Here is a 113,463-nt window from a genome sequence, read left to right as displayed (position 1 = left end):
GAGTCCCTGAACAGTCGCTGCCACACCAGCCCTAGAGCACCTACCTCTGCATTTCATCTGCACAGAAGAGAGAAATAGACTCCTATCTTGCCTACCCCACCTATTGTTTTTGGGTTTTCTGTCACACACAATCTAACCTAATCCTAACTGAGATATTAATTTTCAAGATGAATTAGTCACAAAAATGCTTGTAGAAGAGAGATGACAACAATATATCTGAATTGCTAATCAGAAGAAATGAACAGAAAGTTGGAAGTCTGGGGCTGGCATGCAAATGAAAACAAATGCTTGAAGAACAGAGAGGGGGTTCGCAATATAGTGAGAAGCCAGGGCCACCAATGACTATCTGGGAGACAGTTGGGGGTAAAGATTTGGCCAAAGAAGTTTTAGGAATAAAGATGACTAATATCAACTATTAAGTCATCTATTGTACTCTGCTATAATATAATTACTAATGTTACCACCAAATTCTCAGTAAAAATCTAATATGCACAATAGCCTGGAGTGAGCAGATTTTTTGGAAAAATCAAGGAAAAAGGGTCAAGCAGGGTAAAACAACAGTAAAAGTGAAACACCAAAAGGCTGTATATTCAGTGAAAGCTGGAAATCAGAGCTTATAAATAAGCATCAGTTTCCCCAAATCCTCAGGAAAATGGATAGAAATGCTGTATTTCTCACTCAATTTGAAATGATTTTTAGCGCCAAAAGTGTGCGAATATTAGCATGTTTCGTGCTATATTTACATATATTTGCATATCTTTTTTTCTTTATACCAGAAATAGAGTCATTCTAGACATTGTTTTGCAATGTATTTCTCTTTTTTTTTTAACCAATCAATATGCCATGATATCTTTCCAAATAGATTAAACTCATCTATATATATAAAAGCCTAAGCGACTGGATTACCAAACAACCAAACAACCGAACGACCATTTGACCGGTCGCTATCATGCACAATGACCACCAGGGGGCAGACGCTCAACACAGGAGCTGCCCCCTGGTGGTCAGTGCGCTCCCACAGGGTGAGTGCCACTCAGCTGACCGGATGAGTGGAGCCAGGATGAGCAGGAGTGGCTCCTCCCCAGATCCCCATAGGCCACGCTGAGGGACCCCACCAGTGCACGAATCTGTGCACCAGGCCTCTAGTCCTTTAATAACAGCATAGTATTCCATCATACAGAAGTATCATTATGGAACCAGTCCATAGTGATGGAAATTCACTCTTTTGCTATTGCTAATAGTACTATCCTTGTACAAAACAATGTAACACTTGAGTGCAATTGTGCATGAGCTATTACGTTTTTCTGTGGAATAAATGACAAGAAGAACCTCTGTGGGGTCAGAGTAGGAATATATTTATTATAGCAGATATTACCAAATTATTTCCCAGAGAAGCTCACCAATGATGTATAAGAGTGTCTTTTGGCCTTTACTCCCAACACACTAAATGTTATAAATATTTTTAATTTTTGTCAGCCAAAAAGTGGTATCATGCTAATTAGTTACTAGTGAGATTATACATCTTTTTACATATTTTTTTCCTCTGAAATGCATATTTATACCTGTGCTCATTTTTCTATTTAATTGCTTATTATTTTCATATTTACTTTTAAAAATTGTTGCTACATTAAAACTACCAATACTTTGTCTATATATATTTTACAAAAATATCTCTAGGTCTGTCATTTGTCTTTGTTTATGGTGACTTTTGCCATGCCCACATTTTTAATTTTAGAGATTCCTTAGAAAGACTTTACCACCCAAACTGCAGGTAATATTTTCCTAAATTTTGTGATCTATCGTTCTTTCAAAATTGCTAGTAGTTAAGAGTACAGTCTTCTAGCACCAACCTGCCTGAGTTCAAATCTTTTTTTTTTTAATTAAATCTTTATTGTTCAGATTATTACATTTGTTCCTCTTTTTTTTCCCCCCATAACTCCCCTCCTCCCAGTTCCCGCCCCACCTTCCGCCCTCACTCCCCACCCACTGTCCTCATCTATAGGTGCACGATTTTTGTCCAGTCTCTTCCCGCATCTCCCACACCCCTTTCCCCCCCAGGAATAGTCAGTCCATTCCCTTTCTATGTCCCTGATTCTATTATAATCACCAGTTCATTCTGTTCATCAGATTATTTATTCACTTGATTCTTAGATTCACTTGTTGATAGATGCATATTTGTTGTTCATAATTTGTATCTTTACCTTTTTCTTCCTCTTCCTCTTCTTAAAGGATACCTTTCAGCATTTCATATAATCCTGGTTTGGTGGTGATAAACTCCTTTAGCTTTTCCTTATCTGTGAAGCTCTTTATCTGACCTTCAATTCTGAATGATAGCTTTGCTGGATAAAGTAATCTTGGTTGTAGGTTCTTGGTATTCATCACTTTGAATATTTCTTGCCACTCCCTTCTGGCCTGCAAAGTTTCTGTTGAGAAACCAGCTGACAGTCGTATGGGTATTCCCTTGTAGGTAACTGAGTTTCTTTCTCTTGCTGTTTTTAAGATTCTCTCTTTATCTTTTGCTCTTGGCATTTTAATGATGATGTGTCTTGGTGTGGTCCTCTTTGGATTCCTTTTGTTTGGGGTTCTCCGCGCTTCTTGGACCTGTAAGTCCATTTCTTTCACCAGGTGGGGGAAGTTTTCTGTCATTATTTCTTCAAATAGGTTTTCAATATCTTGCTCTCTCTCATCTTCTGGCACCCCTATAATTCTGATGTTGGTACGCTTGAAGCTGTCCCAGAGGCTCCTTACACTATCCTCGCATTTTTGGATTCTTTGTTCATTTTGCTTTACCGGTTGGGTGTTTTTTGCTTCCTCACATTTCAAATCATTGACTTGATTCTTGCGCTCCTCTGGTCTGCTGTCGGGAGTCTGTATAATATTCGTTATTTCAGTCCGTGTATGCTTAATTTCTAGTTGGTTCCCCAATATAAGATCGAGGGTCTCATTAGTTCTCTTGTAGATCTCATTAAGTTTATCGGCGGCTTCTAAACAGTTCTTGAGAGACCTTAAAAGTGTGGTTCTCAGATTCAGGAAGATGGCGGCGGTATAGGCAGACGCGTCCCAGGTCGTGTCCCTGAGCAAATGGAGTGAGCAGCTGAAACTAGTAACATCCACCCCGAATTGGCGAAATTCCTCAGCTGGCGAGACGGTTTACAGCCGGGAAGAGCAGAACTCCCCTGGAAAGGTAAAAAAACCAGGGATTTGGGCAGGAAAGTTTGCCAGACCTCTGAGCCCAGAGAGTCGGAGGGAGACCGCGTGGCAGACAGCCGCGTCCCTTGGGACAGGCACAGCCCCTAACAGGGGAAAGGAGAACCTCGGGATTCCTGGCGCCGCCGGGGGAATTGAGAGCTCGGTCTGTGATCACGGAGGACTGAGCCTAAAGGGAGCAGCCTGAAGAGCTGACCAGACCATGCAGTCCCGGTAAGAGAAGAAGCTTACAGAAACCAAGCCTTCCCCGTTTCCGCGGCCGGCGTTTGTTTGTTTGTTTGTTTGTTTTCACTGAACCCTGTTCATGGGACATTTCGGATACAGACACTCACCTGTGCTGAAGAGAGGGAGAGTGTGCGGAGGAGTGGAATCTGGGGAGAGACTGAGGAGAGAAGGGGGGCCGGGAGAGGTGGCAGCGAATTGAGTGCTGAGACACCCCTGAGCCCAGGTCTGAGGCAGCCATTCTCTCCAGAGAGTGAGACTCCTCCCCCCAGCCCCCAGGCAAGGAGCACAGCCACACCCAGATTCCACCCTGTAGGAGATCAAGGATTAAAATAACCTGATCAGTCCCTGGGAGTTAACAGGGTCTGGCCTATAGAGGGATTTTCAATCCCAGCAACAACACAGCACTGGTAACTCTTACGCAGCCAGCTCTGGGCTGTGAACTTCCAATGGACAGAGAGGCCCTGTAGCCTCAGAGGCCAACCCCAGAACACTGCCACCCAGAGGCTGACCCACAAACTGACTCTTTGCTAAACACAAAATAAGGCAGTCTGGGAAACAAATGCGGCTTGCTTTAAAATAAGGACTGTGGTTTACAACACAGAGGAACAGTGTATCGCAGGGAAACTCAACACTCTCCTGAATACTGGGCAGGTCTAAGGCGAGCCACACTGAAGAATAGAAGAACCGAAGGACCTTCACTACTGCAATATTTTTTTTTTCTTTTTTCACCTTTTAACTAAGAAACCAATTTTTTTATTTTTTTTTTCTTTTTTTTTTCTTTTCCTCTTCTTCTTTTTTTTTTTTTCTTCTTTTTCCCATCACCTGATTTTACCGTTTTAATTACTACCTTCTTATTTTTAACCAGTATTATTACTGCTACCATTTTACCATTTTTTTTTAAAGTGCCATTTTATTTTCTCTTTATTTTATTTTGGGATTAGTGTTCTCCATTCTATTTTCATCGTTATATTATTGGTTGTTTCTAGTTTGCATTCATCTCCAGGGAGCTGTTGCTGGAATTTGTTGGGATTAATGGCTGTTCTATAGGAGTATTCTCCTCATATAAAACGTCTCTTTCCCTCTTCCACTTCATTCTCTCTTTTCGCTCTTTTTTTTTTCTTTTCCTTTCTTTTCTCGCTTTTACTTTCCCCCCTCCTTTTTCCCAATTTCATTTTTGCACTCCTTTTTTTGGTCCCTAATTTTCTTTTCTTTTTTCTCTTTTTCTCTTCCTTCTTCCTTATCCCCTAATTCTCTTAATTCAGGTGGTCACCTTTATTTGGGGTTATTAATATCGTGAATATATTTGTGTATAGTGCCTGGTACGTGGTGCCTTGTTGTGTTGTATTTTGTGCCTTTAAATCAACACAGCAGATCCAAGCAACAGCAACCTCCTGAGCACCACACCCTCTGCTGAGGAACAGCAGCTGTACATGAAACCTCGCCCCACCAGCCAGAAGAGCCACCACAGCTGTGAACAGCACCCACCAGAGGAGTTGTTGCCAACTGAAGAGCAGCTGCTACCGCAACCGCCCGAAGAGGAACCGCAGACCAAGGAGTCACTGCCACCAAGGGAGCAGCCACTGAACGACTCAACGTCTAAATATGTCAGTGAGATCAAACATGGGTAGACAAAGAAACCCCCAAAGGAAAGAGAAGGAGGACTCTCCAGAAAAGCAGCTAAGTAATACAGAGGCATGCAACATGACAGAAAAAGAATTCAGAATAAGGGTCCTAGAGTGCATAAACCGAATGGAGGAAAAAATCGACAACCTCAGCAAGAAGCAAGAAGAAACAGATGAAAAAATCGATAACATATGGAAGAAGCTAGAAGAAACAGATGAAAAAATCAACAACTTAAGTAAGACCCAAGAAGATATGAAGAGTGATATAGCTGCAATGAAAAACTCCATTGAAAGTATCAACAGTAGACTAGGAGAAGCGGAGGACTGAATTAGTGATTTAGAAGATAAGGAAGCAAAACACACCCAAAATGTACTGCAATTGGAGAAAAAATGAAAAGACAGGAGGAGAGCCTAAGGGAGCTTTGGGACAACATGAAACGAAACAACATACGAATAATAGGGGTACCAGAAAAACAGAAGGATGAACAAGGATTAGAAAACCTATTAGAAGAAATAATATCAGAAAACTTCCCTGAGGTGGGGAAGAAAAAAAGTCACACAAGCCCAGAGAGTCCCAAACAAGGTGAACCCAAAAAGACCCACACCAAGACACATCATAATTACCATGGCAAATGTTCAGGACAAAGAGAGAATCTTACAGGCTGCAAGAGAGAGACGGAAAGTTACATACAAGGGATCTCCCATTAGATTGTCAAATGATTTCTCAACAGAAACACATCAGGCCAGAAAAAAATGGACGGAAATTTACAAAGTGATGCAAAGCAAAGGACTGAATCCAAGAATACTCTATCCAGCAAGGCTATCATTCAAACTTGAAGGGGAAATAAGAAGCTTCACAGACAAAAAAAGGCTAAGGGAGTTTATCACCACCAAGCCAGCAATGCAAGGAATGCTAAAGGGACTGGTATAAAAATAAGAAATAAAAAGCTCAGAAAGAAAACAGCCACACAAAAACAGAAATGCCTACAAACAAGTACCTTTCAATAATAACTTTAAACGTAAACGGACTAAATGCTCCAAACAAAAGACATCGAGTGGCTGAATGGATAAAAAAACATGACCCATACATCTGCTGTCTACAAGAAACCCACCTCATTAGAAGGGACTCACACAGACTGAAAGTGAAAGGATGGAAAAATATCTTTCAGGCAAATGGAAAGGAAAAGAAAGCTGGGGTAGCAATACTTATATCGGACAAAATAGTCCTCAAAGTGAAGGCCATAACAAGAGATAAGGAAGGCCACTTCATAATACTAAAGGGATCAATACAACAAGAAGATATAATCCTGGTAAACATATATGCACCCAATGCAGGAGCACCCAAATTCATAAAAAAACTCCTGGAAGATATCAAAGGAGACATCGACAACAATACAATCATAGTTGGGGACTTTAATACACCACTGACAGCACTGGATGAGTCCTCTAGACAAATAATCAGCAAAGATACAGCAATCCTAAATGACTCACTAGATCAGATGGACTTAATAGACATCTTCAGAACACTTCACCCGAAAGCCAGGGAATATACATTCTACTCAAATGCTCATAGGACATATTCAAAAATAGACCATATATTGGGTCACAAGCAAAGTATCCCCAAATTCAAGAAAATTGAAATCATAAAAAGCGTCTTCGCAGACCACGATGGCATAATATTAGAAATAAACTACAATAAAAACAACCCAAAATACTCAAACACCTGGAAGCTGAATAGCATGCTATTAAATATTGATTGGGTTACCAATGAAATCAAAGAAGAAATTCGAAACATCCTGGAAACTAATGACAATGAAAACACAACAATCCAAAACCTATGGGACACAATGAAAGCAGTCCTGAGAGGGAAGTTTATAGCTCTACAGGCCTATCTCAACAAACAAGAAAAAATGGTAGTAAATCATCTAACTCTACAACTCAAAGAATTAGAAAGAGAGCAACAAGAAAACCCCAGAGTGAGCAGAAGGAAGGAGATAATAAAGATTAGAGCAGAAATAAATGACATAGAGACCAAAAAAACAATACAGAAAATCAATGAAACCAAGAGCTGGTTCTTTGAAAGGATAAACAAGATTGACAAACCTCTAGCCAGACTCACCAAGAAGCAAAGAGAGAGGACCCAAATAAACAAAATCAGAAACGATAGAGGCGAAATAACAACAGACCCCACAGAAATACAAATGATTGTTAAAAAATACTATGGACAGCTCTACTCCAACAAACTAGACAACCTGGAGGAAATGGACAAATTCCTAGAAAAATACAACATTCCAAAACTCAATCAGGAAGAATCTAAAAATCTCAACAGGAAAATAACAATGGAAGAAATTGAAGCAGTCATCAAAAAGCTTCCAGCAAACAAAAGCCCAGGACCAGACGGCTTTACAGGGGAGTTTTACCAAACATTCAAGGAAGAACTAAAACCTGTCCTCCTCAGACTACTACAAAAAATTCAAGAGGAAGGAACACTTCCAAGCTCATTCTATGAAGCCAGCATCACCCTAATACCAAAACCAGGTAAAGACAACACAATGAAAGAGAATTACAGGCCAATATCCCTCATGAACATAGATGCCAAAATCCTCAACAAAATCTTAGCAAATCGGATCCAGCAGTACATCAGAAAGATCATACACCATGACCAAGTAGGATTTATCCCAGGGATGCAAGGATGGTACAATATCCGCAAATCAATAAACGTGATACATCACATAAACAAATTGAAAGAAAAAAACCACATGGTCATATCAATTGATGCAGAAAAAGCATTTGACAAAATTCAACACCCATTTTTGATAAAAGCTCTCAGCAAGGTGGGAGTAGAAGGATCATACCTCAACATAATAAAAGCCATATATGACAGGCCCACAGCCAACATCATACTCAATGGACAAAAACTAACAGCATTTCCCCTAAGAACAGGAACAAGACAGGGATGCCCCCTCTCACCACTCCTGTTCAACATAGTACTGGAAGTGTTAGCCATTGCAATTCGCCAAGAAGAAGAAATAAAAGGCATCCAAATTGGAAAAGAGGAAGTAAAACTGTCCTTATTTGCAGACGACATGATATTATACATACAAAACCCTAGAGACTCCATCAAAAAGCTACTGGACTTAATACATGAATTTGGCAATGTAGCAGGATACAAAATTAACCCCAAGAAATCCGAGGCATTTCTATACACCAATAGTGAACTTTCAGAAAGAGAGATTATAAAAACAATCCCGTTTACCATCGCACCAAAAAAATTAAGCTACCTAGGAATAAACTTAACTAAAGAGGTAAAAGACCTCTACTCAGAAAACTACAGGACGTTGAAAAAAGATATAGAGGAAGACATACACAGATGGAAGAACATACCGTGTTCATGGATTGGTAGAATCAACATCATTAAAATGTCCATACTACCCAAAGCAATCTATAAATTCAACGCACTTCCCATTAAAATACCAACGGCATACTTCAGAGATCTAGAACGAACTCTCCAAAAATTCATCTGGAATAAAAAAAGACCTCGAATAGCTGCAGCAATCCTGAAAAAGACCAAAGTAGGTGGGATCTCAATACCAGATATCAAGATGTATTACAAAGCCACTGTTCTCAAAACTGCCTGGTACTGGCACAAGAATAGGCATATAGATCAATGGAATAGAATAGAGAGCCCAGAAATCGGCCCAAACCAATATGCTCAATTAATATTTGACAAAGGAGGCAAGAACATACAATGGAGCCAAGATAGTCTCTTCAATAAATGGTGCTGGGAAAATTGGACAGATATATGCAAGAAAATGAAACTAGACCACCAACTTACACCATACACAAAAATAAACTCAAAATGGATAAAGGACTTAAATGTACGACAGGAAACTATAAAAATTCTAGAAGAATCCAAAGGCAACAAAATCTCAGACATATGCCGAAGCAATTTCTTCACTGATACAGCTCCTAGGGCACTTGAAACTAAAGAGAAAATGAACAAATGGGACTACATCAAAATAAAAAGCTTCTGCACAGCAAAAGAAACCATCAACAAAACAACGAGAAAACCCACTGTGTGGGAAAACATATTTGCCAATGTCATATCCGATAAGGGCCTAATCTCCAAAATTTATAGGGAACTCATACAACTTAACAAAAGGAAGATAAACAATCCAATCAAAAAATGGGCAAAGGACCTAAATAGACACCTTTCAAAAGAGGACATTCAGAAAGCCAAGAGACATATGAAAACATGCTCAAAGTCACTAATCATCCGAGAGATGCAAATCAAAACAACAATGAGGTACCATCTCACACCTGTCAGACTGGCTATCATCAACAAATCAACAAACGACAAGTGCTGGAGAGGATGTGGAGAAAAAGGAACACTTGTGCACTGCTGGTGGGAATGCAGACTGGTGCAGCCACTATGGAAGACAGTATGGAGTTTCCTCAAAAAACTACAAATGGAACTCCCATTTGACCCTGTGATCCCACTTCTAGGAATATATCCCAAGAAACCAGAAACACCAATCAGAAAGGATATATGCACCCCTATGTTCATAGCAGCACAATTCACCATAGCTAAGATCTGGAAACAGCCTAAGTGCCCATCAGTAGATGAATGGATTAGAAAACTGTGGTACATCTACACGATGGAATACTATGCTGCTCTAAAAAGGAAGGAACTCTTACCATTTGCAACGTCATGGATGGAACTGGAGAGCATTATGCTAAGTGAAATAAGCCAGTCAATGAAGGAAAAATACCACATGATCTCACTCATTCATGGATAATAGAGACCATTATAAACTTTTGAACAATAATAGATACAGAGGCAGAGCTGCCTCAAACAGATTGTCAAACTGCAGCAGGAAGGCCGGGGAGGGTTGCGGGGCAGGAGGTAGGGGGGTAAGAGATCAACTAAAAGACTTGTATGCATGCATAGAAGCATAACCAGTGGACATAAGACATTGGGGGATAGGGGAGGCTAGGGGACTGTCTAGGGCGGGGGGATAAAATGGACACATATGTAATATCCTTTGTAATACTTTAAGCAATAAAAAAAAAATAATAAAAAAAAAATAAAAAATAAAAAGAATTTATATTTATATTTAAGACAAAAAAAAAAAAAAAAAAAAAAAGTGTGGTTCTGAACTCTATATCTTCCATTGACAATTTTGTCCTGTTTCTTTGTCTCCGAATTTTGTTATGCTTCCTTGGTGCACCCCCTAGTGGTCTTTGTTCGCAGTCTTATAGTTAAATCTTGATTGTTGTAGCTAATTCCAGGGAGGGTTTGACCTCCAGGCCAAGTGGCTATGAGAATCAGCTATGTCAGCAGTGAGAGAACTTCTGTCCTCTAGGGAGGTGCTAATCTAGCCTTTGCCTGAGGCTATCCGGCAAATGCCTGTGTGCAGGGCTTGGGCGGGGCGGGTTGCACAGGATCAACAGGGTGGGCCGGAGAGAGCAGTTATGGCGGCTCTCAGTCCTGTCCCCAGGGGCTCTGCCTCTCTGAGTCCCAGCACCCGCTGCAAAGCTCAGAGAGAAAGCTGCCCTCGCTCTGACCGAAGCCAGACAGTCCCGCTTCTCGCGTTTGAGTCTGGGTCCCTAAAGACTCGCCCGTATCTGGAGCTCAGAGTCTGCAACTCCCTCCCGATTGAAAACACCAACCACGCCCTCCACCGCCAGCCCGCTCCGCGCACTCCGCACCTCAGAATTTGACTTCAGCACTGCGCCTCCTCTGAGTGTCCGTATGCGTTTCTCTTTCCTCCTAGTTGTAGGACTTCCACTCAGCCAGCGTTCCTGTGGTTCTGGGTGATGTCCCTTCCGTTTTTTGGTTTCACTTTTGAAGTAGTTGTTCAAAGCAGCAAACTCCGGCGTTAACCTATGCCGCCATCTTGGTTCTCCTGAGTTCAAATCTTGACTATGCTGTGTAACCTCGGTAAAGTTCTTTAGCTTCTATGTGCCTCGATTTTCTCAACTACTAAATGGGGATAATAATGGCATCTACAGCTCAGAGAGCTATTGTGAGGATTAAATGAGTTGGTACATACCCGGTGCTTGGAACACTCCTCGAAACACAGAGTTTCAGTAAACATCAGTTATTGTTATGACAGCAGTTTTTCCAAAGTGTTTTCATATCTGATATGACCCATAAATAAACACTCCAGAAATGCATCTCATCCTTAAAAAATGCTCTTAACCTTTCTGCCACCTGCCCATAGCAATAAAAATGAAACTCTGCAGCTGAAGACAGAAAACTGAAGACTGCAAATGAGAAGGGCAGGTTGCCACATAGCAAATCGAATAGAATAACAGCTACAAAAACTCAACAAGTTATAAGCAAATCAAAGCGCATAAGAGAGGAAAGATGTGTTTCAACCGTGAGTCTTGTCCCCATAGGGCTCTCAGCAGCAGCTGCACAAACCTGTCTTATCCCACCCAAGGCAAACGTGCCATTCTACTCAAAGGCAGCTCATTTCCCATGCATTTACCCAATACATTTAGCAAGGCTCACTGGACAACCTTGTGTTCAAACCTTCCAAAAACTCTGTTAGTCCTGGGCAACTTCATGTTGTTGCCTAACGCTAGATCATTGTCCTTATTAAGCACTGCAGCTGGAAGACCGAGATTGAGGACGGTTTCTACAGCGATAAAGTGTGCCCGTGTGTTGTTAATAATCACTGGAATCTACCCAAAAGGCATATGCAGTCCTGAGTACTGCTGGATCTTCTTAGAGTTCTTTAATCTCCTGCCATGTCTGTGGATATGTTTTTTGTCCCTACAGCTGAGTGTGTTTTTCTTTCCTTTTCTTGGCGAGTCTTGCCAGCATTCTCTCTATAACACTGATATATCTTGAAGAGCAGCTTTTGATTTTACTTACCAATTCTAGTTACATTTTCATTTTTTAATTCATTCATATCTTTTTTAAGCAAATGAAAAGTAATATTTTATTTAACAATGCTCAACTATATAGAAAAAATTAGCAAAATGTACATGAAAATAATATATAAATTGATTAATAAACAATAACAACATGATACAACAACAAAGACATATGAAAACAACCAAAAGGTGATATAAAAACAACAAAAACATGATATAAAAACAACTTGAAAAAAACAATGACTGATAAATTGATTAAACTTATTCTCATATCTCCCTGTACACCACATTAAGAGTAAAAACACTTTCAGAGTGCTTGACTAATTTCCCTTGGGATGAAGTATTTACAACTTTAACATCACACACTCTTCAAACTCGAGAGAAAGCAACATATAAGTCCATTTCATTGGAGAAATTTAGGGATAGGCAAATTGACAGGTAACACCACATGTGTTACATTCCACAACTGCGTGTGATAATTGCATCCTCAGTCACTCCCTTTTTGCTGTGCAGGCAGCTCCCACCAGGACTGGTAGTGCTTGTCCATAACTGTTCTTCAGACATATTCTGTCCACCACGCCGCATTCTTTCGGCTTCAGAGGCATGTTGTGACAATCGTTGCTCTTCAGACATATTCTGTCCACTGGCTGACTTTGGCATTGTTATTGGCAGTTAGAGTGACAAGAGTCCTCTTTGTCCTGTGGCTGCTCTGTGCCCACTATGAACGGGGTGGGTGTAGAGAGGTGCCCAGCACAGAAGCATGGGCAGCGATGGGCACTGGAGCTGAGACTGGCTGCTGGTTCACAGGAACTGTAGTAGTTTTATCCACTGAATTATAATCTTCAACTACAGAATACTCCATGACATCACTGATTTTCTGCCATGGCTCCAGTTCCTCCTCCTCACATCCCATAAACAGGTCGGTCCCACAGGCTCCGAGAAGGCCTGTCGCCTTAAAGGGGATGGGAGCAGGGGAGGGGATGGGGGCTTGCGGGGAGACAGAGAAAAGGGAACCCTTGAAAGCTCGTCTCCCTGAGGGTGCCAGGAAACCTACCTCAGGTTCGAGTGATTTGGGATGGATTTCTTTTCCCCGAGGGGGGCAGGGTGGCCCCTGAGGAGGCGGGGGACGGGGCCAAGGAATTTGGCTCCATATGTACAGGAACTGGCTCGAGGGAGAATTCATTCATTTCTGATTTTATCTTTCATTTGTATTGAGACTAACAGGTGGCAGAAAGGTGAAGACTGTGTTTAGGTTATACTCATTTCTGAGCAAACAATCCCCTTTACTTTCTTTGCTTTATTTTGTGTGTGTGTTTTTCCCCTGGTTGCTTAAGTTAAATGCTCAGTCATTTTCTTTTCAGTGATTCTCATTTCAAAATAAAAGCATTTAGTGGTGGCAATTTTATTGAATTTCAAAGGACAGGGTGACCCCAGCAGGTAGCTAGTCTACATACTAGTATGATTCATAAAAGTAGAGTTGCTCTCTCAGAGGAAGACCTGTATGTCAGATGACTGCGGAGAACATGGAAGAACCAAAGTCCTCCACTCTACAAATGAGGGATCATAATGAGATAATCTGTCTGATATTAAAAAAGGCTGATGGCCCTCGCCAGCTGGCTCAGTTGGTTGGAGCGCAATCCAAACACCAAACAATAGTTGGATTCCCTGTCAGGGCACATGCCTAGGTTGCAGGTTTGATCCCAGTTGGAGCATGTAAGGGAGGCAACTGATGGATGTTTTTCTCTCACATCGATGTTTCTCTTTCTCTCTCTCTCTCTCTTTCTCTCTCTTTCTCCTGACCTTTCTCTCTCAAATCAATAAAAATATATCCTCAGGTGAGGTTTTAAAAAAAATCTGATGTCCTCTCATTGAGCCTGCGCTCTAGTCGAGTAAGAAGTTGCAGCAAACAAAGCAGCAAAGGACTATCTCCTTCTCTCCCTTCCCTCCTTCCTTCCCTTTGCATACCAGATCACCCAATATCCACAGAGAACCTTTCATCATCAACCCAAATTCGAAAGTGTGTGAATTCTGTTTTCAAAGTTGAGGTCAGCTAGTCACTGCCCCAGGCCTCCTCCTCCCCTGCAGGGTGGAAATTGGAGGGAAATTCTGGAAGGCCAAAGAACACAGCCAGCTGCTGGTGACATCTGCTTTGACTGTGAATTCTAGATGCAGGCACAGGGAGCTTGAGTAATTAAAGTGAACTCCATGAAAAAAGATACGTCACCACTATTTGGGCCTTTGTTATGGTTCCTATTCTCATATTTCTCTCCCAGTTGCCACAGCGTGATTTCATTGCCTGAATCCTGCGGTGTTTAACTGGAGCTGGATGTGTGTTTTTGTTGCTGTTGAAATGATATACTCTCCACTTTTTGATACGCTCTCCATTAATCAAAGAAGAGGGGCTATAACAAAAGCTGAAAAGGAACCTAGAAATCTAGTTCGGGAAATGATTAGAAACGGGGGCAGATGTCCACCACATGACCAACGATGAAAACTTCGATCAGCATGAATGAATCCAAACCCCATGTGTCAGTTTGCTAGGGCTGCCATAACCAAGTACCACTGACTGCTTGACTGAACAGAAATGTGTCACCCACAGCTCTGGAGGCGAGAAGTCCAAGATAAAAGCATGGGCAGGGTTGGTTCCTTCTGAGAGCTGTGAGGAAAGGATCTGCTCTGAGTCATTCTCCCTGGTTTGTGGATGGTCATCTTCTCTGTGTCTCTTCACATCGTCTTCCTTCTGCATGTCTCTGTGTGCAAAGTTCTCTTTCTCAGAAGGACACAAGTGTCTTTGCATTAGGACCCGCCCAAATAATCCATTTTAACTTGACTTTCCCCCACAAAGACACTTCCTTTCCAAATTGGATCACATTCTGAGGTGCTTGGGGTTATGAATTTAGGGAGGACACAATCCAACCCATAATGCCCACCCACATTTTAGGAGATAATCCAAAGCTAACCCTAAACGTCACCAGGCAGTCCAGAACTGCTCCTCTGGCCATGTTGCATGAGGCCTGCCACCCAGCATTATCCCTGAGAGCAAAGGGAGCAGGGACATCAATCACAGAGCAACGACGTACAAGGTGGCACTCTCGTCCTGCCAAGGGGGGCAGCCTTGTCCTGGATTCGGCTCCTGCTTTTCTGTCTCACCCCTGGCAGCAGGGATAGGCCCACAGCCAACAGTGACAGTGATAGCAGGCTTTGGCCTTGCACTTTGCAGGGGCATGCCAAGGGCAGAAGACAGCCTGAGAAAAGTGGAAACGGAAAAAACATGCAACCCAGCAAGACAGGCTACACAATGCTTCTGCCAACCCCCAACGAAACTGATAGAGTCATTAAACTAGACCCCACTAAAAAATATATGCCAATCGGCTTTCACTGAAATATTAAAACTGAATTCTCAAACAAGTTCCAAAAAGTAATTAAATCTATCCATTGTAAAAAAAAAATACATATCATATCACTTATTTCAATCCCTTTCCAACACACCAAAGAGGAACTAAAGTAGAAAAGACAATATTTAAGAAAATGAGCACATTTGAAATACAGTTGCACTGTCTTAAATGGCCCATGACACATTAACACAATATTTAAGTTAATGCATAACTGATGTAGCTATTGAACAGGAACTGATCTCATTTAGTAGCATCTGGCCTGAAAGATACAGGTGAAACAAAATATATGTAGTCGACCATTTTTAATCAGGGCACAAAAATGGACGAGGCCTGCTGAGCTCATTGCATGTGTCCTTATGAGAAGTTTACCTAGTTCATTTTCTGTTTTCTTTGTAACCTTTAAATCTATTACCACAAATGAGCGCTTTGTGTTGGGATGGTGAGTGTGTATAGTGAGAAAGTGCCCAATAAGCTTTTTGAGGTTAATAATAGAGAGTGGATTAGAGGGAAGACTCCAAGTGATCCAACTGCTAAAATTTGATGTAAAAAAGATACAGGGGTACCCTTCAAATCTCAAAAGTATCTGCTTAGTATTCTGAACCTCATGAGAAGTGTGAACCAAATGAAAATAGGTAAAGTACTATCTACTCTCTTGATGTTGTACAGGGTTCATGGGCTAATTTCTGACCTCTAGTGGTAAAACTGTAACGGGGCCTTCAGATCTCTAAAGGTCTAAAAGGAAGATGGTCACCCACAATTCCAGAGGGCGTTGGCCTCTTTAACCCTGGGGAGTTCTGGAATATTAGTGAATTCTTTGGCTGATTTCCACTTAAATCTGATTTCAACCCTCATGCAACCAATTCCCATGCAAGAACTCCAGACAAAGCAGTCGACTCTTTTCTCTTCCTCTCCCCAACCTCTCCAGAGTCCTGGTACTTAGGAGAAAACCCAAAACCAAGCAAACAAAGAGGGGAAACAAAGGAGTGGATAACTGGACCCCATAAAAATGCCAGCAAGGACAGCTATGTCACTTAATCACACATAATAAAGCATTTCCAAAAACAAAAAGCAATACTGACACACCAAAAGCAATGGGACATTTAGGTTTCTGAAAGTAACCCTTCCGCTCCTATTTATAATTGGTTGAACTTAAATTTTTGAAACTAAATGTAACCAGTCAGACATTGGTCCCGCAGGTCAGAGAATACACCACTAAAGAGAAAGATGCCGACATAATATTATTTTTAAAATAAGAGCAGAAACGTCCTTTTCAAGAAAAACAAAACTATCTTCCCTAATGAGAGCAGGGCTTTGACTCAAATCCATGTCTGTTAACAGAGGCAGTGGAACTGGAAATTCCCCCATCTTCGTTCATCACAAGCGCTCCGTAGAGAGGACTCTGCTTGTGAAGCCACATCTGGTCCCTCACAGCCCTTCCCAAGGTTCTAAATGTTGCCCTTTGAAACCCACATACACCTGCAACACTGCCACACCCGCACTCCACGTTTTTATCTCCACTCTTAGCACTTTCTTATATTTGTATGTATGTAGAGAGGGCTGCATGTATTTTTATCTTAATTTAACTCTACACTCTACCTGGCCCCTCAACCAAAGTTAACTACCTGCTGCCTTCCATGTCCTTGCCACTCTGCTATAAAATGTGGGGTCTATTTCCTGTTCTCTCTCCCCCACCCCCACTTCCCACACCAATCACCTTGCCATGAGGGAGCCCAGGCTACACTGGAAGCCCGTGGGTAAAAGTTTGAGCAGACAGCTCCAGCCAAGGACTCAGCTAACAGCCAAACTGCCAGAGGTGAGTGAATGAGCCTTCAAAAAATTTCAGTCCTTCCATCGATTCTCAGCTCTCATGGCTTCCAGATGAGGCCCCAAACAGCACGGAAAACACACAAACCATCTCCATTGTGCCTGCAGGCTCTGCTGTGCTTTGCCCAGATTCCTCACCTACAGAATTCATGAGCATAATAAAATTGTTGTTCTGCGTTAGTAAGTTGTGGGGAGCTTTATTACACAGCAACAGATAACTGGGAAAGGATTAATTCATCCTTTCCAATGGCCATACATACAGTGTTTCACAGTATGGCTACAACACGCCTTGTTCAATCATTTCTTTTCACTCTGCTTCTAGTTTTGCCACCGCAAACATCCATTCAAGGATCGATATCCTTGAATATATGTATATCTTGAGATTTATGCTTTTAATTCCATGAGAATTATAGACAGAATTGCATTTTAAGGTGTATTTTAATTTTTACTAGATTTTTTTTTTAACCTTCTGATTCATAATGAGTTTACCTTGGGGGTTTTGATGTATTGATCTTTTCTACTATTTTCTACACTGCATTAATATAAGCCTTTTAAAATTAATTTCCTCTTCTACTTTCTTTTATGGGGTTTTTTTTCTAATTTTTTAAGATGAGCACTGAGTTCTTATATTTCTAAAGTTTGTATTTCTAAACTTAGTTGGGTCTTGTAAGTTTGGTTATGTTAGGTTTTCCTTTTCTGCTTTAGAGAGTATACAATTTTAAATTTCTAACTTGATCCAAGGATTATTTGGTAGGGTGATCTTAAGTTTCAAATAAATTAAATGGTTATATTATATTTATCTTTTAAAACTTTATTTCTAATTTCATTAATTTAATTTCATTGGATAATGTCACCTGTAAAAATCTTTCCTTTTAAATTTTTTATTGTTTTTTTATTGCAAAGTTTATGATAAACAGTCAATGGCCATTTGCAAATGCATATATGTTGTCTTTTCTTAAAATATTGTATTGAGAGCAACCAAAGGACTTGTATGCATGCATATAAGCATAACCCATGAACACAGACAGTAGGGGGGTGAGGGCATGTGTTGGAGGGTGAAATGGCAGGGAGAGGTCAATGGGGGGAAAAGGAGACATACGTAATACTTTAAAAATAAAGAATATATATTTGTATTGATTTCAGAGAGGAAGGGAGGGAGAGAGAGATAGAAATATCAATGATGAGAGAGAATCATTGATCGGCTGCCTCCTGCACGCTCCACACTGGGGATCAAACCCGAAACCCGGGCATGTGGAAAGACTAGAATCAAACTGTGACCTCCTGGTTCATAGGTCGATGCTCAACCACTGAGCCACACTGGCAGGGCTATATTCTGTTTAAAGATTGTAACATTTTGGAGAGAGGGAAATAAGATGGCAGTGTAGGTAATTGCCTGTAATCACCGCCTCCCACCACCACATCAAAATTACAACTAAAATACAGAACAACCATCATCCAGAACCGCTAGAAAGCTGGCTGAATGGAATTCCTACAACTAGAGAAGTAAAGAAGAAAGTACACTGAGACTGGTAGGAGGTGCGGAGGCGCCGAACAGGTCCAGCACCCATGTGTGCTGCTTTTGTAATCAGGAGGGAGATCGTCTTTGCGGAGGCCACCTGGAGGAGCAAGGGTCCCAGCCCCACACCAGCCCCCCAGCCCAGGGTCCCAGAGTTGGGACAGTCAGCTGGCTGTAAAAACCAGTGCAGATTGGAGCTCAGTGACACAGAAGCTGCTGGAGACCCAGCTGTTCCTCTTAAAAGGCCAGCACCACAAACTGAACTTACAAGGTCCTGCTTCCTCTGAGCTCCAGCATCAGGATAAAGCTCTGGGAGACACATTTGTCTGGCATCAGGGCAGGAACTTGGGGGTGTCTTTCTCCCAGACAGTGGTGGTTGCAGGGATCATTGTTCCGGTGCTAGGACTTGCCCAGTCTCAGGGCTGACTTGCAGCCATTTCTGTTTGCTCCGCCCTGGTGATTCTCTAAGACCCCGCCAAGCTGCCTGCATATAAATAGCCTGTCCTTGAAAACTTCAAACAAGCTGCAGCTGGGTCAGGAGCTCCAAACCTATCTATAAAAGGCCCAAGGCCTGCACCAGCACCAGCCTGCCTTGCTTCATAGCTGGGCCTCATCTGGGCACTTCCAAACTGGATACAAAGAGGAAGAATCTGCAGATCTCTCCATAGCTCCTGCTGGGTGGCCCCAGACAGTGGCTGACTTTGCACTTCCTTGGACACCCAAGAGCCAGTGCACCCAGTGGTCAGTGTCAGACCGTACCAGATTACAACTCTATATATCCATAAGCGACACACTCAAGGGGCAGACTCAGTGAGCACCAAAGCCCCACTGAAGCAAGTCCTGCTCCATAGGGGTGTCTCCTGAATAACAGCTCTCCCACTGTAGTCACAGCTGTTCCTCACAGCCAATTAACCTAGAGGTCAATTCTTCCCAGTGACACCAACAGCAATCAAGTCTCAACTACAACAAGACTGTGCTCACAGTCCACAAAGGGGTGCACCTAGAGTTCCCATCTCAGGCAACTGGGGAGGCTGAGCCACTAGGCCCTATTGGACACCTATTACACAAGGCCACTCTAACAACTCAAGGAGACATAGCAGTTCTACCCAATACATAGAAACAAACACAGAGAAGCAGCCAAAATGTGGAGACAAAGAAACATGTCAAAAATAAAAGAAATGAAAGAAAGCAAACTACTAGATATAGAGTTCAAAACCACAGTTATAAGGTGGACACAAGAATGTTCTAGAAACCTCCAAGGGATTTAGTGAGACTTTCAAGGATCTTAGTGAGAATGCCAAACATGGAAAAGGGCAAGTCAGAAATTAAGCATACCCTGATTGAAATAAAAAATAATATACAAGGATTCAACAGTAGAGTAGAGGATTCTGAGAATCAAATCAACCATTTGAAATGAGGAAGAAAAAACACCCAACCAGAAGAGCAAAAAGAAATAAGAATCCAAAAACATGAAGATAGTGTAAGGAGCCTCTAGGACAACTTAAAGTGTAACTACATTCACATTATGGGGGTGCGAGAAGAAGAGAGAGAGCAAGATATTGATAACCTATTTGAAGAAATAATTACAGAAAACTTCCCCTACATGGTGAAAGAAGTAGACTTATAAGTCCAGGAAGCACAGAGAGTCTCAAACAAAAAGAACCAAAGAGCACCACACCAAGACACATCATAATTAAAATGCCAAAGGGTAAAGACAAAGAGAGAATCTTAAAAGCAGAAAGAGAAAAGCAGTTAGTTACTTACAAGGGAATGTCCATATGACTGTCAGATGATTTCTCAACAGAAACTATACAGGCCAGAAGGGAGTGGCAAGAAATATTCAAAGTGATGAATAGCAAGGACCTACAACCAAGATTACTCTACCCAGCAAAGCTATCATTTAGAATTGAAAGTCACTCAGCAAGGTGGGAATTGAAGGACCATACCTCAACATAATAAAAGCCATATAGTATTGAAAGTCAGATAAGAGCTTCACAGACAAGAAAAAGCTAAAGGAGTTCATCACCACCAAACAAGTATTATATAAAATGTTAAAGGGTATTCTTGAAGATTAGGAAGAAGACAAAAAAGAAAAAGATAAAAAATATTAACAACAAAATGGCAACAAATACATACCTATCAACAATTGAATCTAAAAATCAAAATAAATAAATAAGAAATCTAATGAACCAAATAAACTGGTGAATAAAATAGAATCAGAGGCATGGAAATGGAACAGACTGACGATTCTCAGAGGGAAGGGGGGTGGTGGGTGGGAAGAGATTCAACAAAGATCTTATATGCATATATGCATTACCTATGGACACAGACAATAGTGTGGCAAAGGCCTGGGATGGGTGGAGGAAGTCAATGGGGATAAAAAGAGGGATATCTGTAATAATCTCAACAATAAAGTTTTTTAAAAAATTGTAACATTCTGTACATATTTATTAAAGCAAATATGTTGATTATATTAGTCTTTGTATAGTCTTTCTTATTTTTTTCTGTTAGATCTAGTTCTGAGAGAGGTATAGTAAAAATCTACTCTAATTTCATGTTTATGAAGTTAATTTGCAATGCTAATAATCTTTTGACTTAAATATATTTAGCTATTTTATGAGGTTTGATGTACATCTATGTTAAGTTTTTTATATGCATTCTTTTAAAAATATATATATATTTTTTATTTCAGAGAGGAAGGGAGAAGGAAAGATAGAAACATCAATGATGAGAGAGAATCATTGATTGGCTGCCTCCTGCACTCCCCCAACTGGGGATCAAGCTGCAACCAGGCCATGTGCCCTGACCAGGAATCCAGCTGTGACTTCCTTGTTCATAGGTCAATACTCACCACTTAGCCATACTGGCCAGGCTATTCTTTTTTTTCTTTTTCTTGTTTTCTTTCCATTTTAGTTTGTAGGCATTAAGTTATAACTTATTCCCTCTTTTCCCTTACCAATTTCAAAATATTATGCTTTTCCATTTCACTAGTGATTATTTCCATTTCACTGGTGGTTATTCTTTTTTAATATTCATCATAAACCCATTTTATTACTATTCTATGGAAAGATATTATTTCCCCACATTTGTCTATTCCTGATACCTTCCACCTCATAAGATACTACTTTTAGAATCCTTTACTTCCCACTCCCCTCCTCTCAACTCCTCCTCTTGGGTTTTGTTGAGAAATTTGCAACTTTTATTTCCAGCCTTTCACTAGGTATAGATCTCATTTATCTTAATAGTTTTTATTTTTGCACATACACAGTCCCAGTAATTCTATGTATATTGCAAGGTTCATTGTTCACTCACCACTTTTTCCTACTTTACCTTCTCCTTTCTTGAAATTTCTGTTCTCATTAACTTGCTTAGTTAGAATCCTTTTTTCATAGTTTCCTCAGATGGGGTATATCAATGCTATAGTCTTGGAATCCTTACATTTCTGCATCCCTTCCACCCTGGCAGGTAAATGATGCTCAGCTAGAAAGAGACCTCGTGGGTTACATTCCTTTTCTCTCAATAGGTACAGATTTTATTCCAGTGTCTGATGCCAGTCTGATTTTTTTCCCTTTGTAAATAATTCCTTTCTATCAAGAAACATAAGATTTTTCTTTCCAACCTTGGGATTCAGGAATTGTCAAAAAACGGTTTAAATGTGTTTTTATTCTCATCAATCCTGCCAAGAACTTTGGGACACTTTTATCTGCAAAGACAAGCCTTTATTTAGCTCAGGAAAATGTACATCTATTAAATTTGACTTTTCCTCTGTAATTCTCTCTGGAACTCCTATTACTCATATATTAGATGTCCTGGCTCTGTCCTCTCTTCAGCAATTAATGTATCCATTTAATGTGAAAAGGTGTACTGATTCTTTTCCTGATAATTTTGGCTCATCACATATCAGCTAAATTATCTGATTGTAACATTTGGTACTAGAAAGCAGCCTAAAGTGAAATATAATAATCCTATATAATAAAAAGCTAATATGCAAATGGTTGTCATGCCCTCGCACCCTTGCGCCCTCACACCTCGCGTCCTCACACCCTCATGTCAGGGCCAGGGGACCTGAGGCCAGGTGGGGGGGACCTGAGGCTGCGCCCCCCACCCTGCGGGGCTTGATGGGGGTGGGGCCAGCCATGTCTAGGTCTCACGCGATTTTGAGGTGCACGAGGGTGGGTGGGGACTTCACTCTGGGTCCCGTGGCACACCCCAGACTCTGACAGGAGAGAGATTTTCATATACATTTTACTAATTTTCTTTCATCTCTGACACTTCTATTATAGAGAAAGGGCAAATAGCAATATTAAAATATTTCCTCTAATTAATTCCCTTTTAATGTGCACAATTTCGTGCACCGGGCCACTAGTATACATATAATTTACACACTTTTTAATTCACTCTATCAAGTATATTTTTCACTATTTTAAAATATGCACTCATTAAATTGCATATATTTTTAAATAATATTCTAAAAGCAATATAGTTTTTTAAAATTTATCTTTATTGTTGAAAGTATTACAGATACCCCCTCTCCCCCACCCATGATTAACCCCCTCCATCCCACTCCTGTCCCCTCCCCAGGTCTTCCCCACACTATTGTCTGTCCATGGGCTATACATATATGCATATAAGTTCATTGGCTACTCTCTTCCTGCCCCACCCCTACCCTCTGAAATACGTCAGTCAGTTGCATGCTTCAATGTCTCTGGATCTTTTTTGTTCATTTTGTTCATTAGATTCCACATATGAGTGAGGCCATGCGATACTTGTCTTTCTCTGACTGGCTTATTTCCCTTAGCATAATACTCTCCAGGTCCCTCCTTGCTGTCTCAAAGGGTAAAAGAACCTTCTTTTTTACTGCTGCATAGTATCCCATGTACTGCAGCTTTTTTATCCACTCATCTACTGATGGGCACTTGGCCTATTTCCAGATCTTAGTTATTGTAAATAGCACTGCTATTAACACAGGAGTGCATATATTCTTTCTGATTGGTGTTTTGGGATTGTTAGGATATATTCCTAGAAGTGGGATCACTGGGTCATATGGCATTCCCTTTTTAATAGTTTTAGGAAACTCCACATTGTTTTCCATAGTGGTTGTACCAGTCTGCATTCCCACCAGCAGTGTACTAGGGTTCCTTTTTCTCCACATCTTCAACAGCACTTATTTGTTGATTTATTAAAGGCAGCCATTCGGGCAGGTGTGGGGTGGTACCTCATTGTTGTTTTAATTTTCATCTTTCTCATGATTAGTGATGTTAAGCATTTTTTCATGTCTCTTGGCCATTTGTATGTTCTCTTTGGAGAAGTGTCCACTCATTTTTTAATTGGATTGTTTGTCTTCCTTTTATTGACTTGTATGAGTACTTTATATATTTTGGAAATTAACCCCTTATCAGATGTATCATTAGCAAATATGTTCTCCCATACAGTAGGTTTCCTTTTCTTTTTTCTTTTTTTTATATCTCTTTATTGATTTCAGAGAGGAAGAAAGACGGAGAGAGAGAGAGAAACATCAATGATGAGACAATCATTGATTGGCTGCCTCCTGCACGTCTCCTACGGGGGATTGAGCCCACAACCCAGGTATGTGCCCTTGGCCAGAATCAAACCTGGGACCCTTCAGTCCACAGGCTGACACTCTATCCACTGAGCCAAACTGGCTAGAGCTCCCTTTACCTTTTGATGTTGATTTCTTTTGCTATGCATAAGATTTTTATTTTGATGTAGTCCCATTTGTTTATTTTCCTTTGTTTCTCTTGCCCTAGGCATTATATCAGTAAAAACTCTGCTACGGGAGATGTCTGCTATTTTGCTGCCAAAGTTTTCTTCTAGGATTTTTATGGCTTCACAACATATATTTAAGTCCTTTACCCATTTTGATTCTATTCTTGTGTATGGTGTAAGTTGGTGGTCTAGTTTCTTTCTTTCTTTCTTTCTTTCTTTCTTTCTTTCTTTCTTTCTTTTTTTTTTTGCCATGTACCTGTCCAATTATCCCAACACCATTTATTTTAAATTATGCACCCATTAAATTGTCTATTTTTAAAAAGTAATATTCTAAAAGCAATATACATAGTTTTAAAAAAAAATAAAGAACTGCTCAATGAAAGTAAAATTTCCCTCTCCCACCTCTGATTCCCCAGGCCCACCCCTAAGGAGACCTGCTCTTCAGTTTCTCATAGAACTGTTCAGAAATTCTTCATGTGTAACACACACAAAATGCATTACTACGGGAGTATTCATAGCTTCTTTACACCCTCCTACCTACAAACCAATATTTCTGACACTTATACCCTGACCCCTTCCCACCTCCTACATTCCCACCTCCCACTGCCTTATTACGCAGATAGGACAAATTGGGGGGGATAAAATAAAAAAGAGAGGTAGGAGCTTTATAACCAAAAGGCCCAGGCCTATTCACTACAGACAGACAGAGAAAAAAAGGAGGGAGGAGTGGTAGGTGAGGCCAAGCACCTGTAGATAGCAGGGTGGGTTTCAGGGGATGGAAGAGAGTAAGGAACATGGAGACAGGCTTTGGGGTACTTTCAGCTTATGAGAGAGTGGAAGACAGAAAGACGGTGTGGGAATGCAGACTTAAAGAGGTGCTCATGCAAATTATGTTTTATATAACGTGGTGCTATCTAAGATACAAGTGTTTCATGTAAGTGCTTTGAGGACTATAAAGATTAGAATTACTTTTACTGTATTCTGAACATGATACCCTCTGAGGCTGAGTCATCGGGGCCCAAGATCTATTCTTTTCACTCTATGTGTGGGTTTGCATTCGTGTGTGTGTGTGTGTGTGTGTGTGTGTGTGTGTGTGTACACAGAGGTGTATAGAGTATAAGGTACTTTCAAAATAGATTCCTACATAACCAAGTTTTGGGGGGAAGAAATTAATTTTACCTAAGAAAAGACAGAACAATGAAAAGAAAAAAGTCCAGAGCTTTAAAAAAGACAGTAAGCTTCCCTAACTGGTTTGGCTCAGTGGATAGAGCGTCAGCCTGCAGACTCAAGGGTCCCAGGTTTGATTCTGGTCAAGGGCATGTACCTTGGTTGCGGGCACATCCCCTGTAGGAGGCTATGCAGGAGGCAGCTGATGGATGTTTCTCTCTCATCGATGTTTCTAACTCTCCATCCCTCTCCCTTCCTCTCTGTAAAAAATCAATAAAAATATTTTTTAATAAATAAATAAATAATAAAAATAAAAAAGACAGTGAGCACTTCTTACTATATGGCTCTATCCATATCAGTTTCCAAAGAGATTCAGGAAAGTGCCATCAATTCTTAATTGTTGATGTAAACAGGTAAACAGAGGTAATCCAAAATAGTGGGAGATTTTTTAAGTATATTTCATAGGTTTTCATAAATTCAGATGGATAAATGAACAGAAAAGTGACTTCACACAAAACAGTGAAGGACCACTGCAAGGAATTGGCTCAGAACACGCTTAGAAACCTTCCTTTTCCCACAGTCCTCCTGATGGTTCCATCCATCCCATTCTCATCCCTCCACTGGGTGCAAAACAGTTGATTAAAGCAGAATAATTCTTTCCTCAAAGTGGGGCTGTGTGAGTCAGATCCTATCCGTGTAAAGCAGTGGTTCTCAACCTTGGCTGCACATTAGAATCACCTGGGAATCTTTTTAAAATCCTGATTTCTGGGCCTCATCCTCTAGAAATTCTGTTTCTTTGTTACTAATGTTGTGGCCCCACCCCATAACAAAGAAACAGAATTTCCGGAGGATGAGGCCCAGAAATCAGGATTTTAAAAAGATTCCCAGGTGATTCTAATGTGCAGCCAAGGTTGAGAACCACTGGTGTAAAGGATGGGGACCATGTAAATTTAAAAAACATTTTTTAATCCATCAATACTTTCAGCAGACTGTCTTTCAATCTCCCTCCCCACTCTGCTGCCTGCCACCATCCTGGACAATATGTACATAAATATATGATCCAGAAATTTGCTATCAGTTCTGTGACCACCTCCACTCTGACAACCATTATCTCCAAACTCAGGCACAAATCAAACTCTGTTAGGAACACATAGCCGCATCCCTAACATCTTCCACTCTGAAGTTCCCTCCCCTCCTACAGCTTCCTTCCACTTTCCCTGTCCCTCACACTGTGTAAATCTGTTCTTTACCTGCATGACAACTTCACTATTCACCTCCATTTCTCTCAGACCCCTCTGGATCCTACTTGACGTCTTATCCAGGCTGTATCTCAGTTAATTATCTCAACTTTATAGACACAACATCCTAAATTCCTTCTCACTTTCCACACTGACCCTCTACCATGCCTACTTGCCAATCACTTCACCCTTGCTTCACACAGCTGATTTCTCTGTTTCTCTTCTCTGATTCCAGAGACTTGCTGGAGAAAAGTCACTTGATACAATAAACAAATACCAGGTGTTTTGGATATACGGATCTCAATTTGAAATGTACTTCTATTTATTAGCTGGGAAAATTTGGACAAGTAACATAATTTCTCTGAACATCTGTTCCCCGATATTGTAAAACTAGAGGCCCAGTTATAAAAATTCATGCACTAGGGGGGTGTCCCTCAGCCCAGCCTGCACCCTGTCCAATCTGGGACCCCTCGAGGGATGTCCAACTGCCGGTATAGGCCCGATCCCACCAGCAGTCAGACATCCCTCTCACAATCCAGGACTGCTGGCTCCTAACCACTTGCCTGCCTGCCTGCCTGATTGCCCCTAACTGCTCCTGCCTGCCAGCCTGATCACCCCCTAATGGCTCCCCTGCTGGCCTGATTGACACCTAACAGCTCCCCTGCCAGCCTGGTCACCCTGGTGGAAGCCACACGGAGCAGCAGCAGGGACCCACCCCCTGGCGGGGCTGAGGGAACTCGGACAGCAGGCACCCCCTGGTGCGACTGTGGGAACCCCAGCGGCAGGCGCGCAGAACGGCCGCCGGGCCTCCTGCACCCCACAGGGCTGTGGGAACTGCGGCAGCCAGAGCAGCTGGCCCTGCCTCTACTATGCGCGCCACCATCTTGTGACGGCATTATGGCATTGGGGTTAATTTGCATATTACCTTTTTATTATATAGGACTAGAGGCCCGGTGCACAAAAATTTGTGCACTCAGTGGGGTCCCTCAGCCCTGTGCCCTCTCGCAGTCTGGGGCCCCTCGGGGGATGTTCCCCGGGGGATTGGGCCTAAGCTGGCAGTCAGACATCCTTAGCACTGCTGAGGCGGGAGAGGCTCCCACCGCCACCGCTGTACTGGCAGCCATCATCCTGGCTTGTGGCTGAGCAGAGCTCCCCCTGTGGGAGCGCACTGACCACCAGGGGGGCAGCTCCTGCATTGAGCATCTGCCCCCCGGTGGTCAGTGTGTGTCATAGTGACCAGTCATTCCCAGTCCTTCTGCTGTTAGGGTCAATTTGCATACTACCCTTTTATTATATAGAATAGGGCATATCCATTAGCATGCTTTCAGCTAGAACAAAAAACTCAACCAAAAGTAGCCTATTGTCTCCTATAACCAGGTAGCTTAAGATTGGTCCCAGGGTTAATTCAGGGGCTCAATGATGTCATCAAGTATGAAGGTTCTTTTCTTTAAAAAAACCTTTTAAAATTATATTTTTATTGATTCAGAGGGAGAGATAAACATTGATGAGAATCATTAATCTGCTGCCTTCTGCACACCCTTTACTGAGGATGGAGCCAGCAAGCTGGGCATGTGCCCTGACCAGAAATCAAACTGTGACCCCCTGGTTCATAGGTCAACACTCAACCACTGACCCACACTGGCTGAGCAAAGGTTCTTTTCTTTTTATGCTCCATCATCCTTGGCACATGGCTTGGGATTTGGGTTTATCTTTTCAGTTATAATGTTGGAAATGCATTTCCAGGCATTACAAACACACACACAGTCTTAGGGGGAAAGGGTGCACTTCCTCCCAGGGGCCTCCTACATTAGGGAGAGAAACCTTTCCTAGAACCTTCCTAGTAGAATTCTACTGAAGTCCCTTTGGCTTGATCATATGTCTATCCTTTAACTAATCACTGGCAAAGGGAAATGGAACTGCCAGAAGGCCTTTTTAACCAATCACAAATTCACCCTCTGGGCCAGAGAGGGTCAATCTTCCCTGAGCAAAATGCAAACAGATACTGAACAAAAAGTTATGATAATAAGAAAGAATACCTATTGGATAGGCCAACAATCTATCTCATGCAATTATAGAGATCGTATTAGGTATATTTTGCAAAGTATCTAATGGAGCCTGGCACATCACAGAAATGATGGTTTTAAAATACATCCACAAATCCTTTGACCCTCTTTCCTTTAAAAGGTAGAGCTAATTTCCCTATTCTTAAATGTGGACTGAACTTGGTGACTTGCTTCTAACAAGCAGAATTTGGCATGCAGGAGGAAGCCCATCAATGATTATCTTTCATCATTGATGTTTCTATCTCTCTCTCCCCCTCTCCCTTCCTCTGAAATCAATAAAAATATATTTTTTTAAAAAATGTGGCAAAGACTGCTATTCATCTCCCTAATATCCATTCTCTTTCCTCAAAGAGAATTCCAAATTTTAGTTGAACATATGGCAGTATGAAATAAATACAATTTCTCAGCCTCTCTTGCAGCTAGGTATGAACTATGTGACTATGGCAGCTTCCAAAAATCTTCTATAAAAGATTGCTAACACTTGCCCATTGTTCTCTTTGTCCTTCCAATAAAATGTAGGCCTGTGATGGTTACAGCTCTAGCCACCCATCCTGATGTAAAAAAATGAGGGCCACATCTTGAGTATGGTAGAGTGGTAAGCTAAAACGATCTTAGATCCCCCCAAAAATTTCATATACAAGAGCACACCAATCAGTCCTAGACGCTATACCTCTCGAATTTTATATTGAGAATTTTTATCTTTGCATTGGAAAAAACTGTAATAGCAGCTTCTCTGGGATAAAGGAGGAAGGCAGATGTATAAATGGCAGTTGAGGAAAACAAGATATTATCCCTAAATATAAATTCTCACTCTTATGACGGAAGTTACTCAATACTATGTTCAAGTCTTACCCCTGCCACTAACTAGCAAATTCATCAACTTCTCTAAGTCTTTGTAAGACATCTATATTAAAAAATTCTTTTGAGTCTTAAAATATAATGTTTGTGAAAGTGTTCCACAGTATACATCACTATACACAAGAGTTGATGAAATAATTATGAGATACTGGTGGACAGATTTTCTGTCTTGTCTCACATTATATCCCCAGTAACAAGTATTCAATAAACACTCAAAAAATAAATATTTTTAAGTTGCTAAATGAGTGAGTTATTTTACTTAGGAGTGAAATTTCAAAGGTCTTTAATATCAACTAAAGTTATTACTTGATTCCCTTAAAAAAGAAATCTTAATTTTGACATCTGTCAAAGGTGTGAAGAGATAAATCTAGCTAATCCATTTATCTGGTTCAAAAGGGGACCCCTTATTTGCTATAGCAAAATAATTTAAACTGGAATAAAAGTTGTGGTATAGAAATGAAATTTTATGACATTTTTTCCTTGAGATTACACAGGTATGCATGATGGTAGGGGGAGAGGGGTTGGCTAGAGGTGGCTAAGAGGTGAGGGAGGAGTGGGAGACATCTGTAATAGTGTCAAGAATTTAAAAAAAAAGTAAAAGATTTTAAAGTATGTCTTTATTGATTTCAGAGTAGAAGGGAGAGGGAGGGAGAGATAGAAACATCAATGATAGAGAGCATCATTGATTGGTTGCCTCCTGCATGCCCCACACTGGGAATAGAGCCTGCAACTCTGGCATGTGCCCTTGACCGGAATTGAACCTGGAACCCTTCAGTCCACACTGAGCCAAACCAGCTAAGGCCAAATGTTTTGTGTGTTTTTTAATATATATTTTATTGATTTTTACAGAGAGGAAGAGAGAGGAATAGAAATATTGATGAGAGAGAAACATCGATCAGCTGCCTCCTACACACCCCCCACTGGAGATGTGCCCACAACCAAGGTACATGCCCTTGACCAGAATCGAACCTGGGGCCCTTCAGTCTGCAGGCCGATGCTCTATCCACTGAGCTAAACCGGTCAGGACTTAAATAAATATATTTTTTAATATTTAAACTTTACTAACTTTACCATATCAAATAAAAGATTTCCTCACACCGGACTGTTTCTAAAGTATTTTATTAAATTAAATATGTAATTTGCAAATGGCTTCATAAGAAATTTTTAAAGCAAAGTTACAAAACATTTTCAATAAAAAAGTAGAGTTAACAGCAAAATTACATTTTCTTTATAGTACAAATAAAAACATTTAATTTCTGATATACTGTCTGAAATTTTTATTATATGTTCTCCAACAGATAGCTGCAATGATGTACTTTAATGAGAAGTTTCATGGTTAATTCAGTCATGTGTTAATAACAGGTTCATTATTTGGACCATAAAAGTCAATTGCTCAACTTTATGGAAAATCATAAAATTTCTCATCATACAATGTGAAGTTCTAAAAGGCTCTTCAGGATGTAGATGTAGTCTAGCCTTGTTTTTCTATTAAATTCTCTAAAGAAGCATTAAGTAACACTGTAAACTTGAATTACATTTCAAAAATAAGCACCATTAACAAACATTCTACATAAACTTTACTTTTTTTTTTGGCCACACAAACATTTAAATTTGTTTCTTTTACATGTAATTTAAAATAAACACTATTTAATCACTGCACGGAAAAAATGATCAAACTTCATCTCATTGCACAATGGAAAAGCACTTGGAAAACAACAGCAAACATTATTTTTGTATTTTTTTTACGCATTTTGTCATTTTCTTAAATTGAGAGCAGTTAAGACATTGTCAGAGCAATTTCCTGAGTTTCAAAACGTTCCAATTTCCAGTTCAGACCAAACTTGTGTGTCTTTTTTCTATGCATACAAAACACTTGAATTTTCAAAGAAACAGAACAAAAATAAAGGACTGGAAACAATCCAACAGAATTGTTTGGCTTTTCTTCTCAAATGTGTTATAATACACAAGACACTTTAAAATATGTCAGGAATCCTACTATATAATATGTCCTGTATTTAAAGGCCATAGAAATGCAAATAATATGAAAACACTAATAAATTGGAAAAATAACTCAATCTGAAAAGAACATAGGAATATACGAACAGCTAATAAATAAAAAGCAACATGCTTCCATTTCTCAGGAACAAGTAAGGAAGTGGATGGATTAAAATACTGTTAAGGGTCCCCTCAGTCCAACTGCACATTCCCTGTGGTTTCCACACTGTTCTCTTTTCCCCCTGGTAGATACTGGGATAAGAGACTACTGAAAGATATAACTGTTACTAAAACCTTCCAACTACACAAGTGTTGCACTTTAAAAATATTAGTACTTCTGCAAAGAGCCATCCTAATGAATAATGTACTAGCACAAATATACCAACACATAAAAACTTTGAAAATCCCCACACTAGGATTTAGACATGGGCAAAAGGAGCGATTATAAAAATGTTTTTCATAATTATGTGTTGTTTAAACTATGCTAGATAGTGGGGTAGGTAGCAGTATAGGATTAAACAGCTTTACAAAAATACATTCGATGCTTAAAATGAGCCTATATATTTATGAATGATGATTAAGGAGAAATACCCTAGGTTTAGCAAAATAAAGTACAACATTAAAGTTGATACAACATAAAACAAAGCTGTTTTCATTTGGTTTTTGCCACAAAACACCTCACCTCTTGTTCTTTTTGACTGCTCCCACATTAATCATAATTATATTATTAAAATAAGTTTAGCTGAAGTGCTCAAAAGCAATTTTTCAACTGGGTGAGGAAATATAAAAACACAAAATATGCAGCTGCACACTCGAATAACTCTAGGTTTTAGTATTGTTAGTCACATTTCTTACATCATATTAATTTACACATAAAGATACTTTATATCATTAACAATTGTAATTTTATAAGTAGTTGAAATGAACTGTTTTATTTCTAATGTGTACAACTCTTCTAGACATTACTAAAAACATATGCTAAACTGTTGGCATTTTTTCTTTTTTAACAAATTATTACAAACATAGAATATGAATACTTCAATTATCAGTCACTAACCATTTCTAAATAATAAACATTTTTATTTTTGTGGAAATAAATTCAACAACACAGCTCTTCTTTTAAAAGCATGCTTTCATAATATATAAAAGTGTGTTTTTGAGTTCTATTTTCATTAAAATGTCTGTTATTTTAGGAAACCATTCTGTAATTCAGGGTTCTTTCAGTAACAGCTCAATCCTATAATTCCTGATCCAAATGATTTTTTAAGCTTATGAAAGAGCAACACAATTGTTAAAATTATATGTTGAAAGTATTCTCCATATCCAAAGTCAAATTTATTTAAACCACTGTCTCATACTGGAAAATTAAACTTTATCACATTAAACTTGTATAAAGGAAATTTCAATCAACATACTTTAACATACTAACAGGACTTTTTACCTGACCAAAAAAGAGAAGCCAATGAAGGTTTTCTTCCAGGAAGTTGGCTCTTTTTAAAAATAAAAGTTAAAAACTTTTAAATTGTAGTGATTCTTTTTATAATTACATCAAAACTGTTTTCTGTATTTGTTTTTAAGTTAATAGAATTTTGACCTTACTGCAGTCTAGAAATTACAAGCCCCAAATATAAAAGACAGGTCTTTAGAACTATCTTAAATACCACTTACACAGACGGTTCTAGAAGCAGTTCTATAAGATGGCAACATTTGGTAGATATCTAACCACTTCTCCTTCTCTGAAACTTTTTCTGCCTTTGGAAAGTGTAAAACTGCAATATAATCTTAGACCCCAACTTTCCTCCTGGAAATGCCCACACGCAGAAAAAAGAAACAGAAGGTTAAGAGATCAAAATCATATACAAATACAAAGCAGAAGAAAGCACAACAGCATGTCTTCCTTCCAATAGGACATAGCAAAATAAGAAGATTTTTTTTTTAATTTTGTTTTGAAATAAAAAAGCATTCAAGTGTTTTATTAGTTCTCCTTTCTTTCATTACTATCATAGATACCATTAGGTCTTCACTAAACATCAAACAACAATTAATAGAAAGATAATTTCTCTTTTAGAAAAAATCTGTGCACTTTCAAACTTTAAAACTGGATCTGATAATTTTATCTAAGAAAATTATCTCTAATATTTTTAGCATATTTGGCATATGATTCAATAAAAAATTAAACTTCTCTTGAATTTTGAAAAACATCATAACATTTTTGTTTTATAACTGGACATTATTTCTAATAAAACACATGTTGATAGTAAAATTGACTAAATTATTGCAAATAAAACTAATTTTGACCTACAAACCTTCACACTTCTAAGTTAAGGACATTTATTTTACTTGAGCATGACCTTCAAGCACCCTGGTTTAATTTCAGAGAACCTGCAGAAATGAGAAAAGAGTGATTTTAAAGATAAAAATTTCTAACTAGGTAAGAAATGTATATTATAATCAATTCCAAAGGCCTATACCAAATATATTTACTATCAAAGTACTCTCAATATCCAGGACCAGTATCTATGCTTATGGTCCTTTTAATTTGTTGTCAAAATAAAAACAATCCTAAGGCTTGGGTTTACTCCTAACTTAATAATTATTACAATTTAAGATTTATCAAAACTCTCAAGCCTGAATTTGACCTTCATGAAGAAGAGCATGCTGTATCAAGAATAAGATGTTGCCTACATTATATTATTTCTATGCCTTGTGTAACAAGAAGAAATCTAATAGGTAAGTTTAATTCATCAGGCCATTAAATGGTTTCAACACCCTCTGTGTGAAATTTTAAATTAAAAAAACACACTAGTCTCTGAAATAGATCATTAATCCCAACGTGATAATGTTCTGGTCTAAGTATTCCTTTTGTAAAAGTAACTATAATGTCATCTGTTTTCATGCTCAGAATACCACCATTTTCTATAATGCAGCCAAACAACATTTATTACATGGCATAAAAAAATATGCTACACTAACTGAAACTAGTAGCAGGGAAAGAAGGCTACTTAATGAAGTACATCCTCAGGGAATCTATCTATCAACAGATCTTTATTCTTGGACTTCTCTTTTCTTGTTATTTTCTGTTGCAGAATAATAATCACTTAATAAAAAAGAACAGTTCATATTTGTCAGCTAAGATCATAAATAGCATTTAACTTATTAAAGAGGTATAAATTCACAGTGACTACAGTGTTTCTGCTAATATTTAAACACATCCAAATTATAAACGTATTTCAGCAGAAGCTCCTAATTCCTTCCAAAATCTACAGATATACATCTACTTCCAAAGGGATAATTAAACAGCAATCTTAAACTATGATATGTGTAACCGAATTATCTTGGATAATACATTATCAAAGAAATACAAATATTATTACTTTCTTTTAGATTTTAAATTTATGATAGAAATAGTTTTGTCAGATGACTGATTACTTCAATAACAAACACATTTTTCTTTCATTTCTGGTTTACTGGACATCATAAATCCAGCAGGTAATCATAATTTAAGCATGACTGTAGCTAAAATCAGAAGGTCAAATTTAGTTAACTACTTTAACATATCGTTCTAAGCACACTCTTAGTGTTTACTATCTATAGATATGGGCAACTGTCAATTATCGGTAACAGCAATTTATACTCACCTGAAGCTATGGCTTGTGAGGTATTTAATGACAGCTGGTTTGATGCGAGCTACTCCTCCCTGGCTGTGATTGCCTCTCCCCGTAATCACAGACAGATAGGGCTTGCCACCATTCTGCTTAAATTCTGTTACAAAAGGAATTGGAATAGTTCAAATTCATTTAAATTACAATCTCAATAGAAAACAAACATGAACTACTCAAAACACATATGAAGTTATTTTCATGGGGATTTAGAGACTCATGACTTTAAAAAGCCCAGAACTGATATCTTTAAATGTAAGTTGTATCTACACTGTTGAAGTATGGAAGCCTTATAGCAATTCATGTGCCTAAAAACTAGAGTGAAACATTTTCCCATGTGGGGAAGGAGATTTCCTTGTGCTATCAAAATATCTCTCTGAAATAACGGTAATTACAATATGATACCTAAAAATTATTACACCCATGAAGTCAGGCATTGCTTTAAGTGATTTATGTTTACTAACTAAGAATCTTCACAAAAACCCTGTTAGATAAATGCTCTGAAGGCTGTCAGCTTTGGCCTAATTAGCTGCTCTGCCACTAAGTGACTGAGTGTGACGACCACAGACAAGTTACGTAGCCTATCTGTGCCTGTTTCCTCATCAGTAAAAAGGGATATAAAGCAAGTACTTTATAGAGTATCCCCCTCAGTAATGGCTATAACAAATCCACTAAATATAACATAGACTGCAGTCTGTTAAAAGGTAAGTATTAACTTAAGAAATTCTTCCAAATAGGTGATTTTTAAATATTGAGTGAACCTGTGCCTCTTAAAAGACTGCCACTCCTACTCTAGCAATGACCTTGAGAAAATCAAATATATAAATCCTGAAAGTCAATAACAGAGGCAATAAAATTCTAAAAACCTGTTAATAATAAAAGTTGACTTAATGAATTTAAATAAACACTTGTTCCTCATTTATAAATAGCACAAGCTCTCACTTTTAGCATAAAATACATATACATACAATAAAAACATTCCATATTCTGCTCATCAAGTTCCCCTAAGACGCCAGCAGATCCACAAGCAGATGGTTTTTCAAGTTTCCTGTCTCCAGGGCAGTATTTGGCCTGGAATTTTAAGAGGATATGTTTCTCTTGCATTTTAATTCCTTCTTTGCTTAGGATCTCCATTTCTGCTCTAAGCTACTGGTATATCCAATACTTCAAGCAATATTTTATTCAAAATTCAACTCTGCTGGGTTCTGGCTGTACAAGGGTATTCACTTTGTAAAAAGTTTTTATGCTACACAATTATTATTTGTGCATTTTTATTTATGGATGTGATATTATAAATAAAAGTTGGGTTTAAAAAAACTTGACTCTCACCCTGGCTGGTTTTCTCAGTGGTTAAAGATTTGGCCAGGAGACCAAAGGATCACAGGTTCAGTTCCTGGTCAAGGACACATACCTTGATTGTTGGACCAGTCCCTGGCCCCCTTCAGAACACGTCAGGAAGGCATGTCTGTCTCTTCCTCTCTCTCTCTCTCTCTCTCTCTCTCCCTCCCTCTTTCTCTCTCTCTCTCCCCCCCCCTCCCTCTTTTCTCCCTTCCACTCTGTCTAAAAATCAATGGAAAAATATCCTCAAGTGAGGATTAAAAAAAAAAAACCTTGAATCTCTTAACTAATTCACCCTCACCACTCCTTCACTACTTAACTATAGTTCACTCTCACCACTCCTTCACTGCTTAACTGAGTATAATTCACTCTCACCGTTCCTTCACTACTTAACTTGCTATAATTCACTCGCCACTCCTTCACTACTGCTCCCCTTATCAGGGCGGTCATTTATACCATCACTCCTTTCAATAGTTCACTTACTGCTCTGAAAACATTGTCTAGTTGAATCACATGCCTCAAATAAAGTAAGTGTTCAAAGGATGTTTGTTGAACAAATGAATGTACTGGTATATGTTCACAAATTTCAGGTTATTCCTGCTGTTTACCACCTTTTAAAAAACTAACTCGTTTTTAAGCATATGCTAAATTTCTTATCACTTCAATTGTAAATATTTCAGTATGTATTTCAAAAAGGACCCTTAAAAAAATATATAACCACAATGTCACCAATATCTTGCAAAATTAAAAATAGTTCCTTAATATTCCCCTTGCCCAACTGGCTTGGCTCAGTGGTTGAGTGTAGACTTATGAACCAGGAGGTCACGGCTCCTTCCCAGTCATGGCACATGCCCGGGTTGCAGGCTCGATCCCCACTGGGGGGCATGCAGGAAGCAGCCGATCAATGATGTTCTGGGAATTTCATCATTGATGTTTCTATCTCTCTCTCCCTCTCCCTTCCTCTCTGAAATCAATAAAAAAATATGTTAAAAAAAAAAAAAGGTTCTCCCTCCCCTTGTGTTTTTCTTTGAAATTTGTTGGAAAAATTGGATCATTTATCCTAGATTTCCAGTCTGGATTTCACTGACTGTATCTCCATGGTGCCATTTAACACGTTCCTCTGATCCCTGTAAATCCCTGTGAAGTAGTTGTGAGATCTAAAGGCTTTATTTGTTTCTGGTTTATTTTGGGGCAAAAATACTTCATGGGTGGTGGTGGTGTATATTTCAATCATAAAGACAGAAGGACAGATATCTTTTTTTTTTTTTCATCCCTAATGTCTTTTATGACAAAGCAATTCAGGGCAGGCCACAGATTTTCCCCGGGACATGTTTCTATTCAACAATACCACCACCTGGTGGTAACTGCAGTAACTACAGGTCACCACAGGCGGCAGCAAAATGGGCTTTGGCTTCCAGAAAGGGTTCCGTATCTTGGGTCTGACCAAGTATCTATCAGTTTATACAAGTTATTTAACTCCTTTTTTCTTGTAATTTTTGTATTGCTATAAAATTCACATAATATAAAATTTTCAATGTTAAAATGTACAAATCAGTGGTTTTTAGTATATTCTAATGTTGTGTAACCATCAACACCATCTAATTCCAAAATATTCCATCTTCTCAAAAAGAAATTCTATAGCTGTTAGCAGTCACTCCCTTTTATGCCCTGTCCAGCCCTTTTCCTCCTTTTTAGCAATCACTAATGTACTTACTGCTTCTGTGGATTTGCCTGTTCTGGAAATTTCATCTAAATGGAAATCATATAAATATGTAGCCTTTTGTATCTAGCTTCTTTCATACAGCATAATGTTTACAAGGTTCATCCATTTTGTAGCATGTATCAGTACTTCATTCCTTTTTATGGCTGAATAGTATTCCACTGCATGGATATTACACATTTGTTTGCCCATTCATTAGTTGATGGACATTTGGGTTGTTTTTACTTTTTGGCTATTATGAACATCCATGTACAAATTTTTGTGTGAATGGATTGTTTTCAATTCTCTAAGAGCAGAATTGCTGGGACATATGGTAACTCTATGTTTAACCTTTGGAGGAATGCCAACCTTTTCCATAGTGGTTGCACCATTTAACATTCCCACTAGAAATATATGAGGGTTGCAATTCTCTACGTTCTTATCAACACTTATTATAAACTTTGAAAATCAGTTTCCTCATCTACAAAATGAGAAATACCTACCCTTTATTCAGTCATTTATTCAAAAGGTTTTTTTGAATATTGAAAAGGCTCTATATACAAATGATGAGTCAATAATAATCACTGACTCAATTCTAGGCCAGAAAGATATTTAATAATTATACAATAAGCTTTTTTACAAATATTGTGATACACAGGAATACTATGAGAGGCTATTAATGGGGAGCCTAACTTACTCTATGGGTCAAGAAATGACAGTATAGATAAACATACAGAAAAGGAGAGGCAGGCGAGGAACAGATTACATAGAGTTTTGGGAAGTTATGCTAAATGAAACATGGCAACCTATACTTTTTTTATCACAATACTAATTATTTATGTAACTATTTGTCCATTATCATCTACCCTAATAGGTGGCAAACTCCATAGACAATGTTTCATTTTCACTGCTTTATCCTTGATGTCTAGAATATAGAAAATAATCAAATTTATTGAGTAAATGATTTATTCATCCTCTAGACAGAATATTCTCTTATATTACTGCTTACATGACAGTCTTTCTTTTCTCCAGATAATATATTTAAAATGGTCTTAAGTTTTCTTTTCTGATCTTTATTATTGTTGTTTTCTAGATTTTCTCTAAAATGTCCAATTTTCTATTTAAAAAAAAAAAAAAACAACTGGAAGAGTGGAATCTTGTCCTTCATCAAAGAACGTCTGCTAATGAACACAGAATGGACACAAATTATAAAATACCATTAGCAACCCTGGGCAGCTTGGCTCAATTCCTGTTCAAGGGCACATTGATGTTTCTCTCTCTCTCTCCTTCCTTCCCTCCTTCTCTCCTTCTCCACCCTCGCTAAAAACACCACAGGCAACCACCAATATAATAACTCATTTAGCCAAGGATTATCAATGGATATTAAAATTAGGCGAAATATTGTAGAACAGTTCACAAAGTCACAAAGTATCAACCTTTTATATCAATCATATTTCTTCAAGTATTTAACTACCAGTGATATGTGTTGAACTGATAAACCTGTATAAAGTACAGTGTAAAGCTTTCTAAAATATATATATAAATCAATTAAGCAAAACAACACAGCTATAAATGACAAGGCAGAGCTATGGAGCCACAAGGTAAGAGCTGAGACATGGTACTCTATGACTTCACTATAAAAAGGAAGATAAAGAAAAAGCCAAGTTGAGAACTCAAAAATACTATTCTATTGATGAAAGGAGATGACATCTAGTATTGAAGTCTGGGGTAACTAAAACAGATTGAATTTTTTTAAGTGCTACCATCTGATCATGAAAAAGACACAAGAATCTACACCAACTGGTACTTTAATGTATGTGAATTGCAGGATATTGAGTAGGAACGTGAAAAAGATCCGCATCCGAAGCCCTAGGAAGAGGCAGAATTTAGATAAGAGGCAGGTATTGACCTGCAGAGACAAAGTGCAAGCAGAAAGGGAAACCACTGTAACCCAAACACTCAGAAATCCTGCCTTTTGTGAGAATTCTGTAAAAATTCCATCACCTTATTTACTTCTGCATTTTATTAAACATCAGTTGAACGAGTGACATGTAAGAAACACCTATTAGCTTTAATAAATGTCTATTGAACAAAGATGTATAGTATTTCTGAAAGGTCCCACTTATAATTATGTCTCAGGATTCCCAGATTATACTGTGCCCTTCCTTTAACAAACACATCAAAGAAATACAAATATAAGTGAAACAGGGAAATAAAAAAGAAACTGTTAATGGCCGTGCCCATGACAATTCTTTCCCAAGAAGGTTCTCTTGAGGAAAGAGCCTATACATGTGGCACATATAGCCTCAGCTTGCACATTCAGACTCTCCTGAATTTGTAATTTATACCAATATGAGCAAAGACATATTTTGAATTGAAAATTTGTCATTTTCACAGTCCTACCTTCAGTTTTCTGCTGTAAAACTGCCATCAAATGTTCTATAGCTTCATCCACGTGCAGTCCATGGAGGTCTAAAACATTCTGTGGCAGCAGGGAGGCATTGACTTTCTCAAAGATCTCTATCGCAGCAAGGTGATTAGCTTCCCTCATCTTCTGCTCGTGGAGACTGCCCTTTAATTGTAAACACAGCACCAGGAAACACTGTGATACTTGTTACTTGGTAGGCAATGAGGAAACAAACAGTGGCCCAAATAAAAGGTAGAACAAAAACAGGGAGTAGCTCATCTAAAATTGTTTTTAATGCAATGAGCTAATATGTAAGAATGCACCATAATTTAGGTAAATTTCAGTGTATTAACAAGATAGTTCTCAAACTAATAAATCATTTCAAACCTATTTTCTGATCCCAAAATCATAGAAAACAGAAACTTAAACACCATCCATCTCAAGAAGGAATCCACTGGTTTGTCCTTTGATAATCCCGAGTCTCATCCCTTTCAAAACCTTGTAATTACCCCTGAAGCCATCCCTCAAGGTTTACTATTAGGGCTCACAGGGTTGTACCAGCTTGATGCCTTTCTCTGCTCAATCACAAAAAAGTAAGCCATATAGAACCACAAAAATAAAAGGTAAATCAGGCAATACTATGCCAAATGAGCCCCAGTAGAAATTTTATTTCTCTGAAAGACAGTAATGTAACTTCCTTTTTCTGATTATAAAAGTGATACATTACTGAAAATTCTAACGTGATTTAAAGCACAAGGCCCCTGTGATCCCACCCTGAGATGGCCAATATTAACATTCTGCTGTCATTGCTCCAGACTTGTATCTGTTTAGAAGTGGTACTGAATGGGGGAATCTAACCTAAAATAAAATACGGACTGTCAGAATAAACTGCAATTCCTGTAAGCTGTAAATGCAACAGCAACCACAGAAACTGAGCATTTCAAAGGAGATGAAAGGTCTCAGAACCACACATTTCTTATATATCAAGTTACCTTATACCACTTATATAATCTACATTCCCCAGAATAACTTAATCTCATCCCAATACAAGTATTATCTGCTTCCAGATTATTCAGACATCATAAGTGACAAAGAAAAAAACAATGACCAGTTTTCCTCCCTACCTGCTGAGCATAAAATGTGGCGACGTTTTTCTTCCCCATGCGATAAGCCTCTTTGGCCTTGCTGTAGCATTCCATCCTCTTCTGCTGGTGCAGGAAAGCCTCGGCCCTGTAGTCGTCGTACTTGGGGTACTCAAAATCCTGGAAGGGTGATTCACTCAGTGTATCTTCAGTCTCCTTCGATTTCTTTGCCTATACGAGGTTACCCAATAAGTACAATACAAAGGAAGTAGGAAATAAAGGCTTTACCTTCATAAAAATATATATGAAAACTAGGCTCTACTATTTTTCATCTTTCTTCTCAGATAAAAACATCTCCCAAGTGTCTACGTAGTAAGTCATGCACTTATCAACTAATGCAAAATTTTTAAAATTTTTAGTTTGTGAACCCATTCAAAGGGTCCAGTCACTGAAAGTAGGAATGGCAGGTAACTCATATTTTTTGTAATGGCATATTCCAATTCAACAAAATAATCCACTTTAAAAAATGGGCATAGGACCTGAAACAACACTTGTCCATACAAACAGCCAACAGTATATGAAAAGATGCTCAACTTCACTAGCTATTAGGAAAATGCAACTCAAAACTACAATGAGATACCACCTCACACCTGTTAGATGGCTATTATCAAAGTAACAACAAGTGTTGCAAAGGTTGTGAAGAAAGAGGAATCACCATTCACTGATGGTGGGAATGTAAATGGGTACAACCACTATGGAAAACACAATGGAGGATCCCCCAAAAATTAAGGTTATGACCCAGAAATCCCTCTTCTGGGTATCTACCCCCCAAAATTTGAAAACATTTATTCATAAGAATATATGTATCCCTATGTTTACTGCAGTATTATTCACAGTAGCTAAGACATGGAAACAGCCGAAACCGGTTTGGCTCAGTGGATAGAGCATCGGCCTGCGGACTGAAAGGCCCCAGGTTCGATTCCGGTCAAGGGCATGTACCTGGGTTGCGGGCACATCCCCAGTAGGAGATATGCAGGAGGCAGCTGATCGATGTTTCTCTCTCATCGATGTTTCTAACTCTCTATCTCTGTCCCTTCCTCTCTGTAAAATATCAATAAAATATATTAAAAAAAAAAAAAGACATGGAAACAACCAAAGTGTCCTTTGACAGATGATTGAAGATGTAGTACATAAAATATGAAATACTGCCAATTTGGGACAACATGGATGGATATTGAGAATATTGTGCTAATCAAGATAAGTCAGATAAAAAAATCAAGAACCATATGATTTCACTCATATGAGATATAAAACTGAAAACAACCAATGAACAAATAAAAACTCATACACAGACAATAGGGTGGTGGTTACCAGAGGGAAAGAGGTGGGGAGTAGTAAAGGGTAAAGGGTGTCAAATATATGACGACAGAAGGAGATTTGCTTTGGCTGTAAACCAACAATGCAATATACAGGTGATGTATCATAGAATTGTAACTTGAAACCTACATGATTTTAGTAACCAATATCACCCCAATAAAAACTTTTTTAACTGATAAAATAATTATATTCTTTTTAAAAAAGAAGGGCATGTGTAGTGACCATGCCTGGTAGGTAGTAAAAATATTAAGTGGGTTTATAGGAGCAGTTTTTAATCAGATGACTCCCAACTAGCTGCTATGGTAGTGTTGACTTTCTGAGCTTTTGGAAAATGATGTTTCAATCAGGTAATTGCTATCCAGAATTGACTTTATATCTAAAGAAGCAAAAGTAACCAAGTTAAAACACAAGGTATGGAAATAATAATTATGCAAATTTGCCTTAATGCTTTCCACCAAATAGAAAATTCCATTTTTCTGAAGAAAATTCTTATATAGTACACATCCAGATGTTTCTAAAATAACAAAGTCAATATTAAAAAACAGCACTTGTGACTTCTATATCCAATTTGGCTTTCATTTATTTACCCACTCTCCAAAATATTATTTGCAAGCAGAAATCTGATGTTTCTTAGCATGTAATTGGAGTGGGGGGATTGGAGGAGGGGTTTAATCACTATGATTGAGTTGATTTTCTTAAAAGCTTAAAAGAATCCCAAGTATCGGGTGCCATACATTTTATGAACATTGAAAAGCAAATCCCCCCCAAAAATATAAATTTCAATTTTTTTAAAATCATGTTTTTCTGATATAATTAATTGAAAAGGAATCAGTTAGTTTACTTGTTAAATTTCCAAAAGCTAAAAACAGTCATTAAATTAGAAATATTATGAGGGATTATAATTATAATGTACTCTATAAGACAATCTTTAATAAATTCCAATTAAGGATTTTATGTAATAGAATTTAATATACATTAATATTATAAAACATTATTATGTATTATATAATATATATCATTAATTGATAAGAATAATTTTTCAAACTTTTCTGCCTGTGAATGAAGTTCAGAAGCCAAGAAAGGTTGAGAAAAAAACCTTTGATAGTTGGTTGTATAATTTTTCACTCATTACATTTTGCTTACTTGGCACATAGAATTCTAGAGGCTTGAAAGAGTTATAGAAAATAAATGAAATTTAAAAAGAGAGAGAAGAATAAAATAAAGGCATCATCATACTTCTAATTCATTACCGGGGTCAAAAATCTATAAATATACAGTCAATTTATTGTTGTAACAAATATCCAGTTTATTTTACAAAAGAACACAAGGCTCTCTCTGGCATAGAATATTCATGGGACCTACATCCTTATTATCACTCTTGCCAATACTTAATCACAAGCTGGTTACAGATTAATGTTTAAATATTCTGAGTGTATGGCTGGCATCCCTGATAAAATCAAAAATTTTGCAGGGAGGGGATAATAAAGATGCTTTCTATGACTTCTGAAAGCCCAGAGTGACAAACACTGTGAACATAAATATTTCATAGCATCAGAGTCTCTGTTGGTGTTCATACTAAAAAATGCAAATCACATTTGCTTCTCTGGGAAGAGACCCTTCATTTCTTATTTTTTAAAAGAATAAAAGAGCTATAATGAGAGATGCTTTCTCAAATAGCCACTCTCTTTTAAAACAAAACTAAGGTTTATTTTTGTACCCGATAGTTCTATGGTTTACCATAACTTCATTAACAGGAGCCAAGTGAAATTGAAATATATGCTTCCTAGGAATTCACCTAATTAGTGTCACTTATTCTGCTGAAAACATGATATATTATAATACCAAAACCATTTCCTATGGTAACAAGCCCATAAATTTTATTAAAGGCTAAAGGGGAAAAGCAGAATTAATAAAACACAGCTGTAAATGTTAGTTTCTTGAAAACAGATAAACCAAAACATTACTGATACAAAAAAAAAAAAAAAAAAATTTACTGGTACCATGATACTTCCCTTTAGTATATGTGGTCCCTTAGGGTCCTAGGATAGCAAACAGAATATTCTCACAAATGTAAAAAGGTTTTTATCAGCATTGTGACACCTGACTACATTTTGTGAGAAAGACTAAGAATAATCTCCCAAATAACTTAAAGTTTACATTTTGGCCAACATTTACATAACACAGAATCTCCTTTTCTTATTCCAACATTTCCCAATCATCTCCAACTTTGAGCAAAACACCTTCCCATCACCATAATGATCCACAGTGCCATAATGATCCATAGTGCCATAATGATCCATGGTGCCTTGCTCTCTTGTCAGGAGAGAAAAGAAGTAATCTTCATTCCCAGTTTGGCCTGGAAGGCCTCATCATCATCTTATATACTCTTCGCACCTTATAATACACTACACCTGTCTATCCATGATGAACACAGGCATCAGGGGTATCACTTGGTTCTTGCCCCATGTACAGCATCAACAGATCACATGAATATCAAAATTAGCTATGTCCTACATATCAACTAAGTGATGGTGAAATATTAAAAGAAAAAATGGCCCTGGCTGATTTGGCTCAGTGGATAAAGTGTCAGCCTGTGGACTGAAGGGTCCCGGGTTCGATTCCATATGCCCTGGTTGCTGGCTGGGTCCCCAGCGGGGCGGGGGGAAGGAGGGGGAGGAAGGGTGCAGGAGGCAGCCGATGGCGGTTCTCTCTCATCATTGATGTCTCTGTCTCTCTCTCCCTCTCCCTTCCTCTCTGAAATCAATAAAAATATGTTTTAAAAAAATGGAGCACACAAGTTATCCCTGAGTGGTCTTATGAATAAGTAAGGATAATGGGATACTAAAAGTCTGTTAAACAAACAAACAAACAAAATAACACCCTAAATCTAATACATACAAGAGTAATATACAAAATCAATTCTATTTCTATGCATTTATACAATCCAAAAATAAAATGAAGAAAGCAATCCCATTTATAATAGCATCAAAGAAAAGAAAAAAGAAAAATAGCTTTTCATATTTGAAGGTAAAAAAAGAAAATATTTTAAAGTAAATTTAATGAAAGACATGCAAAACTTAATACTCAAAACTATAATATCCTGTTGAATGAATTAAGAAGGCCTAAATAAATGGAAAGATACTCCATGTTCAAAGATGAGAACACAATATTGTCAGGATGGCAATACACCTCAAACTGATCTACAGACTCAACACAATCCCCATAAAAATTCCAGCTAGCTTCTTTGTAGAAACTGGCAAGCTGATCCTAAAATTCACATGGAAATGCAAGTGGACAAGAACAGCCAAAAGAATCTTGAAAAAAGAATATAGTTGGAAACTTAACTTCCCAGTTTTCAAAATCAAGACAATATGGTACTGACACAATGATATACAGATCAACGGAATCGAATTGAGGGTCTAGCAAAAAACTTACAGTCGATTCATTTTCAACAAAAGTGATGAGAAAATTCATTGGGAAAAGAAGAGTCTTTGCGACAAGTGATGCTATGACAAATGGATATGCACATGCAAAACAATGAACGTGGACCCCTACTTCACGCCACACACAAAAATTAACTCAAAATAGATCAAAGACCTAAACATAATGCACACTAAAACTATAAGACTCTTAGAAAAAAATAGGTGTAAATCTTCATAACACCAAAAGTACAAGCAACAAAAGAAAAAAGATGATTATGCATCATCAAAATTTAAAGACCACCATCAAAAAAGTAAAAAGACAACCCTCAGAATGGGAGAAAATTCTGCAAATTACATGGCTGATAAGGAACTTGAATCTAACATGAAGAACTCCTCAAAAAAAACTGTCTAATGGACAAAGGATACAAATAGACATTTTTTTCAAAGATGACACACAAATGGCCAACAAGCACATGAAAAGATGTTCAACATCACCAGTCATCAGGGAAATCAAAATCAAAATCACTTCTGTGTTAACCATATCTTTTATTTCCTGAATTCTGATTCTTTGGCATCTAGGGCCCTGCTAACCCCTGGAGAAACAGCCCCCTAACCCCCAACCCTGGAGTTAACAAATAACTCACCTGCTGGTGCATCTTACATATGCAAACCAACTAATCTAGAGCTCATATTGCAACCACTGCCTTTTGGGTTTTGGAGTTCTCACCCTCTGGACTACCATCAACATACCCTAGTTACCCAGGCCAAGTGCCAGAAAACTAGGGATGGTTCCTATGCCCTAAAGCCTACAGAAATTATTCAAACTAGCCAATCCTAAGCCTGCTTACCTTGCCTCACCTATTCCTTCCCACAGAAACTACAAAAAAGCCTCTTGCCCATATTTCCCCCACCTACTCCCTCTGGCTCCTGACCAACCTGGCGCTTCCCATATGGCCCTGGATGGTGGGCCATACCTCCTGCTGCTAGAGACCTGTGCATGTAATAAACTTCTTCCTTCATGCCCTCTCCATGTGTAGTGTCTGACCAGGTACCCTTAAAACAGCTTCACACCCACTAGGATGGCTATAATCAAAAAGACTGAGAGAATGTGGAGAAACTGGAACCCTCATACACAGCCGGTGGGAATGTAAAATAGTCAGCCACTTTGGGGGAAAATTTGGCAATTTTTCAAATGGTTAAATATCTCTGCCCACATAGTTACAGCCTAAGACCCATCTACATTACAATCCCACTGCTATTCAATTAAGCCTCATACTCAATTGTGTAGTCTACACAGAAAAAGTTACAGAAATTCAAGTGCTAGTGGTACACAATGGCAATGACGGAAAAATCGCAATCAGCTATAAATTCATTACTTTGAGTAAACAGACATTCTAAACCAAACATGGTATTGGTGGTTAAATTTCCAATCTAGTCAAAATGGTAAGAAATAATCATTAAATTATCTCAACAAAACAATTATATTTTCAAATACATTTATTTACCATTATAGTAAAAAATAAGCAATTCTATACCTTTTTCTCCTTAGGCTTCTGTGCAGTGTAAGAAGTGGCATTCTCATTTTGGTGAACAAACTCTGGTGCTACAACTGTTTTTACAGGGTCTCCTTCAAGAACACAGTTTAAAAATTGCACTGTGTGTTCTAATGAATAGCTGTAGAGAGTTTAAGTACAAATATAATGTCAATAGATAAAAATAAAAGTTATGTGAAAACATTAACATAAGCAATCCTTTAAACATTTAAGAAAAAGATAGTAAATGCCCATCATGCATCTCAAAGACTTAAGAATGATAAAGGGAAACCACCAAGTATAGGCTCTCAAAAACTGGTTTAGAAAATGAATACTAGCCCAACCAGCGTGGCTCAGTGGTTGAGCATCAACCTATGAACCAGGAGGTTATGGTTCCATTCCTGGTCAGGGCACATGCCCAGGTTGCCAGCTCAATCCCCAGTGGGGGCCATGTAGGAGGCAGCCAATCAATGGTTTCCTCTCACTGTTGATGTGTCTATCTCTTCCCTCTCTCTTTCTCTCTGAAATCAATAAAAATATATTTTTTAAAAATGAACACTAAAAAAACATATTGGTGATTCTTTTTCTGACCTTTTATTCTAGGTAGATTACATATAACAAATCTATCATCTTATCACTTCATACTTCTTAAATCCCTTTAAGGATTTACACATGGTTTCAGTATCCTTCAAATTATCAAATACGGACAATAGATCTTTAGACTGATATTTTTATTGTGTTGAAATTCACTTTTTACTTACGCAATGGGGTTTTACTCAAAGAAATCTAAGCAGGGATACAGAAAGGAAAAAGTCAAACACTATCCTACCTCTCACCCCTACATTATTCAGGCATGTTTTCATGGTGATATTATCTGTAGTAAGAAATTCTAGAAATTGACAAACATCTGAAATTCTCATGTCCTAATATCTGAAGAAACTCATTCCAAAGCAAATTATAAATGATTTTATACTGCTCATTATTTCAAATTATTTATGCCTCTGATTTTTCCAATGGCCAGATAGTGAAGAACTGAGCACTAAGAAATATTTTTGAAATGTGATAACTAATTATCTAAAATAATGTGATTATTTTCTTATTCTTCAATTTATTAAAGACAACCCCTAAACGAGCATTATTTGGAACCACCAATTCCACTTTAGGTTTCTCTCATCTTGCTGTCTCAGACATGCTCAACACACAGGAGCTTTTAGGTCCTGGAAGCTACCAGCAATTATCTACATCCTAACTAGTTCTTAAAATCACCCAGCTTACCCACACATGGGGCTGGAAGCCAGTGTCCACTACTGATGTTGCTTGAAGGGTACAACCCTAGAAAATTACACCTCAGTCATATACTGCAGTAACTGAACCAAATGACCCTTTTTACTGACTTTAGAGAGAGAGGAAGACAGAGAGAGAAACATCAATATGAGAGAGAAACATTGATGGGTTGCCTCCCATACCAGCCCTAACCAGGGATGGAACCCACACTCTGACTAGGAATCGAACCTGCAACCTAAGTATATGCCCTGGCCAGGAATCAAACCCTCAACCTTCTGGTGTATGGGACAACATTCCAGCCAACCAAGCCACCCTGCCAGAGCAAGAAAATCCTACATAATAAAAGAGAAACATGTAAATTGGCCATCCCTCTGCTACCCTCACCAGCCAATCAGGCGAGCGTATGCAAATTAACCTGACAAAGATGGCGGGTTGATTTGCATACACAGGCACCGGGCGGAGAGCAGAGCGGGAGGGCCGGCGGAGTGGAGCGGCTTGGGGAACTTGGCTCCCCAAGCCGCCAGATGGAGAACAGAGAGGTAGAGCTGGCGGCTTGAAGGACTTGGCAGAGTAGGAGGCCATGGGACGGAGACAGAGCAGGAAGGGAAAACCAAGAGCATGGGGTGCGCCAGGAATTCTGGGAATAGTTATGGTGGCAGCCCCAGGACCATAAGCGGAAGCCCAAAGCGCAGGGAGCATCAGGAATGCTGGGAATCGTAGTTCTGGTGGCAGACCGATCTCCTAGACCAGTGATGGCGAACCTTTTGAGCTCGGCATATCAGCACTGTGAAAAACCCTAACTTAACTCTGGTGCCGTGTCACATATAGAAATTTTTTGATATTTGCAACCTTAGTAAAACAAAGATTTATATTTTTGATATTTATTTTATATATTTAAATGCCATTTAACAAAGAAAAATCAACCAAAAGAATGAGTTCGCGTGTCACCTTTGATACGCGTGTCATAGGTTCGTCATCACTGTCCTAGACACTAGAGCAGTGGTTCTCAACCTTCTGGCCCTTTAAATACAGTCCCTCATGTTGTGACCCAACCATAAAATTATTTTCGTTGCTACTTTGTAACTGTAATGTTGCTACTGTTATGAACCATAATGTAAATATCTGATATGCAGGATGGTCTTAGGCGACCCCTGTGAAAGGGTCGTTCGACCGCCAAAGGGATCGCGACCCACAGGTTGAGAACCGCTGCACTAGAGCAAAGTGAGCCTGGAGCAAGTTACTGTTGCGGTGGGGGATGGAGGGAAAGCAAAGGTGAGAGACATAAGTAAAATCAGAGTGTCTAGGAAAAATTAAAGGGAAGATATCCTAAAACTTCCAGGAAATCTCCACCAATGCAGCAAAGAAAAAAAATGCCTCTAACATTCTGTGAGCAACAAACCAAACTGAGTTGGGGTCTCAGGCAATTTGCTCATATGATTGCAAAGACAGACAGAAACTCCCGGATTGAAGAGGGCTCTCCTGAGGGCTCCCAAATTGGAGAGGGTGCAGGTCGGGCTAAGGGACCCCTCATACCCCCAGTGCACGAATGTCATGCACCGGGCCTCTAGTATTTTTATAAAATGGGTGTAGAACAGACTTCCTAAAAAAGACATAAAACTGCCCTAACTGGTTTGGCTCAGTGGATAGAGTGTCAGCCTGCAGACTCAAGGGTCCTGGGTTCGATTCCGGTCAAGGGCATGTATCTTTTGGTTGCGGGCAAATCCCCAGTGGGGGGTATGCAGGAGGCAGCTGATCGATGTTTCTAACTCTCTATCCCTCTCCCTTCTTCTCTGTAAAAAATCAATAAAATATATTTTTTTAAAAAAGACATAAAACTCAGAAACAATGAAAAAATATTTTCTGATAAAACATTAGAATTAAAACATGTATATGACCAAAGTGACTATACTGGGTTAATAAGTATTACAGCAGGAAAAATAATTATAATCTACATTAACAGACAAAATTACTATAAATAATATATAAAGAGCTCTCACAAATCTAGAAAAAACTGCCCTGGCCAGGTAACTCAGTTGGTTAGAGTGTTATTCCAATATGCTAAGGTTGCGGGTTCAATCCCTGGTCAGGGCACATACAAGAATCAATGAAGGAATAAAAAAGTAAAACAACAAACCAACGTTTCTCTCTCTCAAATCAATAAATAAAAAATTTAAAACTAGAAATAGAAACCAAAAGAAAAACAGACCAAAAGAAAGCAAGCACTAGTAGAAAAGGAAATGAATGAAACTACTCAACCTTACTAATAATCAGGAAAACAAATATTTAAACAACAATAAAATACTTTTCCCATCAGATTGGCAAAAATTTTCAAGATTATTATTATCAAGGTGGGTTACACTATCAGTACATATAACTAATGCAGAAAGCCTGTATCAAAGGAAATTTGGCATTAACTATAAAAACTTTAAATGCACACACTCTCAACCAGGAATTTCACTTTTAGGAACTAGCCTACAATAGTATTCACCAATGTACACAAAAATGTATGTTGTTCAAGGATGCTCAGTGCAGCAACATGGTTTCCAATTTTTCTCACAGTCAAAAAGTCCATAATAGGAGCATGTATAAATTATAATAATTTAAGAAATCATTTTATGAACACTATGGAATATTCTGTAGACTTTAAAAAGAAAAGAGCAGATCACTAAGAACAGATAGGAAAAATAAATACCAGCAAAACTACTACAAAATAGTACATAAAAAACAACCTCTTCTTTGGTGAAGCATGTATTTGTATGTAGACACAAAAGCAAAGAGGTACACATGTATGTATAATTGCTACATGTGAAAAAAATTGAGGAGGCATATAAACCAATTGCCAGAAACTGCTCACCTGCTACATTAGGTACATTGCATTAAATGGTTTATAATATACCTACCAGTATATTGCATTCATTATCAGAAAAATATTAGGTTAAATGTATAATATATGCTTTCAATGACATCACAGTAGAATAGACAATCCTTTTAGCACTTACTTGTGGTCCTTGAAAATGTCCACCAGAAAATTTTGGTTAATGGCTGGAAATATCTTAAAGAGCTGCTTCTCCTTTAGTTTAGTGGCACAATCTTTTTCAAACATAAGTGATTCCCTTTTCTAAAAAAAAAAAAAAAAAAAAAAAAAAATCCTTAAAATGGAATTTATAATACAAATTATGCTGATCCAAAAGCACGGTTATTTTGTTGCAAAAAGACTAATAATTTAAAAGCAATAACAGACTTTCTTCACTGATTAAAGGCTAAAATTAGTAATATAAGTATTCTTGCACTATTTATTTATATCCCATTTTTACAAAGTATTTGAAGCTGCTCAAAAATATATATACACACAATCACACATATACATGTGTTCATGTGTATATAAACATATACATATATGCTCTCACATATACACACTCAACACATTCAAACATATATAAAACAGGATGAAGATATCTATATAAATAAATAGGGTATAAATAAATAAGTCAGAGAATAGAGAAAATAAAGGTAAGAATATAGATAAAGTTAGCAAGTAAAATCAGTACATAAATGCATGCCACAAAATCTTGTTCAATTGCTAATGGTGGCCACCAATTCAGTTCTGAGCTTCTTCGTGGCCAAAGCAAAGGGGGAAACAAAGGTTCTCAGTGTCCATAAAATAAAAACAAACCAGGTGCTCAGGGGAAGTACAGCTTTTTCTGGTACTGAGACCTGAGAGAGATTTCTCCCATGGTCCTCATAAAAGAGACACTGTGTGATGTTGTCAACAAGGTCCGCAAAAACATATTCTCCTCAATGGGCAAATACTACAATGTACAAATAAGTTGCAAATTCAGGTTGACAGGAAATCTTAAAATTCACAATTTTTAAGTTTCAAAAGCATATTTATTACTTAAAAATAACTGTATGAGAACTGCTACTAATTGTTTTTTCCCCAGTCATATTTGGACCTGTTCAAATCGCTAAACCAAAAGAATTTTTATAAAATGTGCTACTTTAATCCTAACCTAGGATTACAGTAAACATTCTTAGAGTGATTTCTAACTTTAGGACAATTTGTTTGCTACAAAGATCCTAATGTCTGAAAAATAAGCTCCTATCAAATTTCAAAGGTGATTCTGAAAATTCCTAAATATAAAATTATGTAAATCTAGGACAATCCTAGAATAGTTATTGGTTTTGAAGCCTAACCATATTTAGGCCTTTTGTGACACCAAATAATAATAAAAGAGGAACCACAGGAGGTGACCATCTGGCCAGTAAAAGGGCGGATCGGTAAAGCTGACGGCATCGTATATCCCAGAGTTGCTCAGAAGTACTTCTCCTGAGAAAGAGCCACCTCAAGAATTAAAAGTATTTCATGTTTAATTTAAAATATACATTATAATCTGAACTTACTAAAATATCAGCGATCAGATTTATTGGCAATCTACCAGGCCATAGAGTTTCCAAACTTCAAATTCACAAAACTGCAAACTCGTAATATTAATCACCTTACAATTAATTATTCTATCCATACATTACATCTAAAGTTTATTTTATAGTCTTTGCTTTAAAAAAAAATACAAAATGTATTTCTCCTTTGGGGACCAAAAAATTAGGAGAAAGCATCAGAAAATTCTCTTACTGGATTTTTACCTTGGGACCAAAACATATAGTTTCTATTATGCAACCCAGACAAGACAGGCAAAAGTTACTAATAAGAAAAACAGTGCATTAAGTTGGGAAGTCAAAGATGTTCATTTGTTCACTATTATACTGAGAGATTAAAAGGCAGGTTAAAACTGTAAAAACAAGTTTCAAAAGTGGAAAAATGGCATTTCAACCAAAAGTATCATACCATTTTGGCGTAAGTTCTAGGCTTCCCTATTTTTTAAAAAAAAATCCATTTATCTACTTTATTACATAAATAAACTGAAGAGGATATATGAAACAACATTAAATGATAAGACCCTACTGAAGAGATTGTTTCTTGGATTATATAAACATGCAAAGATGGGAATGCTAGCACATTTCCAATTTAATTAACAACATAATTAGAGAAAGTAAACATAAAAGTAGAGGAACCCCATCATTCTTCGTATGCCCCAATTCTATGTATTTTAACCAAATATAAAGGTGTTCCTTTGAACAGTCAAATGAATAAGAAAGAAAATAAAAGTGTTAAGATCACCAGCTAAGAGTTATTTTTTTCCTTGAAAACAGGACTAAATGACTTTTAGGGGTCTTTCCCCTTCTGATTTTGAAATTCTCTAACACTAATTTTCACAATTCCAAAAAAGGCTACGAACAATGCAAAGGAAACAAAATTCACTTATGACTTCATATAATTAGATACATTGAATATGGAACAAAAGCAAAGTTCAAAATGAAATGAAGTTTCTGTTTGAATTTGTTTAATTGAAAATTTAGATAAGGGTACTTAAATTTTTAATTCAAATTGTTAAATTTCTAAAACATTCTCTAAAAAATTTTGTTCCAAAGGTGGATACTTCTGTAAAGCCAGACAGACATTTCTTATTACTAATTTATAAATGAAATTATCTTTAAGCTAGAGGACCAGTGCACAGTAGGGTCCCTTGGCCTGGCCTGCAGGAATCGGGCTGAAACTGGCTCTCCAACATCCCCCAAGGGGTCCTGGATTGTGAGAGGGTGGTTCTCAGGTTACACATCCAGGAATCAGGCTCCCTCCTCTCTGGTTCTGGGTGTGTCACCCGAGAACCGCAGCTGCAAGTCACCACAGCTCAGCAGCTCCTGCGTTGAGCGTCTGCCCCCTGGTGGTCAGTGTGCACCATAGCTACCAGTCGGGTGGTCAAAGGTTAGATGGTCACTTAGGCTTTTATATATACATAGAAGATATATATATAGATGAAAGATCTCTTTCATGTTTCTAGAATTTAAAAATTGCATAAATGTTAAAAAGCTAAGGAATATGCAGCTCAATCGCTGAAAAATTAAATCTAGCCGAAGCCGGTTTGGCTCAGTGGATAGAGCGTCGGCCTGCGGACTGAAAGGTCCCGGGTTCGATTCCGGTCAGGGGCATGTACCTGGGTTGCGGGCAGATCCCCGGTGGGAGATGTGCAGGAGGCAGCTGATCGATGTTTCTCTCTCATCGATGTTTCTAACTCTCTATCTCTCTCCCTTCCTCTCTGTAAAAAATCAATAAAATATATTTAAAAAAAAAAAAAAATTAAATCTAAAGCAACGTATTTAACACAAATTGGTTTATTGATGTAGATTATCAACTAATTTCTCAGAAGTAAAAAACTCCAGTTTTCAACTACATTTAAAACATTTTTCAATTTTAGCATTAACGTCAGTCAAGTTAAATACAGATTCCTGACTAGGAAATATATAATCAAATGAAAACCACAAAGTAAACATACATAATCAACCTAGAGTCAAAGACAAAAGCTTAATATTTATACTAACTCATACCAAATCGTGTTTTTCCTGTAAGGCAATTTCTTCCGACATTATTTCTCTGAGTGATACTTTTTTAGTTTGAGTATTCCAATGATCCATTAAGGGTAGCATTTCAGATGCTGCTAAAGTCTTCAGTAATTTTTTGCCAGTTCTCTGAGATGATTTTTGTTCAGTATTATCAAGACCAATATGCCCAACCAGGGAAGGATCTACAAAAGCAGTATAAACAGTGTCAGACCCTCAACAAAAAACTTACAAATTAAACATTATACACTGTTACATTTACCTCAGAGAGACCCAGGGGAAACATGTTTTTTTACTTTTAGCTTTTAAATATAAAGCAACTCTGAAGTTTCAAATACATCTTCATATAACTGCAAGAAATGACATGTGTAAATGTAGGAATATTTCAAATGCACCATGACTAAGTTTCACTAAAAATCAACTCAACGCTTCCCACTCTTTTCCATACCACACTGACACACAGAAAACAGTGGCATATACAACAGTAAACACGGGAAGTTGCAGCCAACTCAAAGTGACCACCGAAAGCAGCTCTGGTTAGTTCTGTCCAGTCACTCCGAGGACTGAAAACCTCAATATTTGGGCAAATCTGTAACCAATCCACTGGAGGCACCCAATAAATATTGAGCAAATGATATTCAACAGAAGGAAGGAACTGAACATCCTAACAAGTTCACAACAATGTGTAACGTCAGCATTTCTATGGGATATCAACACATTCTGATACATTCCTTTGCTTTCCTGGAGAGTGAAAAAACAGGCACTACTGTCATTCATACAACTCTTGATACCCTTGGGCACCTCTAGTTCTCAAACGGCTTTAGCTCTTAAAGCTACGACACAAGCACATCCTAAGAATCTTTAACCTGCAGTCCCAGTATGGAGTGAACAAAATAGGTATATGGAGGAATTCATATACAAAAGGAAGACCCTTTTTAACAGGTCTGCCAACCTGCACTAATCACTGAGGACCATACTATCAAAGAGAAGTCTACAATCAAATATTTTCAATTTGGCAGATGTACCTAAAGAGCAGGCTGACTTTTGTGCTCGAATAATAGTAACATCAAGAAAAATTTTTAATAGCCAAGTAATATTTCAACGATGCTCTCAAACACATGAACATTTTTATTGCTCTCAAACCAGAAGAGTTCTTTTATTCAGAGCAAATCTTAACAGAAAACACCTTGACTATAAGAGCAAATCTTACATGTCCCACAGCACTCAGGAAAACTAAATTGTATTATAGGGTGTGTGTTTTCTTCATTATGAATATAAAACAACTTTTAAAGAACTTTTATTTGCAAATCCAAGTTCTTGGGTAACATATTTTATGAAAGTATGCTTAAAATGAGTTAAAATTCATACATACACACACCAAGTTTCAATGTCAAGACAAGATCATTAGAAGCAAAAGATAAGTGCTTTTACCTCCCATAAGCTTGCCACAGGATACCTCTTCTTGTCTTTGTCGCTCCTAAACACAAATACAGAACAGGGGATTGGCAAAGGAAGGTGCATTAGAACACAAGAGTATATCATTTTTCTCTAGAAATAATCTCTCCTTGTAAAATTATTTATTGTTCTTGCTAAAATCTAAATCCTGTATAATAAAAAGGTAATATGCAAATTGACCCTAATGGCAGAACGAATGGTAACAACCCGTCGCTATGATGTGCACTGACTACCCGGGGGCAGATGCTCAATGCAGGATCTGCCCCCTGGTGGTCAGTGCACTTCCACAGCGGGAGCGCCACTCAGCCAGAAGCTGGCTCATGGCTGGCTAGCGCAGCAACTATAGCAGGAGCCTCTCCTGCCTCCATGGCAGCGCTAAGGATGTCCAACTAACAGCTTAGGCCCACTACCCGCAGGGAGCGGGCCTAAGCCGCAGTCGGACATCCCCCGAGGGCTCCTGGGCTGCCAGAGGGATGTCTGACTGCCAGCTTAGGCCCAATCCCCCAGGGAGTGAACCTAAGCCGGCAGGTGGAAATCCTCCAAGGGGTCCCAGACTGTGAGAGGGTGCAAGGCCGGCTAAGGGACACCACCCCGCCACCCAAGTGCACAAATTTTCATGCACCAGGCCTCTAGTATACAATAAAATCAGGTAAGTAAAATTATAAAGGATTACTACATCTATATATTTTTTCCACTTATAGAGCTCTTATGCTGTATTTAATCAGCCAATACTACAAGTCTTTAATTTAAGAAGTAAAAACTATTTATGACTTTTTCCCTTAAAAAAAAAAAATCAACATATTGAGCTTCATCATTAATTATATAATTTAGCTAGTCTAGAAATACTCTAAAATACTGGGGGGAGGGGGAATCAGTACTCTTATAAATGATAAAAGTTTATTCTCTCTCAAAGTAAAAGTTCAATAAAACTCTTCCATATAACAGATTATATTGAAAAGCAAAGGTGACAAAATGAATATAAAAGGAGCTCTCTATAAAAATAAACCTACAGCCCTAGCCAGTTTGGCTCAGTGGATAGAGTGCTGGTCTGCAGACTGAAGGGTCCTGGGTTTGATTCTAGTCAAGGGCACATGCCTGGGTTACGGGCTCCATCCCCCCCAGTGGGGGGCTTGCAGCAGGCAGGCAATCAATGATTCTCTCTCATCACTGATGTTTCTATCTCTCTCTCCCTCTTCCTTCCTCTCTGAAATCAGTAAAAATATATTTTAAAAAATAAAAATAAAGTAAACCTACAGCCCTGGTTGGGTGGCTATTGGTTGGAAAGTCATCCCATACACCAAAAGGTTGCAGGCTCAAATTCTGGTCAGGGCACATAACTAGGTTGCGGGTTTGATCCCAGCTTGGGGTGCATAAGGGGTAAGAGGGAGGAGGAAGGCAACAGATCAATGTTTCTCTCTCATATGACTATTTCTCTCACTCTCCCATTCTCTCTCTCTAAAATCAATAAGTATATCCACACGTGAGAATTTAAAAAAATGAAGAAGCCTACCAACCATTACAGATTCTTTCCATTTCTCATGAATCACTTTAGCCAGATTCAGATCTATGTGAACCACACAATCCTCAACTGTTAGAGACCCTTGTAAGGAGAAAAAAGAAAATATAATCATTACTCATATATTTGCAGAACACATACTCAACCACTTTATGGATCATAATACTAATTGGTGTCATTAGTTACTAACCTATGTTTCTAGTTCTCTTGGAATATTTTTGTTTATTTAATGTCATTGCTTTCACATTTCTTGGCTGCTGCAATTATACAATACTTCATATATTTAAGTTAATCATGTCCATCAGTCTAAAATTTAATTTATTCATTTCCATTAGATGAGACTTTTCAATAAGTGTGTTCTAAGAAATTAATCTTGCCTTATATGTATCTGGAGTAGCTCCTAAGGGTTAATAAAGGTTCATTTGTGTAAATAAGTTGCAGTAAGTATCAGAGAAAACTTTCAAATATATGCATGGGATAAATATAAACTCTGTATAAATACTATTTCTTCAAATGACATTTTTTTAAATCCTCTACAAACACAGTGTCAAAAAGAAGCCCTGGCCGGTGTGGCTCAGTTGGTTGAGCATCGTCCTGTGCACCAAAGGGTAGCAGGTTCGATTCCCGGTCAGAGCACATATCCAGGTTGCAGGTTCAAAGCACATACAGGAGGCAACCTATCAATATTTCTCTCTCACACTGATGTCTGTCTGTCTGTCTGTCTCTCTCCTTCTTCCTCTCCCTCTCCCTTCCTCTCAAAAATCAAAAGGAAATAAGGGAGACAACACAAATTACTTTTCTATTTCAATTAACATGGAATAATTTTTAAATTGAAATAGAACTCTCTCCCCTAACCAGTTTGGCTCAGTGGCTAGAGCATCGGCCTGCAGACTCAAGGGTCCCAGGTTCGATTCTGGTCAAGGGCATGTACCTTGGTTGCAGGCACATCCCTAATGGGTGTGCAGGAGGCAGCTGATCGATGTTTCTAACTCTCTATCCCTTTCCCTTCCTCTCTGTAAAAAATCAATAAAATATATTTTAAAAAAAAAGAAAGAAAGAAAAAGAAATAGAACTCTCTATATTCTATTCACATAAAGACACACATACAGCTAATTTAATTTTTCCTTACCTGAATCAATACCAACAGGGCCAAATAATTCATTGAGCTGAAAAGCCAGTTCAGGGGGTAATGCCAATTCCAGACAGTCTATGGTAAGAGATTTGGTCATCACTGGTGTGGGATTCAATATCTCAGTTTTATCTTCCTCACTAACTCCAGCTGGCAAAGTACTCCCTGCCATTAGAATTTTTTCCATTTCCTGTTCATCTTCATTCATATATTCTTCACTGTTAGGAAACTTCATATAGTCCTTTGGAAGATTCTCATGTTTTGTTATTTCACAAGAGTCAGAAAAATAAATTTCTTCATTTAACTGGAGATTTGAAGTGCTCGATACAGAGTTTAAAATATCAGACAAATTCAAAGAAGAATGCATACTGTCTCCAATGTCTGTAACTTCTAGAGTCTTCTCCATTTCACTCCAATCTTGAGCAGGAGTAGCTTTTACAGTACCTGAAAAAGACTGGTTAATATTATGTACAACTGGAAGTTCTGCCTGACTATTAAGAAGTACTTCATTGGTATTCTTTAGATCCATGGTGACATTAGGAAATAGACTTATTAATCCAGGTTTTTCAGTAGTTGTAGCTCTTATTTCTGCCTGCTCTGAGTGTCCCTTTTCTGAATCACAGGTAGATTGTGCATTCGTGCTAGTGATACCAATCTCGTGGCTAAAGTCTGGCACAGAATTAGAATCTTCCAAGGTTCCTCTTTGGCTAATAATTTCCTTCAAATTAAATCCTAGAGAAAATGGCCCAATTTGTGTTTCATCATATGATTTTTGGGTATTCTCAAATTCAGTATCCTCACATAATTTAGTTTCAGAATCCAACAAAAGGCTTGTAGCCCAAATAATATCTTTGTTACATCTCTCATATAAGTCTTTTAGGGCTTCTAATGAAAAAGATCCAAATAGTTTACAAAGAATATTAAGATTTTCAGATTCATCAGCACTGGTAAGCTCACTTTCTTCAACAAACGTGCTTTTATCATACATTACCCGATAGGGAATTGTTTCTTGAACATCTAAGTTTGTGTTAATATTGAAAGCTTTGGGTTTAAATCCATCTAACCTTCCTGTTAATACTCTCACAGAATCTGAAACACTAATTTTATTCTTTTCTATTTTCCATAAGAGAGCAAAATCCTGTGGTTCAGTCTGGGTACATGTGCCTACTTCCATTCCAGGGACTTCTTTAGGCTTTCCCTCTGGAAATTCAGCTGAAGTCTCTGCTCCTACTACCCCAGCAATAGTTGGAGCACTATTGGTAAAAGTAAGAGACAACGTGTGTTGCCCATGAATCATTTTATTTGGACAAGTCTTATTCTCACAGGTCATTTCACTAGATAGCATTTCAGAACTTCCTAGAATAGCACTACCCAACGTTTTTAGTTCTTCAGTGCTTGTGCCCCAACAGGCCTCATGTGCCGTGTATGAGGATATTTCACTCATAATGTCATTAGTTCCAAATTCTAGGCTGGGTTCATTTAAAACAGCCTTTGGCGTTCTTGATCTGTGCTCTCTCTGAGCTAAAGAATCAGATGAAGGCCAGTCGCCCACAATGTTGAATGAGTTTTTTTCAGTATTTGTGCAAGCATCATAGTGACAGCTACTAAAAGCTTCTGAAGCATCATTACATTGTGACTTCTTGTCATCCTCTACACTTTCATGTGGACATCCTGGTTGCTGGGTATTACCCATATTCACAGACAGACCATTATCTAATACTTTGCGTGATGGAGGACAATTATACTTTTTGTCATTTTGTACAGATGAAGCCTTTTCCGTTTTTCGGTTCCTTTTTGTCCTCTGACCAATAGTTTTATCAACTGGCCAATCACCAACAAAATTTGATAGCTCATGTCTCGGACACTTTTCTAAAGTTGATTTGCTTTTTTGTTTTCCAAAAGCTTTTTTCTTTACCACTGCTCTTTCTTCCAATATTTCACCAGGTGAAGAATTTTCATTCTGAAGTGATGCAGTACTTGAAAGATCACAGTCTTCTTGATTATTTTCACTATAGCTAATACTTTGTGACAATCTCTCTACAAAACTATCTGTATCGGTTTTACTATATTCTTCTTCAGAAGCCATTTCGACTTGCTCTTCTTTTTCATTTTTGTCTGTTACTCCTACTTTGCTTTCAGAATCAGAAAAATACGTGTCTGGAACTTCCTCAATTAAAGCACTCTGAATGTTAGGAGTCACACCACTTCCTTTGTTTAAATCTGCACTAGGGAGACATGTGACATTCTCAGGTAACACAGCTTCTTTGGTCACTTCAAGTTTCTTCTCTTCAATTAACTCTATGTGCTTCAGAGATGAGGATAAGACATTTTCTTCTTTTTCAGAGGTAACGTCTTCATTGTCTTTTGGGCTGTAAGATTTTTTTAAGGTGTTATAAGGAAGCCTCTTAATGTTACTATTAACATTGTGATTTAAATTTAAAAAGCATTCAACTGAAAAGACACGTAACATTTATTTAGTCTAAAAGTTCTAAAAATATGATACATTAAAATTTTAAAAGCTAATCTTGGTCTTTCTGTAATACACTATGAACACATCTCTTTGTTGTAGCCCCAACCTAGCAAAATGTTTGGCATATAGGAAGCACTAAAACTTTTTTTAATTGAATAATATGAGATTTTAAGTTGTTTATTATGCATAAATATTAAAGTTATGTTTCTAAATGTGTTCCCAGAAAAGGGCACACCTCCCTGGTTTCTTTCCTACCTGATTAAGCTTAACAATGTGAAACTAGGTCTGCCTCCATATCACCTACCTGCCATTTGCTACAGAGGAAAATGTTTAAGCTTCATTTACAAATCACAGAGAGTCAACCAACATGATTTGCACAGTTAAAAGAAATGAGAGCTAGGGAACAAAGCGCTCAGTGGAGATGTCACTTGTTAAATTTTTTAAAACCATCCTTAATGTTAATTTCAGACTCAGAGCACTTTTGCCTAATCATTACTTTCCTTATCAATATGTCAACTTATCTTCCTTACTTTCTTTACTCCAGGAGCTCTCAAAGTCTCACCTCTCCCATAAAGCCTTCCTACTGAAATCACAAGCACTGAGTTTCCTATATGCCAGATGCTATTCTAATCTAAGTCCTTTACAAGTGTTAATTCATAATCCTTATGAAATCCTAGGAGGAAAGTGTTATTTTACCATTTTAGAACTGAAACTGAAGAATGGAGAGATTTTATGGTTACATATTATAGAACTTTGGGAAGGAAGCCAGGAAATAAGGCTCAAGAATCCATGTTTATCACTTCACAACACCTCAATGAAAAGGAATTCATGAATTTTCCCTTCCCACCTCCCAACTTCTTTTTAATAGAACCTCTCCATACATTACCATTATAAAATATGGGCAATTCAGACCTCTATATATATTTAAAGTTCTTCTTTACTCATTTATTCAATTGTTTATATGTCCTAAATTTTTAACAGAATCAGTACTATCCTGGATTATACACTTTCCAAAGGCTATGACTTGGCCCAGGCTCAGTTGGTTGGAGCATCGTCTCATACACCAGGTCATAAGTTTGATTCCTGGTCAGAACACACACCTAGGTTGTGGGTTTGATACCCAGTCAGAGTCCATATGAGAGGTAACTGATAGATGTACCTTACATCAATGTCTGTTTCTCTCTCTCTCTCTTCCCCCCCCCCACCTTCTTCCCTCTCTAAAATCAATAATTAAAAAAGTCTATGATTTGCATTACTTAGTAAAATTATACCATTAATAATTAATTTGTACACCCTAGCCAGTTTCGCTCAGTGGATAGAGCATCGGCCTGGGAACTGAAGGAACCCAGGTTTGATTCCGGTCAAAGGCACATGCCTGGGTTGCGGGCTCAATCCCCAGTAGGGGGCTTGCATTAGGCAGCTGATCAATGACTCTCTGTCATCATGATGTTTCTATCTCTGTTTCCATTTCTCTCTGAAACCAATAAAAATATTTTTTTAATTTAATTTTTACTATACTAGCATGACAGCATTATTTTACTAATATCAAAGGAAACTATATGTGATTATCTATCCTAGCTAATAAAAGAAACATGGTAATTAGCCATATGTCCACTACCCTTCCCATTGGCTAATCAGGGCGATATGTAAATTAACTGCCAGCCAAGATGGCGGCCGGCAGCCAGGCAGCTTGAAGCGAACATGAGGCTTGCTTGCTTCAGTGACGGAGGACTCCAACGTTCCCCACCTGCCTCTGCCGGCCTCTGAGCTTGCAGTTTGAAACATTGTTACAAATATAGAACCTAAACAAAACCCCAGAAACCTGCTTTCAGCCAGCCGGGATCTCAGAGCTGGAGTTGAAACAGTGTTTCGATTATAGAACCCAAACAAACCAGATACCTGCTTTCAGCAGCCGAGGCCTAAGAGCTGGAGCCAAGCCTCAGAGCGAAAGCTGACCCAGAATAAAAAAAAAAAAAAGAAAAAAAGGAGCGGTTGGGAGCTTCAGTCACCCGCCAGCCTGAAAACAGCCCTCAGCCCCTCACCCAGGCACCCCAGTGGGGACCCCCACCCTGAAGGGTGTGTGACCAGCTGCAAACAGCCATCATCCCCTCATCCAGGCTGGCCAGACACCCCAGTGGGGACCCCCACCCTGAAGGGTGTGTGACCAGTTGCAAACAGCCATCATCCCCTCATCCAGGCTGGCCAGGCACCCCAGTGGAGTCCCCCACCCTGATCCAGGACACCCTTCAGGGCAAACCAGCCGGCCCCCACCCGTGCACCAGGCCTCTATCCTATATAGTAAAAGGGTAATATGCCTCCCAGCACCGGGATCAGCGAAGCCACGAGGCCTCCCAGCACCGGGATCAGCGTGACGGGGGCAGCACCCAAACCTCCTGATCGCCCTGCAGCTCTGTGTGTGACAGGGGGCGGGGCTACAACCTCCCTATCCGCCCTGCTCTGTTTGTGACAGGGAAGGCGCACCAACCCCCTGATCAGCCCTGCTCTGTGCCTGATAGGGGGGAGCTCCCCAACCCCGATAGCCCTGCGGCTCTGTGTGTGACAGGGTGAGGCGCCCCAACCCCCTAATCGGCCCTCCTCTGTGTGTGACAGGGTGCGGCGCCCCAACCCCCCCCTGCCCCCACGGGCCCTGTTCTGTGTGTGACGGGGTAGAGCCATAACCTCCCCATCAGCCCTGCCCTGAGTGTGAGAGTGGCGGCGCCCCAACCCCCTGATTGGCCCTGCTCTGAGGGTGGTAGAGGGCGATGCACCAACCGCCCCCCACGCGCCCTGCTCTGTGTGTGACGGGGTAGAGCCATAATCTCCCCATCGGCCCTGCCCTGAGTGTGACAGGGTGCAGCGCCCCAAACCCCTGACCCGCCCTGCTCTGTGTGTGACGGGGGCGGTGCCCCAACTCCCCTATCAGCCCTACTCTGTGAGTGACGGGGGGAGCTCCTCAACTCCCTGATCAGCCCTGCTCTGTGCATGACAGGGGGGAGCTCCCCAACCCCCTGATCGACCCTGCTCTGTGCGTGACAGGGTACGGAGCCCCAACCCCCCTGATGGGCCCTGCTCTGTGAGTGACAGGGGGCAGCGCCCCAATCCCCTGATTGGCCCTGCTCTGTGTGTGACAGGGGGTGGCGCCGCAACCTCCCCATCGACCCTGCCTTGAGTGTGACAGGGGGCGGTGCCCCAACCCCCCAATCGGCCCTACCCTGAGCGTGACTGAGGGTGGCATCGCAACCTCCCGATCCACCCTGCTCTGTGCATGACAGGGGGCGGCGCCCCAACTCCCCAATCGGCCCTGCTCTGAGCCCGACCAGGGGCTGCTGCACCTAGGGAATGGGCCTGCCCTCTGCCACCCGGGAGCAGCCCTAAGCCAGCAGGTCGTTATCTCCCAAGGGGTCCCAGACTGCGAGAGGGCACAGTCCGGGCTGAGGGACACCCCCTGTCCCCCGAGTGCACAAAAATTTGTGCACCGGGCCTCTAGTCTATATATAAAAGGCTAATACGCAAAGGGTCCCCTTGAGAGTTCAACCAGGAGTTCGATCACTTGCTATGACATGCGCTGACCACCAGGGGGAAGCACAGAACAAAGGAAGGCCCCGGCCAGCAGCTGGCAGCCAGGGTAGGGAGGCCCTGGCTAGCAGCCAGAAGGAAGGCCCGGGCAACAGCCAAAAGGCCACAATCAGCCCTGATCGCCGGCCAGGCCTACAGACCATATCCATGCATGAATTTCGTGCACCGGGCCTCTAGTGCATGAAATAATAACAATGAGGAGATAAGTTAACAGATAAAGATTAGAATAGCAGGAAGTTACATAATTAAGACAGGAATATTCAGGGTATAAACATGGCCCCACAAAATGCCCTGACAATGAAAAACCTCTCATCATCACTCAAACTTTTACTTTTCCTGCTAATCATATACATCTTGCTTCAGGTAAGAATATATATATATATAAGCTGTACAAGTTATCTGGCAGTGATTTCACAAGCCAGTGATTTCACAATATAATTTTTTTTAATTATGTTTTACATTGAATATTTGTGCATAGTGACTTTAACCTACCTAGAACTTTGGTCCTCAAAAGAATATGCACATAACTCAACACGTTCAATTTTTTCTGGCACTGAAGAACTCATGATTATTGGCACTGAAACAAAACGTTGATAGTGTTCCAACATTCTTGTTATTTTTTCTTTGCTTACCCCATGAATATTACGCCTAAAAAATCCAGATGAGAAAAAGATAAGGATATTAGAAATTAAGCTTTTAAAACAATCAGAAAAAATAATGTCATAAAAAACAATATATTTATAATGCATAAAAATAACAAAGCTGGTTTATTATGAATAACATATACTATTTGAATCTAATTTTCATTTTATTCAGGATGTCTTAAATTATCATTTTCTTAAATCATTCCATATAATCTTTTCCAAATAACCTTTATCAATTTGGGGGGAAAATGCGCAGATCCTACTAACTTTAAAAGTTATTCTCAAGCTCTGCAAAAAAAAAAAAAAAAAAAAAAAAAGAATCTCATAAGAATATGACCATCATTTCAAGGTTTTAATTAATATTAAATAGTGAGTAAAAAAATTCCAGACTAGATGTTCCAAAGGACCCTCCTGCTGCAAAACCTGAAACCTAACTAAATTAAAGCAAGCATACATTTTAATACATTTTAAGTTCAAACAAAGAAAAATAAATCCTAATATTTAAAATCTCAGATGTCCAAATATGAAGTTTGTTATAGTTGTGACTTCACTCATGATGGTTTATTTCTTGGTGTGTTTTTGTTTATGAGCTTATATTTAATGGAACCTAACATGCTCGGATCTTTAGGGCTTAAACTGGGAGTGCTTTCATTCATGCAGTATCTGAAATTGCATCTTCCGGGACACTATGCTTTAGTCTTATTTAAAGAAAGCATCTTACTTGCAACTCCTGTCTAAGGTTGGGTCCAAGGCTTAGGGTCTGGATCCAGGGCTAATATTAACATTTGCCACCTGGAAAATCTGGCTTTCATATTTACCTACCTCGATCTTGTCTGGTTTCAGATCACAGAGAAGCAAAGAGAAAATATGAAAGGAAAGTTAAGAGACATAGACATTGAGGACAGAGCAAAAGGTCTAGTATACGTTTAATCCAAGTCCCAGAAAGAGAAATGAGAGTACATGGGACAGAAGCAATTTAAAGAAAAACGGCTGCGAATTTTCCAGAACTGATGAAAAAAATCAAGCCCGTGATCTCAGAAGCCCAACAAATCCCATAAAAGATAAATAATAAGAAATCCACAACTAGAAACATAGTACTGAAATTGTCATTCAAAGATAAAGAGATGATATCGAAAGCAACCGGAAATTAAAAAACAAAAAAGTCACCTACAAAAAAATTAAAATTACAACTAACTTTACAACAAAAATGGAAGTCAAAGAGAGTCAAATGTTATCTTCAATAACAGAAACTGTCCATCTAGAATTTATACATTAGCAAAAGTACTTTAAAAGAATGAGGACAATAATAGGATTTTCAGATTTAAAAAAAAAGTGTGACATAAAGCAGGCCTACACTGTAAAGAAAATCCTAAAAGATCAATGTCAGGCAGAAGGAAATTCCCAGATGAAAGATCTATACTGAAAGAAAAATTAAGCACAAAGTGCTAACTCCTTGAGTAAAAACAAACAGTATCTGTACATTCTGGATAATCACAGCATTAAAGTTGGAAGAGGGGTATTCACAGCATGTAAGTGTATTAGAGTTAAAATGTTTAGAGGAGTAAAGCTAAGAAAATGCTTCAACTTTAAAATTTGCATGATAAAATTTTCAATGTAACACTAGAAAAATAAAAATAGTACATAAAATTTCCAAATTAGCACAGAAGAAAAAAATGAATAAGAGAATTTGCATACAATAAAAAAATAATAAAACATGATAGGAAAAAAATTTCAAATATATAATTTTCTGTGATAGAAGATAAAACAATCACAGAAAAGGTGAGATAAATAGAAAGCAGAGACAGTAAGAAGCAAAACCAATTATATGAAAAACCAAAATAACCATAAAAGAACTAACAATTAAAAGCCAAAGATAAACAGAGTGGATTTATTAAAAACCCAACCATACTGGTTATAAGAAATATACCTAAACACAAAGATACTGAAAGGTTGAAAATGAAAGTATAAAAAAAAAAAAAATCACACTCAAATATAACTAAAAGGAAGCTGGTAAAATTCTGTTAGTATTAGACAAATTAGATTTTGTAAAAAAAATTAATATTAAGAAAAAGAGAAAATTGCTAAACAAAGATAAAATATTCAATGAATCAGAGGTATATAAAAATCTTAAGCTTCTATACACTTCAAAATACATCCTCAGAATATATAGAGTGAAAATAGGCAAAGTTATAAGGAGAAACTAACATATTCAACACAATATAGAGAGATTTCAACACATCTCTCTCACAGATTTCCTCATATTAATCCATCAAGCAAAGTTTTAAAAATAAAAATAAAGCTATGGGAGATGTGAACAACAGAATAAAAATATATTAACACACCATAACCAGTATACATTCTTATCAAGCAAATGTAAAACATTTATTTAAAAAACTGACAATGAACTAGACCATAAATACATTTTTTAAAATATCTCATAATTGGTATCACACAAACTGTATAATCTTACCTACTGAAGTTGAAAACAAATTTTTTTAAGATAAATTTAAAAACCATCTGTTCAGGAATTTAAAAGCATAGTTCTAAATAACCCAAGGGCTAAAGAATAAAATTAATCATAATGTGAATTAAAAAACAAATGGCAAAAAGAAAGTATTATATATTAAAATTCTGGGAGCAGCTAACATAGTACCCAGTGAAATTTATAGCACCAAATTATATTACAAAGTGACCTAAACTTTCAAGTAAAGACTTTTTTAAAATACAAGAATATACAAAGCAAAATAAATTTTTTGAAAAGCACAGATAGAATAAAAGAGAAGCAGAAATATAAAAAATTAAATATAAAACTTATAATAGAAAGATCAATCAACCAAAGTTATTTGAAAAGGCTAATAAAAAGTCTGATCTCTGGTGAGAATAGTCAAGAAAAAAGAAGGGAGATACACATAAACATATTAAGATGAGAAGGGGAACTTAAGTATAGATACAGCAGAGATGTAAATGGTAAGAGAATACGATAATTGTTTTAATAGTCTTAATAAATTTGAAAACTTTGGTGTAATGGAAAAATTTCAACTGAACCTTCTCAGAAAGAAAACACCAGATCCGGATAGTTTTGTAAGTAAATGCTATCAAATATTCAAACTTACATATACTCATAAAAGAGAAAAAGAAGAACTACTTCCCAACCAATTTTATGAACTTAAAACCATGATACCAAAGCCAGGCAAGGCAGGGCAAGGAAGAAAAATATATAGGCTAATCTCACTCATTTATACAGATAATGTATCAAAAGAATAGAAAGAAATAAAGTACTGGTCTATTATATATGGATGAACCTTGAACCATTAAACTAAGTGAAAGATGCCAGATACAAAAGGCCACATATTAGTAGGATTCCATTTATATGCAAAATCCAGAATAGACAATCCACAGAGAAAGAAAAACCAATTTGTGCCTGCCAAAGTGGGGGGGGGGGGGGGGGGGACGGACTGGAAGTGACTGATAGCAGGTTCGGGGTTTCTTTTTGAATAGTTGCTCAACATTGTGAATACACTAAAATTAGGTTGTCCTTTAGTTAGTATCGGAATTAGTTAAAATTGCCAAGAGAGTCTAGTCTGTCCTTGTCCTGAGTTAACGTTTTTATTCAAGTCAAACAACCAAACAAAGAAGGGGGGAGGTGAAATACCTGGACAACTGAACAGCTGGGCATCTGCTACCTTTCCCATCTCTGTCTCCTCACTTCCTGGCAGTATTCTAAGTCACTAGGCAGCTACAATAATTTGTTCCTCCCAGTAGCACAAGGTTCAAGTATGCCAAACCTTAGCATCTGTTCTAGTTCAGATAATGACATAATATTATTAGTATTAAAGTATTGCCTATATAAGGACAATTGGAATTATTCTGTTAATTAACTCAATTTTAGGAACAAAAAAGATACAAACTCTTCATAAACTGAATAAAAAGCCTATGCTTTTTGATATACAAAATTTGTTATCAATTTTTAAATGGCAAAGCTGCAATCTAATCCATTTTGTTTCATTCATTATTCATAAGGGAGAAAAATCTCAATAGATTTTCTATCACTATCATGAAATAAAAAATATATTAAGTAGTCTCCCAAGTTTTACCTCGCAAGTTCCTTTGGTTTGAACTTCCACCATGTGTCTGGTTCCCGGAAAAGGACTTTATATTTATGCTTTTGAGACTGAAAACAAAAAAGATAAAAGCTTTTATAAATAATTACATATATGAAACCAAATTCATTGTATCCAATTCAAAGCATGTTAAAACTGAACCCAAAAGCTTATCTAATCTTGGGGGGGGGGGGGGGGCTGATAATCCTCACCTGAGGACATTTTTCCATTGGTTTTTCTAAAATATATTTGTATTGATTTCAGAGAGGAAGGGATAGCAAAAGAGAACAGAAACATCAATGATGAGAGAATTATTGATTGGATGCCTCCTGCACGCCCCCTACTAGCGATTGAAACCACAAACCAGGCGTGTGCCCCTGACCAGAATCAACTAGGGCCCTTTCAATCCACAGGCCAACTTTCTACCCACTAAGCCAAACCGGTCGGGGCTCCATTAATTTTTAGACAGTGGAAGGGAGGGGGAGAGACAGAGAGAAAGAAACATCAATGTGAGAAAGACACATCAACTGGTTGCCTCCTGCACACACCCGGACAGGACCAGGGAACAAGCTTACAACCAAAGAATGTGCCCTTGACCAAAATCAAACCCAGGACCCTTTAGACCTCGGGGCAAAGCTCTATCTACTGAGCCAAACCCACTTGATGAGTATGTTAAATTGGTAAAATGCACAATCTCTTTGACCCAGCAATTAACTTCCAGAAATTTATGCTACTGATAGTTATAAGAGTATAAAGATATGTACACAACAGGATATCCAGTTCACCATTATTTGTAACTAGAGGCCCGGTGTACAAAAATTTGTGCACTCGGGGAGAGGGGGGCCGTCAGCCTGGCCTGTGCCCTCTCACAGTCTGGGACCCCTCGGGGGATGACCATCTGCTGGCTTAGGCCTGCTCCCCAGGGGATTGGGCCTAAGTTGGCAGTCAGACATCCCTCTGGCAGCCCGGCAGCCCTCGGGGATGTCCACTTGCCAGCGGGGAGCAGGCCTAAACTGCAATCGGACATCCTTAGCACTGCTAAGGAGGCAGGAGAGGCTCCCACCACCACTGCTGTGCTGGCAGCCATCAGCCTTAGCTTGTGGCTGAGCAGAGCTCCTCCCATGTGAGAGCGCCCTGACCACCAGAGGGCAGCTCCTGCATTGAGCGTCTGCCCACTGGTGGTCAGTGTGTGTCATAGTGACCAGTCATTCCCAGTCCTTCTGCTGTTAGGGTCAGTTTGCATATTACCCTTTTACTATATAGGATAGAGGCCTGGTGCACGGGTGGGAGCCGGCTGGTTTGCCCTGAAGGGTGTCCCAGATCAGGGTGGGGGTCCCGCATGGGTGCCTGGCCAGTCTGGGTGAGGGGCTGAGGGCCATTTTCAGGCTGGAGGGTGACTGAAGCTCCCAACCTCTCCTTTTTTTCTTTTTCTTTTTTATTCTGGGATTTATTTACCTTCTATGGCTGTCACTGGAACTGAGAGCCGGCTTTAGCTCTGAGGCTCGGCTCCAGCTCTGAGACCTCGGCTGCTGAAAGCAGGTATCTGGGTTTGTTTACCTTCTATAATTGAAACACTGTTGCAGCTCCAGCTCTGAGGCCCGGCTGGCTGAAAGCAGGTTTCTGGGGTTTGTTTAGCTTCTATAATTGCAACATTGTTTCTTAGAGTGCAGCTCAGAAGCCAGAAGCGGCAGGCGGGGAACCTTGGCTTCCTCCATCACTGGAGCAAGCAAGCCTCCTGTTCGCTTCAGCTGCCTGGCTGCCGGCCGCCATCTTGGTTGCCAGTTAATTTGCATATCGCCCTGATTAGCCAATGGGAAGCATGTCAGAGGTATGGTTAATTACCATGTTTGTCTATTATTAGATAGGATAGCTAAATAAATAAATAAACTCAGTAGATTATGGAACTAGCTAAATAAGTGAGTGTATTTATGAAAATATTATATAATTTTCTAAATTCCATATGTACTAATGAGAAAAGGTCCTTAATATAAACGTTAAGAAAGTAAGATACAGAATTTTCCGCTGGGTAAAAGAGGATTATTCACATGTTTGTACATTAAAAGCATCTAACTCAAAGGAGTAAGATTGTAAGCATTCTTCTTTATGGTTTGAATATTACCATATACATGCATGACTTTTATAATTTCAAAACTATTTAAAATATCTCATTCTATTTTTTGAAACTCTGACTGTAATCTAAAAAGCCAAATCCTACACTTGTGCACTAACTAGATCCATCTCTTCTCTCCATCTCAAGGATAACTGATTTCAGCAATTCTTCCCTCTTTCTAAGGCAACATTAATTGTTCCCTCCTTCTTTTTTTTTTTTTTTTTTTTTTTTTTTTTGTAAATATATTTTATTGATTTTTTACAGAGAGGAAGGGAGAGAGATAGAGAGTTAGAAACATCGATGAGAGAGAAACATCGATCAGCTGCCTCCTGCACATCTCCTACTGGGGATATGCCTGCAACCCAGGTACATGCCCTTGACCGGAATCGAACCTGGGACCTTTCAGTCCGCAGACCAACGCTCTATCCACTGAGCCAAACCGGTTTTGGCAATTGTTCCCTCCTTCTTGAATCAATCCCATCACATTCAGTTTTTTCCCATCTTACTCTTCATCTCACTTCCCCTGCCAGCTATCTCCTTTTATTGTCCTGCTCTTTTTTGTAGGAAAATGTCTCAAAATAATTACTATATTCTCTGACTCCAATTTCTCTCCTAGGCTCGTAAACCCACTTCCATTGGCTATTCCACTTTAACTGAGCACCAAGACTATGAATTACTTACACATTGAAAAAAAATGCTATGGTGCCCTAGCTGGCTTGGCTCAGTGGCTAGAGCGTCGGCCTGCGGACTGAAGGGTCCCAGGTTCGATTCTGGCCAAGGGCACATGCCTGGGTTGCGGGTTAGATCCCCAGTGGGGGGCGTGTAGGAGGCAACCAATCAGTGATTCTCTCACATCATTGATGTTTCTAACTCTCTCCCCTTCTCCCTTCCTCTCTGAAATCAATAAAAATACATTTAAAAAAAATTTTTTTTTAAAAAAGAAAAAATGCTATGGTTAATTCTCAGCTCTCTCCTACTTGATCCTCAGCAGCTGTCACCACTCATCACTCTCTTCTTACACTTTTCACTACAACTAATGCTTTTCCTCCTACCCCACTGAGTGTTCTGTCTTTTGTGCTAGTCCCTCCTTTCCACCCAGACCTCTTCTCACAATGGAATGCCTCAGACTTAGTCCTTGCTCCTCTACTCCGATCTACATTCAATTCCTCAATAATATCACTCCATTCATTGGCTTTAAATATCATCCATATGGTAATGACTCTCGCCCTAGCTGGTCTGGCTCAGTGCATATAGTAATGACTCTCAAATATATACCTTTAGCCTATAAAAAGATGTCTCTCACATCGATGTTTCTCTTTGTCTCTCCCCCTCCCTTCTACTTTCTCTAAAAATCAATGGAAAAAAATCAATACAAAATTTGTTATCCATTTTTGAACTCCAAACTTATAGATCCAATTATCTATTCAGCAAACTTAACATATGCAAATCTCAACTTTCTAAAACTATTACCCTACATACACTCACCTCAAACCTATTCTACCTGAACCCTTCTCCACTGCAGCTGATGACAAGCTCCAGTACACAGGCCAAAAACCAACCTTAATGGCTCTCGTCATACCCAGCTGCTCTCTTTCACATCCACATCAATTCAACAAGAAATTCAGTTGGCTCTACTTTCAAAATATCTAGAATCTAATCACTACTCTACTCACTGGCACCTTCACTGCTACCATGTTGGTCTGAGCCACCTGCTCTTTGTTGCTATAGCCTTCTAGCTAGTCTCCCTGCTTCCATCCTTGCCACCGCCCCCCTCCCCTCAAAGTCTATTCTCAACACAGTACTACCATGTCACTACTCTGATCAAAACCCTATTATGGACTGAATGTTGGTGTCCCTTTAAACCCCATATGTGGAAACCCAAATCCCACCAGGTGACTATATCAGGAGATATGGCCTTTAAGGAGATAAGTATGGTTAAATGAGGTCATAATGGTGGGCACTGATCCTTATGAGACACTAGCCCTGGCCCGTGTGGCTAAGTGAATAGTGTCAATCTGCGTGCCAAAGGGTCATGGATTCATATCTGGGTTGCAGGTTCGATTTCCGGGATGGAACGGGAGGCAACCAATCATTGTGTCCCTCTCACATTGTTGCTTCTCTCTCTCTCTCTCTCTCTCTCTCTCTCTCTCTCTCTCTCTCCTGCCCCACCCCCCCCCCAGCTTCCTCCCTTTCACTCTCTCTAAAAATCAATGGAAAAAATATCCTCAAGTAAGGATTAACAACAACAACAAAAAAGAAGAGACACTAAATAACTCTCACTCTCTCCATCATGTGAGAACGCAGCAAGAAGATGGCCACCAGGAAGCCAGGAAGAGAAGTCTCACCAGAAACCAACCCTGCCAGACCTTAATCTGGGACTTCTATCCTCCAGAACTGTGAGAAAATAAATTTCTGTTGTTTAAGCCATCCAGTCTGTGGTATTTTGTTATGGCAGCCCGAGCAGACTAATACATCTTCCATATCACTCAAAGTAAAATCCAAAGTCCTACAGTGATCTATAAGCCCTTTCATAATCTGCCCTACCATCTCCCCAACCACCATTACATCTCTGACCTCGTCTCCCACTACTGATACCCTCAGTTTTGTGACAAGATGCCAAAAGTGGTCAATGCTACTGTCTGTCGTTATTGACAGAAAAGCCCAAAGTCAACCCAGACAATGAGGCAGAAGACATAATATCCTACAATGAGCCTACTTACTTTCATTTCCTCACCTCAGCACCAAATTTCATACAACTCATTCAGGGCCTGGCAACAGCCTGGGTCTCTAACTGCCTAAAGGGATGTCATGTAGCTCTTAGGATCAAATTAATTTTAAATGCACATAAACAGAAAAAAAGTAAAGACTATAAATTTAAAGATGTTTCCAAGTCCCATATCAATAGGAAAATCTTAATAATGTATTATTACTTGAGAGGATTCTGAATGACTTATATCAAGTTATATGATAGCCTACAAGGGAAGTTATACATATATACTTAAGACAAAGTAGTACATTTGCCAATTACTACTAAGTATACTTGACTACTCACTTATCTCCACCTCACTACCTAGCTACTTTTGTAAATGACAGTCAAGACGGTAATAGAGCCCTGGCCGGTTTGGCTCAGAGGCTAGAGTGTTGGCCCACGGACCAAAGGGTAACAGGTTCAATTCCCGATCAAGGGCATGTACCTGGGTTGCAGGTTCAATCCCCACTTTCCTACCCTCCGTCCCTTCCACTCTCTCTAAAGAAACCAATGGAAAAAATGCTATCCTCAGGTGATGATTAACAAGAAAACAAAAAAAAGGTGGTAATAGGTGGTTATCACCCAACTCTTCCACAGCTCTCATTATCTTGCAACTAAAAGAAGCAAAAAATTACAATTCCTGTTTACGTCTTTGTAAAGGAAAATGAGTAGGTACTCTACGATAAGCAGGAATCCTTTGTACTTCTGCATTGGGAGAACTAAGGAATCAATTTTGAAAAATTTTCAATTACTATATAAGAAAAAAGGAAAAAGAAAATGTTATAGAAGGCTGAAGGCTAAATGAAAATCAGAAACACAGTAATTTGAGGCTGCTTTTATTTTCTAAGTAGGAAAACAAAGTGTTAAAGAACTTTCTCAGATGACACCAAAAAGCCAAGTAAAGTTAACGGGGAAAGCATGACCTTATGGTGAATATATTAATGTAGAAATTAGAAACTCCTAAAGCCAGAAAGCAAAGCAAATCTCAGTTCCCACTAGATTAAAATGGAGTCTTTGTTTCCTCTATGACCTCTGCACAAAAGTAAAATCACATTGGCTTTCAAAGGACACAATTTTCTTCAGAAAGGTGAAGAATCACACCTTCAAAATAGGACAAGTGCACTATACACAGAAAAGGAAGTAGAGGATAGATGTGTTGAGGACGAAAGAGGAAGGATGACATTCATTCACACAAAAAAACATAAACTGAGCTTTTATGTGCCAGTCATGTGCTAATCTTGGGGGAATAACCAAACAATACTCACAAAAGCTTCATTCATCAATTTACTCAAGGAATGAGTATTTACTATATGCCAACCATAGTGCTATACCTTAGTAATTCAAAAACAGTCCCACCCTCAAGAAAATAGAGGTGGCCTAGGGCCAAATTCAGCTCACCAGCCAATATTTATTTGTACAGTCTACGATCTTTAAAAGTTTGTTAAGAGCCCTAGCCGGTTTGGCTCAGTGGATAGAGCATCGGCCTGCTGACCAAAGGGTCCCGGGTTCAATTCCAGTCAAGAGCACATACCTCAGTTGCAGTTGCAAGCTCCTCCCCAGCCTGGGCCCTAGTTGGGGAGCTTGCAGGAGTCAACCAATCGATGTGTTTCTCTCACATCAATATTTCTCTCTGTCTTTCCCTCTTTCTTCCACTCTCTCTAAAAATCAATGGAAAATATATCCTCAGGTGAGGATTAAAAAAAAAGTTTGCCCTAGTCTAGTGGTGGAAAATACTGACTTCTGCACATGGGCCACGAAGTTTCAATCGCACTGTAAGTGTGCGCCCACACATGGTATTTTGTGGAAGAGCCACACTCAAGGGGCCAAAGAGCCACATGTGGCTCGCGAGCCGCAGTTTGCTGACCACTGCCCTAGCCGGTATGACTCAGTGAATAGAGCATCGGACTGTGGACTGAAGAATCCCGGGTTCAATTCCCAGTGAGGGCACATGCCCGGGTTGCGGGCTTAATCCCCAATGTGGGGCGTGCAGGAGGCAGCCTATCAATGATTCTCTCTCGCCATTGATGTTTCTATTTCTCTCTCCCACTCCCTCTCCCTTCCTCTCTGAAATCAATAAAAACATGTAAAAAGAAAAAAAGTTTAGAAAGATAAGGAAAAAAAAGAATATGCACTAGAGACAGTACATGGCCTGCAAAACCTAAAATGTTTACTATCTGGCGTTTTGTAAGTTACCCAACCCATGGCATACTGATAAAAAGTGTGTTTAATGATATAACAGAGGTAAGCCAGGGTGCCATGAAAGCAGAAAGATTACCAACTCAGCTTTTTAGTAAGTTAATGAATGCTAACTTCCTGAAAAAAGTGACATCAAAGCTGGGCAAAAAGGAATCTGGCAAATTTAGAGAACTGAAAAGAGGAGTTTACAAAACTCTGAATTTCTCAGACTAGCAAAATTTCAAAAGAAATTTGGGGAATAACAAAGGACAACCAAATTTTGATTCTGCCAAATAAGAGCAATAAGAAAAAGTATTTAGCCTGCAGACCGAAGGGGCCCGGGTTCAATTCTGGTCAAGGGCATGTACCACATTTGCAGGCTTGATTACCAGCCCTGGTCGGGGTGTGTGCGGGAGGCAACTAATAGATGTGTATCTCTCACATTAATGCTTCTCTCTCTCTGTCCCTCCCCCTCCCTTCCACTCTCTCTAAAATTCAATGGAAAAATATCCTCATTAACAACAAAAATACAATCTTTGAATTTAAAAATTGAATCTCAGAAGTTGAAAATTGAAAAAATTTAGCTTTATGAAAAAAATTATTCTGTTTTCCTCATTTTGCTTAAGACCAGAGAAACCTCAGTTACAGACAGTCCATGGACTGCTTTAAGATTCATTTATGTAATTAACATCCCCAATAATTTGAAACCCACTATTATAAACATATGACAATATAAGGTACAAACCAAAGCAACATATGGCTTCATTTCCCATGCCTGTAGGTTTGTATTATCTATTATTATAGGAGATATCTTCTTTTCAAATGCTTCTTTTGCTGAAAAACACAAACAGAAAATCATTTTTAATAACAATATTAAGTATGAACTTGGTATTTTAAAAATCTGATAAAAAGTGTGTTGAATGATATAACAGAGGTTTCATAATTGCTTTCATAATTTGAAAGTCACAGTTATGTGCTAATTTTACTTACAACTCTACTTCTAAATATCACTTTTGAGTGCACAAAAAATTAAAATGCAGGTAAACATTGAATAATAAACACTAAAGTTATAATCAGAGAAAATTATTAAATAAAAACTGTATCGCCCTAACCAGTTTGACTCAGTGGATAAAGCGTTGGCCTGCAGACTGAAGGGTCCCAGGTTCGATTCCGGTCAAGGGCATGTACCTTGGTTGCAGGCACATCCCCAGTAGGAGGTGTGCAGGAGGCAGCTGATCGATGTTTCTCTCTCATCAATGTTTCTAACATGTTTCTAACTCTCAATCCCTCTCCCTTCCTCTCTGTAAAAAATCAATAAAATATATTTTTTTAAAAACTATATGATCTAAGTTTTACATGTGTGTCACATGTATTAGCAGCATAAATTTTTAAAAAGCTATCATTAAAAATACACTAAATGCAACAAGGTATCCTGGATAAGATTCTCAAACAAAAACACTTTTGTACAAAAACTAAAATCCAAATAAAGTATGGATTTTATTTAACAGTAATGTACCTGTGATATTATCTATCTATATAAAAGCCTAATATGCAAAACTGTCCCCTCGGGTGTTCGACTGGGAGACTGGGAGTTTGATCACTCGCTATGATGTGCACTGACCACCAGGGGGGCAGCGCGGAATGAAGGAAGGCCCCGGCCAGCAGCCAGAAGGCACCAATCGGCCCTGATCACCCGCCAGGCCTAGGGACCCTACCTATGCATGAATTTCGTGCACCAGGCCTCTAGTCACATATAATAAAAAATAGATATTTGGTCTTCATCCTGTTTCTGGCAAAGATCTCCCAAAACTGTTGTAATTTCCTAAGTGATGAAAGCTTAAAGATGTTTCTTATGTTAATAAAGTGATTTCTGAAAAGCACCTAAGGACGGGGACTGGTTTTCAGTGGAGCTAATTGGCGCTTAGAAGGTTGGAACTTACAGCCTTGGGGTTGGAGAGAGAAGATGAAAATTGAGTTCAACCACCTGTGACCAATGATTTACTCAATCATGCCTATGTAATGGAGCCTCCATAAAAACCCAAAACGACTGTTTGTAGAACTTCCAGGTTGGTGAACACCTAAGGGTACTGGGAGAGTGGTGAGCCTGGACTCAACTGCATAGACATTCCATGCCTTCTCCCCATACCTTGCCCAGTGGATCTCTTCACCTGGCTATTCCTGAGTTATATCTTTTTTTAATAAATTGATAAACCTGTAAGCACACAGGTTTTCCTGAGTTCTGTGAGACAGTCGTGCAAATTAATCAAACCTAAAGAGGGGGGATCACTGGGACTTCTAATTTGTAGCCCATAGGTCAGAAGCACAGGTAACAACCCAAGCTTTCAACTGGCATTTAAAGTGAAGGGCAGTCTTGTGAGACTGAGTCTTTTACGTGTGGAATGTGAGTCTATCTCTGGGTAAATAGTGTCAGAATTGAGGTGAATTCTTGGGCACCTGGGGAGCCCAACAATTGCTTATTGTTAGCCTACACACATACACCTACACACACACACACACACACACACACACACACACACACACACATGCACGCACACGTTGGAAGTGAGTTCAGAAACCCTTTTCAGTACCACTGTTAACTTCTTAGTCTTGAGAAAGGTGCCATGGTTATATCAGATGTTAACGTTAGGAGAAAATGGGTGAATGGTATGCATATAGAAACTCTATACTGCCTTTGCAACCTTTCCATAAATCTAAAATTATTCCAAAACAAAGTTTTAAAACAAAAAATAGAAACAAACACTCACAATCTAAAATGTAAAGCTTTGAAATAAAGTAAACATTATCATACACTGTTGTATAAGCGATTTTTTATAAAACTACCTTTTTTCCCAAGAAATTACACGACTCAGGGAATTAGTAATGAACCATAATAAATACGCCTTATAAGGGAATTATTTGCAAAGTTTTAAAAGTTCTGTATACTTTCTTACAACTCAATAATGAAAAGACAAATAATCCAATTTAAAAATGCAAAAGACTTGAACAGACAGCTCTTCAAAGCAGATAAACAAATGGCCAATAAACACATCATCAGCCAATGGGGAAATGCAAATCAAAACCACAATGACATACCCCTTCACAGCCACCAGGACAGCTACAATCAAAAAGACAGATAATAATGTGTTGGTGATGATGTGGGAAATTTGGAACTACTACTCACAACTACAGGGGAATGTAAAATTGTGCAGTTACTTTGGAAAACAGCTTGGCAGTTCCTAAAAATGTTAGACATACACATGTAAGTTTATAGCAACATTATTCATAATAGCCAAAAGGTGGAAACAACCCAAATGTTCAACAACTAAGTAAATAAATAAAATGTACCATATCTATGCAATGGAATATTATTCAGCCATAAGAAGGAATGAATCTTGAAAACATTATACTAGACCTCATAGTGTGCTCAGTGGTTAGAACGTCAGCCTGCACACTGAAGGGTTGTGGGTTCCATTCCCGGGCAAGGATAGCTACCTGGATTGCAGGTTGGATCCCCAGTCCGGTTGGGACTTGTGCGGGAGGCAAACAATCAATGTGTCTCTCTCACATGAATGTTTCCCTCTCTCTCTCTCTCTCTTCCTCTCACTCTCTCTTATCCCCCTCCCTTCTACTCTCTCTAAAATGGAAAAAATATCCTCGTTAGGATTAACAACAACAAACTGTGCTAACTGAAAGGAGCCAGACACACAAGACCACATATCATATGATTCCATTTATATGAAATATCCTGAATAAGCAAATATATAGAAACAGAGAGTAGGCTGATGGTTGCCTAGGCTGTGAGGGGTTGAAAAGAAATGAGGAGTGGCTACCAAGGGGTACAGGATCTTCTTAAAGTGATAAAAATCTTCTAAAATTGATTGTGGTGAGTGCCGTATAACTCTGACTACACTAAACACCATGTGAATTATATCTCAATAAAGTTGTTTAAAAAAGAGTTCTGCTATTTAAGCATTTTTCATTCTCATCTAACCTTTACAACAATCCTGGGTATTTACCGGTGAAGACACAGGTGGGGCTTAGAGAGCATAGATAACTTCCACAATATCGTACAACTAGTAACTGCCAAATCCAAGACTGCTCTTCACCACATCATACTGTTTCCTTTACTTCTAATTATGTTGGTATTTTCATATTCTTAAGTTCTCACTTTAATCAAGGGTGGAGCAAAAGGAGGTTTACAGTTGTTTGCATGGAAAATAATACAATATTAATAATAATACAAAAATAAAGTATGTTCTGTGTACTCACAACTGTAAACCTATTTTTGTCCACCCCTGTATTTAGTTCAAGAAGTACAGAAAAATTTAACATCTGAAGATAGTAAACTCAAGTATCTCCTTCATAGTGCATTTACCATAAAAGAAAATTTAAGTAAAATATTGTCTATGTCTTTTTTTTTTTAATCCTTGCTCAAGGATATACTGATTGATTTCAGAAAGGAAAGGAGAAAGAGAAACATCAATGTGAGAGAGAAACATCTATCGGTTGCCTCCCATATGCACCCCAACCAGGGATCGAACCCACAACCTAGGTGTGTGCCCCAATCGGGAATCGAACCCACAACTTTTCTGGTGTATGGGACAATGCTCCAACCAACCAAGTCACCCGACAGGGCTGTTTATATTACTTACTATGAATTTCCTATATGAAATTTAAACTATCATGTAACTAACCACTTCATGATAAACCATCTCCAGTGAATAGATAGTTGCACTGCAATAAGAAAGAAATGAAAGTTTTACCTATGATCTCCCTGCAGTTTCAGTTTGAGGATAGCCATTTTTACTCTTACACTATCCTCCATAAAAATTATACCAAACCAGGAAAGACTGGTTATTAACAATGCAAATTCCATTTTAGGAAACAGGAACCAGAGCATAGCAGACAACTGTAACACAAAAATAGTGACAGTTATAACTAGACATATTTGTTATATATCTAGTTATAAATTAAAGTTAAACAACTTTTTAAAAGTTGGATGTCTCTCAAAACACAAATACTAAGAGAATTTTTTCTACTCTTAATATTCTCTGGATTCTGATGTCTAATCTTACCACGATTCTGGTTCCATTCATGTGCTTCTCCTAAGTACTTTACATCAAACTGGTACTGTCCATTTATGTAAAAATAATCATCAGTACTAAGAATGACTCCACTCGGATTATCCTCTTGCAAAGTCCTGTAAATGATAAATGGATCTTCATTAATTTTTCTTCTAAATTATCTCTATAAATTTAGTGTGCCAAGAACATCCAAAAATATAACAATAGATAACTAATTTAATCTGTTAAATTATACAAAGCTAAAATAATTTGGGAGGGGTTTCTGACATCTCTATTCCCAGATTTTGGAATTTATCTTCTACATAATTGAAATACATGCAAAAACTAAACAAAGAAAATCCACTGAAAGTATCACTATTCTCTCCTTTAAAATATGTGTAAGTACAGTATATGTAAAGCTAAAATGTCTTTTGAATTTAATTTTTATTAGCATCTACTAAGTGCCAGACACTGTTGTAAGCACTGAGCATATATCAGTGAACAAAAAAGATAAAAACTCTTGCATTCATGGAACTTACATGCTAGTGATTGCTCACTTGATCTCCCCACCTTCTGAGACTGTACATTTATCCTTTTATCTCTTAAGTTTCCCCTTCTCTAATACTTCTTTCCCTTTAAACATGCATAAATTTCAGCTATCTTTAAAATTTTTCACCACACTTTAAGAACCCCATTCAACTATTAACCAACTTCTTTCCTTTCCTTAACTGCTGTATCATCAATGCTTCTTTAACCCTTCTGTCCTCTACCTTTACAGTGAAACAAAATTGTTTTTAAGATAGCCATTCATGAGCTTCTTTCCAATAAATCCAAAAGCCTTTTTTACCCCTCATTTCCTTGGGTTTGCACACTAATTTAATACTGTATACTATTCTGAGAAAATTCAGCTTCTATGTCTCTGAACTTCCCCGTTATTACTCTCTACTCATTCAAAAAAAATATTAGGCCTTGGCCACACAGCTCAGTTGGTTAGGGTATCATCCCAAGGTTGCTGTTCAATCCCCAGTTTAGGGAACACAACAATCAACCAATGAATGCATAAATAAAGGGAACAACAAATCAACATTTCTCTCTAAAAATCAATAAATAAAAACTTTTTTAAAAGGCAAAAGAATATTAGTAAGTTCCTACTTTGTGAAAAGTGCTTCTTTCTCTCTCCATTTTCTCACTGCAGCTGCCTTTTGCTCCAAGGCCCCTGAAATCTAACCTGTATCATAGTTCTACTACCATTTTTTTTTAAATCTTCATGGAAGACAAAAAACAGAACAAAACAAAAAGAATAAAAAAGAAAAAAAGATAAAATCTTCATGGAAGAATATGTTTTTATTGATTTCAGAGAGAGAGGAAGGGAGAAAGAAAAAGTGAGAGAAACAGGTGTGAGCAAGAAACACTGATAGGGTGCCTCCTGCACACGCCCTGACAAGGAATCGAACCCATAATCTGGGTATGTGCCCTGAGCAGGAATCGAACCTTTTTGGTGTATGGGGACGACACTCCAACTGAGCCACCCGGCCAGGGTAGTTCCATTACCTTTTAAGTTACCATCTTTCATCCCAATCTCTTTCATAAAATGTAACATCAAAACTGACTTCAATATCCTTAATATTGGGTTAAAATGTATTATTGTTGTCATTAAATCAGTGACTCATCCTATGCTCTCTTCCTTCAAATCACACATTTCTGAAAGCATTACTTAACAAAATGCTACAATCCCAAATTTCCAATTACAAGTAGAATTCTTGTACTTAAGATTTCCTTATCGATTATGGTTCTTTAACTCTCTAATCAAAGATGAACTCATCCTTCTCCCACTCAAATTAGTTTTCTTTCACATAAAGCTATCTCTGTTGATTTCACAAACTCACAATCTTGGAATTACCTTTTTTTTTCTATGCTGGTGAAACAGTGGAATTAGCCACAAAGTCAGAAAAAATCAGTAGAAAGAAAACATTTTAGGGGTTACAAAACATTTCTATTAAGCAAAAGCACATATTCATACTCAATTACAAATCTTCAGGTTCATGCACTATAGTTCTTAAAATTCAATTAAACCCCATACCTTGCCAAAAAAGATTTTCCTGATCCTGGAAGTCCTCTGAGAAGAACAAGAACTAGTCCAACATAAGACGTCTTCTTTCTTACAACCTGAGAAACTGGAGTTTCTTGCACCTGATAAGCACTTGTTCCCTCTTTATTTCTCCATATCGTTGTTGGGGAAGGGTGAGAAATAACTGGGGATGGAAACGTATAGTTGACAGGTCTCCAGTGTGCAGCTGTCGTAACAACAGGAGCTACAAAGCCGTGGTTTCCTTGAAAGAGGTCAAAAGCAGGAATCATTGGATTCCATATTGGTGGAGGTGGAGGAGGCAGCAACAGAGGAATAGGGGCAAGCACTGGACAGTAATTCACATCCTTCCCCTTTGATGGCAATTCATTATGCTTGTGTGGCTTGAAACTGAATTCTTCTGAAGGTACAAACACATCAGGGATAGAAGTAGATTTCTGATTCCCACCTGTACCTAGTAAACCAAGCCCTGGATTTTGCACAGTACAGTTTGAAGGAGCCTGAGGTTCACTGGCATCCAAATCTACAGGGGCTTGAGAGAACTGAGTCTCAGCACACTCAGACTCTAAAAGATCATTCTCTTTTTGATTGAGACTGCTACAACCCACCGCAGTGTCATCTGCTACATTTAAAGAACTATTGAGAAGAGAATCTTCCAATGTGTCATCCTTTATAAAACTTCCGGGCTCATTTGAAACTGACTGTGAAGTTAAGGGGTTTGAACTTAAAGTAGAGGCAGAAGTCTCTAAATTTTCATTGTTCAAATCCGTATTTTGTGTAGAAAGCATGGAAGTCATACCACTTGAATCTGAATTTATGAACGCACTCCGGTCACTAAAACTATTAACATCTTGCAAAGGCAAAAATGAGCATACTTGGCCATCAGGAGAAGAGTTCAATTTCTCAAAAGCATTCTGTATTAAGGAATCCAAGTCTTCAGTTAACTGCATGTCCAAGAATGAATCCATTTTTGAATCTTCACTCTCTTCTTCCGGCGCACACTTTTCCATTATTTCATTTACTGCTGCACTTACTTGGTTCTCAGAAGCAATGATGCTTTTTGAAGATGATTCTTCTATCTTGGTATCAGTGGCAGATAATTCTAATAGACAATCCATGGCATTATCAACTGCACAACAATAAGAACAATAACAATAAAATATATACATACATGTACTGAAAATATTAAAATAGAAAGATTAAAACTTCCATATAATTATACTGACTTTTGCATTGAATGGAATATAAAGAAAGATGGAGATATGCAATGTTGTTACTTACAAACAGTAACAAATTAGGCTAATAAACTGCCATCAAGTAGATATTCTCTGATGAATTTACTGAGTAAATGTAAAAAAGATCTGTAATTGTATGTACTAGGATTATTTCTAAAAATCCTAAAACCAGTTGATCTACTCAAAAATACTTACCTACTGCATGGCCTTTTAAATAGTAAGTCTTTAAAGTACTCTTCTAGTAACTCTAATTTGAATATGTGATCCATGCTATGAATTTCACTTAATAAAAAAATATATAAGAGCAGGCACTACCTACATATCAGACATACTTTGTACAAAGATGAGTAAGACATTGTTTTACTACATTTAAAGGAATTTTGCAGATTAAGAAAAACAAATTGCCAGTTATAAAGACAGTCACTGGGATATGAAGTACAGCATAGGGAATATAGTCAATCATATTATAGTAATTATGTATGATGCCAGATGGGTACTAGACTTATTGGGGTGATCACCTTGTAACATATGTAAATGTCTAATTGCTATGCTGTACACCTGAAATTAATATAACATTGTATGTCAACTGGAAGTGAAAAATAATTTAACAAAAAATGTAAGGATTTTTTACAGTCTAATGGAGGCAATTAAAGATAATTATATTGCCCTGACTCGTTTGGCTCAGTGGATGGAGCGTCGGCCTGCAGACTGGAGGGTCCCGGGTTCGATTCCAGTCAAGGGCATGTACCTTGGTTGCAGGCACATCCCCAGTGGGCAGTGTGCAGGAGGCAGCTGAATCGATGTTTCTCTCTCATCGATGTTTCTAACTCTCTATCCCTCTCCCTTCCTCTCTCTAAAAAATCAATAAAATATATTTTTTAAAAAAAAGAATTAATGTACCCACACATCTGCATCTTTAAAATAAATAAATAAAGACATTATATTAGAAGACAATTACATTACAGATTAAATAATGCACACTTTGAATAATATATAAATGCCATAGCAGCCTTATGGGAGGATAAGAAAAAATATCACATAAGGTGTTATGTGAACTAGGACTTGAAGAATAAAAAGAAACTTGTCAGATACAAAAGGGAAAGGCAAAGCCAGTCCTGAAAACATAAAGCATATTTAAGATATTAAGAGAAGTTGGTAGGCACACAATAGTATAGTGGATAAGAGAAGGAGATAAAACTGGAAAGGGAGCTCAGGTGTCCTGTATGTCATAGTAAAAAATATCAATTTTATTTCTAAGGGAACTGGAGGAAAATGACCTATCATAGCATTTGTGCTAGAAGTTTTATATTTATCACCTCACTGAATCCTCAAATAAAACTATGAGGTATAGTATTCTTAGCAAATAGATAAAAGAAAATGAAGTTCAAAAAGTACATTAACTTGGCCCAAGTCACACAGATAATAAGTGACAGACTCATGACTGGTAAATCTGACTCCAATGATGAGCTCTTTCTGATATAACACAAACAGGGAGCCATTAGAATTAAGCATTTGAAATTTGAGATTTTATCTTTTGTTCTTTTAAGGAAAATAAATATGGAAACAACACAGCATGGTTGGTAACAGCTCTCGTCTGGAGTCAGAACACCATTTAAATCCCTTCTTGCTGGCTATGACACTGAATATGTTGCTTAACTTCCCTGAGCCTGATTTTCTCATTTGCGACATGGGGATAATAAAAGTACCTACCTCATAGGGTTGCTGTGAGGATTAAATGAGATAATCCATGAAAAATTGCTGTGCACAAGGACTGGCACCTAGTAAGCACCCAATTAATGTTCCCTTAAGAAGAAAAACAAAGATGGATTGGAGGGGACAAGCCTCACAGAGACCAGTTAGGAGATTACAACAATACTACTACCAAAGCTAGAAGCCCTAGACAAAGAAAAAAGAAGTTTAAAAAATGAAAGAAAATACAAGCAGTATTTCTATAAAAGAAAATATACGTGATAGAAAAACCACAAAAGAAAAGATGAACAAAAAAAAGTAATGTGTATAAAAGGAAAAGCAGTATTAAATAAAAGGTCAAGATATAGATCACACAAATGAAAAGTCCCTCACACAGACTGTTGAAAAAAATTAAAACAATGGTAAAAAACAAAAACACATAAACAATTCACACAAGAATTGATGAACAATTTATATACAAAATGTCCAACATTCCTCTTTACTTAAAAAAATAAAAACAGAAAAAACACTAATTGAGAAAAGTAATTTTATTACTATTAAAATAATACTACGCAATTCTGAAAAGGCTGTGGTGAAATCAATATAATTATACAGTGCTTGTGATATTACAAACTGGCACACCTCCTTGGTAGGCAATGTAGCAGTGTTTCCAAGAGTTGAAAACTGTTCTTACCCATGACATAGAAATAAAACTCTGGGACTAAGAAAAAAAGCCAAAAGAAAGAAAAAGCAATCTGTACCAAGATGGTCTCTGAAATATTAATTATTCATGAAAAACTTAGATATAATTAAATAACTTAAAGCACAACAACTCAGTGGACTATTAGAAAGCTGAACAAGATAAATTTAGATTCCAGCAACACTGAAAAAAATGCTTATGTTAGTTTAAATTTAAAAAGCATAATATACCATTTCATCAGTGCTACTATTTAAACTATTCAAAATATCAGTATTTATGAACAAAGTGTAGAAAAGATCCTAGAAAAAAGAAATATGTTTTTGTTAGGATTGAGGGTAATATATTTTTCTTCTAATTTCTCATTGCTATGTTAGTTTATGTGCAACAAATAAATTTTAAAGACATCAAAATCAGGAAATAAATATTAAAGTCACTCTTACAAAATTCTACACACCATGATTTCTTGGCATCATGTGGACTGCTGAAAACTGGTTTTCTGCATATATATCATAACAGGATAGATATGCTCACATCACAGACCTTACAATGAATAAAAATGGAAGTTTATCACGCATTACCAAAACTTCCCAAACATAGAATAATGTTCTTCTACTAATCATGGTCAATTGCAATACTAAGAATCAACATGTAATGTACTCATCCAGTCAACTTGGAAACTTTCCCCTCTGAAGCAAACATACTTTCAAATAATTTATTACAAGTCATTAATAACTTACTATACTAATGGTTTTACCAACACACACACACACACACACACCTTGACCCTGACCAAATAAGTAATATGAGGTGCATACTATTATTTTTCTCATTAACAGATAAGAAAACTGAGACCATAGAGATTTAGTGGCAGAGCTGGAAATCCAACTCAGGTTTCTTGATTCCAAAGCCAGATTTGAAACTACACTACTCTACTAGCTCAACCCTTATCAGCCCTCATTTTCATAATTATAGTTACCTTTTCACTCAATAAATATTTACTGAGGTCCTACCATGATCATTTGCTATTTTAGGGGTTGGGGTTACAGCAGTGAACAAAACAGCTTTTAAAATCTGTCTTTATGGAGCTTACATTCTAGGACAGTGATTCTCAATTGGGATGATTCTGACACCTAGGGAACAATGACAATATATGGAGGCATTTTTAATTTAATTGTCACAACTGGGGATGGGGGAGGAGGTGTTACTGGCATCTAGTGGGTGCAGGCCAGGGATGCTGCTGAATATCCTACAATGCAAAGAAAGCCACTCACAGGAAAGAATTATCCAGTCCAAAATGTCAACAGTGCCAACCTGGTCTAGCAGGGAGGTAAGAAAGTAAATAAACATAGACTATAATATCTATACATACATCTTACATCAAGAACTGTACATTTCTTGAAAGCACAAACTATGCTTTATTCTTCACATCCCTCAGTATACCAAACTTAGAACCTTTCCCCCAGTAGATGCTCAATAAGTGATAAACAAAATAGAAATGAGGCAGTCATTTTTTTATATTACTACAGTCATTGCATAGTACATGAAGTCTTCTTATAGGATACAAAGGGTTCAAACTAAACTTTTTCTCACCTTTGAAATCACATTCAGAAAGCATCAAATACACTACATCAGGATCCAGTTCAGAAAACATCTCTGAGATATTGATGAAGAGTTCTTCCTGATCAACTTTTGTTTCACACATGGAAGGAAGAGTAGTTGGCTCCTCATGACTAGCAACACTGGATACGACAACTTCCTTAAAGTTTGCAGTCTTCCGAAAAGGATTTCCCCCAAGATTTTTCCTTCTCCTTGGCATTCTGACTTCCAAAACTAAAATATTCCCTTTATTATGTAAGATGTTTAATATTTAAGTCATACCTCAAAGAAAACAGGGCTAAATATCTTGCACAATCCAGCAGTAATAGGACCTAAAATAGAAAGCAAGTAGAAACACTCAGACTATATAGTTATATTTCCATTTCTAATATTGGAATAACATCTTATTTAACTCTAAGAAAGTACTATCATCTCTGGGAGCAAAGCCAAAACGCAGTCAAACAATTTCTCCCTCCACAAAATATTCAAGTTTTCCCAGGATTGAACATGGTAAAAATTAAGATCTTAACAAATATAACATTTTCAGAACAGTGAATACACTGTTTTAATGTCATTATTTCTATTAAGAAAAACCATAAAACAATACTGAACACCCACATTTGGAGGTCTACTAGGATCACAAACTTAACATATCCAAAACTAAGCTACTGATCATCTCCTTCAAACCTGCTCTTCCCAGACTTTCCCATCTCAATGCAACTCTATCCTTCCAACTGCTCAGGTCAAAAATCCTGGAATAGCTCTTGACTCCGCTCATCCCACATCCAATCAATAAGCCAATTTTGTTAGTACAACCCTTAAAACGTATCCAGAATATGATCATTCCTCACCACCTCCACTGCTACCACAGTCTCTTACCTAGATCACTGTAACAGTCTCATCAGTCTTCCTGCTTCCACCCTTGCAGCACAGCAATCAAGAGTGACTTGATTAAACTCTAGGGTAGGATCATGCCTCTCTTCTGCTAAACTATCCACTAGCTTCCTATCTCCATCAGGGTAAAAGCCAGAGCCCTTAAAATGACCTATATCCCAGACACTTGTTACTTCAATGATGTCATCCCTAATCCTTTTTTCATCGCTCATGTCACTGCAGCCACACTTCCCCTCATTGCTCTTCTTCAAACACACTAGCCATGCTCCCCACTGGGAGCCTTTACATCTTGGTTCCTCTATCTGAATTACTATTCTCACATGTAGTATCTCCTCACTGCCTTCCTATCATTACTTAAATGTTACCTTCTCAGGAAGTCAGTCCCCTAACACCACTTAATCCTTCTTCCCTATAAGACTTAATTATCTTCTAACATAGTATATTATTTTATTTATTTTACTTATTTATTGTATTTATTACCCATATTCCAGTAAAGTGTAAGCTCTGAAAGGGCAGGGACTCATATATCTAGAGAAATCCAGGCAGTCTACTTGCTTTCTCTGCCTAATAAACATTTCAAACTTAATATATCTAAAACTAAATGTCTGATACTATCCCGAAAATCCACTCTAACCATTTAGTTGGCTACCATCACCTATATTCTTGGTCTCTTAAATGGTCTCCCTGCTTCCAACCCTTGACTCCTATAGTTTATTTTCAACTTACCAGGAGAATGATCTTCATACAACATAAATCAGAATGAATCAGGGTCTGCTCTAAATCTTCAAGTGGTTCTCCATGTCGCTCAGAGTAAAAACTAACACTTTTTACAATGGCCTACCTCCCTGCTGGCCTTTCATATACTCTTCCACAAAGTATTTGCATTGCTTTCTCCTTCAAATCTTTGTTCAAGTGTCACATCCAGTAATTTCTTCTTGATTACTCAATTTAATTTTTTTTAAATATATTTTATTGATTTTTTACAGAGAGGAAGGGCGAGGGATAGAAAGTTAGAAACATTGATGAGAGAGAAACATCAATCAGCTGCCTCCTGCACACTCCCCACTGGGGATATGCCAGCAACCAAGGTACATGCCCTTTAACGGAATCGAACCTGGGACCTCTCAGTCCGCAGGCCGACGCTCACTGAGCCAAACCGGTCAGGGCTGATTACTCAATTTAAAATCATAGTCCAGCCTGGCCAGTGTGATTCAGTGGTTGAGTATCAACCTACCTATGAACCAGGTGGTCATGGTTCAATTCCTGGTCAGGGCACATGCCTGGGTTGCAAGCTCGATCCCCAGTAAGGGGCATGCAGAAGGCAGCCCATCAATGATTCTCTCTCATCACTGCTGCTTCTATCCCTCTCTCCCTCTCCCTTCCTCTCTGTGATATCAATAAAAAGATTTTTTTTAAAGTAATAATAAATAAATAAAATAAAATCATAGCCCAGCTAGAGTGGCTCAGTTGCTTGAGTGTTATCCTGTGCCAGTTCGATTTGCGGTCAGGGCACATACTTGGGTTGCAGGTTCAAACCCCATTTGGGGCACATACGGAAAGTAACTAATGGATGCTTCTCTCACACTAATGTTTCTCTCTCTCTCAATCTCTCTCTCTCTCTCTAAGCATGTTCTCAAGTGAAGATTAAAAAATAATAATAAAAATAAAATAATACCTCACACTCTCTTAACACTTTCTAAAATACAACAAATTTTAGCTTTTAATTAAATGTATTGTGTCATAGCTCTCTCCATTTTCCAGAACTGCACTGTTATTATGGCAGCCACCAGCAACATGTGCCTATTTAAATTAAAATTACATTTTTTATATATTAATACCAGATAGAGTAGAATTTTAAGCAAAGAAAATTACCACAGAAGTACATTATATTAAAAATGTACATTAAAAAATATGTCCACCAAAAAGATATAGCAACCCTAAATGTGTATGCACCAAACGAAGCCGCTAAAGAAGTGAAGCAAAAACTGACAGCATTGAAAAAAATAGACAAATTCACGATTATAGTTAAGAGACTCCAATACCCCTCTCTCAACAATTTATAGAATAACTAGACAGAAGATCTGTAAGGATACAGAATTCAATAATACCCTTACAATGATCTAATCAACATTTACAGAACACACCACCCAATAACAGGAGAACATACATTCTTTTCAAGTGCCCAAAGAACATATAATATATAGACCATATGTTAGACCAGTGGTCGGCAAACCGCAGCTCGCGAGACACATGCGGCTCTTTGGCCCCTTGAGTGTAGCTCTTCCACAAAATACCACAAGCGGGCAACAACATACAAACCTGACTTACCCAAACTTCCCAAGGAGATGCAAGGCCATTGTTCACACTAGTGTTTGTCAGTCATTGTCATGATTTAATTTCATGGATATTGTAAGATAAATTGTAAGGAATTTAATTTTATCAATAAATAATATCGTTATTAAATATGATATCAAGTTTTATTCAATGTACCTATAGTTTAACTAAAACTTAAAACTTTAAGTTTATTAAGTTAATTTTAGGGAACGTTGTGGAGTGAAAGAAGATGTAGTGTCGAGGATTCAGAAAAGTATGTTGAGATGGTTTGGACATATAGAGAGGATGAACGAAAAGAGATAGATGAAACCAGTATATATACAAGACGAGTGTGGATGGGAGAGTTGGAAGGGATCGACCTCAGCAAACATACCTCAATCAGATTGAGGACGTCTTTAGCAAAGGCCAGCTTAGGAGTACCCTAATTAAGTTAATAACAATGTACCTACCCATATAGTTTAAGTTTAAAAAATTTGGCTCTCAAAAGAAATTTCAATCGTTGTACTGTTGATATTTGGCTCTGCTAACTAATGAGTTTGCCGACCACTGTGTAGACTATTAAAAACAACTCAATGCCCTAACTGGTTTGGCTCAGTGGATAGAGCATCGGCCTGCAGACTGAAGGGTCCCAGGTTCGAATCTGATCAAGGGCATGTACCTTGGTTGCGGGCACATCCCCAGTAGGGGGCGTGCAGGAGGCAGCTGATCAATGTTTCTAACTCTCCCGCTCCCTTCCTCTCTGTGAAAAATCAATAAAATGTATTTTAAAAATATATTTTTTTAAAAACTCAAAAAATTTAAGAGAACTGAAATGCAAAGTATGTTCTCTGACCACAACAAAATCAAATTAGAAATAATAGAAGATAACAAGAAAATCTCTAAACACTTGGAACCTAAGCAATATACTAAATAATCCATAAGTCAAATAGGAAGTCACAAGGAAAATTTTAAAATATAATGAAATAAATGGAAATAAAAATACATCATATCAAAATTTGTAGACACAGCTAAAACAACGACAGAAATTTACAGCACTGAATGCATACATTAGAAAAGAGGAAAAGTCTCAAATAATCAACCCCCACCCCCAAGAACCTAGAAAAAGAAACTAAATAAACCCAAAGCCAGTAGAAGAAAGGGAATAATAAAGCTAAAAGCAGAAATAAATGAAATTGAAAACAAAAGTAAAAAAAAAGATCAATGAAATAAATTGATGGTTCTTTGAAAACAGTAAAATTGACAAATCTCTAGGCAAAACTGACAAAGAAAAAAAAAGAGTAACAACACAAATTACGAATATCAGGAATAAAACAAGAGATATTACTACAGACCCTACAGACATCTAAGAACTCCTTTACAGAAACTAAATTATAAAAATTGTAAAAAACTAACAAGGGCCCTGGCCAGTTTGGCTCAGTGGATAGAGGGTTGGCCTGTGGACTGAAGGGTCCCAGGTTCGATTCTGGTCAAGGGCACATGCCTGGGCGGTAGGCTCGATCCCCAGTGGGGGGCGTGCAGGAGGCAGCCAATCAATGATTCTTTCTCATCATTGATGTTTCTCTCTTTCTCTCCCTCTCCCTTCCTCTCTGAAATCAATAAAAATATATTCTAAAAAAAGAAATTTAACTAGATAATTTATCATAAAAAAAAAAACTAACAAGGGAATACTATGAACAACTGTACACACAAAAGTTTGACAACATGTATGAATGGATTCATTTCTCAAAACCACACAAACTACCACAACTTACCCAACAATCATATATATACATATATATACATATATATGTATATATATATGTGTGTGTGTGTGTGTGTGTGTGTGTGTGTATATATATATATGCCTAAGTGACCGGCCAACCGACCAGTAGCTATGACATGTCATGACCACCAGGGGGCAGACACTCGACGCAGGAGTGGAAACCACAGGCATGGTAACATGGAACAGACTGATGAATCTCAGAGGGAAGGGGGGAGGGGAAAGGGTAGGAAGAGATTAACCAAAGATCTTTTTTTTTTTTTTTTTTAATATATATTTTATTGATTTTTTACAGAGAGAAAGGGAGAGAGATAGAAAGTCAGAAACATCGATGAGAGAGAAACATCGATCAGCTGCCTCCTGCACACCCCCCACTGGGGATGTGCCCACAACCCAGGCACATGCCCCTGACCGGGATCGAACCTGGGACCCTTCAGTCCGCAGGCCGACGCTCTATCCACTGAGCCAAACCGGTTTCGGCTAACCAAAGATCTTATATGCATACTAGAGTAAATAAATAAAAGCCCTATGACTTTTAATGCAATTTAATTCACAATTTTAAAACTCCCAAAATAAAAGTCCTAGGCTCAAATGGCTTCAATGGAGGATTCTACCAAAGATTTTTAAGGAAAATTAACACTAACTCTATAAAATCCTTCCAGAAATAAAGAGGAACTACAGATGTAAAAATCCTTAAAAATATATTAGCAAATATAAATCAGCAATATGTAAACAAAAAATTTTTCCAGGGATTTATTGCAATTTATTCAGGGATGCAAGTTTGGTTCACTATTTTTTAAAATCAATGTAACCCATCATATCAATAGCCTAAGAAGAAAAATCACAATCATATCAATCAAGGAAGAAAAACACATAACCAAAAAAATGTTATCTATCCAAATTTGTGAGATACAACTGAAGTCATGCATAGATGAAGATGCATACAAATGCATATATCAGAAAAGAAGACAGGCTGAAACATCAACGATCTAAGCATCCAATCTAACCATTTAGGGGAGAAAAAACAAAACACAGTAAATCAGACCCAAAGAAACTGGAAAGAAGGAAAAACTACAGAACAAATAGAAAATAGAAAACAAATATGTATAAAAAGAATCAATATAGACAAGAGATGGTTCTTTGAAATTAAAAAAAAAACTATTTTAAAAACTAGTATTAATGATAAATCCCTGGCAAGAGTGATCAAAAAAAAGAAAGTGCAAATAACCAATATCTGAAATAAAGAAAAGGATATATCACTATCAAGTCCACAGCTATATTATAAAAAACTAGAGGCCTAGTGCACGAATTTGTGCATGGGTGGGATCCAGCCAACCCGCCCCAATGAAGGCCGATTGGGCTGGGCCAGCAGGGGAGACAGGCCATAAGAGGTTGGTGGGGGCCCGATTGGGGCCTCAATAAGGCCGGTTGGCTGACAAAATGCACTTCATAGCGAATGATTGTTCCTGTCATCCTGGTCACTTGGCTTTTATATATATAGATAAGAGGATATCATAAATAATTTATGCCAATAAATTTTAAACTTTAAACTAAGCGCATGTATTATATTTTTGAAATACAAATCATACCATATCTTATAAAAGAAACAAGATCTGATAATTCTGTATCTAATTAAGAAATGGAATCTGTAACTTCAAACCTTCCCACAAAGAAAATTCTAGGTCTAAATAACTTCATCAGTCAATTCCACTAATTAACCTCTGACACCAATCTCATACAAACTTTTCCAGAGAATAGAAAAGGAGAAAACACTTTCCAACTCATTTTATGAGGCCTAGAATAACCCTGATACCAAAACCTTTCAGGGACATTAAAAGAAAGAAAAATTACAGGCCTATTTCATCCATGAAAACAGATGCAAAAATTCCTAAACAAAATAGTAGTGATACATAAATTATATGAGTGATATATAAAATATAAAACTTACATTAATTATTTATAAAATATATCACAATTAATCGGAATTTATTAAAGAATACATGTTTAGTATTTGAAAATCAATCCCTAACATTAACAAAACAAAGAAAAAATCACATATTCAGTTCAACATACACAGAAAAACTGCTTGAAAAAGTCAGCAACCATTCAAGACAAAAAAAAAATTCTGCACAAACTAAAAATAGAAGGGAAATAAAAAAGGTATTTACAAAAAAGAAAGAAAACCCACACACATTGTATTTAACTGTGAAATGCTGAAAGCTTTCCCTCAGCAATCAGAAATGAGATAAGGATGACTGCCATTACCATTCCTATTCTACACTGCTACATTGTACCAGAAGTCATAGCCAACATACTAAGACTTGAAAAGATATAAAAATTGGAAAAGAAAAAGTACAACTATCATTATTCACAGACAATACGACTGCATGTATATACTACAATCCAAAAGAAACTACAGGTTACCTGTTAGATTACCCAAATAATTTAGCAAGGTTGCTGGACTACATTTCTCCATACCAGCAACAATAGAAAATAAAATTAAATCTAACAGCCAGACTTATCAGCAACATTTACACAGCTGATAAATCCCTTCTCTGACGCACATCCTAAAGACAATTATCTTCTGAGGCTCAGAATTTTCACATCATTCAACTTGGAAACTGGAGTAAGTGATCAAAGCTTAGCTCGCCATGAACCAGGAGGTCATGGTTCAACTCCCGGTAAGGGCATATGGGCGGGGTTGCAGGCTCGAAGCCCAGTGTGGGCATGCAGAAGGTAGCCGATCAATGATTCTCTCTAATCATTGATGTTTCTCTCTCTCTCTCTCCCTCTCCCTTCCTCTCTGAAATAAAAACATATTAAAAAAAAAAAAAAAGTTTAGTTCCAGGATCTCTTTTCCAGACTTAACCCACTCCTTTAGTGAACTCACCCAGCACCTCTTTTCCCTGACCCCACAACCACATAAAACTACCCACTGAACACTTCCACTTTGTGTATGTAATGGACATCTCACACCAGGCGTCTAAAAGTGTAATGAAACTCCCCTGCAGACCGGCCTCACTACAGTCCTTTCAATTTCAGCTAATAGCAATGTTCAGTTGCTAAGACTAAAAAACTAAGTCTTTTTTTTTAACTTTATTGCTGAAAGTATTACAGATGACCCCTTCCCCACACCCACCCCCATTACCCTCACCTACCCCCTTCCCCCGCTATGCATGAGTTCACTGGTTGATTTCTTCCTCCCATCCCCACCCTCCCCTGCCTTCCCTCTAGGGCAGTGGTTCTCAACCTTCCTAATGCCGCGACCCTTTAATACAGTTCCTCATGTTGTGGTGACCCCCAATTTCATCATTACAAAGTGAAGATAATTAAAGCATAGTGATTAATCACAAAAACAATATGTAATTATATGTTTTCCGATTGTCTTAGGCGACCCCTGTGAAAGGGTCATTCGACCCCCCAAAGGGGTTGCGACCCACAGGTTGAGAACCACTGCTCTAGGGTTTGACATTCTATTTTTGTTCAGCAGTTTATGTTGTTCATTAGATTCCACATACAAGTGCAATCATGTGATACTTATCTTTCTCTCCAGGTCCATCCATGCTGTTGCAAGTGGTTCTTTCTTTTTTACAGCTGTGCAGTATTACATTATATAGATGTACCACTGTTTTTTAATCCATTCATCTGCTGATGGGCACTTAAACTGTTTCCCAATGTTAGCTATGGTAAATTACACTGCTATGAACACAGGGGTGCAAATATCCTTTCTGATGAGTGTTTCTGAGTTCTTGGGATATAGTCCTACAAGTGCAATCACTGGGTCAAATGGTAGTTCCATTTTTAATTTTTTGAGGAAACTCCATACTGTTTTCCACAGAGGCTGCACCAGTTTACATTCCCACCAGCGGTGTACAAGGGTCTCTTTTCTCCACATCCTCACCACACTTGTCTGTTGATTTATTGGTTATATCCATTCTAACAAGTGTGAGGAGGTACCTCACTGTCATTTTGATTTGAATCTCTCGGATGATTAGTGTAACCTTGAGCATTTTTTTCATATGCCTTTTGGCCTTCTGTATGTCAACTTTGGAGAAGTGTCTATTTAGGTCCTTTGCCCATTTTTTAATTGGATTCTTTATCTTCCTTTTGTTGAGTTGTTAGTTTCCTCGGTTATCAGATGTATCATTGACAAATATGTTCTCCCATGTAGCTAAGTCTTTTTTGCCTCCTCTTTCCCTCATACTTCCTGCCTTATCATTCAGCAAATCTTGCCAGTTCTAAATTCAAAATGTATTCAGGTCATACGGTAACTCTATGTTGAACCTTCTGAGGAACTGCCAGACTGTTTTTCAAAGAGGCTGCACCATTTTCAAGTTTCAACAATGAATGCAGGCTCCCATTTCTCTGTATCCTCACCAAACATATGTTATTTTCCTTTCTTTTTTATTATGGCCACCCTAATGCTATCCTTGTGGTTTTTACTTGTATTTCCCTAATAACTGTTGTTGACAATCACTACATGTGCTTACTGACATTTGAAGGAATGCCTATTTAGACCCTTTGCCCATTTTCAAATTTAAGGTTGACATCTATATAACTGAGCTGCAACAGTTTATTTATACATTCTGGATACATCTCCCTTATCAAATAATTTCTTCCATCTGTGAATTGTCGTTATACTTTCTTGATGGTGTTCTCTGAAGCACAAATAATTTTTATCTTGATGAATTTATCTATTTGTTTTCTTTTGTCACTTATACTCATACTGTCCTAGGAAATCTTTGCCTATCCCACCTAGCAGGCATAGCTCGATGGTTGATCATCAACCTATGAACCAGAAGGTCATGGTTCAGTTCCGGGTCAGGGCACATGCCCAGGTTGCGGGCTCAATTCCCAGTGTGGGGTGTGCAGGAGGCAGCCGATCAATGATTCTCTCTCATCATTGATGTTTCTCTCTCTCTCTCCCTCTCCTTTCCTCTCTGAAATCAGCAAAAATAACCCCAGGGAAGGCAGGGGAGGGTGGGTGGGAAGTAACCAAAGAACTTGTATGCATATATAGCTGTATCTATTGCTGTATAGTATATAGATATAGATATACATGTATAACTCATGGACACAGACAATAGGGTGGTGAAGGTCTGGGGCAGGGGGTGGGGGCAGGCTAGAAGGGGCAAATGGGGGGAAAAGAGGACATATGTAATACTTTCAACCATAATGATTTAATTGAAAATAAATAATTAAAAATTAATAATTAAATATTTTAGATATTATCTAATTAGAGTTTTATAAAGTGCTACAAAACAAAGCAAGACATAAAACTATATGTAATTTATACAGACACCCAAATGGGATTGGATTAGACTGTAATATTAGACTAGAAAGAAAATATGTGGATAATGTAATTAAAAGTAACTATTTTTAACACACTATTATTTTTATGTACTACTTTTATATTTTTTAAAGAATCTATTATGTATACATTCTTTAATAATCAGGAAAAAACCAATCACTATTATCAATTAAAGCTGAATCTTGGACTTCCCTCTATACTACCTCCAGCTCATAAACTATATATCCCTCCCACCCCCTTTTTTCTTTGTATCTACTATATGTGAGGTAGTTTGAGTTCCAACCAATATTTAGTATGCTGAAGAAACTCATCTGTATAAAAACATACATAGCTGACATTACCTTCCAATTACCAATTTTACTTTATATATCTGGTTTATTTCAAACCCATTTATTCACTTAAGTCATGTTTATGTTTAACTCTTTTATTACCTGACCTTATATATCTTTTTTAATTTTTTGAGGTAACTCCATACCACTTTCCACAGTGGCTGTGCCAATCTGCATTCCCAACAACAGTGCAGTAGGGTTCCACATCCTTACCAACACTTGTTTGTTGATCTATTAACGGTAGCCATTCTGAAACCTGTATAATTTTATTAACCAATGTCACCACAATAAATTTAATAAAAAAGAAAAGAAATAAGAGCACTAAAAACTCCTGGATATAAAAATAGCTCTAAAATGGAAGAAGATTTTCATAGTTTAAATCAGGAGTGGGCAAACTTTTTGACTCGAGGGCCACAATGGGTTCTTAAACTGGACGGGAGGGCCGGAACAAAAGCATGGATGGAGTGTTTGTGTGAACTAATATAAATTCAAAGTAAACATCATTACATAAAAGGGTACGGTCTTTCTCTTTTTTTAGTTTTATTCATTTCAAACGGGCCGGATCTGGCCCACGGGCCGTAGTTTGCCCACGGCTGACATAGACATTTCATGTACACATTTCCCAAGCGCTTCCACCTCTATAATTAAATTTTAACCTGACAGAGAACCTAACCAATACATACTTGCTTACTGATCATCATCAAAATGTTATAGCACGGTAAGCAGAGGTTTTATCACCTCCTAGTTTGTTGGGAGCTTTTTAACAGATAAGGACATGTTCTTCTAACCATAAAAAGAGAAATTCATGGCTAACAAAAAAAATCTATAATTAGCAGTAGAGTGAACACAAACTCTAACAGTGGTCCAGCAATGTCATTAGATATACCAATAAATACCACTTTAAAAAAAAAACTTTCCACTAAAAAAAGAACCTTTCTATCATCAACACACCTAAAAGGATTTACCGTATCATTTTATGAATAAGTCTGTTATATGTATATAAGGAATAGTCATTTTAAATAACTCTCCTTTATTGGGAAAAAAAATCTAAAAAATAATAAATTTCTATAATGACCAAGAAAGATTCTATTTAATACTCAATATCAACCATCTAGGAAGAATGGGCCTATGAAGAATGATACTATCATCAATAAAATATAATAATACTTTAGCTATTTAAAACCAGAAGAAGAACATTCAACAATAAAGAATTAAAAAAAAAAAAAAAAACATCGCTCTATAAGGAATACATAGGGAAGTTACGAGACCCAAACATGACCTGATCCCAGACAAGATCAAAAGCAACTCCCTCAGAAATAAATGCTACCAAGAACCAAAACAATCAATCTTTCCTGGAAATTAAGTTACCTATCACATGATTTTAAGTGTGCTGTGAAAAGGGTAAGGTAGATAGTAAATCTCATCAAGGCATAAATAGTATACCACTGAAAAAGAGTATTTATAAAAAATGTAACCAAATTAAGATAACCAATAATCTAAAATGTATCTATCTATCATAAGAACTATTATTATTATAGACCATTAAAAACATCCTAAATATTGATGGATAAGAGCATGATTAAATAAATTATGGAAAAATACCTCTGGAATACTATGCAGCTATTAAAAAGTTTAAGGTGGAATACAAATACAGATGTATATAAAAACCAGGAAGATATGAAACACATTCTTAAGGGGGAAAAAGTTAGTTGCTGAGCAATATACAGCTTTTGGCCAAAGAATGGTAAGAAGGTGTATTTCTCTATTATTCTTCAACATTGTCCAACCAATATTACTTACTGCCAGTATTAGTTTGCTTAGTTATTTTAGAGCCTCACAGTGTTGGTTTTACTGGCAAATTTTCATCTGTATGAGCATATTTCCCAAATTGGCCATGTTCCCTGAGGACATGGATTATGACATAAACTCCAATCTGACACTTAGCCCAAGTCCCAGGCACAAATACAGGTGCATAATATTTGTGAATGGCTAACAACATGTAAAATATGAAGGAGGAAGAAGGGGCATTTTAGTAACAGAAAAACTAAAACACATATTAAAACCAGGACCACAATGTAATTCTGAAGGCTTTTTGGGTCAACATGTTTTATGCAACCAAAGCTCTTTGAGAAATTCTAGGAACAAAATCTGTTAAAAGCTTGAAAACCTATGTGCAAAGTCATACTCTATGACTTTAATAATACTTACTGTCTGTCTGGATGCTATCAATGTGCTCATTAAGGCCACAGTTGATATCTGCAAACTATACAGCTCTTCCTATTATCAAAATAATGTCTTCTTACTATAAAAAACATATATAAAAATTATAATACATAAATAAAGGTAAGTTTCTGTCAAACTATAATCTTAAATGAAAAGAGGTCCACAAGTATATAATATTTATAATATAAATATATATGATATTCTAAAGCAAAAGCCACAAAAGTAAAGAAAAAGAAAAAAGACCAACCTCAATTGCCCTCAGTGGAGGTGACTATTACAGTCTGGAAATGATTATATAAGGGGGAAAAACTAAGCATTTATTCTGCCTTTTAAGTAAAATGTTACTTCAAGGTAACAAAATAGTCCTATTTAATGAGGGAAATCTCTCTATAAAAGAAGACTATGGCCTGGCTGGTGTGGCTTAGCGATTGTTGCATGGACCCAAGAACCAGAAATCGCTGGTCCAATTCTTGGTCAGGACATACGCCCCAGTTGGTGGCTTGGCTCAATCCCCAGTAGAGGATGCGCAGGAGGCAGCCTATGGATAATGTTTCTCTCTCATCTATGTTTCTATCTCTCTATCCCTCTCCCTTCCTCTCTCTCTAAAAATTAATAAAAACATTTTTTTAAAAAGACTAATTAAAAGGAACAATGAAATCCAAAACTGATTACCATTTTATAACCCATAACTAAAGAGCTGATCAAGAATCAACAGTTACTGCCCTAGCCAGTTTGGCTCAGTGGATAGAGTGTCAGCCTGTAGACCAAAGGGTCCCAGATTCCATTCCAGTCAAGGGCACATGCCGTGGTTTCAGGCTCCTCCCAGGCCCAGGGCCCTACTCAGGGCTCTCGCAGGAGGCAACCAATCGCAGGAGGCAACCAATCGATGATGTGTTTCTTTCACATAGATGTTTCTCTCCGTCTTTCCCTCTCTTCTACTCTCCCTAAAAACCAATGGAAAAATGTCCTCAGGTGAGGATTAACAAGCAAAAAAAAGAACAGTTAGCAATGAAATCTAAAGTTATTAAGTGAGAAAGAAAGTCAGTCATTAGGTGAAAGGTGACAAGTGATGTAGCCGTTGCCAAAGCACCATGACACAGATATTACTTATTTCACATCTCTTTGCCTTACACAGGTTCTGCCCTAAGGCGTTCTACCCCATCCCATCCCACCCAACCCATATTTCTTCACTCTATTAATTTCCCTTCAGGAAAGTTTTCCATTATCCCAAAGTCTGACTTAGACACAGCTCCCACTACACCCTAGATATATATACCTTTACCTTAGCACCTTTGCATTTATTTGTTTAGACTACTAGCCTATAAGCATTAGCATCTCATAGATGTCTTATTTAGCAAAAAGCTCAACAAGTATTTGTTATATGCCAGCACAAACCAAAAAGCCAATTTAGTTCTTTAAAATATTGGACTTATCATTTCAGTACCTGGAATACTCAGATCCATAGTACAGGGCATCTCTTTCCCACAAATAAAGTACCTAGGAAAATAAATTTATAATCAGAAGGCTGGTTTGTGGAGAGCGGCTACAGTGTTTGGAAAGGTTCAAGCCTCAGACTAATGAGGGCATGGTCCTGTCGTGGCAAGCCACGTGCAGGTCCCAGCTTGGAGGGCAAAGCCCTCCCAGCACAATCATAGCCAAAGGCTATGGTTGTAAGCTTGACCTTATGGTCCAAACCTGTGGAGTGATGTAGGCTGCGGGAGGTGCAGCAAGTGCTGCCAAAACAAAGCTTGAGTTCTCAGGTGCATGTAATTAAGCAGATTCGAAACTCCTGAGAACACTGTAAACATCTTGACCACGCCCTTGCTTTGCCTCATGGGATCTGACTATACTAGTAAAATAAAGACTCGGCTTACAGGCTGTGAAACTGTCTCTCCATCCAGGAACAGTGTCCTACCTAGCCCCAGCTATATTCTATTATCTGTTTTCTTTAATCCTTCACCACCCTGCCCACTCAGGTTCATCACTGACCATGCTGGACGCAGTTCACTGGGTTAAGAATTATAAAAGGGGGTGGCGGGGGGGTGTCATAATGGAAATTTTTTTATCTTCCCAGAACTCCTTCTTCTTCCTCCATCCCCACTAGGTGTCTATTTTCTGCTAAGAGACCCTAGGTCACATACATGGGCACATCACATGACCTAGGCTGAACTAAGCATAGTACTTCCTGCTTTCAGCTGTAGTAATTGATCAAGGGATGGGCATGTGACCAAATCTAGAGCCACTGACATGCGGCTACAAGTAACTAAGCCTGTGCTGCCAGAAACACGGTCCCACCATGTAAAGAAGTATATTAGCAGTAGGAGAAATGATGCCAGTATGCACAGACTGTAAGTATAGAAAATTTCATTGTGGGCAAGTTCCCACCTTATCAGTTATTGGCCATCTCTACCCATACAACTTCTGTTATACAGGGTGGGGCAAAAGTAGGTTTATAGTTGTTCATATGAAAGATAATACAATTGATAAATAATAAAACAATAATAAACTGTGTACTCACAACTGTAAATCTACTTTTACCCCACCCTGTACGGTTACTGAACCAGTAACTTTTTTCTCCATAGATTATTTCAAACTATATCTGTTCCTTGCAATCCAACAAGTCCTAACTAATAAACAGAGAAACTAATTAAATGAAAATTATATGTCAGAAAGATATATTTCACTGAAGCTGTAAAAGAGCCTACCCAGTATGCCTTTCCTGACTTAGAAAACTTCCATCCATCAGATATGTCTTTCCTTTTCCTACTAGGTAAACCCCTAAATTACTATTTAATTCCCTTATATTCTGTGCAAATCACATCATTTTTTTAAGATAGTCACTTTACCTTTCATTTCACCCTAACAAGTACCTGGTAAGATGACAAATAAGCAAGCAATTACAGTATAATAACAGAAAACAGATTTGTAGAGAAACAACTCAAAGTCATGGGTATCAGATACTCCCATAGAGATACCACCTGACTGAGACCTGAAAGACAAGTATGAGTTAACAAAACCAAAGGGGGGAAAATAGGGAACTAGGGAAGGCATTCCAGACAGGGGTAGCTTCAGTACTCAGGCCAAATTTAACTAACTTAGAATCTTTTTTTTTTTTTTCCTAACTTAGAATCTTAAGGGAGAAATGCAAGTAACTGAATACGACTATGCACTGGGGGCAAAGGGAGAAAGTGAAAAAGGATGAAAAGATAAATAAGCCAGATCATGAAAATCCTGAAAGCCAAGTGAAATTCAGACTTTTCTTGAAGGCAATAAAAAAATCACAAAAAAAGGGTGTTTAGCAGAGGAGTTACATGCTCAAATGTGTTAGACAAATTACTGTGGGAAAACTGGGTTGGACAGCAAGACTCGAAGAGGGTAAACACTCAGGAGGCTACTGCAGCAATCCAGGTAAGAGACGATGCGAACCATGGAGTAAACCTTGGGGATAAAGAAAAGGCAGAGATTCAAGAGATATTAAGAAAAAATAATCCAACAGGACTCAGTGATCAATCAGAAAAGAAAAAAAAAGACAATAAATAGCCCATATTTCTGCCAAGTTATTATTAGCTGAGTCTACTATTTACTGAATTCTTACCACACATGCAGTATCTCATTTAATCTTCCCCTAGAAAAAAGACAGAAAACAGTCAGTTTGTCTCATATTTTTTATTGAGAATGGGAGAGGAAAGGTTGAGGACTACAGTTTTGGACATGCCGAGTTTAAGGTATGTGTAGGAGCATACAAATGGACAGATCATGAACATAGATGATATATAAGGCAGTTATCAGGAAAGAGCTTTGGGTTGGAGATTAGAGAATTAACAGCATAGAGAGAAATATTTTTAAAAGTAAAATATCTCCTTTATGCCAATATTTATTTAATACCTACATACCTACAGTGTTGGGATGAGTGTTAAGCAAAGGGGAAAAAAAATGGGTAAGATTCAGTGAAGCTCACAATTACTAGAGGGAGGAGTTAGTTCAATATGTAGTATAAGAGTTCAGAGCAAGTCACTCCAACATGTGCTTCCGTGGTATGCAGATTATTTTGAGCTAAAGGCAACCAAGACCCTTGGGCTCAAAAGAAACTTCTGCCCCAGCCCCCTTAAGTACCTAGAAGAATTTAAATTAGGGACCCTGCCCATGTTAACAGATCAGAAATAACCTCTTTTGACCTATCTATATGGCAGGGCAAACTACTAATTATTGAACATTTGTTCTTATCGTCCTGCAAATGACACTCTGAAGAGACTCCAAGGTGCCTTACCTCATCCTTAGCTCAAAATATCAAATACACCTCATTTTCCCTTTCTGACTCTGAACCTCTCATGTACTAGTATGTGGAGTTCCCATGCAAATAAAATTTAACTTCTCGTCAATCTATCTCATGTCAATTTACTTATTCAATCAGCCAAAAGACTCAGAGGAGAAAAGGGGGAATTTTTCCCTTTCCCCACAATAGCAATAAGTGCATAATGGAAATACATCATAAATGATTATCTTTGCTGGGAAAGAAAGGAAGACTAACCACCTAAATCTTGAAGTAGGTTAGCAGAGAGTTTAAGGGGAGAAAGACAAGGAGAACAGTAAAAATATACTCCAGACAGAAGAAACAATAAATTCAAGGGCAGAAATGAATTTTTTAAAAAAAAAATAGATGCCCTGCTTCAGAACAGAAAATTAAGTATTATTCATATCAGTATCCCAAACTAATTTTTTTAATATATTTTTATTGATTTCAGAGAGGAAGAGAGAGAAACATCAATGATGAGAGAGAATCACTGATCGGCTGCCTCCTGCATGCCCCTATTGAGGTCTGAGCCCACAACCCAGACATGTGCCCTTGACCAAAACTGAACCCAGGAACCTTCAGTCCACAGGGCAATGCTCTATCCACTGAGCCAAACCGGCTAGGGCCAAACTAATTCTTAAATTTAATGAATAGAAAGGATATATTAAAATGTTTAAAAAGAAAAGACAGGAAATTCACTTTACTAAATACTAGAGCACACTATAAAACATAGAAAAATTAAGTGGTACAACTACAAAAATCAAATAAAAGATCAAAAACTATTATGAGTCCAGAAATAATCCTAATTACATCTCAAAATTTATATGTAAAAAGATGGGTTTTCTAAAACAGGAGGGTAAGAGAAAATTGTTAATAGTGTTAAAATGATTTAACAGTAATTTGTAAGATAGTTAAAGTAATGTGACACTTTATACTAAAATAAATTCTGATTATAGAGTAAATTTTTAAAATATTAGGAAAAATTGACTACCACATCTGTGGAACAATGAAATTTCTTAATTTGGAAGCATGTAGCATTGACAAAGCAAAAGAATAGATGCATGTATGAACATTTTAAATTTCTGACAATTAAAAGTAACCAAAAAGTAAAAGAGCAAACTAGAGAAAAATATTTTCAAGAAAAAACCATAACCATATGTTTGGGTGCTACTCAAAGCTTTAAGAGATACAGACCCAATAGATGATCAAAGGATCTGAACAGACAACTCATATTTAGAAAAATACAGTGTCCACCATCAGTCAGTAAAGTTTAGTGAAATTGGTACACCCAAACCCACTGCTCAGGCGAGTGCAACATGTGGGTTCTTTAAACCAGTAATTCCACTGACTAAAAGTCATAAAATTCTAGCTTACTTAGCCAGTTTATTCCCTCAGGGAAATTAATGAACTGGTTTTTTTAATTTCTGAAATTATGTGAGTTTAGGTAGCACAAACTGATTAATCTCAATCTAGATGTACTAATAAAATGATTTCTGGAGGACAATGCTGAGATTCTTCCAACAGCCTGCCAACTTTCCACCTAAGCATTTTTTTTTTTAATATTTTTTTATTGATATCAGAGAGAAGGGAGAGGGAGAGAGATAGGAACATCAGTGATGAGAGAGAATCATGGATTGGTTGCCTCCTGCACGCCCCACACTGGGGATCGAGCTGGCACCCAGGGCATGTGTCCTGACCGGGAATCGAACCGTGACCTCCTGGTTCATAGGTCGACGCTCAACCCAAGCTATACAGGCCAGGTTCCATCTAACCATATTTTAAAGACATTAGTACAGTGGAAAGGTGCTTAAAAGTAAATTCAATATACCAAAATTCAGAGTAATGCTAAAATCTACATATGGTTTTATATAAGCAAACTGAATTACTCATTATAAAGTAGAGGGGGAAAAGTTCAGGCCACAAACCAATACCACAGTCCCCTCTTATCTGAGGGGGATTCATTCCAAGACCCCAGTGGATACCTCAAATTGCAAATAGTACTGAACCATATATATATATATATATATATATATATATATATATACTGTTTTTTTCTATACATACATGCCTATGATAAAATTTAATTTATAAATTAGGCACAGTAAGATATTAACAACATAGAACAATTATAACAATATCCTATATAATAAAAGCCTAATATGCAAATCGACCGAACAGCAGAATGACTGGTCAGTGCGCTCCCACTGGGGGAGCACCGCTCAGCCAGAAGCCAGGCTCACAGCTGGCGAGCACAGCAGCAGTGGCAGGCTGTAAGGAGCGAGGGGTCTTAGGCTGGATCCCTGGGGCTCGGGCCTAAGCCAACAGGCAGACATCCCCTGAGGGGTCCCGGACTGCAAGAGGGTGCAGGCTGGCTGAGGGGACCCCCCCCCATGCATGAATCTCGTGCACTGGGCCTCTAGTACTGTAATAAAAGTCATGTGAATATGGTCTCGCTCTCAAAATATGTTACTGCACTGTAGTCATACTTCTTGTGATGTGAGATGATACAATGCCTATGTGATGACATTAAGTTAGGTACTCAGAACCACACACAATTTAAAGCATAAGTTGTTTATTTCTGGAATTTTCCAGTTAATGTTTTTAGACCAGAGCTGACCATGGGATAAGGGAGGGGGGAACTACTATATATATATATATATATATATATATATATATATATATATAATGGTAGCCATTTTTATTATTTTGAGGATAAGAATGATGAGTATGTAATGACATCTGACTTATGCATTGCCTTGGCATGGTAATATAAAAAAAGTTCAATCTCTTTAATTCAGACAAACTACTTCTAAAGGCATTTAACAATGATCTAAGATTAATGCATAACCTCACAAATTGAGATTCCACCCCAAGACTTACAATGTGAATTTTGCATAGAAAAGGGTGAAAGCAAGAAAAACAAAGATGGTAGAGGTATTATCTAACTCACGTGTTTACTGTTTGCTTACCAAAAGACACACATAACTATAAATAACCATGAAGGTATGAGATTTTTAAAAGAAAAATCCTCAGTATTAAAAAATGCACCTACACTGAAAACATTTACTTAGCCTCTATCGTGTACAAGATACTATGCCTACTTAATAAAGAAAAAGCATTCTGTACTGTAACTTAAATGCACTTTTTCTATGAAGTACAACCCTCCCATCCTCTTTACTCTTCTCAAAGCAACTGGAGTCAACAACAGGTACACAAACGGTATGCTGATTTGTACTGGAGGTTGGTTTTTTTGTTTGTTTTTATTTGTTAGTATTTTTTTCATGAATTAATTCGTAGCCTCCTCGAAGAAAAAAAAGCAGCCATTACTTTCCTATTTGCACCATCTCCACCACTGCAGGCCCCATCCTAGCACAACCACCTAAATAATAAAGGCTCTGGCATAAGGATAAAAACTGTTGTCATTGCTGATCTTTAAAAACGTAAGGGGAAAAAATCGAACCACACTGATCATCAAAACACAAAACCCACGACGTTGACATTTCAAGTGAGTAAGACTTCTTTCATTGACCACTGAAGGGTGAGGGTGAAAACGAGTGACAAGAGGGGCTGGTGTCGGAGTGAAAAACAGTGACGAACAGCGGGACGAAAAGGCTGCCGCTGGGAGGAAAAGACGGCGTTTTTAATAAGTGGGAGAAGGGAGAGCGCCAGGATTGTGTTCTCGGGGCCCCACCAACCCCCCCTTTTCTGAGTTCACCAGTCTCCGGGCAAGAAGCGCCTCTGGATCGGCGTCACCAGGCCGAGCAGGAGACCCAGCCAATCCCGCCTCCGAGTGGGACCTGCCTCGGCGCCCCGCAGCCTCCGCGCGGCCCGCACGGACACAAACGCGCCCGCGCCGCGCACCTAGGTCCCGGTTCCAGACTCGCCCAAAGGGAGACTCGTTACAGGCAGCCCGGAACGCGATCTGGCACCGACACTTTTTTTCCTTTCTTTCTTACTTTAGCTCTATTTCTGGGGGGAAGAAAGTGTGTTAACCAAGAGAGAATTAAGTTGACTCTTCTACGGAAAACCGATTCCAAACGGACACCTCGGAGAGGGTCCGGAAGACAGGCGGGGTCGAGCAGGGTCCCGGTGAGGGTCAAGCTCGCGCTGGGAGTGGGGAGCAGGGAGTCGAAGGTCTCCCCGCAACATTCAGAAATCAAACCGGGTACAGGAGTGAGTCCATACACGGTTCCGCTACGACTACGTACTCGGGTGGCCCCGGGGGCCAAGAACGCGCCGCCTGAAACGGCGGCGACGCTCGGAGAGGCGCCCGGTGCGGCCCCAGCGGGAACCCGAAGGGCCCCCGGCGCGGGGAGGGCGGCGCTGGGGCCTGGAGGCCCGCCAGGAACCAGGAGCCCGGGGGCCGGGCACACACCGCGGCCCCCGCCTGCGCCCGGCCCCGGGCGGCGCGCCAGGGCCCGCCTCCCGCCGACGCCGCACTTCCCTTCCGTCCGGGCGCCTGGGCCCGCGGGCCGGGCTGGAGGCGGCGGCACCCGACTCCGCGTTGCGAACTCTGGGTTTCGGTCGCAGCGCCGCACGCCCCTTGCCTCCCGCCCTCCGCTACGGCTCGGCGCCCGCGGACGCCTTCCCTGCGGGATCCTGGCCGGGGACCGGCCGCCCCACCTCCCGCCCGCCCGCCCGCCACTTTACCTGCTCCTGGAGCCCGCGGGGGGCGTCGGGGCCGGGGCCGCGTCGTCGGGTGCGCAACGCGGCGACGCGGGTCCGCAGCCCTTTCCCGCCGCCGCCACTGCGCTCTCTGGCGCGGCGCGGGGCTGGCCGGCGGCAGGCGCGGAGGGGAGACGCGCGACGGGCGCCCGGCGGGGAGACACTGCCGCTCGCCGCTCGGCCGGGGAAGAGCAGCCTCGCCGCCGCGCGCCGCGAGAGGGCGGGTGGGCGGCCGAATGGGGAGGGGTCTCGGCGAGCCGGGAATGGCTGCCACGTCGCCCAGGTGGATCGCCGCCCTCCCCCTCCCTCGCAGCCGCCCGTTCCCCGCCGCGACCTCTGGTTCGTCCCGGGCTCCGCCAAGCGCGTGGGCCCGCCCCCGGGGCCGGCCTGGGGGACCCGGGCCCCCGGGCGCGCCCGCCTCCTCCGCCTGCGCTGGGCAGCGAGGCCGGCCTGGCGGGCTCTGCCGCGTGGGACCCGTTCCTCCTCCTCCCGAAAACCTCGCCGGAAAGCCTGCCTAGTTTCCCCCTTTCCTTGGGGGCCGGGGGCGGGGTGGGGGGGGTCACATAGAGGAGCAAGCCCTTTTCAATGTGTCGGGTTTTCGGGGGGCCGTTTGGCGCCGATGAACGAGACAATAAAGGAGCCCGAAATGCGCGTGGAAACCAGCGGCGCCGTGAGCCACCGCGGTGTCCAGCCCTTCTCTCCCTCCCGAGCCCCAAAGGCAACTCGGGGACACAAGGTCGGACTCGCCGGGGGAGGCGGGGCGGGCTCGCGGGCTACACGTTGGGAGGGACCTCGGGCCGGACGGCGCGGCCTCCCCGGGCCGTGGGCTCCGGGCGCGCGGACCCGCCCCTGCGCGTGCGCCCTGTGGCCCGCGGGCTCCCGGGCGCGCGGCCCTCGGCCCCTCTGCGCGTTCGGGCGGCGGACACGGCGCGGCCGCCTCCGACTCGGACACAAAGGGGCCCACGGCGGCCGCGGGCTGGTCCGAGGAGGGCAGGTCCCCGCCGGCGCCTCCAGAGCGCAGTCTGCACCCGCCGGCGGGAGCACCCCGACGGGGGCAGCTTGGTTTACGCGGCCGCCGGCCCTGACCTTTGCCCCACCTGGAGCTTTAGTGAAAGCAAAGGTGTTTTCTTCCCTTTGAGGTCACGGCGTTAGTGCCGTGTCCCCCGGGCCGGCTCGGCGTTCTCGGTTTGTTGCTTGTGTGTTCTGACGTCAGACATTCAGTGTTTTCAGGCGCACGAAGCGTTCACTCTCGCTTCCTGGTGGTGGTGGGCGGTGGTGATGTTCTTAGCCGTTTTTTACTCCCTCTCCCCCCACCCCCACCTTTGCAATTACTTTTTATTCTGTTTTCAGTGTTTGTCTTCGAGAAATGAATAGCCCCCTGACAGT

General features: G+C 38.8%; 1 protein-coding gene across 12 annotated transcripts; it reads right to left on the bottom strand.

Moving 5' to 3' along the window:
* Positions 1-30,992: 30,992 nt before the first annotated feature.
* N4BP2 (NEDD4 binding protein 2) lies at positions 30,993-112,595 on the bottom strand. 12 transcript variants are annotated; one of them, XM_036331879.1, is made up of 21 exons: positions 112,063-112,591; positions 106,717-106,746; positions 104,566-104,618; positions 103,107-103,200; positions 90,554-90,603; positions 89,130-89,215; positions 85,046-86,180; positions 82,978-83,102; positions 78,648-78,736; positions 70,863-70,939; positions 66,617-66,772; positions 60,079-62,447; positions 58,948-59,033; positions 57,410-57,455; positions 55,967-56,163; positions 52,525-52,643; positions 48,245-48,383; positions 41,953-42,141; positions 40,825-40,993; positions 35,364-35,487; positions 30,993-34,107 (listed from the first exon to the last, which is right to left on the bottom strand). In XM_036331879.1, the coding sequence occupies exons 6-21, from the start codon at positions 89,146-89,148 to the stop codon at positions 34,062-34,064; spliced, it is 5,085 nt and encodes a 1,694-aa protein (XP_036187772.1). In that variant the 5' UTR covers positions 89,149-89,215; positions 90,554-90,603; positions 103,107-103,200; positions 104,566-104,618; positions 106,717-106,746; positions 112,063-112,591; the 3' UTR covers positions 30,993-34,061. The 12 variants fall into 12 exon arrangements, with proteins under 12 accessions (XP_036187772.1, XP_036187725.1, XP_036187791.1 ...); XM_036331832.1 differs by lacking the exon at positions 89,130-89,215 and having other exon boundaries at positions 90,266-90,603; positions 112,063-112,590; XM_036331898.1 differs by lacking the exons at positions 89,130-89,215; positions 90,554-90,603.
* Between the last annotated feature and the right edge of the window lie 868 nt (positions 112,596-113,463).

The sequence above is a fragment of the Myotis myotis genome, unplaced genomic scaffold, assembly GCF_014108235.1.
Source record: "Myotis myotis isolate mMyoMyo1 unplaced genomic scaffold, mMyoMyo1.p scaffold_m19_p_1, whole genome shotgun sequence".
NCBI classification, from domain to species: domain Eukaryota; kingdom Metazoa; phylum Chordata; class Mammalia; order Chiroptera; family Vespertilionidae; genus Myotis; species Myotis myotis.
This window is presented reverse-complemented; position numbering and strand designations above follow the sequence as displayed.

Excerpts from the sequence above, each read along its gene's own strand:
- N4BP2 (XM_036331832.1), bottom strand. The coding sequence starts at position 90,491 with ATGCCAAGGAGAAGGAAAAATCTTGGGGGAAATCCTTTTCGGAAGACT. Across the intron at positions 57,456-58,947 it reads AATGGAAAGAATCTGTAATG|GAGCGACAAAGACAAGAAGA; the intron begins GTTGGTAGGCTT and ends ATTTGTGTTTAG. Across the intron at positions 42,142-48,244 it reads AGAAGCCTAAGGAGAAAAAG|GCAAAGAAATCGAAGGAGAC; the intron begins GTATAGAATTGC and ends AACCTCGTATAG.